The 144,179-nt window shown below is 35.8% G+C and overlaps 2 protein-coding genes across 2 annotated transcripts; both read right to left on the bottom strand.

The window, feature by feature from the left end:
- Positions 1–11,173: 11,173 nt before the first annotated feature.
- Positions 11,174–44,302, bottom strand: LOC138697025 (glutamate receptor ionotropic, delta-1-like). The gene is made up of 7 exons (XM_069822618.1): positions 43,740–44,302; positions 31,939–32,211; positions 25,836–26,084; positions 21,615–21,848; positions 19,852–20,063; positions 14,171–14,358; positions 11,174–12,046 (listed from the first exon to the last, which is right to left on the bottom strand). The coding sequence occupies exons 1-7, from the start codon at positions 44,300–44,302 to the stop codon at positions 11,840–11,842; spliced, it is 1,926 nt and encodes a 641-aa protein (XP_069678719.1). The 3' UTR covers positions 11,174–11,839.
- A 55,635-nt stretch (positions 44,303–99,937) lies between these two features.
- Positions 99,938–112,565, bottom strand: LOC138697107 (uncharacterized). The gene is made up of 3 exons (XM_069822697.1): positions 112,438–112,565; positions 109,193–109,438; positions 99,938–100,317 (listed from the first exon to the last, which is right to left on the bottom strand). The coding sequence occupies exons 2-3, from the start codon at positions 109,430–109,432 to the stop codon at positions 100,105–100,107; spliced, it is 453 nt and encodes a 150-aa protein (XP_069678798.1). The 5' UTR covers positions 109,433–109,438; positions 112,438–112,565; the 3' UTR covers positions 99,938–100,104.
- Positions 112,566–144,179: the final 31,614 nt, after the last annotated feature.

Raw genomic sequence — 144,179 nt, forward strand, 5'->3', positions numbered from 1 at the left:
TCCCATATTTATTCTGCGTTTAATTTCCTCCCGAGTGTCATTTATGTTTGTTACTGTTGCTCCAAGATATTTGAATTTTTCCACCTCTTCGAAGGATAAATCTCCAATTTTTTATAGTTCCATTTCGTACTATATTCTGGTCACGAGACATAATCATATACTTAGTCTTTTCGGGATTTACTTCCAACCCAATCGCTTTACTTGCTTCAACTAGAATTTCCGCGTTTCCCCTAATCGTTTGTGGATTTTCTCCTAACATATTCACGTCATCCTCATAGACAAGAAGCTGATGTAACCCGTTCAATTCCAAACCCTCTGATTTTGTCCTATAAATAGCTTAAATAGTGATACAGCAAATAATAAAATCTCCTATATGTAATTATATTTCGTTTCGAAAATGTAATAATTCACAGTCTCCTATGTACGGCTGCCATAGGATGAATAAATGTGTTTTCACTTCCTACTGAAAAAATTTATATTTTGCACATAGGAGTTATTGCAGGAATAACGACGATATGAGAAGCCTAGTATCAAAGACGGACAAGAGCCATTTTTATTATTTGTCAGTAGAGTCATATTTTTGTTTCGTTATGATAACTACTAGTATGAAGTATGCAAACTTTTGTGTGTCATATTGGTAACTTTGGTAACAAAATAATTAGGTCTCCACTTAAAAATATTCCTTTAAGGCACATTAAAACATACCTTAAAATGACATTGTCCAATATTGAAACTAAGATTGACTTTTGTACGTTTTTTAAACAAACGAAGATGCAAGTGTCCATTTTTGAAACTCACAACTTAGAATCAGAATAATGATAAGAAAAACTCATTGAAGTTATGATTTTATTCCAAAACTAATATTTAACTGGAAAAATTAGAAAATTAAATTTAGAATGTTACTTTTATTCAATTCTTTAGTTCTTATTTTACTTCAATTCTGCACAGATAACTTGTGGTTCATTTAAAGGGTTTTCAAAACAATCACATTCATTATGGCTGTCTACATTTGCATCAGAACTTTGGATTATAGTACTATACCACTGAAGACGGGGGTTTTCCTTCCTCTCACTTCCAAAATGTTTACTTAATAACTGCTGAACATCCGCAAGTTTCTCTGGATTTACTTTGACCCCTATTTCAATTGGTGAAGGATTAATTTCCATTCGTTTTTCTTTAGCACGTTTCCATTGTTCAGGATTAAATTTACATTTTGTAGTCAGTATTTACCACAAAAAGTGCCTATTAAGGAACAGAAGCTTAATGACATTCCCTCTCTCCTGCCATATACAGGGTGTTTCGGAAATATTTTAACAAACCTTGGAGCATTTTCCTCACACAAAACAAGAAAAAAATTAATGTAAATTTATATACGAAAATCCTTAGTTTCATGGAATCAATAAATGGTTTAGCTGTGATTGTGCCCATTCTCGGAACATTCTTTCCTCTTGTTTGCTCTGAAACGCAATTTCTTTTATAAAACTCCTGCCACCAATTTTTGAAATACATTATAGCCACAGTCTGTACTTCTTTTACAGTAAACTTCCTTGAATCTCTGCTTGTAATAATGATCTCTGTGAGTTGGTTTACTGAGAAAAGCTTGTCATATTTCCTCAGAGCTCTCTTAATGTTTGAAAAATCCCTGTCGTTTGGTACAAACGAATGGCCTGTTACTGGATAGTATTGTTCAAATTTATCATTATCAGTAAGGGCAAGGAACAGGCTACTTAATGCATGAATTTTCTGAGTCAGTTATTGTGGCAGACAGCTAAAACGTTCTAAGTCTGGCATAAAATCTTTTTGCGTGCATTGACAATTTCAATAGGCCAACACAGTGCTATAGAGGCATCTGACGTAGAATATTTTTGCTAAAAACATAAAATTACTTAGTTAAAAAGTGTTAAAATTTTAAAAAAAGGTATATACCTTCGACAGACGGCCCGTTTCGACGTGATGTCACGTCTTCTTCAGTGTCTCCTGAACTACTGGTGATCTTGAATTCTGCGATGTGCATTTGTCGATAGTAGGGGTGGGGGTGTGTTGTTCTTATGGTGGGGGCTGATTGTTTGTGTGTTATGACCAGACATCGGATTCTAGGGTAAATGCCTATTTTGTTTCTTTAGGAGAAAAGTAAAAATAATTATTAATATTTGTGTTTCATGGAAATTGAAAGGTATTCAAAGAGTTTTGTAGTGCCCTAAAATTCCCTAAAACGGTTATTAGAGCCTAATTTGTTAATATTCGCCTAAAAATGCCTAACTCACTGTAAAGTTTCGCATTTTACTCTTACTTTTTATAATTTATACATGCATTCACAGCGAAATTTAAGGCATTTAAAAAGTGGAAAGTTTGCTTCACACCGGCCATGAAACCATTGATAAAGGAAACAAAATGTTTTGAATCTCACGACACTCGCAATAGATTTCACCGAATTTAACATGTTTGGAGGCATAAATGCCGACAAAGAACAACCTTAGTTTTGAAGCAGGCAACAATCACAACATGTGCTGCTACCGATTCAGAGATATACTATGCTATAAAAATGACTGTTTTCGGTCTGAAACCGATTAGCTGTACTGCCCTTCAGAGTGTCATAAAATCACAATTTTTGGAGAAAGAGTGTTTTTGAAATATTTATGAAAAGTCGTAAAACTGCGAATTAGTAGGGTAAACCGTTACAAAATATTTAAAAGAATGGGCCTCCTAGTGTTAACACTACCAGGAAATGCAACAATAAGTGGAACTTTGTATTTTTGTCCAATTGAATCTCAATAACAACGGTTCATTTGAATGCTCGTTAACAGTTGCTCTTACCCTCACCTTATTTGTGTTGAGAAGTTTTGAGCGGTAGGACGTTTTCCTGTGAAGTTTAACGCGATAATGCCGAAAAATATAAGTGCAAAATCTACATTGATCCGGCAATGGCTAACAGAATATTCAGAATTCACTTATGATGGAAAAATAATATTCTGCAAGATTTGTAGCAAACAGGTATGTAACAATAGTTGAAATATATAAATTCTATTAATTTTAATGAGTAGGCCTATAATATTTATACATTGACTGAGCTATCCTGAGGTATAATTCTTTTTAAGACCACTACACTTTAACCTTTTAAATTCCGATAGTTAAAGTATTAGCAGGTCATTAAAATTTTGATTGTTCGAACCCACTAACTTTGTGATAGAAATACGGCAATACAACAATTAGGATTTTATTTTAATTCAGTTTACTTTACATTTTTAGATTTCGCAAGAAAAGAAGTGCCACCTAAAGCAGCATGTGCAAGGAGCGGCTCATAAGGCTAAAGCTCAGCAGAAAAATCAACTGCAACAAACTTTACTAACACAGCCCACTTCATCCAATCTCAGCAGCAATTTCTATGCTGATTTAACCAGAGCGTTTGTTGCTGCTAACATTCCCTGGAATGCAATTGAAAATCCGGTTTTAAGACAGTTTTTACAAAAATACTGCAAACAAAATATCCCATCTGAGTCGACCCTACTTAGACAGAATATACAATGAAACTTTAGCTTCCATTCGGGAGGATATAGGTGATTCTTACATATGGGTCTCTGTGGATGAAACCTCAGATCCTATGAATAGGTATATAGCAAATATGGTAGTAGGAAAACTTAGTCCTGATGGACCTTCGATTCCACACTTCGTATGTGTTAAGGAACTTTCGAAAGTGAATAGCTAAGCCATTGCTTATTTTGTAAATAAAGGCCTAGTCTTTATACTCAGGTAATATAGACGATTCTAAAGTTCTGTTGTTTTGTACTGATGCTGCCTCATACATGGTTGCTGCAGCTCCACTTCTTAAAACATTTTATCCTAACCTCACGCATGTAACCTGTCTAGCACATGGCCTTCACAGGGTTTCTGAAACAATCCGGAATGAATTTCCTCTTGTCAATTCGTTTATTTCTAACACAAAAAAATGTTTTTGTAAAGCCCCATCCAGGATTTCAATATTCAGAGAGAACTTTCCAGATATCCCACTCCCACCTCAGCCGGTTGTTACACGATGGGGAACCTGGATTCAGTCAGTGGTGTATTATTCTAAGTATTTTAAAGAAGTGGTCACAGTTATTGATAAATTACCTGAAAGTGATAGTGCAGCGTGTGTGAAAGCAGTGAAAGATTGTCTGAATGACTCACGAGTGAAAAACGATATTGCCTACATAACATCAAACTTTTCTTTCATACCTGCAAGCATTGAACAATTAGAACATGAAAAACAATCTCTTTGTAGCCAAATAGCAATAGTAAAGGAAGCTCAAGTGAACATACATTCTGCTTTGGGCGAAACTGGGAAAAAAGTTAAAAATAAGTGGGACAACGTATTAAATAAGAATGTAGGATTTTCATTGTTGGAAAAAGTATCAAGAGTGATATCGGGGGAAAGTGTAAATGTTCCAGTAAGTATTGATGTTTCTATTGTACCTAATTTAAAATTTGGGCCTCTCACATCAGTTTCGGTTGAAAGAAGTTTTTCTGCTTTCAAAATGATTCTCAGTGACAAAAGGCAAAGGTTAACTGTGGAGAATTTAGAAAAAATTCTGGTGGTGTACTGTGCAGATAATTATAATAAAGTCTGAGCATGGAACTGAATTTCAATAACTTAAAATGAGTAATCTTGATATCAATAATCATTATTTCATTAGTTTCAATATATTAAATTTGTGCAGCTCTGTTTATACATATAATATAGTATTCTTTTTTAATGTTTAAACATACTTTTTTGTGCGTATTTTAGTGTATAATTAAAAATTTCAGTGAAAGAAATAAGTATGATACCTTGATGTGCCTAAAATGCCTATTTTCAATAAAACAGAGCCTAATTTTACAAATTTTGAGCTTATTTTAGGCGCCTAAAACTGCAATTTTTAGTGCCTAAAAATCCGATGTCTAGTTATGACGTATCATGACGTCAAATAATGTGTGGGTATTGAACTGTAATTGTGTGTTAAGTATATGTTGTGGGTATGTTATTGTATGTTTATATATTTCGTATTGTTCTAGGATGTTTAACTTTGAACTTTTTGGTGTGATGTGTAAAATTTCCATACCTGTTTCCATATTATTGTAGTCATGATTATTGTTGATAATGTGGTCTGCATAATTTGATGTGATGTAGGGTTTAGTTATAGCTTTAATATGTTCATTATACGAGTATCTTGTGTGAAAGGATCTTCCTGTCTGTCCTATGTAAAAATGTGGGCAACTATTTCATTTAAAAAAAATGTAGTATTGGTTACGTATTCTTTGTCTTGCTCTTCATAGTCAGTCCTCTTTAAGATACGACACGCGGTAGAACATCTACACCGTAGGTGAGTTCAACATCTAAATTGTAGTAATGTCCATTCCTCTAATGTATTTCTTATTGTACTTATAGTATAAGAACATATGTTCTATTTTTGAAACTTCTTTTTAAAAAATTTTTTAAAATCAGTTTTTAACTTCATTGATGTTAATTTTTAATTTCAAATATTTTGGAATTAATAACATTCACATCTTGTCATTCATATTCTACAATATTTTGATATTTTAACATTATTCGTGGGACACCATCAGTATTACTTAAGATTTATACATTGTATTATTAGAATTGTATTATATATATTCCTTCCATAAGATATCATTTAAAAATATTTAATAACTATTCTTCAAACTCATTCTTAATTAAGTTTATAATGAAATTTCAATTCAATACATGGGATCATTTTACTTTTTAACGATGTTGTCTTAGGCTTTGTATTTTATAAATTTTATAATTTTGTAGTATATTCAAGATCTTTATACATTACATTCTCTTGTTGCAGTCGTGGTACAACCACTGATGATGGGGGAGCACAGTCCCCGAAACATGGTTTCTAACCAATTTTATTTATTTTATTTATTTTATCAATAAATAGTGTTCAGACAACTGTAATAATTATCTCCATTATTTTTAATCTTAACTTATGAACACTGTTGTATTTCGACCTTCTAAGTATTTAATTATTGCATTTTAGTTCGTAAACGCCAGTTGAATTATATTTATTTGAATGTTTAATGTGATTATTTAGATATTTCTGTGTTGTGTTATTTGTTTTGTATGCTATCTTGTATTTAAGTTTTCTGAATGAAGTTGCAATTTTGTGAGTATTGGTATTGTGATATGTTAATGTTATGAATTTATTCTCACGTGGTGTTTGTGTTGGTTTGTTCTGTTTTTGTTTTGCCTTTTTTATTAGTGTGTCTATTATGTTAGGGTTATATCCATTTTTGCTCAGATTGATGTATTGACATTAAGAGTATGCATTTCAGTCCCTTAAAACCTTAAAAAAAAGAATTGACTTAGAACGTTTATGCAGCCCATGATTCAAATACAGATTAAAGCAGTGACCTGGCGTCCTTGTAAGAGTTGGTAGCGTTGTTGTGCTATCTTAGCCTTTGTTAAAACGTAATGGTATTATCAATCCATATCCTGTTACATTGCGAATATTATCTAGCCTTAATGCTGCTTCGAAATTACAATACTACTCTATCTTTTTGCGTACTGCAGGTCACGCCACAACACCTGACTAACACGACGTAGTCTATGATAAGGATTTTAAGACCATTTAGAATACAACATTTTGTTTACGTATTATGTTCTTACTCTGTGCTGTGTAGATACTAACGTCGACATATTTTAACTTATATAAAATTATTATTTGTAACAATTGCCTTAGAACTTATGCATGATTTTATTTTAACAGTCAGTTAAGATTTTTTTTTGTCTGTTTCAATTAAACATTTTATCGTTCTAGTTCTGTCCAGTAATAATAATTATTATACATTCAACGAAACAATAATATTATAATTTCCTGATTCATGCCAATTGTTGTTATAATAATGTTTATGTTCAACGCACAAAATTAACCGTCAAATTATGATCTGTTATTAAGGGCGTGAGTTTATAGTGACTATTACACTCTTACTACGTCATACTACTTTTGACCAATAAAACGGTACGAAAGGACGTATTTCAACCAATCATGGCTGCTTATCGCACAATTTTATCGCGTCCCTAGCATTTGTTTAATTTTATCGCGTCCCTAGCATTTGTTTAATTTTATCGCGTCCCTAGCATTTGTTTCTTTGTTTGCCAACATTTGAAGCAGCGCTGGTCTGGACGTCACAAAATATGTATATATATATATATATATATATATATATATATATATATATATATATAAAATTACAAACCACTCCAGTCGATGCACAGCAGTTTCAAATATGACTCGCATTGGCATTCAACAACAAGAATTAATAAAAATCACTGATCATACCTATGCATCTTCTGAAATCCGATTTACAAATAAATGAAGAGCACCATTCGGAAATCCTAAATAAGTTGAATACACCATGTAGGCCTAAATCAACGAGTTCCACTTCTATTACGCACACGTCCAATATAACATCAATTGAACCACCAACCACATTCAAATTTGAAAACTGTACATTCAATAATTATTCCTTTTAAAATTATTCATTCGGAAATTCTGAATAAGTTGAATACACCATGTAGGCCTAAATCAACGAGCTCCACTTCTATTACGCACACGTCCAATATAACATCAATTGAACCACCAACCACATTCAAATTTCAAAATTGTACATTCAATAGTTATTCCTTTTAAAATTATTCATGTTTATTTTTTATGTCATCGTCGTTAATTAAAACTTTTCTAACACTTGTGTATATTAGTTAGGTTATGTTATAGCTTCTGCTATATGATATTATGGATAGTCACGTATCAGAGATTGTTTAATATTAAGATTTATTGGAAATCATCTGCCAAGTGACGTTGATTACTGGGATTCGGATAATTGAAGTGGAATGTTGCATTTTAATAAAAATGAAACTGAATCAACAAAGTCTTCTTGACTAGTAACATTGCCATCGTGTATAATAGATCGAGAACTTCTCAACGAGAAGGCATTGCTCACTACTGCCATCTAGCATGCATTTAGCGTAATATTTGTAATGTTGAGATGGTACAATAATACATTTGAAGACAGTTGTATTTTCATAAGTCAATTAATATTTTATTGTATTGGAGTACTTCGTTACTTCTAATCTTTATATACTTTTTTCTAATCGTGTAATAATCAATTAAATCCCACTCGAGTTTTGATTTTCTCTAGATAAATAAAAACCTCTAGTGAGATTACTGTTGACTATTACACTTTTACTACGTCATACTACTTTTGACCAATACGAAAGGACGTGTTTCAACCAATCATGGCTGTTTTTACTACAATTTTACCACATTTCTAGCATTTGTTTATTTTCATCACTTCCCTAGCATTGTCAACATTTCAAACTGCAAATTCTTTACGGTACCGGTACTATAAAACATGCTTTGCGATCGTCATTTGTTACCCTGCATAGATAATCGACTGAAAATGGCGGGGCTCTGTTCAAACTTTTTGGTGAAGGTAACATTAGTGAAATATAATTTTAGTAAGTCAATTGATATCTATTTTATTTTATTATAGTACTTTATTTCTTCTAATCTTCATATACTTTTTCTGTTTTTATTACCTTCCTACCATTTGTTTCTTTGTTTGCCAATATTTCAAACTAAACATTCTTTACTGAACTGTAAAACATACTTTGCGATCGTCATTTCTTTACCGCATAGATAGTCAAGTGAAAATGGCATCTCCGTTCAAACGTTTTGGTGAAATAGAATTTTAGTAAATCAATTAATATTTTATTGTATTAGAGTACTTTATTTCGTCTAATCGTATAATAGTCAATTAAATCTCACTCGAGTTTTGATTTTCTCTAGATAAATCGAAACCTCTAGTGAGAATACTGTTGATTATTTTACCCTGACTTTTGGTGATTAAAATTGTTTCATTTCGGTCAATATTACAAAAAACAGTTTCGTGCATATTTTGTATCCTAAAGAAACTTGAAAAGGAATAAAAAAACATTTTTTAAATTATTATTGAAACAATTGTTTAGAATTCATTTTAAGTTCCAATAAGTCAAGTATCAACAAATAAAAAAAACAGATAATGTTCAGTCATATGACTTATTTTTAATGTAAAATATTATGGTAGTAAATTTACATTACATTATTGATATTGTGAACGTTTTCGCCTAATCTAGGCTCTTCAGACATAAATGTGTTAACAAATACAAAGCATGTTGTAGTTAAAAAGTTAAAAAAAAACATTATTAAAGATGGAAGATAAAAAACTAATTGTACATGTGACATCACTACATGTTGTATAAATAATTATGTATATTTAACTAAGTATGTGGCGATGTTGTGCATAGTAGCACGGATAATTATTGAGTAATATAAACATGAACAAGGCAACCTGATTTTGTGAATATAAAAAAACTGTTATACGACAAAGACTTGTTAAATGTGCATATTTTTACATATGTAATAAGTTGAAATATATGATAGTTGATAGTGATGTTAAAAAAACTATAATATAGTATGATGAACTGACCCTGTAATTAAAAAGTAATTTGATTGAAATCTACTTAGTAATGAATTAATAAAGTATAATTTTTACATATAAACATACAATTTTTAATATAATTTCTAAACTTAACTACTTGATATAAGATGTTCTAGCGATTAGTTTTATGCAAAACTCAACTCATTTTAGTATGTTGATACAATTAGTCTTTGTTCACTTGTCTAAGATGTACTTCACGTTTCAATCAGCAATGTGCAGCTATCATATATATATCTTCCATTATTCTAATATAGTTAAAACTTTTGTATATATATATATATATATATATATATATATATGTTTTATTTTGTTTATTAATAGTAATATTCAAAAACTAAACCTTTTTTCTTATCCATTTTTTTCTCATTCAATTCTAGATATTTCAATTATTTTTCCATTCTAATTTTTTTGGTAAAAAAATGATGCAGACCTATTTGTCTTTGTAACTTTACGTTATTATCATTCATAAGTTTTCTTATAGCTATATCTTTATTCATTTGTAGGAACTTTTCATTTATAAATTTCATCCGTATATCTTTTGTATAATGTTATTCAAAAACAATATGAATGTCATCGTCTCTTTGTCTAATAAAATATAGAATAAATAATACAATGTGATAAACTCAAAGAAAAATGTAAGAAGTCTGAAATTGATTTACGTAAATAAATATATGACTGGTGTCTAAAAATCTAAGGAACGTAAAAATATAAAATAAATAATACAATGTGATGAACTCAACGAAATGCGTAATAAAATTGAAGTTGATTGACGTACATAAATTTATGATTGGTGTCCAAAAGTCTAAGGAACGTGGAAATATAAAATAAATCATACTCAACGAAATACATAATAAATTTCAAGTTGATTGACATAAATAAATTTATGACTAGTATCCAAAAATCTAAAGAACGTAAAAAGCACACAATAGATAACAAATAGAGATGAAGTTAATTGTTTTTATGTTTAATAAGTCTTTGTATCGGTGAGTATGTGTTTCGTTATTTCTCTAAATAATTGCAACAACTACGTTAACACTCGCAGGTGTTTATTTCCTGTCCTTCTTACTATTAGACCTATATAACATTTTTATTGCCTTTTTCATAGTTTTTTTTTACTGTGTGGTTTTGTGATTGCTATTAGGTGTTCGTCCTAATGAAGGGATAGTTCAGTATGCGAAGCTAAAATTGCTAGGAAAACATGCCAAGGATGTTGCAAATGCAATAGAAAAATCATTTCAAATCAAAATGTAATATTTAATAATAATAATAATAATAATAATAATAATAATAATAATAATAATGGTTTATTTAACCTGGCAGAGTTAAGGCCATATGGCCTCATCTAACACTCAACCAGGAGTAAAACTGCGTTACAAAAAACACTACAAATTTACAAAGCACACTACAATTTTACACATAAAACTGAATAAGATAATAATAATAATATAATGTAAACAACTAGAAATCAGACATAATATATAACATACAGAAAGAAAGGAAAAAGCATAATAAAATGTGAAAAACAGGTCAAAATAAATGAGACATACAAAGTATAAAAAACAAGACAATTATTGATAACAATAATGATAATAGTAATAATAATAATAATAATAATAATAATAATAGTAATAAAATAGTGAAGTACAAAGCATAAAATGAATACAATATTTTTAGGTACACACAGTAAGGAAAATTCAATACAACACTTGTCATAACAGTAAGTTAGTTTGGCAACTCGTCGTAAGATAATTTTCTAACTCGGATTTGAAAGATTTCAAAGTTCGGCAGCCCTTGACTTCAGGAAGCAGAGAGTTCCAGTGACGAGAGGTAGCAACAGTGAAAGATGAGGAATACAGAGAAGATGTGTGAAGTGGAATTTCTAGCGTGTTATCACGTTGTGATCGAGTATTAATATTATGATAGCGAGAGAGAGTATGAAAACGGGCGAATAAATAAGAGCTGGATGAAGTGTGCATAATTTGATATAAGAGAGAAAGCGAGTGCAGATTTCTCCTCTCATGTAACCTAAGCCATGATAACTTCTCGAAAGAAGGTGAGATATAATCATAGTATCGAACATTACATTTATGTAGTGTATAAAGATCTAATTTTATTTTGTTGAAACATATAAAAGGTTTAGAACACCTACTACAGTACACTGAAGTGTTGCGGGCTGCATTCGGCAGTGATTCGGCGCTACCTATTGCTTTGATCATACACAGTTATGTTCATTAATCAGTGAAGTGAGATGCTACCTTAGTTCATACAATTTTGCAAGCCTGGGTGAATGTCGTGATGTAATATATTCTGTGTTCTCTTATAGGCTTGTGTGCGGGCGACACTTGTGACACAGCAGCTCCCCAATGAAGGCGAGGATCGAGGCGAGGATCCCCAGGTACAGCAGATACAGGCTGCCCTCGATGTGGCGGTACTGCAGCTTGGTGGGTCCGTGGTCATCGCTCGAGCTTCTACGACTCTGCGTCACAGCCCGCTGAACGCGCATGGGCAGGAAGGCGCTCACTACCTGCGCACGTACCAGTTCACGGTAACGAACCATTCTAATCTCTCTTATGTCTGCCTGTATTGGTCCTAATTTTTGGGTTATAATGTAGAGTAAGAAGAAAATGATATCTTCAAAATACTCGTATGTTTAAGATTCCTACAAATGATTAAAACTAACTCTAATAGGATATAATCAGGGATAGGTATTTATGGAGATTGAGACAGGGAAATCAAAAACTCCCTAACTCCAAAAAAATTATTATTTCTCTTACTAACTGTAAATATTATACATTTATCTATTAATATTGTGTAAAGTTACATTATTTATCAATTAAATACTTCAAAACCTAAATTTTTACATTATCTTAGGCTACAATTTGAAATAAACACTGCTGGAGTTAGTGGTTTTCTGACTTCCACAGTGTATGAATTAAGAAAAGTGAATAAATATAAGCCATGTGAAGAAAAAAATATAAGTATATCATAATTCACCTATGAAACATTGGAATATACGAGAAAATGGAAGTTTATTATTAAGATTAACATTGCTACATTTTTTTTTAAATTTCAAATATATGAGACAGACAATCACAAATTACCATAAAGCACATCAAAATACACAAATAAAACTACAAACAATATTTAAATGTTAACACAGTCTCATTCATGTTACAGATTCTGTTTTTTTTTCTCACTCTCATGTTCTTCCTGTGCATCTAGATTCTAGATTATTATTGTCCGCAAACAGAGTTTGATAATACATCCTACTTTCCTCAGAAATAAACTGCATTAAATTTTGCAAGTCCTTTTGCTATCTTCTTTCAATGTCAACTTTAGTTGAATGGGGAATGATGCATCTGTATTTGGTTTCTGAAAGTTAATCGACTCGATATTGTGCCTATAATAGTCTTACTTACGTGGATTTTATAGAGTTTTGTGACATTCTGAATACCGTATCGTATCCCTTTACTCAGCTGGTTGAGCGATAGTGTTGCCACCTACCGGGAAATGGAGCTTGGAATGCAAAAACTCTCTTATTCCGTGGAGTAAGTGGAGTTCTGACTTCCACGAGTTTTAAAACAGCCCCCAGAATGCAGAATGTCGATATTAGTGTATTCTTGCCTTCCACGCATGCGGGACAAACTAAAAAGCACCATCCAGCCCATAACTCAATTTTGTCAAAAATTGGAGTTAGTGGGTTTTTGATCTCCTGTCTCATTTGATGAAGGAATGATGATTTGTTTGAATGCTAAAGTCATTGTGGATGTAAGCTATAATTAGTAGTATTCTTGATTGGATGAAAAAATGGATGCTGATTTGTTTGAATGTTGAATGTCATTATGGATGTGAACAATAATGAGTATTATTCTTAATTAGAATTAAAATTTAGTCGTATAATTGTATATATGAACCACTTTTTTTTAGTATTATATAAAATATGTTTGTACGCACTAACTAGAAAACAGAAGATGAGAAAAGAAATTAATGACGTGTACAGTATATTTAAGTATAAAAATGTAGGGATGCTATTTGGAATTTCAAAATCGAGGTGATTGGGGGTAAGGGGTGAAATCTAAAATGTAATTAAACCTGGTTTCAGATTTCTCTCTCATTATCTAAATTCACGTGTTTCTGTTTAAATTGAATTAAATTTAAATAAATTAGTTATTAAGACTGGGAAGTTTTGAAATGAAAGCCGTGTATGTGCAGTAAGCACCTTATAATAACTCTATTGGCGGCTGGGGTCGTAGCAGTAACGTCGAAGAAAATGTGAAATTTCCCTTCATCCTCCGATATTTTCCACCAAAATTATAATTGCACCCAATACGAGACTAACGGTTACACTGAACTGCCGGAGTATAACCACAGTCTAGTATATACAGTCGCGAAGCTCAATACGTAGTAAATATATTTGCAAATATATATGCAGACATTAGATAGTTGCTCACCACTAGGATCGCTAATATCGCCTGATTACAGGCAATGCAAAATAGTACCGTCACAGTCTATTGTTTCTAGCACCCTCAAAACTCGAGCTTCGTGACTGCATATAGTAGACTGTGGTATAACCTTAAATTTTCGAATGTTGCATTATACAAAGAATTTATTATGGATGTCTACGCAACAGTTCTACGCTGCAGATTACCTGTTCCTCCCATTTGAGCATAAGGCCCGAGTCCATGAGCCGGTGGATGAGTTTGTTGAGTCTGACGATGTAGGGCGAGCCCTTGCGCACCATAGTGGGCACGTACTCGTAGTACAGGTCCTGGTTCATGAGGCGCAGCTTGGTGGACACAGCCTTCTCAGTGATGTAGTCCCCTATGGCGTAGTGCCCTGCGTGATAAGAACATAAGCAATAGTAACTATATTACAATACAAAATTGAGAAATGCTTTTTACAAAATCGAGGAAAAGTTTGAAAAACGAGCAGAGCGAGTTTTCAATTTCCGAGATTCTGTAATACACTTCATAAACGTATATTGTACAACATTCTTTGCATGATCATATTTTTAAAATTACAGATACAATATACTTTGTATTAAAACTTTGAGTAACATTATTTCTAAGCCTTCTCAAAACTGGACTGTAATGGTAAGTAAGTAACAATAAATGCACTGTAATGAGTAGATAGTGGATGCGGGATGACTTATCGTTGAATGTAGGTGCACATCTACCATATGTTACATTTTTTTTCATTCAGACCATTGGCTCAACAGGTTTTAAACGTAAAAAAATGACGTCAACATGCTACTGTATCTCCGTACAGTCAGAAGGAAAAGAAAAATAACGTACTGTAGTACTGTAGTACATACCATGCAAGTTCAGTCCTAGTCACCATTGATGCAATTACCAGCGTTGCAGTAAACGACGATATATTCTCGTAAGTTGTCGAACTGAATCGTCTTCGCCTATCGCTTAAACAGGTTTTGTATCGAGAGAATTTCTGAAGAAAAACTCTAAAATGGGGATCACTCAATTTCTTTAGAGGAATATTTGCACTGAGCATCATGTTGCACGTGTCGTTTAGACCCGCACAACTAAACGATGATGATGATGATAATGGTTCCTCAGATTTCATTTCAATCCATTTTCTGTGCGATGTACTGTTTCTCTATAGCCTGAGTTGTTCTGGTTTGTATTTCAATTTTACATACATTACACACGATATTGTCTTCGTTAATACATAAAATGTCACTCTCATACTTCTTAATAGCATTTCGTATCTCTAAGCGAATTTAACGTTTTGACTTCGACATTATGAATGGATCAGCACTACACTATTCAACGCGTTGCGGATTCCTTCGTTATGTACGCTGCTGTACTCGCCAGGTACACAAAAGACGGACGACGCGGCACATGCCATAAACTCCGATACGAAACAACTTCACTTTTCCTTAAGTCATCCAGCATACACAGTCTGGAAATGAGTCTATTTCAGTACTGTTATGTAGAAAGGCTTTCCTAGCAACAAGTTTCTGTGTGGGAATTCTAATTTTTAAGACCTTAAACAATAGCTGTAAATACAGCAAAAAACACGATCGTGCAAAACCGTCAATAAGACTTCATGAGACAACTAAGTCAGGAGGTAATGGGATAGAATGGCCAGTTCCGTTTTCCCTCCATTGCATACATCGCTGACTAGTAACATATTACAATAATCGGACTTCAGAAAATGGATATGTTTCTTAATTAGAGGGAAAGATACAATATTTTAATCGAAATATCTCTCTACAGGAGACAAGATATTTGGATTTTTGATAACCATCCTGGATGTGACAAAGATTAATTTATTAGGTTATTTTACGATGCTGTATCAACATCTCAGGTTATTTAGCGTCAGAATGAGATGAAGGTGCTAATGCCGGTGAAATGACCACGGGGTCCAGCACCGAAAGTTATCCAGCATTTGCTCGTATTGGGTTGAGGGAAAACCCCGGAAAAACCTCAACCAGGTAACTTGCCCCGACGGGGATTCGAATCCGGGCTACCTGGTTTCGCGGCCAGACGCTCTGACCGTTACTCCACAGGTGTGGACTGTGGCAAAAATATAGAAAACAAGATAAGCCAAGGAAGAATAGCAATTAAGCAATTGAAGAGATAAGAATGATATAGTTCTAAGCCACATACAAAAAATTTTACAGGAGAGCGTATTAAAGGTTTAGAGTACAATGTTATCATAATTTCTTCGGAGTATACTTATGTTATTTGTTGAGTAATTTTTTCAATATTTTACTACGTAAGAAATTAACTTACACAGAAAACCATTTTCGTTAAAATGTGGCTTTGGACTATCTCATTCCCACCCCTTCAATTGTATGGTTTATGATGGAGTAAAGGACTGAAAAGCCCCGCGCAGTAGCATCATGGTCTAAGACAGCGGTCATCAGCAGTGGATGGCTATGTATCTATTAGCTCTACTTTAGGGCAGCGCACCTCCTCCACCTCCAAACTCCCCTATAGCCTACATCAGGGCTTCACAAATGCTCAAAATTGCACGCGCGCAAATAGCAAGGCAACAGTACAGTGCACGGTGCAACGAGGTAAAGAGTACTGCTGTGAGTTATCCAAATACATCTTCCGCGAGTATTGCAGTAAGTCAAGGGGGCGGAACTAGACGGCGGAGCCTGAGTCGAATAGTGTTGTTTAGATAAATAAAAAAATAACGTTTGTTATGTTTGGTTAGGCTATATTAGATAAATAAATTGTTAGGTTGGCACAGCATGTAAAGATAATTGTGTGGTATCGATCACTGAACTGAGCTTAACTTGTTTATTTTAAGTTTTACTCAATTTGTATATGTGAACGATATTTTTCTGTCTTCAAGTGTACAAAAACAAAATTGCGGTCGAGTATTTCAGATGCTAATTTAAACCATATTCTCAGGGTTTCTGTCAATCATGCTTTGTTCCTGATATAACTGATATTATCAACAGTAATCTCACTAGAGGTTTTGATTTATCTAGAGAAAATCAAAACTCGAGTGGGATTTAGTTGACTATTACACGATTAGAAAAAAGTATATAAAGATTAGAAGTAACAAAGTACTCCAATACAATAAAATATTAATTGACTTACGAAAGTACAACTGTCTTCAAATGTATCTTCATCTCAACATTACTCTAGATGGCAGTAGTGTTTTATGGTTAGCTGTTTCCTTGTTGTCAGTTGTGCCAACTATGGAATCTTCATTGAACTCTGTGGACGGTTACTAGTCAAGAAAGCTTTGTTGATTCAGTTTCATTTTTATTAAAACATTTGCATTCCACTTCAATCATCCGGATCCCAGTAATCAACGTCACTGGACAGATGATTTTCAATAAATCTTAGTATTAAACAATCTCTGATACTTGACTATCCATAATATCATATAGCAGAAGCTATAACAAACATAACCTAAATAATATAAACAAGTGTTAGAAAAGTTTTAATTAGGGATGATGAAATAAACAAGAAAAGTTTTAATTAACGATAATGAAATAAAAATAAACATGAATAATTTTAAAATAAACACTTATTGAAAGTACAATTTTCAAGTTTGAATGTTTTAGTGGTTGATGGTTCAGTTGATGTTACATTGGATGTGTGCCTAAAAGAAGTGAACTCGTTGATGTACATGGTGTATCCCTCAACTTATTCAGGATTTCTGAATGGTGCTCTTCATTTATTTGTAAATAGGGTTTCAGGGAAGATGCATAGCTATGACCAGTGATCTTTATTAAATCTTGTTCTTGAATGCCAATGCGAGTCATATTTGAAAGTGTTGTGCATCGACTGGAATGGTTTGTAATTTTATGTTTTTTGATGTCTAGACAAATGCAGTTTGAAATGTTGGCAAACAAAAAACAAATGATAGGGTAATGATAAAAATAAACAAATGCTAGGGATGCTATAAAATTAAACAAATGCTAGGGACGCGATAAAATTGTGCGATAACCAGCCATGATTGGTCGAAAGAGTCCTTTCGTACCGTTTTACTGGTCAAAAGTAGTGTGACGTAGTAAAAGTGTAATAGTCGCAAAAACAACGAAAGAAACATCAATAGGCTACGTTTTATGTTAAGTGTTATGTTTCTGTCAATAAAAAAAACATTCAACTTAGCTCAATACACTTACTGTTAAATATTACTTAATAAAAACAAAAATTTTACATAAATATGTAACTTACATTTATTTATTTCGCCGTCACGTATACAGTTTGCACTGACAGCCCCTCAGTTTTGTTTTGTTAATGCACGCGCGAAGTGCACTGCGCGGTGCAGTGCACTCTGTGAAGCACTGGCCTACATGATCCTTTTATCTTTCCACGTAGGCCTCACCGCGGTCCCTCAACCCCGGTCTCACGAGTTACCATGAACCCAGTGAGAGCCCACGGTGCAAAGCGCTACCACCAACAACGAATGATCACATACATATCCACAAGGTCAAAGTTCGGCGCGGTCCGCAGCCGACTCAACATTGGAGCAAGCCCGGAAACGAAAGAAACGGAGATGATGATGATGATGATGATGATGAATGAGGGGGAAATGTAATTATGATGGCGAAATGAATCCGAGGTCCAACACCGAAAGTAACTCAGCAATTCTGCTTCGATTGGTTGAGGGAAAACTTCGAAAAAAATCTGAACCACGTAACTTACCTCAACAAGGACTTGAACCCGAACCCGAACTCGTTTCACGATTAGACGTGCTAATCATTACTCCACAGAGGAGGACGAAATGGATGACAGACTTTGTCTTTATGAACGACATTTTGATGCGTACGAATGACCTATACAGGGTGTTAAAAAGTATCCAATATTTTAGGAGGTGATAGTATGCATCAAAACAAGACAAAATTGTCTAATAAACATGGGTCCTACAACACATACTTTCTGAGATCTGAACACTTGTTCATAGGAAGTGTTCAATGTGACGTCTATTCGTGACAATGGATTCCTCTGCCCTTCGGCATAAGGAATCACGCAGTCTTTGAAATTGACCTGGTTGTTCTTGATAACCAAAAGTCTAGAGGATTTAGGTTTGGGGAACGAACAGGCCAAGGTGTGGGACCTTCCCGATCAATCCAACGGTCCTGAAATGTCAGCGTCAGGTGTTCACACACATTACGGAGAAAATGTGCTGGTGTGTCATCGTGCATGAACCACATCTGTAGTCTTTGCTGACATGGCACATACGCCAGCAAGGAAAGTCCTGATAACGATCCCCAGTTAATCTCTGTGGTAGCACTATGGCTCTTAATCTATCACCAAGAACGCCTGCCCAAACGTTGATTGAGAATCGGTGCTGATACCTTATTTCTTCAACTGCATGGGGATTTTCATCAGCCCATACATGCTAATTACGAAAATTCACAACACCATCTCTGCTAAACCCTGCTCATATCCGCAACGAAACTTTTGCTTTCAGTATTCCTTGCGACGCATCAGTATTCCATCAATTACGGTATGATTATCTGGTAGTCTGCTGTATTGTAAGGCAGAGGAATGCATTGCCATAAAGGGATGTCACATTTAGCACCTCCTATGAAGAAGTGTTCAACTCTCAGAAAGTATGTGTTGTAGGACCCATGTTTATTAGACATTTTTTCTTGTTTTGATGTATACTACCACCTCCTAAAATATTGGATACTTTTTTGACACCCTGTATAGTTCATGTTACCATGTTTTTTTGCAACATTGTCTTCATATTGTGCCGGTTCCTAATAATAAGTAATGCAGGTACTTAGGAATGACTCAGATTGGAGCATGTGACTAAGGCATCTGTTAGACATTAGACATTCTAGTATAAAAGACAGAATTACAGTGAAGTGAGGCTGAAACTAAAACTTGCCGGCCGGTAGTCGCTCGATGGAGAAAGCAGTGTCCCCCATGAAGGAGTGCCTCTCCATATCCTCGCTCTTCATGACGCGGAATTGTGAAGTTATGTGGAGCGTCAGTGGGTCGCGGCCCTCACGGAGAGAGAACATCCAAGCTGGGTGCGTTGCGGCCCACGGGATGTTGCTGGCTGCCAGGTCGGGCACTGTCTCTATCGGATGTCCAAACCTGTGACATTTACCATGTTCATATTTTACTTTATATTGCAGTGGTGATAAGTTCAGATGAAGCACGAATAAAAGCTTGTGGTAAGATGTGACTGACAATTCTGCGACGCATTTAATATGAAACGTGAGTTTTCTTTTCTTTTTTTTTTTGCTAATTTCGGCAACGCAGCCTGAGGCTTATTGTACAAGGTGCGGCAAAGGAGTTGCACGGTTTTTAAATGACTATTACACTATTACTACGTCATACTACTTTTGACCATTAAAACGGTACGAAAGGACGTCTTTCAACCAATCATGGCTGCTTGTCGTACAATTTTATCGCTTTCCAAGCATTTTTTATCACTACCGTAGCATTTGTTTCTTTGTTTGCTAACATTTCAAACTGCACTGGTCTGGACGTCAAAAAACAGAAAATTACAAACCACTTCATTCGATGTACAGCAGTTTTAAATATGACTCGCATTGGCATTCAAGAACAAGAATTAATAAAGATTATTGGTCATAACTATGCACCTTCCCTGAAACCATATTTACAAATAAATGAAGAGCCCCATTCGGAAATCCTGAATAAGTTGAGGAATACAGCATGTACATCAACGAGTTCCACTTCTTTTACGCATACGTCCAATATAACATCAACTGAACCACCAACCACTAAAACATTCAAATTTAAAAGTTATACCTTCAATAATTGTTCCTTTGAAATTATTCATGTTTACTTTTTATTTCATCGTCCTTGATTAAAACTTTTCTTGTTTATTTCATCATCCCTAATTAAAACTTTTCTAAGACTTGTTTATATTATTTAGGTTATGTTGTAGCTTCTGCTATATAATATTATGGATAATCACGTATCACAGATTGTATAATATTAAGATTTATTGAAAATCATGTCAAGTGAGATTGATTACTGGGATCCGGATGATTGAAGTGGAACGCAACTGTTTTAATAAAAATGAAACTGAATCAACAAAGCCTTCTTGGCTAGTAACCGTCCACAGAGTTCAATGAATATTCCAAAGTTGGCACAACTTATAACAAGAAAAGAGCTAATCATAACACACTACTGCCAGCTAGCGTAATATTTGTAATGTTGAGATGGTACAATAATGCATTTGAAGACAGTTGTATTTTCGTAAGCCAATTAATATTTTATTGTATTGGAGTACTTCGTTACTTCTAATCTTTATATACTTTGTTCTAATCGTGTAATAGTCAATTAAATCCCACTCGAGTTTTGATTTTCTCTAGATAAATCAAAACCTCTAGTGAGATTACTGTTAAAATAGCAAAGTGGTTATGTACATCAGAACAAATTTATTAATGCCGAAAAATCTGGCTATGTGTGCCATTTGGAATTCGTACATAAATTCCATTCATTCATTCAAAGGAGAAGAGAAGTGAAGAAGACTAAAAGAAGAGCAGACAAGGAGAAAATAATGATAGGTTAAACGTCAGAAGAATGAAGTAAAATAAAGGAAGAATGGAGGAAGGGAGAGAGGGAGAAACATAGAAATAAAGTAAAGGAAGATGAGAACACATTTGTCTGCACCTTGGCACGGTGAGGATGGAGGCGAGGCCGCTGCCGTAGCTGGTGGTGATGAGCAGGAACATGATGGTGAGCCACACCAGCACGTGTCTGTTCGGACCTTCTAGACGTGTGGAACGGCGCTCGTCGGGCGGCGTCTGCAGAACGAGTAGGCCCAGGGCGTTGAACGCGCAGTCCCCCAGCGAAGTGTAACGCTGCGACCCCGCTACCGACACCAACTCTGCGTACAGAATGTTACTTGTATTCTATGACAGTAGAACTCAGACTTCTTCATACCATCTTTTCAATCGATCTGTCAAGAAGATCTTGGGCAAATCGCAATATAGCGAACGTAGAAACTCCGCCCACGACCCCTTCCACTTTTCCCCTACTAGCTCACTAGACACTCTACGTGATAGGCGAGTGCTGTGTCGAATGCACATTTCATGTGGGCGGGGATAACTTCCCCTACTGGCGTTCGCTATATTGCGATTTATCCAAGATCTTCTTTAGATATTCAAATGATACCAGCCAGAGTTGTACACGTAATTTATGAACACACTATCCCTGTTCCTGCTTTTAAATTTTCATAGCAGTCTTATCTTGCTTCTATACCAAGGATATTATTAATAGCATCCTAAGCATTCTTTCATGTTTTATAATATTTTTTGTTGATCTATCTGGATTCATATATCTTCTGCCCATTATCACGAACATTTTCTTTTAATTGCTTTTTATTGTTCACTTCTGCACTGGATTAAAACTACATGCATAGACATTTCGGTAGCCCGCGCTACGAGCGTGCTAAACTAGCCCCGGTTATCGAGTGATTACTTGTACAGGATTCATATTATATCATATCGCTAACACTGGTTTATGAATACGAAAAACGTTAGTTCGCTGAACATCCACCGGAAGCCCGCGCTAAGAATGTCTATGAATATAGCCCCTAGAGTATTTTAACGTTTTAACTCTAGAAAGTGTTATAGTTTTCTTTTATGTTAAATTTTTGTTGTTCCTGACGTATTATTATATTGCGGACAAGGTCTCTCAAGGTAGGCCTATATGTAGTTTGCTATGCATCTTTAAAAGCACAATTCTGTCTACTCTATTTTTTGTGTTTAATTTAAGGGTCAAATTCAATTTTCATAAGTACAAACATCGCCAATATTGTAGAAAATGTTTAGCATTATATTCTTCCTTGCTTTATACTTCAAAGTTACTTGAATTGTTCCACATATTTGTTGTACTTGTATAATTTCTGTTCTAGATATTTCCATACTCATAAGATACACTGCCTAAATAATTGAAAGTGTGGAGTTCTTCCATTATATTATTATTTAATACTATTTTGGGTTTTCTGGATGTTTTCCTCTGAAAGCCATCATTTTTGGATTTACTGCAATTGTAGTTTTAAGAACTTCTTGTAAATCAAAAGTATCAGTTTTAAATTGACTTCAGAATCTGTAAGAATTACTTAATTGTCAGCAAATAGCACAGTACAGTCAACTCTGGATATAGTGAACTCAGTTATAATGAACCTAAATCGTTGGTCCCGACCCACATACATTAAAAAGTACATTAATATTTCCGTTTATAGTGAACCCTCGCTTCGCTTATAGCGAACCTTGTATCCTGACAAATTCTTATTTGAAGTCAGACCTTCTTGTATAAAATTTAAAGAATGTCTTGAGAACAATATTCTAAGTTTCTTACGCCTTTAGTCAAAGGACAAAGGTAGGATTAGTGACTCCTAAGACAATGAGCTATGCTGTAAATCCACGCAACGCGTGACGACCTTGCTTCACTCCACCGTCGAAGGGTTCTTAGGCACACTACTCTTCCGTTATTTCTAATCCTCTACCGTCAAAGGCTTGCCTTTTGTTCCCAGAAACATTTCCATTATGACTGATAGCATCGAAACAACGGAAAATGGCATTGCCTTCTTTTTTTAAAAGGGAACGGACATTATGTCCACAGCACAAACGAAGGTAAGATTTCGATGGCTTTCAAACTCCATCAACGCTCTCTGTTTCTATTAAGTGACCCGGGAAATTCCAACGCTGAGTACGCAGTCACACCATAACAGCGTTTGTCATTTCTACCTGATCTAGTGTTCCAACAGTGAATGTACTGTATAAAAATGTTGGAGCATAGTGTTTTCTTTGGAAGATAAGGCGAATATTATAAAGTGACATTGAACATAGTCTTTCGCAAGCGGAAGTGGGTCGAAGTGTAGTTTAAGTAAATCAACTGTGAGTAACAGTATACAGTTTAATCATTCCACAAAAATGAAATATTTTATTTTCTTGTTCACAATTCCATTCATTTCTATCATTTAAGGTTAGGAGAGAGACACTTCGGATATAGTGAACGAAATATGCAAGTCCGCAGAGGTTCACTATATCCGGAGTTGACTGTGTTTAAAACTACTGACCCTAATTTAAAATTATACCCCAGCTGTTAGGTGATTCTTTTGAATAGCTCGTCTATATAAATAAGGTAGGAGATATGGGGCCGCTTTGCCTCGCTCCTTGCTTAATTAATTAATTTCCTTGAATTGATTATTAGACAATACATGTTATTCCTGCACTTATAACTTTTATTACTTTCATCAGGCGTTCTAGATATCCTGTAGTTTTTCCGTACTCTATTTCTGATTAATAGTATACATAGCGCCTGTACACATATATAATATACGTATATTCCGTCACGCTACAGCCCTATAAGGGCACAGACCGACCAGCCGAATGTTGGCCACATATTCGCATGTCGAAGCAGAGGTGGACGATCATCCAGCCAGATTGGAGATATCATGTGGTTAGCACGGTGATCCCTCCATCCGTTCTAGATGGCTTTCTTAACCGGATTTCACTATTTATCGTAACTCGCCAAGTATATAACGATGCTTGATGGGAACCGGTCCCATAAACTGGCCGAAATTTCGTGAGAAAATTTCCTTCCCCATAAGGACTCGAACGTGAGTCCTAGGCAGAATGCCTTAGGTCATGGCGCGGGACCTATTTCTGATTACGAGCTATTCCATCTCATATCGATCGAAATATAGAGAAACTTGACCTTACAATTTCTAAATACAAATACATTTTTTTTGTACATAGAGAACTGTGATACAATGCTTTGTGCAAAGTTTGAGGCATCAGAACTTCATTGTGTTTAAATTTAAAATATTTAAATTTATCGTATTTTCATAAAATTAGCAACTTTCAACTGTTGTAGCTCCGAAACCCTTTCACCCAATGATCAAAATCATGGTTTATTTTCTTGCTGAGAAATTAAAGTTTATATTGACATATAAACAGATTTTCTTACTTTTTATGGAACTGGAGAAATTTAGATTTTTCCTCATTAAGACGCCTTTGGCTAGGAAGAAATATTTTTAAAATATATACAGTAGTAATTCTACATTGAAAGTACAAATAAATACATATTTTTTACTGATGGTATGTTGATAAGAAAGTATTGAAAATATCAAATAAAAAAAATTATAGTACGCGCGTGAAGTAATCAGCTGACTGTAAGACGGGAGCTTAGCCGAGATAAGCAAGGCCAGAAGACAAACACGTGATGTGTCGTCTAGCAGTCATGGCTGTGCTAGCTTTATCACAGGTTTTCATAAACACAGGAGTAAAATGACGCCCAACGCTCGCTTATCTTCAGCTGTCGGCCAGTGCGTGCGGTACTGCTCCGTTCAAGTCTAGGCGTGTGAAAATAATCTATTTAATACCCTCGAAACTTATTGCCGTACCACTAAGCAAACAATGCCGAATCCCTCTTAATAATGCAAGGTTTTTTCTCAATATTTTTTTTACATTTTTACAAATGGCCAAAATGCCTAAAAGTAAGTAAAATCAGATTATCTGTCTCTCTGTATACAATAAAAATAAGGATTACTTCTTAACATAACCTACCAAATGTCAGCTTCAAAATAAGCTCTCGCTCAGTGTTCTGCAGTAAATGGTTCCAGAGTTCTGAGCGCTGAAAGAGGCTTATTTTTATAAAATACGCAAAATTTGTCGCTCAATAATACGAAAACCGTTTGACTTTCGATAGTATATTTTTGAAAATGCACTCCTCTCAGCACCTTGTATAAGTAGGGAAAAAATTAGAGTATAAAAAATGCGAGGTTTTTTACTAATCGATTTCATATGGAATAGCCCTTACCATGTAAATCTTAGGAGTATAAAATAATCGTACTGTAACGTTTGAACTCTCTTACCGGAGAACATGTCTGTTGCTTTGGTGACAAGGAAGAGGGACAAGGCGGCAGCTATCACTGAGGCACCCACTGCGGCCCAGCACGTGAGTGTGAAGGGCAGGATGGGCGTGAGCCACCCGGGCAGGGGCAGCGGGCGGGGCGCCACGCACGTGATGCCCGTGCGGATGTAGGGCACGGAGTAATCCACGAAGTGGTACTCGTAATTCCACAGGTAGATCGCCCCGTAGCCCAGCTCGGCGCGGTCCTCCGCCACGGCCCTGCAGCCACCAGCGTCATCATTATCAAGGTATCATCACAGTCTACTATATACAGTCACGAAGCTTGAGTTGTGAGGTTGCTAGGAACAATAGACTGTGCCGGTACTATTTCGCATTGTATGTAATGAGGCGATATTAGCGATCCTAGTGGTTACCAACTATCTATGGATGCATATTTACTATGTATTGAGCTTCGTGACTGTATATACTAGACTGTGGTATCATGATAATCCAAGGACGTAGTCAGGAAATGAGCAGAAGGGACATCCCATGTCAACTCAAATGCTGAAATTTATTAAAAAATTGATATAGTCTACACAGTGGCGTACGCAGAATTTTGTCAAGGAGGATCATTATTAAAATTGTTTATAATTTACATTAACGACATTTTAAATGTAATATATTATTATTATTATTATTATTATTATTATTATTATTATTATTATTATTATTATTCATTCGATGTTCTGCCCAAGAGCAGGTCTTTCACTGCAAACCCAGGTTTCTCCAATCTTTCCTATTTTCTGCCGTCCTCTTTGTTTCCTCATTATGATTCATATATGAAGAGTCCACTGCAAGAATGATGGATGTCATTTGGAATACATTTTGCAGGAGAAGCAATTGAAAGTTTGAAATGCTTAGCGCTCAAAGCTTAACTGTAATTTTCCGATCATTACTGGACAATGACTATCATGTTAATGCCATATAACTCTCTATCTACGTCCTATATGTCTTAAGCTATGCATTGACAGTCTTGGTTCATTTTCGACAAGAAAGTGACATCCATCATTCTTGCAGTGGACTCTTCATATCTTAGGACCATATTCATAGACATTTTTAGCGCGGGTTTCCGGTGGATGATCAGCGTTTTTCGTATTCATAAACCAGTGTTAGCGATAGGATATGATTTGAATTCTGTACAAGTAACCAGTGGATAGCCGGGGCTAGCTTAGTACGCTCGTAGCGCGTGCTGCGAAATGTCTATGAATAGCACCCCATATGTCTTCTATGATCTGATATCTTGTTCTGCCCCGAACTTTTCTCCTGTTCACCATTCCTTCCAGTGCATCCTTCAATAGGCAGTTTCGTCTCAGCCAGTGACCCAACCAATTTCTTTTCCTCTTCCTGATCAGTTTCAGTATCATTCTTTCTTCACACACTCTTTCCAATGCAGCTTCATTTCTTATTCTGTCTGTCCACTTCACACGATCCATTCTTCTCCATATCCACATTTCTAATGCTTCTAGTCGCTTCTCTTCACTTCTTTGTAATGTCCATGTTTCTGCCCCATACAATGCCATACTCCATACAAAGCACTTCACTAGTCTCTTCCTCAGTTCTTTTTCCAGAGTTCCGCAGAAGATGCTCCTTTTTCTATTAAAAGCTTCCTTTGCCATTGCTATCCTCCTTTTAACTTCCTGGCAGTAATAGTGTACTCGTATCCCCGTTGAAGAAAATAACAATTACAAGTTACCAGTTATTCTAACCATAATAATTTTTTTGCAAAATAAATGAATAAAAGATAACGCCATACACAGATACGAACCTAAAAAATACACTTTCATTACATTGAAAACTTTTAGAAAAACTTCACATTAACACAATATATTATATTCATAAAAATTATTCCTAAACATCTGTAACTATTTCTAACTTGCAGTCCAACATCAACAAACAACTCTTTTTGATTTCATTGATGCAAAATCTTCAATTATATCATCAAAATTTAAAGACCTAGCAAGATCGCTCTCCAGACTAAGAAGGCCAAGGTTACTCGGTCGTTCTTGACACATTATTTATCTGAATACATTTTTTATTTCCTTCATTTTGTTGAATAATCTTTCAGCATCAGCAACTGTCACAGGAATTGTATAGAATATTCTAATGGCTATACAAATATTTGGAAATAAACGTCCAGCATTAATTTTCTCAGAATATTTAGGAGTTTCATAGGTTTCAGTGGGGTTGGCCCTAAATTAATGGCACGAATTGATTTTAAATATTTCGGCTCATCACTGGTCTCTTTGTTAATGTCTTCATAATATTTTTCACGCAGTCTAGCATCCATATTAATATCTTCCAATTTTTTCTGTCTCTCCTTGTGCTTCTCAGCTCCCGACTTATGCCTGTACTTGTCCATTGTGCAGTTAAACTATAACTGGTAACATTAATGAACAGAATTTACTAGACAAACGACAACGAAAAGGCGAAAGTTTCGACACGAAACATACAATGTAGGTACTGAAAAGGAAACGTCATCCTGCGACTTCGGTTTGGGAGAGTCCACTAGCATATTGTGGTGTGCCAGCGGGGGGTTGGTAGTTACAAAGGACAAGCCAATAAATAATTGAACGTGTTCAGTACAAGCGATGGGAACATAGTTCAGGCAAATGCCGAGGCCCTCAAGTGACATGTCGGTGAACGTTAATGCGGGAAACGGATATTCTACAGTATTATGTAAATTCAAATATTTACATATGAAGTGGTAATTTGTATTAATTCTATTATTGTTGAGTTAATATGTCAAATTTATGTAACAAAATATTCTTACAAAATTTTATAGTGCCCATATGTAGGGTAAACTAGGTAGTTATTGACCAGTATACGGTGATTGGCCGGTTCCTTTTTTCAAGTATATTGTGAATAAACCACGATCGTGATTTCACTTTTTGCTGCATATACCTCTAGTAACAACCCTTATTTGTGGTTAGTTGTCGCTGTTCATCCCACTGAGTTAGTGTCTGTTGTCTGAGAGGACTGAAATCGATTGGAAATGCAACTGAACTTAAACAAGTGTAAGTAACTAGAGAAATTGCTAAGAATAATGCACGCAATAATTTATTTATTCTGCGAAGGATACATAAATTCTGATGCTCGTTTTTACACTCACAGTGTGAGAAAAGGTATAAGGTTTCCGTCCACAGAATATTATTTTGTAAAAGTTTTTATATGACATAAAAATGCTCCGTGGTCAATCACTATAAAGTGTATGTCCGCAAACTACAGTGATTGGTCGTTCATAAATTATTTGTTAGAATAATGACCAATGTGCTTCAATTCTATATATGTTATCGGTTAAATGATGTGGATTTTTACAGGACTGATACTATATTATAATGCCTAAGCCAGGTAAAGTGCATTATACAGGGGAAGCTTTACGAAACGCTACAGAACCTGTCCGCAGTGGATTTGATTTAAATGAAGCTGCCAAGAAGTTTGGTGTCCTAAAAGCAACCTTAGCGTCCAGAAACAAATATCCCGTTGAAGGAAAAGTGTTCCTTGGTCCTCGTCCAGTGCTGGGTGAAGCCATTTGTAATAACATCAGAGAAATGACACACACTTGCTTTTGATAAGGCACAAAAGAGAAAAATGGAAGAAGAGGCAAGAGAAGAAAGGAAGCTAATAAGAAATGAAAGAAAAGGCAGCGAGAAGAGTTCTTTTCTTATTTTTTTTAACTTGGTTATTTAACGACACTGTATCAACTACGAGGTTATTTAGCGTCGATGGGATTGATGATAGCGAGATGGTATTTGGCGAGATGAGGCCGAGGATTCGTCATAGATTACCTGAAATTTGCCTTATGGTTGGGCAAAACCTCGGAAAAACCCAACCAGGTAATCAGCCTAAGCGGGAATTGAACCCGCGCCCGAACGAAACTTCGGATCGGCAGGCAAACACCTTTGCCGACAGAGCTACGCCGGTGGCGAATAGTTCTTAATGAAAAAGATCAGAAGAAGAGAAACGAAACAGACAAGAAAAAAGTGAAAATTGTGAAAATGTGTTGTTCAATCACTAATAAATGAGTATTCAATAACTGTGCAGTAGACGGTCAATCACTAATAAGCGTGTGGTCAATAACTGTGCAGTAGACGGTCAATCACTAATAAGCGTGTGGTCAATAACTGTGCAGTAGTCGGTCAATAACTGTAAAAGTGGACTTGTTGTGTTTATTTAATTTATCTTTGCATTAAAATTTTATTTTTTCTTTTGTTTATTGATTTTGATTTGTTTCTGAATATTCACTTGACCCAATGCCTTTAAAATTCTCTCAATAAGTTACCACTGTTTTCCGCTATTTCATTGTTTTATTATTCATTAGCTTAAGTGATCAATCACTATACAGTTTACCCTATCTGCGAATAATTATTCATGTTAATAAAAAGTAATCAGGCTCACTTAATCTGACGGGCCCTCATTGCTCACGGGCCCATATGCACTCGCCCCCTCTGCCCCCTTTCTCGGCGGCCCTGGCAGTAGTAACAGTAGTGGTGCTAGTAAAAGTAGTAAAAGGCCTACTGCTATAGTAGTAGTATTAGTAATGACAGTAGTAGTATTATTGATAGTAGTACTGATATTAGTAGCAGGAGTGGCAGTAATAGCATTAGTAGTAGTAGTGGCAGTAGCGGTAGTAGTATTAGAGGTAGTAGTAGTGTTTGTAGTACTATTAGAGATAATAGCAGTAGTGTTTGTAGTACTATTAGTGATAGTAGCAGTAGTGTTTGTAGTAATATTAATGGTAGTAACAGAAGTGTTTGTTGTAGTATTAGTGGTAGTAACATTAGTGTTTGTAGCAGTATTAGTTGTAGTAACATTAGTGTTTGTAGTAGTATTAGTGCTAGTAACAGTAGTGTTTGTAGTAATATTAGTGGTAGTAGTGTTTGTTGTTGTGTTACTGGTAATAGCAGTAGCGTTTGTTGTAGTATTAGTGATAATAGCAGTAGAGTTTGTAGTAGTGTTAGTAGTGGTAGTATTAGCGGTAGTAGCAACAGTGTTTGTAGTAGTATTAGGTTGTTTTGTGGTCGTAGTAGCAGCAGTTGTTTGTAGTAGTGTTAGTGGTAGTAGCAATAATAGTGATAGTATCAGTAGTACTGGTGATAGTTGTAGTAGCAGTAGTAGTAGTAGCAGTAGTAGTAGTAGTAGTAGTAGTAGTAGTAGTAGTAGTAGTGGTAGTGTCGTTGGTTGTTTTGGCAGTAGTGGTATAGTTGTGGTGTTAGTAGCAGTAGTGATAGTAACAGTAGTGATAGTAGTAATAGTAGTAGTGGTGGTAGTAATAACACTAGTGATAGTAGTAGTAGCAGTAGTGATATTAGTAGTAGTAGTAATATTAGTAGCAGTAGTGATAGTGATAGTAGTAGTGGTAGTGGTGGTGGTAGTTGTAGTAGTAGTAGTAGTAGTAGTAGTAGTAGTAGTGGTGGTGGTTGTGGTGGTAGTTGCAGTAACAGTATTAGTGTAAGCTGCAGTAATAGTAGTGATAGTATTAGTAGTAGTATAGTGATGGTAGTATTAGTGGTAGTGTTAGTAGTGATAGTAATAGCTGTAGTGGTAAAAGGTAAAAGGTAAAGGTATCCCCGTAACATGCCATGAAGGCACTTGGGGGGCATGGAGGTAGAGCCCAATGCTTTCCATGACCTCGGCACTAAGAATGAGGTGGTGTGGTCGGCACCACGCTCTGACCGCCTTTTACTCCCGGGAAAGACCCCGTACTCAATTTTATAGGAGGCTGAGTGAACCTCGGGGCTCTTCTGAAAGTTTGGCAACGAGAAAAAAACCCTGTCACCACCTCGGATCGAACCCCGGACCTTCCAGTCCGTAGCCATCTGCTCTACCAACTGAGCTACCCGGCCGCCCAGCTGTAGTGGTAGTAATAGAAATAATAAAATGGTGATGGTAATGTTGAGAATGATTATTTCTTTAGTCGTGATGACGATGATGATGATGGTGATGATGATGGATGATGATGATGATGATGATACGGATTGGTAATGACATTGGTAGGCCTAATGATGGTGACGGTATGAGAATGATGATTGTGGTAATGATGGCAGTGGTGATAATGACAGGGTTGATCACGCACCCCAGGATGCCGTTGCCGGTGTCGTTCTCGTATATCTCGCCCCACTCATTCTCGGCATCGACGCTGGCGCCCCACGACGCGTTGAGCTTCTTACAGAACTCGAGGGCGATGCGGGTCTCAGTGCCGTCGAAGACGGGAGGCTCTGCGTCCATGTCCACGATGCTGTATGGCCGGTATGTGAAGGTCGCCATCACCAGGCGCTTGCCCATCAAGTTGGCCACCTTGTCCGGGTACAGATCTGCCCCTCGCACGAAGCCGGCACTCCCATCAGACCTGCCATGCAATCGGTAGTCTTCGTTTAACATATCTTTCTAGTTACACAAACGTTCACATAAGATGCTAGTTCGACAGTGCAGTAATGGTGAAATGATGAAAGCAGTAGCGAGTGCCGCTCTAGTAATAAAGGTTCAAATGTCGATTTAACTACAGGTTTATGTATATATTTACCTATTACTTACGTCATATTACCATATTTTTTTTTTTTGCAATTTTTGAAGTTAATTTTGGAACGATGGTAGCAACAAACCAAATAGCCTGAATTTAAGTAACTCAATATTCATTATCTTGTGTATCAGTGCTCTGGTCTTCTATCATGCGCAGTGTCTTACATCTCAGACTTAAGAATATTCCATCGTCTCATTCCTGTTTTGAGGAATTGTGCATTCGCTGTGTGATAGCAACTGCGTAGTTAATGGGTGTATCGGCAGTGTGTAGACATGTGTTTGATGTTTGGTACGTTAATTGTGGAGTTATTGTGAAGTTGAAATAAATCTGTAAATATATCATAAATGGAGGGATTTTCTAATACACTATTGCATAAAATTGTGAACGAGTTGGGCTCTAAGCACTCTATCTGTTGACAGATAGAGAAACCATGCAGGTTCTCATTCAAAATACTGACCACTATGTTAATATGATGGTGTATTATGTTTTTGTTTTACATAATTTTTCATTTCATTTATTGTTGCAGTGAATAACAAACCCATTTTCAAATTTTCAAAGGAGAATGATTGCCTGTTGCTAGAAAACACAGCCTTATATCTACACGAACTTCGTTCCACTTCTGCAGAAACAATGAGGACATATTTGAAATGTTTTACACAAGCATTATCTGTCTCAAAATCTGTATCATTATTATAAATTTCCTCATTTGAAATTGTCACAAAGTTTACATAGAGCTAAATATCCATAATGTGTGTCCAGTATTTTTTTCATCTTTTTGGTGCATTTTTTCCTATTTCGTGTTCCAACTATTCTGTTAGTCACAATATCATTGACTACATACTATTTTATATCTGTAGAAAATACATCTAATATGACATTGACAAGTATCAGCATTCTTATTTCACTATGTTAATATGATAATCTATTACGTTTTTTCTCAGCATAGCTCAGTAACTTATGGAACGAAAGGACTTAACCATTCTTTAACAACAACTTTTAACCAACTTCCTTTAGAATTAGAATTTTACGAAAATGCCGGTGTATTAAGAATTGTATAAAAATATCTTTTTGGGAAGATTATTTATTTTAATTTCCAGTTGATTTATTTATTTTATGGTTTCAAATTTGTTATTCTTTCTGCCCAAAACTTTATTTTATCTTACTATTAATTTGTTCTTATTTTGCTTTATTTCTTTAATAAATTCTTGTGTTATTGTTTGTTTTCACAGACTGTAGTTTCATGACTTTTTCAATTACATTGTATAACATATGTATGTGTTCTTGTATAACTCTACATATGAGTTATACTCGTTGGGACATACTCAATAAATTAAATAATTTTTTTTTCATAATATATTGTTGCAGTGAATAACAAACCGCATTTTCAAATTTCAAAGGAGAATGATTGCCTGTTGCTAGAAAAGAAAACACAGCCTTATATCTAGGGGAACTTCGTTCCACTTCTGCAGAAACAATGGAGGAATATTTGAAATATTTTACACAAGCATTATTATTTCAAAATTTGTATCATTGTTACAAATTTCCTCACTTGAAATTAAGTCACAAATTTCCTCCTCGGCATCTTGCTATTATTCTTCTTTACAGGACGTTGAATGTTGCCTGTTACGAATAGCAGTATTCGGTCGTATTGTAACCGATCAACTGACGTTCACTGCTGAACGAAGCACACTGAAATCCCCCACCCCAACGCAATTACGTACTGGTACCTAAAGTCAAAGGCGCATGAAGCACAATGTAACGGCATACAATTCTTAGCCCTAGTAATCAATATTGTCACAGGAGTTTTCTCCAGAAGCAGTCTTCTATGACGTACCCTGGGCAACGACATGTTTAGTGAAATCTTTATTGTCAATTATTAAAGAAATTATGTTAGGTAAAATAATCAGATTTTATAAAATTGAGCATCGATATGTGATGAAATATCCATTTCTGGAAAGGCTTTCTGAGAAGAAAATTTTTCTCAGACATAGTGGATAATTGAGGGATTATTGTCCGTACTTCGCCAATAAAATATTTGAATAATTTCAAGGGAAAAATTGTTCCGGGGCCGGGTGTCGATCCCGGGACCTCTGGTTGAACGTACCAGCGCTCTTCCAACTGAGCTACCCGGGAACTCCACCCGACACCGTCTCAACTTTTCCCTTTTATATCCCGGGATCGATAGCCGGCCCCGGAACAATTTTTCCCTTGAAATTATTCAAATCTGCTTTACAGGGAGCTTCACCTGAAAGACTAGATTTGAATAAAATATTTGATTGCGTAATTTAAGAGAGGAAGAACGGGGATCAAAGACGAACAAAGTTGGAAAGTCTGCGTCTCTGTGACTACTCTTGGAAATATTGGTGTTGCGCATGACATGATTTTGGAGGCTTGACAAATTGGGCTCATACGTATATCAGACACTTAGAAAATTTTGTATGAACGTATCTTTCACATCATGATTTGGGTATGAGAAAATTATCTGCTAAATGGATCCTTAAATGCCTGAACGCTGATCAGCTACGTCTCAGAGTGGCAAATTCCAAGCCGCTTTGTAGCCTTTTTGTAGAGGATTCTTCTAATTGATTTGGTATTATTGTAACTATGGATGAAACATGATCCACCATTACGATCCAGAAACAAAATAACAATAAAAAGAAAGGAAACACTCTGGTTCTCCACTGCAAAAGAAATTTCTCGTTCAAAATTTGGTAGGGAAGGTCCTCGTATCAATTTCATGGAACAAGAACGGAATAATTATTTATTATAACAGACTATTCACAACAGGGTAAAACTGTGACGGAAGTGTATTATTTTAATAATCAAGCTTCGGGGAAAATTTGTGGAGAAAAGTCTTGGTAAAATTTTCAAACTTGTTGCACGGCCGACTTGATGTTCCCTTCGCTTTTTTGTACAAGGCCTTGACAATAGTAATATTTTCTTGAAATTGGATAATTTCTCAATTCCACCACGAGGCGCTGTCTGCCAAGCTCTGGTGTCCACAGAAGAAATACTCAATATGAATTAAAATAAATGATTAAAGAGTAATAATAACACTTATAAATACGCATTCTTCGAAGGAACAGGATTTTCAGTTAAAGCTGCTGCAATGTTATCTAGAAACGGCTTAACAAATTTCACAGTAATGATATTAGCAAAGTCTGAACACAAATTTTCTAATATACGGTATTCTTGTTTGGTATTCTCTTTGGATGATTAAGCAGCTGATCTAGAATCAATTTTGCATGAATACTGCCTTCATCAGCCTCTTTACATACATTTTCTTGTTCTTTATGTAACGGATCTCTTTAAATTAGTTGGAGTTTTTCGGTTGTTTTCTTTATCTCATCTTCAACTGGCAAGAAGGGACTGTCATTAACTGATGCTGAGCCACTCGGAACATCTTGTTCGAATAGTTAAAAACCAATCTTACTAAAAGATTTGCGTTTCTTGGGTGGAGGGAGATCAGTTTTAGTAACTGTTCGTCATGGTCTTCTGATATCTGTCACTTATACCTAGGATAATGAGAGAATATTGTTGGCACAACATTTGGTTTTAATAGTCTAAATTTCCCATTATTAGAATAATCTTCTTCCCTGAAATGTAAAATACAAACGACTGAAGATGGGGAGTTGCTTTAGAAACAAAGTCTCGGCGTGAAATCACTTTAAGCCATTTTCGCATCTTTCCCTTACTTATGGCTTTTAAGGAACACGGAGGTTCACTGTCGCCTTCACATAAGCCCGCCATTGGTCCCTATCCTGTTTAAGATTAATCCAGTCCCTATCATCATATCCCACCGCCCTCAAATCCATTTTAATATTATCCTCCCATCTACGTTTAGGCCTCCCCAAAGGTCTTATTTCCTCTGGCCTCCCAACTAACACTCTATATGCATATCTGAATTCGCCCATACATACTACATGCCCTGTCCATCTCAAACGTCTGAATTTAATGTTCCTAATCATGTCAGGTGAAGAATACAATACGTGCAGTTCTGCGTTGTGTAACTTCATCCATTCTCCTCTAATTCCTTCGTTCTTATTCTGAAACACCCGTAATGTCTGTTCCTCTCTCAAAATGAGAGTCCAAGTTTCACAACCATACAGAGCAACCGGTAATATAACTGTTTTTATAGATTCTAACTTTCCGGTTTTTTGACAGCAGACTAGATGACAAAAGCTTCTCAACCGAATAATAAGAGGCATTTTTCATGTTTATTCTGCGTTTAATTTTCTCCCGAGTGCCATTTATATTTGTTAATGTTGCTCCAAGATACTTCAATTTTTGTCCACACCTGTGGAGTAACGGTTAGCGCGTCTATCCGCGAAACCAGGTGGCCCGAGTTCGATTCCCGGTCGGGGAAAGTTACCTGGTTGAGGTTTTTTCCGGGGTTATCCCTCAACCCAATATGAGCAAATGCTGGGTAACTTTCGGTGTTGGACCTTGGACTCACTTCACCGGCATTATCACCTTCATCTCATTCAGACGCTAAATAGCCTAAAATGTTGATAAAGCGTCGTAAAATAACCTAATAAAATAAAATAAAATATTTGAATTTTTACACCTCTTCGAAGGAAACAACTCCAATTTTTATATTTCCATTTCGTGTAATATTATGGTCACGAAATATAATCATCTCTCCCTGTCAGTCGGAAATTTGTGGAATGATATTGCTCCTTCACTCTTTTTTCTATTCGAAGTACACAATAGTATACAACAATACGTCATTTTGAATCATACCACAACAAACTCACGTACCAGTAGAAAGAAGCGCAATATTACTAATTATAATCGTACAAGAAACCATACACACATTCCTCAGTGAACCTTGGGAATCAGGACCATCTGGCGGGAATTTAATATTTTCTCGATTACAGCTTTAACACAGGGATCAAAAGGAATTGTCAAGGCCGGTAAAGGAGAAGCGAAGTGAGCACATCAAGTCGGCCGTGCTTGTTGTTGGGGATTGCAAAGATAACCCACCAGATGGTGGTAAAGATCCATGGTTGTCATTTGTTTTGAGTTGTGTAGTTGCCACTAGACGGCAGAGTAATTAGTATGTAGAATAAAACACGGAGGAATTACAAGTGTGAGTCAACGTAAAGATTAATTTTTTGGTCCTACAGAATATATCTATTATGGCTGTAGATTGAACTTCGGCGTAGCGCTTGGTACGTAGAACCAAGGACCCGGGTTCGATCCCCTGCACCGGAGCGAATTTTTCTCCTCTAATACCAAATGTGAGTCAGTTTCAGTACCCACATTTTCCACGAGTGTGCTGTTCTTGCAAGGCAATGACTTCGCTTTACAGGTCCCTGATTGCTTTGCAGAAAATTGATGAAGTTGGCTTTGAATTAATTGACCTTCCTTGATATTCGCCAGATTTAGCCCCGTCAGACTATTGCCAATTTCTGAAACTTAAAAAAATATATATAATATTGAAAGAAAAGAAGTCTCCATTCAACGAAGGTGTAATAGGTACGATGGAAGAATGGTTTTCATGTCAAGACAAAACAATTTTAGGGCTTCAAATTGCTTTATGACGTTTGTAAATTTATATATCACGAATATAAATCTGTAACTAGGTAACTCGATATTTTCACGGTTTTGAGTTAGGTATATACTTCAGTGACTTATAGAAGCTTATGGTTTTTAAGCTAAATAATTTATTTAAAAATCTGCTACACAGCATTACTACACATGCAGACAATAGGTTCGAAGCACAAAAGCGATTTTATAAATATCTCAAAACATTAAATTTGCAGTTACCTAGTTAGACCTCTAGTACTAGACCCGCGATTAGAGTGATTATGTTGAACAGTGGCGTGCGGTGACATTCATCGATACCCCAGCAAAAAAAATGTTTAACATAATAGTGAATAAGTGCAATATTAATCGTCTTAAATATATTAATATAAATATTTAAAATACTTACATAATGCAGGTATGTTATGGGATAACTGTACGCCAGGAATGAAAGTGCTGTTTTGTTACTTAATGGTGAACTCCATTCTCCTGTCCTGCACAGCAAAGAAACCTACAGTCCTTTCGAAGAATGTGTCCTTTTGCCTGATTTCTTCAAGAAGATCTGCTTCAATTGACAGTAACGCCAGATTTGATAGTCTTTTTTCGCCAGTCCTGTTTCTTGAATATGTTTTAATTCGTTTTAATGCTGAGAAAGACCTCTCGACTGAAGCTGTAGATACTGATATTGTACATATTAGTGAAATTAACTTTGAAAGCTGGGGAAAACATGTCGAAATGGATTTGTCTGACATTATTTGTAATAACTCAAATGAGTTTTTTTCTTTAAAATCATCAGCAGCATGGAACACAGTTAGCTCATTTCGCAACCTGACTTCCTCAAAATGGTTACCATAGGCGCTAAGTAAGTTAGAGAATTCAATCTGTGGGAACTGCTTTTGATAAATGTCATATTTTCCATTCTCACTTGATATTAGTCCTAAACAGCCTAGCTACCATAGTCTTGGAATCGACTTTCTAGATGGCTGTCAACATTGTCAAATATTTCATAATATATTTGTTTGTAATTCACATTTCTTTTGCACGGTTCTCTGACTTCATCTGCTGTTTCTGCAAAAACAGTTTCAAATTCATTTCTCATGGCTGATATTTTTCTGCGAGTTTCATCTACTTTCTTCCAACAGAAGGCAATGTCAAAAGATTTGCTTTGAAGAATGCTATATAGAACACTAGTAAATGCAAATATTTTGTCAAAAGTTCTCAGCAGAAAACAGAAAGTGAAGTCTCTCAAATTTAGAAGGTAACCCTTTACAGGTGCCAAAATATCTTTCTCAATTTCACTTGAATTGTTTAGCATTGCATCAAACACCTTATATAAGTCATTTCTATGGACATAGACTGTATTTACCAATCTCTTTGTATAATTCCATCGAGTTGGTGCAACACTAGGTAGCCTCCTCTGTAGAAACGCATCTAGGAACTTGGTTCTCTTGGGTGACCGGGAGAAGAAGGCAGCAATGCCACTCAGAGTACTAAAAAAAATTTTGCATTCTTGTATGTTATTGACTGTGTTTGATAGTACCAAATTTAGACAGTGCGCATAACAATGTACAAATAACGCCTGTGAATGTGTCTGTTTAATAAGTGCTTGTACCCCGTTTATACGACCTGCCATTGAGGCCGCTCCATCATAAGACTGTGCGATTAGTTTATCATTGCTGTCAAATTCCGTCAAGTATTGTCTTATTAGCTCAGCAATCTCTGGAGCTGTGCGATTTTCACTTACATCTTGAAAGCCAATAAACCTTTCTTTTGTTTGGCCATTATGTACGTATCGAAGTACAATGGAAAATTGTGCAGTATTAGAGACATCTGTTGTTTCGTCAACTAAAACTACAACATAATTGGCTAATTTTATTTCTAATTTTATTTCTTCTAATAAAGATTTGGCTACTGCTTCTATTAGATCATTTTGTATTCTATTAGACACGTCTTTGAATACTGTAGAGGTTTCTAAGTGTGCTTTCAAGAGGGGATCGTATTCTGCAGTATATTTCAGAAGTTCAACATATACTGTTTTCGCTGTAAGAAAAATCCTAATGTAAACACAAGCACGTTGCTCTCATACCCGTGATTGGCTCCCAGTCGAAATACTCACATGACGCAGGAAAATACAGTTCGTATTTGGAAACCACAATAAAACATTGAATTCTAGTTGTTAAATACGATGAAATATATAACTTCACTCATATGTAAAACGCTATGTAAAAGAAAAACTACTTACATATTTTGTTATGTACTATGAACGCGGATGAATACCAACAGTAATACCGAGGTAGTCTGTTCTTGTAACAAGCTGGCGTCACTTGAGCTCGTAGTTTTTCACGTAAGCACGTGGTACTGAAGTATGGCTTTTGCATCCTCAACTGTCCATTGTGAAGACATAAGACTTAAAAATAATTTAATTACAGTAATTATAAAGTAAATGTTTCCTAAGCAAACGAATGCACAGTAGTGAGGTTAGGCCTACTTGACGAGTAACGGGAAATGTTTAACATGAAACAGAATGTACAACAGTAGATGGGAACACGTACTGAGAATCTATGGCGCCAAACAGCGGCCAATGAAGCCTCACTTCAGTCACGTGCTATTGTTTATATTAGGATTTTTCTTGCAGCGAAAAGATTATAGTTACCCCTATTAATGGAAGTACTGGATTCATCATGGCCTCTGAATGCAAGTTCTTGCTTGCTTAGAAAACACACAGCATGAATAAATCTCTTAAGGAGTTCCCTGTTTTGCTCAACTTTCTTATTATGAAAAGTTATTTCATTTTTAAGCTGGTCACTTAGTTGCATGTCAACCCGAACTCTTCCAAAAGAGGCAATTAAATAGGATGCTTTAATGTGCCCAACAGATTGCTCATGAGAAACTGCTGCTTTTGTGAAGCTCCCTAAGTTAATGTAACCTGATTTTGTCCAGCTGGTATTTCTATCTTGGCCAAATAACAGACAATTCCAACAAAATAGAGAGTTATATTTTCTGCTTCCAGCTAGCCATAAATATTTCTCATAAGAAGAAACTGTAAAATGTCTGGTACAATTTTTAGATTTATGTACCAAATCTGGCAACTCAGGGGTTGGCCTACCTTCCTGTATAATGCTCTTCTTTTCTTGAAAAGGCCTCGTTGAAAACGGTCGCTCATGTAGCTTCTCAATTATGCACTCCAATATACTCATTTTTCATATAAATTACAAATGTTCTTAATAAAATTAATATAACAACTATAATATTTCAATGACAATGCCACAAAGCGAATTGCATTAACTACCTTTAACTACTTCGCGACATGTGTAAATTCTAAGCGTAAACACAAATTCAAATTGTAGTTGGCCACGCTTACCAAGTTAATAAACTGAATGCAATAAAAGTCAGTCCAGAAATAACTACATTATAAAACACATTAAATAAATTAACTATGTAGGCCTACTGTTTATTAACAAGTTTACATTCCAGCTAAAAGGTAACTTCCAACTTGATACGAGTAAAATATGTTCAATAATATTATCATCAATATTTTTAAAACCTTCCGCCAATTCACCATTTATACCTCTATGGCTCCACGCGCTAAGAACAGTGAGCTCTCACTGGATAAGAATTCTGACGTCACCTACCGCCAGCTTGCAGGATTTCTTACATTATACACGACTAACCCCCTCTCACTCTCTTACCCACAAAACACACCCGAAATATAGAGAGCGCATGCGCTAACTCAGCAAATTCAGTATTGCTGGGTCTGGCGAGCTCTCATCTGACAACACATCATAGTGGATTCGCGCGTGGGAAATTCAAACTAGATTAATGCAACAATGAATATAGTATAGTAAAACAACGGTGTATAGAAATTACTTACCCCAGCAGTGCTGGGGTTGCTGGGGTTGACTGCACGCCACTGATGTTGAATAATAATAAAAAAAAAAAAATGTTTTTGAGATACAATAAATTTTTCTATGTTAGGCTGAGAAATTTTCAATGCCGCCTCATAGGCCTATTAATTCGTTTTTTGAGGATATCTGAATATGCTTCATTTCCCTGTTTACGTGCCGTACCGCAAAGGATAATATTAATTTTATAAAATAGTTCGGGTAGGTATATTTATGTATCTTGTCAACGATGTGTGCAATGGAGTGGGAAAGGAATTTGCTACCCTACCCCATTATCTCCTGGCTTAATTGCCTCATGAGTGATGTCATTAGTGTTACTTATAAGGTTCAGACCTGTCTTTGGACAGTTGACTGAAAAACAAACAACAGGTATATTTAAGCTCCAAATTTTATAGCAAGAAAATGTTTTATTGAAGATAATAGTATTATGTAAGTAACACCCTAGATCGTATATATAAAACAGATTAGCACTTTGAAGGGAACAACCGCCAGGATCGCCACTCGTCCGCCGTAAACGAACACGAGATGGCAGTACAGTCGCTAATGCAATTCAAATGGGAGTTATGACGTGACTCCTTACGTAACAATTAGATGGTAGCATAGTAAACCTGACAAAAGTTGTTACCGTCAAAAGATCGAGCAATCTGTGTACAATATGATCTAGGGCAGCGGTCATCAGCACAGAGCACCCTGGGGCTAGCGTCTCTTACCCGCGGAGAACACACTACACTATGGTACATTCGTAGCTGCTAGCGGGTATGCTCTCTACCGCTTCCTGTTGCACGACGGGGCACACGGGACGGCTCCGCTTACCCTTTACCCATTTCAGCGAGTGCTGACGACCACTGATCTAGGGTAACACTTAATCCTGTGATGTGAACATATGTGAGAATACACAGAGTAGGCTACATAATTTCTTTCGTCACAGAATCTTATGTGAGACGTTAAATTAAAAATGAAATAGAATCGATCGACTAAATCGCTATTTTGTTTTTTCATTTAGAATAAATATCCATGTTACCAAAACTTATTACATTTCATGTTTGAATTGACTTGTATATATCGAATGTGAATAATAGTTCAGCAGAAATCGCTGTCCACGAACAGACAGATGGCTTGGACACAACCATGTTTTTGATATCAGGTTCGCTAAAACGTTTATTTCGGGAAAATCTCTAAATCGACTTTTGCTGCATCGCAACACGTTCTCTAATGACAGTAATAACCAGGCTTCGGTCCTGGGCACAAAAACGCATGAAGTTCAGAACGCACGGACGATAGTTGGTCGAGTGGATTGGGAGATGGAGCGCGTCGTTACTTCGCGTCTCAACATGTAAACAGTCCGTCATAGTACGGCACAAAATATATTTCACCCTGTACAGATGCCGTATATATAGACAATAAATGTCTATCGTTAAAGTATTAACGTGAGTTGTTACCTTCAATCAGGTGTCCCTATGCCGAAGTCTGTTACACGTACCACAGCCAAGCAGCAATACACACAACGGTAATGCACATTACGGACCCACCTGTGCTGTTATAGTCACCTCTCCACACGGGTCATGACGTCATTTATACTCTGTGTACTCTAAACCTCATACTGGTTACTCTGTGTCCCTAGGCCGAAGCCTGGTGATAACTTAAACAATTTTGTAGCCACGGGCGTAGCCCATACGATGGCTCGTTTGTCTTCTAATCCGGAACTGCACCCGAGTGTGCCTTAGATTTTAGTTTGGGCTTTTAACCTGAATGATTTTTTCCTCCGATCTTTCGCCTAAATGTAAGGCGAAGTAATGACACAAAATCCTAGGCCTTGGCTCTCCAAATAATATCTCGCTAACATCTTTTGCCATGGACGACAGTATTTGTTACAGCGTCGTTAAATATCTGAATAAAAAAAATTGTGCAAGACCATGAAAAACAAACCTTTCTGTCCAGATGTCCAAGACGACTTGATCCTTGTACGAAGTCTCCCCTACAAATCTGTGAGTTACCAATTCTATCCTGGCAGGTGAACTCGCGTTCTGCGCTTCGAACCTTGCCATCACCAGATCGGGAAAGAAGTTCATCTCCCTCATAGCGAGAACTTGATCCACAGCCCGAGAGTATTTGGCGTGTCTATCCTTCTTCACTTCTGTGGTGGGAACATCTACTGGGATGAAGAAAAACCTCCTGTTGGCGCGTGCCAGCGACCGCCTCGAGAGTCTCGTCACCGCCTGAACCATTGCCACAGGGTCCGACACTTGGAAGATCAACCCGTGACACTTTTCGTCCAGTGCCTTCAGAATTATATTGTCTACGAGTTGTTCATCTTCGATGTCCAAGCGATAGCCGTCTATGCTGGCCGCGATGTAATCTTCTGTGTTGTGTGACTTCTCTGTCACTAGAAGGACGCAGCGAAAATTGGAGAAATACTTCAGAGATATTTCTCTCGCCATGTGGCTCATCATCACTTCGTTGTTATTTCTATTCTTCTCGTAGTTATTCATCTTACAGCAAACATATGATATGTACAGTATTGTTAAAAGTGACACAATCGTTAAGATTTTCGAAATAGACGACATTTCTGAAATATACGTTTCAACTAGTGATCAGTCGTTTTTATTTTGAAAGTTCAGTAGTAAGCAACGGCATTTATAGCGATTTATGTATTTACAAGTACACAAAGCCATGGTTTATCACGTCACGCCCTCAACTTCAATATTCTATTAGAATGTTATTGATTCCTCTTTGTCAACACAATTTACGTGCAAGAATGCATTATGTTCAGATTGCTTGTAATATTACTTATCCAAGGTAATCCTTTATGTAATATTATAATACAGGGCGGTCCATATTTATATCCAACTTTTTCTTGGCTTAGTAACGTAAATAGGTATTAGTGGCCCATTCCACCTCTAAAATGTACTGTGTTCCATATCATTTGAAGCACATTTCGCACTCCCAGTAAAATAGTGTTGTAACTCGAAAATTGTGGTTTTTAAATGTATGCTATTTCCTAGAAAATACTCTGTAAAATTGTTTTAATAAATAGATGCCAACATATTTGAGAATTTACTACAGTAGGGCATCGATTATCCGAGTACCGATCAACCGAAACATCGGTTAACCGAAAGCGTTCCAGTCTGAAAAAAAAAAAAAAAAAAAAAAATCTTTCCCTAAACTTTAGGCCTACTTTAATGGCCGTTTTGAACTTGTCAAACTAGGCTAGTCAGTTTTCTGTGTTATTTGTAAGACGTGTGATACAAAATATATACTCTATGTACAGTTTTGTGTTTAATATAATTGTCTCTTTGTTCCATACTGCTCCTATGATACCAGTACAATTTGTTTTCGTCAATGATCGGTTATCTGAAAAATCAGTTATCCGAACACTCCCCGTCCCCAAATGTTTCGGATAATCGATTCTCTATTGTATTTTATTATTAGAATTTCATATCTCCAACTAGTAAGATGACGTTGAAAATAATTTACGAAAGTAATATGTGATTTTCGACTTACGACAATATTGAATGAATGAATGAATGAATGGATGAATGAGTGAGAGGAGAAATGGGAGAAGAAACTTTAAAGATAAGTGAAAACACGTCCTTGCAAGGGAGTTGGGGCTGTGAAAAACTGAATATGCGAGCTCCAAGTCTGTTGGCCATTTGTCTCACTTCGGGTTTCGCTACTCCACTGAAGGAGCGCTAGAAAATATCGAGGGAGAAAGCCGAAAATGGACGTCACTTATTAGCTACAACATACGGGGGGGAAGGGGGGAGAAGTATAGCTAGCTGACCCAGAGGAGTTAGAAACGCGAAGGTACCAACTAGGAGGAGAAGTGATCGAAGTCTAGGCAACGAGAAGGTAATAGGCAATTTGGCTGTTTGAAGATTCGAACGCGTAGGAATTAATCATCTTAACAGTAATAAAATTACGAACTTACGAGTATAGGTGACACTCTGCAAATTTTAAAGACAGTTAACAATAACAAACACATGAACGCCACAGAGGATTATTATATAGCTACATATTCTAATAATAGTATTACGCATTTACTTAACGAACAATTCCCCAATTTAAATAACCCGCTTTAAAAAATTGTAAAGAAGTAAATTCTTGGTAATCCACTAGGTTTGCCAGGTGCATAGTTTTCTTTAAATGCTAACGTATTTCAGTAAAGCTCAGTCGTGTTGCTACAACATTGCGGTTAGGTTAGCATCTCCTCAACCAAATTTGTAAGTATTAAAAACCACGATTCTAAATTCAACATTCACTTTTTAACTTTCAATTTCAAAATTTTTACACTTCCCCATTATATTTTACAGGACTTTGGTTTCATACACCGCTCAAACAGCAGCACGAGCGAGCTATATACCATAGCATGTTCTACTATTTGGTGATTTATGACCACCTGCAATTAATATTGTCAAATTATTTTATCTCGTTGTACATTTAATCATCAGCACATTGTTTGCTTTTTCTATACTTTGTATGGTATTAAATTTTATGTTACACGTATGTTCTTAATTGCATATGCTTACACCGCCTATCATATTAACTTTTCCAAACATTGTTAACGATTATATTTAAACCAGTAATTATAAGTGTTCATTACGTGTCATTGCTTCGATGAGACCTGAGGATGCCATAGTCATGGCGAAAACGTTCGTCTGTCATTATGTACCATTTCATGTAATAATCTAATGTTTAATTTTGATTATTGATAAGTAATTCTGACGGTAATAGATCTATACATATTTGTAATTTTATTATTATACTTATCGGACCCAACATGCCTTTGAAATTGTTAACAGTAATAGCCAATTGGCTCTTTGATGATTTTCCTCAGATCAGGAGACCAGCCAATTGGCTCTTTGATATTCCACTGGGTGTGCGATATGAAGCAGTAATATAATTTTATTCTCAGTGCGGTCCGAAACGTGTAAAGAAATTGTAAACATTACACGGGAACGGCTTAACAATGCGTTTTCTGGACGGATCATTGGGCGCTGTAGGAATGTCGAGTCGCCTGCAAGAGTCCCAGATTAAACACAGTTGCACCTTTTTCTGTGAGGATACCTTAAAGAAAAGGCGCCAGGAAACCTCGGGATGTAATTACTTTAGAAGCGGTAATTCGAGAGGAGTGTGGTCTGGTGCCAAGTTATATGTTTGTGAGGGCAGTACAGAACGTTCAGCCACGTCTGGAGAAATGTGCAGCAAATGCTGATGCTTACGTTGAATTTTAAGGAATTCTAATGATGTACTACTGTTTTATTCTAATTTGATCCTCTCGTGTAATGTTATTTAACCCATGTGTAATAGGCCTAAATGTATGAAAAGTTGGATATGAATATGGGTCGCCTTGTAGATAACAATTTGACATATGTCTAATCACTCTAACCTAATGCATCTATCTGTTCATCCATTCATCTCTGTCTGCCTATCTGTCTACCTGTGTGTCTGTCTACAGTACTATTCAACTATCCACCTACTCAGCTACCTGCCTAAAGTATGTACCTGATCCATCCATCGATTCCTCTATCTGTCGATATATGTTTCTATATATCTATATTACCTCTTTGTATGTCTATCTGGCTGTTTATCTCTGAATCTACCTGTCTGTGTGTTTGGCTGCCTATGTGTCTGTTTATGTGTATCTGTGCACACTCTGTCTATATATTTCTGTATCATATTCTATATTAATTTTCTTTGTTGAAAATAGACAGATATTTAAATATAAACTTAGCCAATATACTAGTGTTTTTACGGCTGAACTATATGCCTTTTACAGAGCTTTATTGTTTTTAATTAGACAACTCCGGGGCAGATTCCTTATCTGCTCTGACTCTTTAAGCGCCATTCAATCACTGCAGTCTTTTAATTCTGAAGATCTCCTTGTGTTAAGAATCCAAGAGCTCTTCTACACTCTCCTTAGCTCTGATTCTTTGCTTGGAGTAGTGTGGATTCCGGTCATGTAGGAATTTCGAGTAATGAGGCCGCGGAGGCTGCAGCAAGAGATGGTGCTATGTATGGCTCTGAAGTATATTGGCGCGAGAGGTGGCAAGGCATTCAAAATTATTTGAAATATAGAATATGGTGGCAATGGGAAGGAGAATGGTCTGCACTAGAGGGAAATAAATTACGAAATATAAAGAATGCCGTCCGAGTTAGGGATTCATCAACAAGAGCGTCACTACACGAAGTTTTACTCACCCGATTGAGGATTAGCCACTGTCGTCTGGCCATCTCCTATATGGCGAACCTCAACCGGAATGTGAGATATGCTATGTAGCAATTACGGTCGAGCATATTTTATTACGTTGCAAGAAATATGACCGTGATCGTCGACAATATGCAATTCGCCCGACTCTACGTGGCGCTCTTGGAAATGATTTTAATTGTGCAAGTGCAGTTTTGAGATTTTTATCGAATACAGGACTTGACAGGGTGATTTAGTTTATATTGACTCTTTTTAAGCTTCGGGCCCTTTACATCCGGAGGTTATATTTGTTTTATATTTCTTTTTTTACATACCTGACATTTCGGACACCTTACATCAGAATATTTTATAAAATTTTATTGTTTGAAATGTGCTATATAATTTGCCTCTGGTGCCTTTGTTTTATTATTTTATTGTTTTAAGTTCTACCTAGCGTCTGAGAACTGCTCACTTTTATGAATTGTATGAATTACCTTGTTGATACTGCATTTGTTTACCTCGTTTTTACCGTGACAACGTTTTATAATTGTTTTTAGCATTATGAGGCCGCGGATTCTGCAGCAAGAGATGGTGCTATGTATGGCTCTGAAGTATATTGACGCGAGAGGTGGCAAGGCATTCAAAATTATTTGAAATATAGAATACGGTGGCAATGGGAAGGAGAATCGTCTGCATACGGTCGAGCATATTTTATTACGTTGCAAGAAATATGATCGTGAGCGTCGACAATATGCAATTCGGCGGACTCTACGTGACGCTCTTGTAAATGATTTAAATTGTGCATGTGCAGTTTTGAGATTTATATCGAATATAGGACTTGACAGGGTGATTTAGTTTATATTGACTCTTTTTAAGCTCCGGACCCTTTATATCCGGAGGTTACATTTGTTTCATATTTGTTTTTTTACTTACCTGACATTTCGGATACCTTACATCCGAATATTTTATAAAATTTTATTGTTTGAAATGTGCTATATAATTTGCCTCTGGTGGCCATTGTTTTATTATCTTATTGTTTCATTTTAAGTACTACCTAGCGTCTGAGAACTGCTCACTTTTATGAATTTTATTAATTACCTTGTTGATACTGCATTTGTTTACCTCGTTTTTCCCGTGACAATGTTTTATAGTTATTTTTAGCATTATGGTTATCGTATTTTTTGTATTTTAGATAAGGGCACCTGCGGTTAGTAGATACTGCATAATAGAAGCCCTGTATTTATATAGATAATTCTAATCCTGTAAAAATTGGGCGCTATAAAGATTGTGACTGACATCTATTGAAGTTCAAAAGAATTCTCAACGAAAAGTAGCAATAATTCTGCCCGTAATATAAGGTCCGAAAACATATTAGGCAATTGATTTTTTTTTTCGTTGTTGGTAACTCTATAGCATCTATTAGATGCTTTTATTGTTGTGCTAACAGATGGAGTTATTTGTCAATAATGTAACGCAGAAACGTGTGTTCAGGTTACTGCCCAGCGACAATCCAGGTGTATTTTATATTTTTGATGATTGGCTAATTAATATTAACCCGGGACTCTCACAATCATACAAATTTCCAGACTCTAGACAGACCACGGAGGCCGTCAGATTTTATTTGTCACTTCATTTTAAGCAAGAAACGAAATTAAAAATTGTTATTGGGATCGATGTCAATTCATCGCTATTTTGTATTTTTGATTTCAAATATCAAATACAGACACATTAATTTGTAATAAAATATGTTACTTTACGTTTGTATCATTTGCTATAAGCTGCAAAAATATCGAAATATGTTTTTTTAACATCGCAATACTTTCTCTGTTCAAAAAGTATTATAAGTATTATTATTATTATTATTATTATTATTATTATTATTATCATCGTCATCCTTATCGTCATCATCATCATCATCATCATCATCATTGGGGCCCGGATGTTTGACAAAATGCCTTTTTTTATTGGGTAGAAGTAAATCATTTTTTTTTCATAGACATAAATATGATTTGGGATAAATCAAAGTATAGAGCCAATTTTTATTTTGCCTCTTAAAAGTGTTTCTTACTATAAGTAATAATTATATATTATATATATTATAATTATACATAATATTTATAATTCAATAATAAATGCCTTTTTTGTTATTTAAAAGCAATTTTTTTGTTTATTTGCAATTTTCTAATTAATTGTAATGTAATGTGTATGAAATTTAAATATATGAAACAATGACACACTTTAGTAACAATAGTAAATAAAAGTAATTTATTTCGGTGCTTGACCTGCTAATAATCGTGCTTTAATACTATTGGTGTAATATGAATAATGATTGTCAAAAATAATATTGTCATGTCTTCATGATATCAACAATCAGCTTTATAATTATTTTAAATATTAAGCCCATTCTCATAGAAGTTGTCATGTAGCATTTTAAATTGTTTGCTTTCGTATTTTCAAATCTTATTGTTGCAATTTTGTGCTACACGTGTTTATTATTGTAGGAGAAAGGAATTTGAGTGAGGTACAGTCAGTTATTGTCGGGTGAATGGAGGTATAAGATCGGTTAGCTAGAATGTCTAATTTCAGTAAACCATTGAAAAGTAAACTTCATGCTTACGTTAATGAATTTGGTGCCACTGTATTTTCAACCGATGGAACAGTTTTGTTATGTAAGGTTTGTGAAAAGACAGTTAATTACGAAAAAAAAAAAAAGTATTTTATAACTCGGCATGTGTCAATTACGAAGTAAAAATGTGAGTTATATTGATGTAATTTAAATTTATTGCTAAAATATATTATGCATTTTTAAAATTTATAATGCTTTTTTTTTCAACATTTATTGTGCCTATTTTTTACGTTTTTATTGCCTTTTTTGCCTGCCTATTTTCACTCTTACAAATGCCTAAACATCCGGGCTCTAATTCATCATCATCATCATCATCATCATTATCATCATCTACATCTACTATACTAAAATACAAATTTGTTTTAAAGGAGTAGTCCGTATCTCGAAACGTAAGAAAATACAATGCAAGTTATATCTGGTGCTTTTAATAAAAATATTTAAACGAACGACTGTTCTTTTATTTTTGTCTTCTGTCTAACTGTACTATAACATTTCTTTAATAAATTAAGCTTAGGTATGCTTAGTTCGTCTTTTGGGAATTTCTTAAACAACGGATGAAACATGCAGTAGGAAGATCAATATAAAATGCACGGTCAGATAACTAGCATGACTTTTATTTGCTGGATAAACATTCAAACTCTGTAAATAATCGAGTTTGTTTCCATGGAAAACATCGGAGTGGACAGAGAGATGTAAGAAATAGTCTGTTTGTTTATTTCTCAAACACGAGTGCAGTTATGCAAAGAATGTAAACAGATACTTCAAGAATGAAACATGTCCCATAAGGGAATTCGGGGAAATATGGTCAATACTACGTTTTCATGTCGAAACTCTTGCAACGAATTATGTTTTTCGCTAATAACGGCTAATATAAAGTGAGAGTACCGTAATGGTTGCTGTGGGAAGCGCGCTGTGCAGTACTGTCTCGTATTGTTATTAAAACAGTCTTCTAAAACGAGAGTATTTACTTCCAAGTATACTAAAATTTCACAATACTTATTTTAAATATGTTATATGCAATAGATTACACATGAACTTTAGAAAATAGTTTAAATCTAATAGCATACATATAGAGAATATACATCTTGAACTGCCGTTCTATTGCGTCAGACGTTGTTCTGTGAATAGTTTACGGTAGTGCCAACTGTTGAAAGTAAACCCAAATGTTGGGGTAATAAGGGCACTAATGTTCGGGGGAATATGGACAAGCATTACACTTCATAAAAATGACTCTTCAGTCTTGATGAAAATGGCTTACAAATGACTATAAGAGCGAAAGATGTCATTGCACCCAAAGAACAAAGTGATGCATTGAATTTACCCTAAAGAAAAGGGAGAAACCATTACCCTTGTGGCCTGCTTCAATGCAGCAGGGAACTACTTTCCTCCAAGTATCATTATAAAAGGAGTGAGGACAATAATGACTGAAAGAAGAGCTGCCTGCTATCAGTAAGGTGTACGTCAACAAGCAGTCTGCTTACATTAACGGAGATACGAGGTGTGATCATTAAATTCCGAGACATGTCCCATAAGTGGAAATAAAATTACCTCATTTAAATTTGGCTGCCATCCCCTTGAAGGTAGTGAGGAACTCCCGTTTCTCCTACCAGCATCGTTGTAATCGCGACCTCGATACTTATTCGGGAGTAGGATAAGTTTGAAGAAAAATAATACGAAAAAAGAATATTTTTATCTATAAAAAGTAAGGGCATAAGGTCCACAAAACATATAGAAACATATATTGTAGGAAAAATATCATGTTCCTACACCTCGTATTTAAAATTATAAAATTTAACATTGTGGAGATAAGACCTAATGGGGCTCCTTACCCCCTGCTGCTTAATGAAGTGGGGAAGAGAGCACGGAGGGTGTCACTCATTTTTTCCCCTGCAGCGCAGGCTCATGTTGGTCCCAAATCCCGGAGCATTGAACTTACGAGTGGGTGTCGAAATAGCTTCGTCCACAGGCCCAAATTCAATCTTTTTCTAATATCTTCGTAATCTCTTCTTGTACTTCTTGTTTCTTTCATCTTTCTCTCCCGTTTAGGCTGATCATACGTACCGTTTTGAACGGACAATACCGTTACTTTCCTATGTCGCGGCCATCCTTACATTGGGCCATTGTGAGCACTATATATGCGATGACTGTCCAAGTCCGGAAAATGACCTGATTACATTCGTGAATCAGATGCTGGCAGGTGGGCCATCCAGTCTTAACGTTGACAGATCGAGGTTCCCATTTCATACATAGTTTCCAAGGCCCGGAGCCCCAAGCTACGCAGAGTGTTGGTGGAATGATAAATGTTAATGGGAGTACCTCTAGAAAATTTAAATTTATATCTGAACTGATATACGTGGCAAAGAATTGTATCTCTTTTCATAATTAACTTATACAGGGACATCATTTTATTTTTACTTCAATTTTTATTGTACCTGAGTTTTTGAATGTACTTCACTTCCACCCCTTCTACTAGTAAACTTCCAACCGTTCTCCACACAGAACCAAGGCCGCGTATGTAGTCAAAGTCGCCTTAGGGCCATAGTAAACACAAACAGTACTGAGTATAGTACGTTTCAGAATTATTTTAACATGAGTTACTAGTACGAAGGACGAAACTGGTAATTGGAATTAGGTACAATAGTCAGTCTATAGTGTAATAATATGCACAAAAGAACTGAAGCCTATATCGAAATGAACGGCCACCATTTTCAAAATTGTGTTTAAATATCCATATTATGATTATTTTTCAATTTAACTTCATTCTCCATATTGTACGCTAATATGCTTGTAGACAGTATAATGTACACTGCATAATGAATACGTCCGAATGGATAGCTTAGTTCGTGAGTAAACACACTCATTATTAATAGAGTACTGTATTTTCTTTAAAGAAAAACCTAATGAAAATTATCAAACTCAAAATCGCGATATTTCCTAGTTTACTTAAATTAACTACTTTTCTTCCCTCCTATACCTAGTAAAATGATTTGTTTGTATTTTACGCCAGTATCATCGAACTCCAGTCGTGGAAAGGGATAGCAAACGGTGTTTCCGGTTTTCAACCGTTAATCCAATAGTATAGCCAGGTTAATATTAGAAATGTTAATAAAAATAAAATGATGTCTCTGTATAATTGCTGTACCAGTAAGGCAGGGATGTCAAGTGCGGGCATACTGTACTCTCTGACAAGGAGTTTAGAGACCTTCTGGGTACAGAATCGCATGCAGGCATACGCCTGAAAGAGATTCTACGTCACTGTAAGCCTCATTTAAAGGCTAGAAATGCCTGCGCTTGACATGCCTGCAGTAAGGCATACGTACTTATAATACAAATAGTAAAATTTTGTTGCGTGATACGCCGTGTGATCGGCTTTCCTTTGGTCACTTCTTGTTTCCGAGACTGTACGTATTATTGATCCATAAGTATCGGATTGAAGAGATAATGTAAATGAACTTCGTATCCCATTTTCTCGAATAGTTCTGAAGCCTGCAATTCTAATGCAATTTAAACTAAGCTGTAAAGGGTAGCTATTTTTCGTGATAGCTAACCCAGCTGAAGTACCTAATTTAAGCAATATTTTTTTCTGAATTTTGTGGAATGATTTTTGTACTGATTATTAAATATTTTCTCTAAAATCTGCAAAGTGAAAGTTGGAGCAAATAAGGAGTTCGCGATTTAATAAATCGCGTTGAGGAAAAAAATTTAGCCTACGTGTTATCCGGAATATCTAGCCTATATAAATAATAAATATTGTCAACTATTAATTGGACGAAGCACATACCACGAGTAGTGTTAAGAATTGTACGTCCTTAGTGTAGATACATTCTAAATCAAGATTATTCCTGATATTCAGTTTGGTTTTTGATCGAAACATTCTACCATACATAAAATTGCAAAGAGTGGCTGAATGCATCATAAAAGGCTTTGAAAGAAAACAGTATACTGCTGCTGTGTTTCTGGATATTGTCAAGGATTAGATGTTATTTGGCATGATGGTTTAATCTTAAATTATATAGAATTGGTTTTCCTGACTATCTCACACGCATCTTGAAACGTTTGTCATCTGAATGTCAGTTCTTACTACCGGTACGCATAGATGTTATAAAATCAACGCTTCGTCCAGTTTTAGCCAGAGTAACACAACAGTCTATACAGTCACCACTTCTCTTCAATCTCTTCACATATGACATTCCCAATTTACAACCGTCATACATAGCTATATATGCTGATGATAGGTTCTCTTTTATTCTCATTGCAGTCTGAACACTGCAATTACTACTGTTCAATCATCCCCAACATTACCAAGACAGAAACTGAAATGATCTGTTTAAGACCTATTCATAATCGGTCTCCTTTGGTTCTTCTGAATGAAGAAGTCACTTAACTCTTTACTCAAGAAGCTGTAAAATATCTGAGCATGTTATTAGCTACGAAACTTACATGGAATGTCCACATCACTCACATTGTTCGCTAGTCTCTTCTAGAATTCGAAAGTTATACCCATTGGTTACTAGACATTCACAAATTGGTTTGGATTGTTCAATGTTACTCTATACCTCGCTTGTACGACCTCATTTAACTCATGGAGCGTCAATGTGGGGGATAGGGCATAGCAAACTCAAATAGGTACATCGCCTCAAATTCTTCTAAACAAGTTCCTCCGAACAGTAACAAATGCTCCGTGGCTTGTAAGAAATCAACAGCTGCATCAGGAAATGGGAATTATTCCAGTGCACAATACATCCATTCAATGCCAAAAGTTTTCTTCAAATACCTTCCTGACATTCCTGGAGCTATGACATAAAACATTGGAGCAAGATTTTACCAGTCGTCTACACTTAAAATGAAACTTCCTCAGATGATTCTTCATAAATCTTAATCATAACAACATAGAAACGTCAGGATCACATTTTGATCTCTTCTCTGTTTCTCAGATTTCACAGCAGTCCATTAAATTAATTAATTAGAAAATAAATCCAAAAAGAGGAGTGTAAACAGCCAACCTCATCATGCTATTATATAGTGAGTTATGGCATCATTGAACAAGGATCGCTGCTTACTGGTCGACCAATAAACAATTCAATAAAAAATAATTATAAAAATTCATTACCTAGAAAAAGAAGATGATGAATGACAACCTTATGACTATTCTCGTGCGATTGTCAGAAAAGGTACGTTATTGGAAAGGACGTGTTCCGAAATTCTTTATTTAAAAATAACCCTAATGCAATGTTCCTCACTTTCATCATCATCATCATCATCATCATCATCATCATCCTCACTCATTCCCTACACTACATTTACACGAACACTTAACATACACTCACCATAGTACAGGGCATAACTCTTCACAGATAATGTGGCCCGCCGAAGTGGTGTGCAATTTGAAAATGGGTCACAGTCCTGTCATCTATCCGCAATATGCGGAACCCGAATCTCGCAAAGTGAAGTGGGTAGGCATTAGTCACTGATACACACACACACACACACACACACACACACACACACACACACACACACACCATGTAGGCCTATATTACATTACAATACAAATATTGCAAACGTGAAACTTAATTTCCAGGCATATACAACAATGACGATGTACATTTTATTTTATTTGAAGCTGCTATCTAAATTGTACATGCCGGTATTCTAAATTATGTTTGTATACTTATTCATATAATAATAATTAAGAAGATTGCGAAAGTGTTGTTATGGTAACAATGTATTATTTGAAGGTTTCTTAAAAATGCACTGAATTGTTGACATTTCAGTTCATTACTATGGTTATACGAAAACATTTTTAGATTTGATGAAGTGGTGATAAAGAAGGCTAAAATAATTCCAATTGAACATTTAAAGACAAGAATAATGTGTTCATTCAACTGGTAATATATGTCTATCAACATTTCTGGAAATTCCGTAACTATAATTTGCTTTTCAGTTCATTAAAAAATTTAGATACTTCTGTTGTATAACAAGACATTTGTGTGCCTTTGATTGCCGTATTATGATTGGCTAAAGCCGGAGATAAAGGTTGTGGGAGGTTCACCGAACGTACATAGTCTGAATTCTGAGTTGCTTTCGCCATTGTTAAGGGAATTTTAGGATAAGCACAATATACTTATAGGCAAATTGATGTATTTCCAGTCCACTACCACAAGCACTCAGAACAGTATTTTTCAGCACAAAACACTATCTCGCTTTTAATTATACTGTTGAAAATATTATTGCTTTCGGAATTTCTTACGCTGTTTGTCCATCTACGCGTGTAATAACAAAAGTTAATAGGCCTAGACTGTAATATACTGGTACTACATTACAACAGAACTGATTTATGAACTGAATTTTACATTTTAGAAACTAATAGTAATTTGAAGAGTTATACTGTTTACCAATACCATACATTTAAAGACAAAATACTTGAGTGCTATGTATATTTGAGTCTAGGGCCAGTTATTTTTAAATCATGTTTAACTGTCGTGTTTTGGAAATAGTACCTCATATCCTCAATATCCTTTTTGATTACAATTCAGTAACTTTGAATAGCCCTATTATCATTTTAAGAAGCCAATGGTAACTGCTTTCATCTCGCTAACATTTATGTGTTACATTTTAGACCCCCTTCCCTCACATCACAATGCTATCAATTATGAAACTATGAAATAGTAATTATTTAATAATTATTCCGGGTAAGCTGAACTAATTTAATGTATGATTACCTACTTATTTATACAATTACTCTAGTTTATGAATATGAGGCCTATGGAATTATTTGTATCCCATTCTTCACAATTAGGCCTAATAAGATTGTTACTGAATTAAACAACATATTCGTTTGTTGAATCTCAATGTTTTATACACGTTTGTGTTTTCTATTTAGCGGGCATCAGATAAAAAGTGAAGAGACGGTTTTTGTTAAAACGGGGAACTTTGATCGCCAGTAGGGAAAACGGAAACATTGACGTCATGGAGGAGGAGGAGAATGAGGAGGTTTATTACTCCATGCTGATGCGCCTTATTGGTTAGGTCATTAGCAGGGAACGGATTTATATGGACTAAAAATATATGAAATATGTAAATATATATGTAGTTATTTTTACCAAAATATGGAATTAAATATGGATTTTTACCAAAATATGGAATTAAATATGGACTTAAAATTATAAAAAAATGACTATGTACGTTAAATATTGGTACATTTTAATCAAACTAAACAAAAAATATAATGGACGTACCTTATCTTCCAATGTAGTTTCAACAAAACACAATTTTTATTGTCTGTTACCATAACAATAGGTTACAAACATTTCTTTCAAGTGCTGAAAAGTGAATCTTCTTCTATTGTCTCTGAGGATAGATTTATACTGACTAAAAGAGCGTTCGACGTCACAAGAAGTAACTGGTACATAATTCAATTTCACAATGTCTGCTGGGGATAAGTCCAAGTTAATCTTCACTGTTGATTCACCACTCATCACAGCAACAACCTTTTGTAGTTCTTCATATCCAGGGTTTTTTGAAAGTACAGTGTCCACCTTAGCTCTTACTGCATCTGCAACTTTACCTCTACCACGATTCAGTTGTTCCACAGTACTATTTATAATTTCAAAACTTTCAGATAGTGAAAGGTGCCTATTTTGGAGACTTTTGAGCGTTTTTATGATGCATGAAAATGTATGCTGAATGTGAGCTAAGTCATTCTTCACACTTATGTCACAGGTAACTGTTTTCGCAGTATCAATTGAGACTGCATCTTCAGAGTCCAATGCAAGGAGAACATTGTTAATAGAGTCTATATGTTCGGCATAATATTCAACTGCTTCTAGCCATGTACCCCATCTAGTTAAAATTGGCTTTGGTGGCAATGGAATTTCAGGGTACATTTCTTTCAACACGTTAACTCTACTGGGAGCTTTGAGAAATACTTTTTTCACTGATGAAATCAACAAATCTACTTTAGGGAAATTGTCTCTGACCACTTCTGCCACACGATGAAATGCATGCGCCACACAAGTAAAATGAGTCAATTTAGGATATACAACAGATAATGCTTGTCCAGCTTTGACCATATAAGGGGCAGCATCGCTAATAAAGAATAACACATTATCGTACATAATACCCTTTGGCCACAGGATACCCATAGCTTCGTTGAACAGTTTAACTATAGTTTTGTTATTGCACTTTTCTAGAACATCACAATGTAAAAGAATTCGTTCAGAATATTGTTCACTTAACAAACCGATAACTACATTACCAACAAGTCTACCTTCTTTGTCGGGAGTCTCATCAATGGAAACCCAAATTGAACTATCTTTAATTTCATCTCTTATCTTCTGTATTGTCTCATCGTAGATGGATGGAGCATACGTCTTCCTAAGTGTTGACTCATCCGGGATTGTATGTTGAGTATATTTTTCAAGGAATTCCCTGAAGACCTTATTCTTTAGTTTGTAGAGAGGAATATCAGCAGAGATGAGAGAACGGCACAGGTCGATGTTAAACTCAGATCTTACATTCGATGTTGTTGGTTGTGTTAAAAACAATTGTCTCTGCTTGGAATTTAGTTGTTTGTTGGCCTGATGTTTACTAGTTGTAATGTGTTGTTGCACCAGGAACTTTTGTGTAGATGATACTGCACACTGACACAAATTACAAAATAATATTTTATTGTCAGTTGATAAACCATCTTCTTTAAATTCTGAAATGTAACTTGTTAGTTTTGATTTTAAATTGACTGAATGACGTACTTTTGGCATATTTACCGTCTTTATAGTATGATTTGCAAAACTGAACCTATGTGTACTCTGACTGGCATTTAACTGTTGAGCTGCACAACTGAAGTCTGTTAAAAATTTTAAATTAAATTAATACAGTTTTGTAACTTACTTTCCCATTGTTGATAGGACTGCTAATTTTCAAATAACTCTGATGTTAAAGGGATTACTGAACATGTGTTTAAATCTCTATTGTTGAAATGTATTTTTAAAAGTTAATGGAATTTTGTTTTGTTTTATTGTTAAACCTAATATAATATGGACTGTTTTATATGAAATATGGAAAATATATGGAAATTAACGAAAATATGTACTAAACTCTAAAATATGGAAAAATATGGAAAATAAAAGTAGGATTTTTCAACCCTACACATTGTGAAACATAAAGATAATGCAAAATATAAATTATATTAGCTTTATAAGTAAATATGTATTTACATATAAATCCTTTCCCTGGTCATTAGTAATGACTAGGGACCGTATTTTGTCCCAGGGCGTACGGAGATAATGTTAGCTGTTCATAGACTATATTGACGTGACGTCATATTTGACGCGTGCCACAGCATCTTGTTTGTGCTGAAGTTGACTTTCTATTCATGATTCAAAACTAGACCTCATAGACTGTTTGCAATGCATTACAGTGATAAAGACTGATACTACGATGATGTTATCTACAATTTATTTTTTTTTTCATTTAATTTTACTGGCAGACTTAAACAATCCTTCCACTCAACCAGTATAAAAATGCACAGCAAATATAAATAACAGCAACACAAAAATAATGGAGTAATGATGACGATGATGATGATGATAATAATAATAATAATTTAATAATAATAATAATAATAATAATAATAATAATAATAATAATAAAGCAAAATTCAAATGTGTTTAGTTATATGTAATTCTAAAGTTAAACAATTACAATTTAGCCTTAAATAAGACAATTTGTGTTAAAGAAATGATATTTTATAGTGAAGGACAATTTATTGATATAAAAAATTAAAATCTTTTTCTACAAATCTTATATTTGAACAAAGATCATATTCTAAATACGAAAAGCAGCCGTTTTAAAAGTAGCCAATGTATGAAGCCCCTTTATACACTATTGTAAACTATTTACAAAATAAGTAGGCTACAGCATTATGAGATGAAATACACTTCATTGCAATACACAACATTGCACATAATAGTGTCAAATATAATGTTTGATCAATGTAGACCTATATTATTTATCATAAAGTACAAATAAAAATAGCGTATTCCAGTGTACACAGTTTAAATAATATAAATTATAAATAGCTACGTTTTGTTCTGCCCAACTTGACAAAACAGGATTCACGTGAGCAGACAGAAGAACTTCGCTTGCTACATCCTCGTACTCATTCGTTACAGTAAAAACTCCAATAATACTTAACCTTGTAGTCTTCTGGGACAAAGTACGGTCCCTTGTAATGATCATTAATAAAAGAATTAATAATGTATGAATATGAAAATCGGTGAAAAGTTTCACTAACAATAGATCAGATCCAATAACGTCCTCATAAACAATATGTTTGTAATGAAATACGTATGTTGTTTACCAGTAACATTTAGATATAGTGTAATTCATACTAATAAATATATTTTTTATTTCTTTTAGGGTTTCCAACTAGATATTCGGGCAAAGACAATGGAAATGGCTCTTGCCAATATTAAGACCCTTGTTGTACCACATGAAACTGATGATATGAGTATTAAAAGAGATGACCTTGAAGAAGGGAAAATAAGAGATAATGTTATTTCAAATGATGACGTAAGCGTAGAAAAACCTGATGGACTTGACAGAAACATACGACCGTTTGCCAGAATAAAGCGTCGCAGTGCACTTTGTGTGCCAGTTGCTTCTGTAGAAGTGTATAGCAGTCAGACCCTAACCTCACATTCACGTCGGTTGAAATCAAAATATACTATTTCCATCAAAAGAGGACTACCCTCTTGTTCCAGCCGTGACAGTAGATTCCTGGGTACGTTAATAAAAGGGGATAGTGCAAGCGGTATGTCTATGTCAAGAAAACATCAGTGACACATGTAGGAGATATTAAAAGATACACGGATTTTCAAAAGACAGAACCAAAAAAAAAAAGGACACAGTAAGCATGTTCAGGGAACTAAAAGTAGGCTATTTTAATATCGAAGAAAATGAAGCGAAAGACTGAAAAAATCATACCTGATAAAACAGAAATCAATGCCAGTCATTTCAGAGAAAACGAAGCAGTTGACGATAAACTGTTGTTTTTTCGAGATGCATCTCCCATTATATACGTTGAACATAATTATTTGCCCCGTTATGAAAGCAAAGTAACTGATCGTGCAAAACGTTCACTAGTTGACAATCCTCATTATCAGCTTGAATTTGACGAAGACAATATTGAATCCAATACCAGTAGGACTACCGGTAGATGTGATTCTCCACTTCCTGTAATACGAACACACTATAAGAAAAGTCACATACTAGATTCTCGAAATAACATCAAGAGATGTAACAGAAACATGAAATTGTGTAAATATTATGCGGCAGGCAGTTTCTCGAAGAAGGAAAATGTCTATACATTCATTCAGAATTTCCATGCAAGTTTTATCACACTGGACTTGGATGTTTGGCAGGAGATCGTTGTAAATTCAGTCATAAAGCCCATAATAAAAATATGCAATCCTTATTGATACACATGAGAAAACAGCTTCAAAAGTAATGAAAGGTGGTCACAATAATATCAGCACTTCTGTCGGAAAGAAAAAAAATACCATCGCTTCTTCAAATAGGAGTTCCAATTCCTCCACGACGTTTAATAGAGAACATAATGTTCGAGAAAGACTTATCTTCTCCAAACAAATATGACTTGCCAGTCTCTGAAGAAGGAGGTTCTCGTACACCAATGCCTTCTTCATCCCAAATATGATTCATAAAATGAACATGGAAACTTCGCCGTCATTCAGCCAGAGGACATTAATGACCTTGGAGACTCTAATAACGAGAAGATTGTTCACTTAGAATGTATGAAAGTGAAAAATGTAGAAAACAGAGAAATTGAACAGGAAACGAAAAGTAATAAAGAAATTTCATCCTTCTCTCCACAACCTATAAATTCACAAGAGTGTTACGAAAGTGGACGGTCAGAAAATAATAACATTTTACCTCTGAACCTGTCTAATAAGCAAAGAGAACTTTTCCTAAGGATTCAACAGAAACAGAAGAAAACAAAAACCTCAAACATCATGACCTATCAGAAGAAGATTAAAGTAATAGAATGAATGATGAAGAGGAAAAGAGAATTACTGAAGAAAAGTATTGGTATTCGAGTGATGAATAGGATGCAAGTCTGGTAAATGTTCTCAAGAACATTTCCAGTCAAACGTCTTCATTAAATTCATCTAAGCAACTTCCACATAAAGAAATCAGTGAGTCTGTAAACAGAATTTTTTTATGCTATTAAACTCCAGACAAGAAATATTACGTCTGTCTTGAAAAGAAGTTCATCAAAATCACAGTTGATGCCAAGATACAAGAACCAATAATGCAAGCCAGAGATCCCATACTTGCTTAACGAGATCGTAGTATGAATAACATCACAGCCTCAGCAGCAATGTCTTTTAGTTCCTGCTGCACTCAGACTGAAAGACATTAATCGAAAAACAAGACTAAGATCTGTAAGAACAGACGTAAAAAAATTAGTATTTACAACAGTATTTCTAATGGAATAGAAATAAATGATGACAGTCACCTTACAGAACTGAGAGAAATCATGGGACTTCCCTTCAATCCTGTACCCTATCACAAACCTGCAATTGAAATAGATGCTTCATTACATTCTCATCAAACCATTCCTTACAAGTTAATGCCCATCACAATACCACCACCGAACTTTTCTGGATTAAAAGTGAATAAAGGAGATCCATGCGTTCTTAAAGAATCAAGGTTACGCAAACTTTTCCATTTATTATCAAATTATGTGAAAAACATAGGACCGCTACCACCCATATGATCTACAACGTTGTGTGATACCACTTACTACCAACAACAGAATAATGGAAAAACAGAAACACGTAAAATGAGTATTGTTACAGAGAACTCCAGTATAGAAAACTCCAGTTCTCCAGCAGAGAAAAAACGTACACTCACCATAATGCCTATTACAGATATAAATTCTACTGCTGAATTATAGAGTTCAGAAGATTACAGAGTTACAGAAGATTTGAGCTGCAACAAACCAGTAAAGATATCTCAGCAATTCCAACTTAGCTTATGCCAAACACCAATTCATGATATTACAGAATTGGTAAGTAAATTGAGTGCTGACGCAGACCAGAGGGTAATGATACCTTCTACCAGTATGGACACACAAAGCCAAAGAGTGAGTAATGTGAAGAACAGAGAGAACATGCAACATGACCAGAAATCTTTCACTCTTACTAGTGATAAAATGTGTCATATAAGTAGGTGAAGATGATGTACAGAAGGCTTTGTCCGAAAGTTTATTTGTCATTTAATTTGAGCAATTCATTTTCTTGTATAGATGTACATAAATAAATTAATTTAGGCCTATGTAACTGAAGTATAAAGTCATTAAATAATAATTTGGGGATATAGCTTCAATTTTCAAATTGTTCTATATTTTGATAAGTCTAGTTGCCTGTGTTATTTGTTTACCTTAATCAGAAGATAACACTTACTAAAATTTTCAAATAATTTATGAATATCCTCTTTCTGACACACTATTTAAATATAGGCCTAACATTAAACACAGAAACACTATATTTATTTTGAATTATTAAGAAATAATAATACCGTATTTGCTTTCATTGTAATTTTGTGAACAGTTGCTCCTTTGTCCTTAAAATTTTCAAATGCAGAAAAATGAAGTTCATTTTGCTAACGAGTATCGGAAATTATTTTCAGGGTTTGAAATATATTAATGATAATTAATTATGTAAAGTGTTCCATTTTATTAATCGACAAAAAATTACTTTATCCGTATGAAGAGAAGTGTAGCAGCTTCAATACATATCATTACATAAATGTATAGGATCTCTTGCAAGGAGCATAGAAATTACCGTATTTACAGTAGTGGCGAAAAAACCGGACCGACGGAATAATCAAAGTCCCCGAAATGAGCCACTGCGCATGCCACGCCCGCATTCAAAAGATAGCAAGTAATCTATTGAGGTTGTTGTAGTTTCAACTGCTGACGTAGCCCATTTCGAAAGTCATTAGAAAATAACCTGGTAAAATTCGTGTTCTGGGAATAATAAGTTAATTAAGTAGTAAAATATCGCTGCAATCGAAAATTATTGGGAATAAATTTGAATAAGGAACAAAAAGAGTTTCCTTCTCAACCAGCATTCGAACCACGAAAGTCTTAGTTACCAGTCTATCGTGCTGTCACTGTGAACACGGCTCTGAAATCAGCTACAAGGGTCGGTCCGGTTTTTTGCCACTACTGTACACATTTTAGAACAGGCCTGCACAAGGTTTGCGCTCTCCGAGCCGGCTCACAGCTCATGAGCGGAATGCAGATATTAGCTGCGCTCTGTATAGGGTGGTCTGGAAGGAGGGGTGATCTCGTACAAAATGTACACAAAAGGAAGTGCTATTACGAGTGTTTATGAAATTAATTCCCGTTCAGTGTTTGCAAAACTATCGTGGACTATTATTAATTACCGGCAATAAATAAATATTTATTTTACAGAAATAATAGAAATTCTATAGCTACTTAAATGTACAATATCATTTTGTTATATTTTTATTTATCAGTACATCAAAACGAGGTTTTATGCTGTTGGCAGCTGAAAGGAACAGTAGCCTATGATCGTAATGAAACATCGGTTACAGATGTTCGATGTCTGCCTTTATTAAAGTTGATTATAGAAACCAGTTGCTCACAAATATAAATGTCGAGCCAAACATAGCAATCATTTTCACAGCCAGCCTGTGTAGTCGTGGATATTATTGCTAATGTTTATTCTTGTAAAACTCAATCAGGCTAGTAGTATTATTCAAACGATCTTTAGCCCTTAGGTCACATTGAAGATCAATAAGTTCGAGGTGTAAATCGTTAAATGTTACGTTCCGCCTTTTAGATTCCTCCATACTGTACTGTAGTAGTAGGTAAGCAACGTGAAACAGTTACTGAGAATAGGCCTACACACTGCACTCCACTAGATAACTGAGTGGTCGTTTCCCTCTCCTCTACCTATAGCAAGTATGTCATTCTGACGTATCTTCCTCTCCGTTTCGGCGAGCTGTAAACACCGCTCTCGCGCGCTCGTTGAGCGCTGTTTGTGCAGGTATGTTTTAGAAAAATCTTCACCTTCTAAACCGAAGTGCATGTTATAGGCGATGACGAGGTCTATTTACAAGAAATAGTGCATCTCAAATGCTGTATGTGTCAGTGCTTTGAGAGAATGGTAATCAAACATATGTCAGAGATGATTCGGATTTTCAACTGGGACATGGCGACGGGAGACTTGAAATTCTGAAGATGGAAGTGGGACAGAATGTGATGCATAGAGTTTATGCAACACCTTCTGTACTATAAAAATATTGCTGAGCGCCATTCTCTTTCTAGAGACATAGGTTGCACCGTAAGATAGTGTGATAGGAAATGCATGAAAATAAATATTTCCGAAACTAATATTATGCCCTTCACTAAGAGAACTAGTTTACCTATATTCAATGTACTTTAGCGAAATCAAAACCAAACTAACAGAACTGGTAAGTCTTAGTTATGGCTTTTAAGGAATCAGGAGGTTCATTGCCGCCCTCACATAAGCCCCTAACATTTCCTATGATAGATAAACTTTTCATTAGAGACGGAACGGGTGGTTTGAAAGTGTGACCTACAATTTATTTCCAAATTGAAATATTTATTCAGAAAACTATTTAAATTAACCCTGAACTCGAAACTTGTATTCTTTACCTCAAAGCATTCTTCATACTACATATTTTTTAGGTTACTAGCTGAAAGATCTCGGCGTTGCCCGAGTTGCCCTTTTTGCTTCTATTTTTAATTAAAATGGTTGTTAGACTTTTCGGAAATTTCATAAACTCAACTATAGACAACAAATAAGCTTTCCCCCTCTCCATGAAGGTGAATCTTTATATAGCGTCATTGACATGAATTAATGAACGTCTTAGCCAAATGCCTGAAAGGATTAACTCAATTTAAAACAACTGCAGATTAGGCAACGAAAGAAAAGATTTCATCACGTGCCTTACTTTCAAACGTGTTTTAATATGTATGTATGTATGTATGTATGTATGTATGTATGTATACACATAGGCCTACTGTATACATATTTATTTATTTATTTATTTATTTATTTATTTATTTATTTTGGCGTAGTTAAGGCCCTCAGGCCTTCTCTTTCACATCATTAGAAATACAAATAAAATAATAAAAAATCAAACTATAAATAAAATAAAACCAAACAACGAACATATAGGAAGCTACAGTCACACACACATTAAATGAATTAGCATTGTCTTGAAGTTCATCAAAACAAAAACACTTGCTTGCTTCCTGATCGACCAATAAATAATTCAATAAAAAATAATAATAAAAATTCATTACTTAGAGAGGCGAATAGAAGCATTTGAAATGTGGATATGGAATAGAATTAAGCGTGTGAAATGGACTGACAGAAGAAACGAAGTTTTGCTGGAAAGAATGGATGAAAAAAATATTATGCTAAAACCGGTCAGAAAGAGGAAAAGGAATTGGCTGGGTCACTGGTTGACAAAAAAACTGCCTACTGAAGGATGCACTGAAAGGAATGGTGAACGGGAGAAGAGTTCGAGGCAGAAGAAGATATCAGATGATAGATGACATTAAGGCGGAGACAAAGAGGAAGACAGAATATAGGAGAGACTGGGAAAAGCTGGGTTTGCAGTGAAAGACCTGCCACTATGAATGAATGAACCTAGAAAAGAAGATGATGAATGACGATCTTATGACTATTCTCGTAAGACTTCAGAAAAGGCACATTATTGGAAAGGATGTGTTCCAAAAATCTGTGTTTAAAAATAACCTTAACTCGTAATTGGTGAGGTGGTGGCTGTGGGTACCCCAGCCATTGTAAGAAAAGAAGCCTGCGCCAGGTGGATGTGCGGAGATATATTTTTTTCATTGCTTATTATGCTGCCTGCTTACCTAATTTTGAAGAAAACCTAGTTAAAACAAATAAAAGTATTGGATTAAATGAATTAAAATTTCAGTTTGATAATCTGACAAGGAAAGGGTTTCGGCTCGAACAAGAATTTCGTATCCAACATTTGTATACAGGCCCATCTTCACATCTTTATAGAGCTCCCAAAAGCATTCGTTTGTGTAATGTGTGGTTTGTCTGTTAGAGCACTGTACAAGTTGAGGGGTGGGGAGAGCACTGCACAAGTTAAGGGTGTGGGACACCTTACCCGTAACCCTAGCCTAGCCTAGAAGCCAGTGCGAGTGGTAAAATGTCTAAAGCCCATTTAAGAACAATTTTCTCCAACGTTCTGTCTGATAATATTGCAGCTAATCAAAAGTGTACACTGTTGTGTGATTCATTGAATGCGCACAAGGACACAATCTTAATAAATGAATAATATGGTCATTCCACCTAAAACAAGTAAATATATCCATCCTCTGGATATCTATTTCCTTAGACAATACAAAATACATGCTCGGAGGATAATAGATTACATAAGGACTCTTGCTGAGAATCCAGAACTTAACTTGGGACACCGAGTGTTTATAGTGAAAACGAACTCTTTGATTCATAACCAGTTGTCTGCTCCAGTGTACCGCCCTATGCTTCAGTATTCCTGGCAGTCAGCTCGTTACGTGAATCCTGAACAAGTCTCGGACTTCAAAAATGTAATTCATATGGCATTTGATTTTTCAGCACTGGAGTGTTGTTCAGAAGATTGTTCAGGTGTCGCTTCTGCGTATTGTGCTTATTGCTCTGTTCCATGCTGTTTTATGCATTTTATAGTGAATCCTCAAATGTACTGTACATTTTTAAAGAAGTGTATTGACCAACACCAACCAAACGAAGAGTTACACAAATGAATGCTTTTACTGTCTTTATCGCCATTGTGAGGTAAGCCTCTGTACAAATTTTTAATAAAAAATTCCTGTTCGAGCCGAAACCCTTCACTTGTGAGTGGTACGATGCAAGTTTTTGAGTTGGGGTAAGTGCAATCCCCACCTCACCAGTTACGTGACTAGAAAAATACCTCACCACTTACGGGTTAATACCATAATATTAGATTACAATACAAATATTGGAAATGTGAAACTTAATTTCTAGACATAACAATGACATTGTACATTTTATTTTATTTGAAATTGCTTTATTGTAGATGCCGGTATTCTAAATTCTGTTTGTATACTTATTCATATAATAATTAATCATAGTGCGAAAGTGTTGTTATAGTAACAATGCATTATTTGAAGGTTTCTTAAAAATGTACTGAATTGTTGACTCTTCAATTCATTACTATGGTTATACGAAATCCTTTTCAGTATCCTAACTTTCTTATTTGAAGAAGTGGTGATAAAGAAGGCGAATATAATTCGAATAAATATACAATTAAACATTGAAAAAGAATAATAATACGTTTATTCAAATGGTAATATATGTCTATTAATATTTCTGAAAATTTCATAATTATAATTTGCTTTTCAATTCTTTAAAAAGTTTAAACACTCGTGATTACAAGATATATTTGTGTGCCTTTAATTGCCATATTATGAATGGCTAAAGCAGGAGATAGAGGTTGTGAGAGGTCAGTTAGCGTACATAGTCTGATTTCACTGAGTTGCTTTCACCATTGTTAAGAGTTATTCTAGGATAAGCATGCTTATACGTAGGCTGCTGTGCATATTGATGTTTTCTCATGATTCATTACCACAAGAAGTCAGAACAGTATACATTATTTTTCAGTACAAAACACTATTGCGCTTTTAATTATACTCTTAAAAATATTGTTGTCTTTCGGAATTTCTTACGCTATTTGTCCATCTACGCGTATAATAACTAAAGTAAATAGTCCTAGACTGTAATACACTGGTACTGCATTACAATAGAACTGATTTATGTACTGAATTTTACATTTTAGAAACTAATATTAATTTGTTTACTGTTTACTAATACCATACTACATTTAAAGACAAAATACTTCAGTGCTATAGATGTTTGAGTCTAGCGCCAGTTATTCTTAAATCATGGTTATTATAACTGTCGTGTTTCGAAGCAGTACCTGATATAAAGGAAAAATTGTGACGGCGTTGTGAGTAGTTCCTGGGGTAGCTCAGTCGGGAGAGCATTCGTGCGCTAAGCGAAGGGTCCCGGTATCGATACCCGCCCCAGAATAATTTTTCCTTATTGAAACCTGCTTTACAGGGAACTAACTACCTGAAAACCAGATTTGTATAAAGTATCTGATATAATTTATCCACGTACAGTTATTCGTCAATATTCTTCTTGATTATAATTCAATATTTTGACTTGGCCTATAATCATTTTAAGAAACTGATGACAACTGCTTTCATCTCGCTAACATAAATTTGTGTGTTACATTTTTAGACCTCCTCCCTCACATCATAATGCTATCAATTATGAAACTATGAAATAGTAATTATTTAATAATTATTTCGAGTAAGATGGACTAATTTAATATGTGATTAGTTAGAGCGGTGCAGACGGAGCACATGACAGACAGAATGGCATCATAGCAAGGGTTCCGACGTTACTCGGCGTGTTCCCTGTGTACAAGCGACGGTCATGTACACGATGTGTTGACGTACAGACGACACAATAGAAATGACACAGTTCCCTAACGTTTCTGCAATTAATTTTCTACAGATACTTTAATAAGATATCAAAATTGCAAAACTAATTAACCATTTCATCCTAAACAAATAATATATACTTTACATGTATGATTTCATACACAACGCAAACAAAATCACTGTTTATTTGTAACGGGTTCATGATATTCTATTCGCAAAAGAACTTGAACTATTGTTTTTTGTCTTTTTCTTTTCCTTACAATGAGTTTGAGTTATTAATGCACATGTTATACGTTATCACTTTTCTTCCAAATATTGTTACAATGCACAACAAATGACATTTGTAAGTTATTAACAGAAAACGATTATCGTCTATCTGATAGCATGGCCTTATATGTGGAGAAGCTTCTTTCTACGTCTGTTGAAACAACTGGGGCATACGTAAAATCCTGTGCAACATCTTTTTAAACTTCTGTTAGTTCTTCAAAGGAATCCTTATCTCCAGAAATACTGTCACTAATCTTGCAAAGTTTATAATATCCACCATTTTTTTCAACATATTTGTTATTTTCGCAGATATTATTTTAGCAATTTTATCGTCTACTTGAGTCACTTTCTTCCAGATATTTCGCAATAGGAAAAACTGATCAACCAGTTTTGTACCAGACTTTTCTAAAGCTGTTATGCAATCACGAATAAACCCGTAATTCGATTCAATGTATTCCAATTGTTGTTTTATGCTTGAATCAACCAACAGACGTTGGGCTAGTGGTATTGCAAATGCATCTTTCACATCAAATGATTGAATAACATTCTGGACCTGGTCGAAATATTTACAGTAATAAATGCAGGCCTTCAATTAGGAATCCCATCGAGTAAGTATAGGAGAAGGAGGAAGAGATACACCAGGACATATCTTCTTGAATGCTTAACAAAACGCATCACACATTTCTTCATGGAACACGGACGAAGAACTATGACCCTGCTCACATTTTTCGCCTTTTTTTTCAACTTCATGAGAGCACGTTTGTGTACATCCCTATTTACATGTCTTAGAATATTACATGCTCTATTTACTGAAACTGATATTTTACACAATTTGCGGAATAGTTTATCTTCGCTGCAACAAAAAAATATCACCATATTCGGAAATAAGTCTCTTAAACTTCGCCGAACGAATTTTCTCCCCCTTAGGCATCGTAATACTAGAACCGAACTGTTCTCATGTTCCTTCAGTATTGACGTTTGCTTTACTAAGCTGTACCTACTGCTTGCAGCTATCCTGTGTACCGCAGAGTCAGACCTCTGCGGGTACACAAGGTGAATTTACAACCCTTGCCCTGTTGCCGTTGTGTCGAAAAACTGCTCCCTTTGCACTGCTGTAGATTAACTACGGTATTTATTTATACAGTTACTGCAGTTTATGAATATGAGGCGTATGCAATTATTTGTATGCATTTCTCACAATTAGGTCTAATAAGATTGTTACAGAAGTAAAGAAAATCGTTTGTCGAATCTCAATGTTTTGTACAAGTTTACATTTTATATTTAGCGGCCGTCAGTTAGAAAATAAAGAGACAGTTTTTGTTAAAACGGGGAAATTTGATCGCCAGTAGGGAAAACGGAAACATTGAAGTCTTGGAGGAGGAGGAGGAGGAGGAGGAGGAGGAGAAGGAGGTTTATTACTCCATGCTGATGCGCCTTATTGGTTGTTATTAGTAATAACTACAGACTAGGCCTACATTGACGCGACGTCATATTTGACGCGTGCCACAGCATCTTATTTATGCTGAAGTTGACTTTCTATTCATGATTAAAAACTAGACCTCATAGACTGTTTGCAATGCATTATAGTGATAAAGACTGATACTACGATGATGTTCTCTACAATTTAAACTATTTGTTCATTTATTTTCACTGGTAGAGTTAAGACAATAAGGCCTACCCTTCCACTTAATCAGTATAAAAATGCACAGCAAATATAACTAACATCAACACAGAAAACAATGGAGTGATGATGATGATGATGATGACGATGATGATGATGATGATGTTAACAGCAAAATGCAGATGTGTTTAGTTACATGCAATTCGAAGAGTTAAACAATTGCAATTTAGTATTAAAATAAGGCAATTTGTGTTAAAGAAATTATATTTCAGAGTGAAGGATGATTTATTGATGTATGAAAAATAAAAATCGTATTCTACAAAAATAATATTTGAACAAAGATCATAATTTAATACGAAAAGCAGTCTTTTTGACAATCAGCTTTTGAAAGTAGTCAATGTATGAAACTCCTATATACTCTATTATAAAATATTTACAAAATAAGTAGGCTACAGCATTGTGAAATGAAATAAACTTTATTACAATACACAACACTGCACATAATAGTGTCAAATATATTGTCTGATCAAGGTAGACCTACATTCTTTATTATGAAATAAGAATAAAAATAGCGTGTTTTAGTGTACACAGTTTAAATAGTATAAATTATAAATAGCTACGTTTTGTTCTGCCAAACTTGGCTAAACAGGATTCAGGTGTGCAGACAGAAGTACTTCGGTTCCTACATGCTCGCACTCATTCGTTACAGCAAAAACTCCAGTAATACTTAACCTTGTAGTCTTCTGGGACAAAGTACGGATCCTTGTAATGATCATTAATAGAAGAATTAATAATGTATGAATATGAAAATCGATGAAAATGTTTCACTAACACTAGATCAGATCCAATAACGTTGTCATGAACATTATGTTTGTAATGCAATTTGTATGTTATTTACCAGTAACATTTAGATATAGTGTAATTCATACTAAGAAATATATTTATTTATTTCTATTCGGGTTTCCAACTAGATACTTGGGCAGTGGCAATGACAATGGAAATGCCTGTTGCCGATATTAAGTCCCATGTTGTACTCCATGATGATATCAGCATTAAAAGAGATGACCTTGAAGAAGGGAAAACAAAAGATAATATTATTTCAAATGATGAAGTAAGCGTAGGAAAACCTGATGGACATGACAGAAACATAGGACCGTTTGCCAGAAGGAAGCATCGCAGTGCACTTAGTGTGCCAGTTGCTTCTGTAGAAGTGCATGATAATCAGAACATAACCTCACATTCACGACGGTTGAAATCAAAATATACTACTTCCATCCCAAGAGGACTGCCCTCTTGTTCCACCCATGACACTAGACACCGAGATACGTTAATAGAAGAGGATATTACAAAGCGTACGTTTGACTATGACAAGAAAACATCAATGCCACATGGACGAGATATTAAAAAACACATTAATTTTCCGAAGACACACGAAAGAAAAAGACACAGTAAGCATGTTGAGGGAATTGAAAGTGTTTTAATGTCGAAGAAAATGAAGCGAAAGACTGACAAAATCATATCTCAAAACATAGAAAGCAATGTCAGTCATTTCAATGAAAACGAGGCAGTTAACGATGATAAACTATTGTCTGTTCGAGATGCATCTTCCATTATATGCAATTGTTATAATTATTTGCCCCTTTATGAAAGCAAAATAACTGATCGTGCAAATCATCCACTAGTTGACAATCCTCGTTATCAAATTAAATTTGATAAAGACAATATTGAATCCAGTACCATTACCGGCAGTTGTGACCCTCCACCTCCTGTAATACGAAGACACTATAAGAAGAGTCACAAACTAGGACACACAGAATTGAGTGAGAAAAAGATACGATATACGATTGGGAAAGAATCGTCAGCATAATGACTCTTGAAATAACGTCAAGAGATGTTACAGAAAAATGAAATTGTGTAAATATTGTGCTGCAAGCAGTTGCTCGAAGAAGGAAAAGTGTTTATACCTCCATTCAGAATTTCCATGCAAGTTTTATCACAATGAACATGGACGTTTGGGAGAAAATCGTTGTAAATTCAGTCATAAGGTCCATAATAAAAATATGCAATCCTTATGGGATGCACATGAGAAAACAGCTTCAAAAGAAATGAAAGGTGGTCAGAATAATATCAGAACTTCTGTCGAGAAGAAAAAAATACCATCGCTCCTTGAAATGGAAGCTCGAATTTGTTCACAACGTTAAGTGCAGAACACAACGTTCAGGAAAGACATTCGTTCTCCAAACAAGTATGATCTGTCAGTCTCTGGAGGAGGAGGTTCTCGTACACCAATGCCTTCTTCACCCGAATGTGATTCACAAAATCAATATGAAAATTTCGCCGTTATTCAGCCAGGGGACGTGGAAGATCTTCGAGAATCCAATAACGAGAAGGTTCATCACTTAGAAGGTGTGAGAGTGAAAAATATAGAAAATAGAGAAATAAATCCTGAGACGAAAAACAATAAACAAATTACATGTTCCTTTGCACAGCCCATAATAGTCTCACAAGAATGTTACGAAAGTGGACGGTCAGAAAATATCTTCTTACCTCTGAACCTGCTTAAGAAACAAAGAGAACTACTCCTGAGGATTCAACAAAAACAGAAAGAAGCAACAACCTCAAATATCATAACACATCCCAAGGAGACTAAATTAAATGAATCAATGATACAGAGGAAAAGAAAGTTACCGGTATTGATGAAAAACTTTCGTATTGGAGTGATGAAGAGAATGCGAGCTTGGTAAATGTTCTCAAGAACTTTTCCAGTGAAACGTCGTCATTAAATTCATCTAAGCATAAAGAAACCAGTGAGTCTGTAAACACAATTATTTTTAGTATTAAACTCCAAACAAGGAATATTAATACTGTCTTCAAAGGAAGTTCTACATCGACTTCACAATTAGCAGAACGCGTTGATGCCAAGAAACAAGTGTCAATAATGCAAGCCAGAGATCTCAGACTTGCTTCACGAGATCGTAGTAAGAATACAATCACAGCCTCAGCAGCAATGTCTTCCAGCTCCTGCTGCACTCAGACCGAAAGACGTTCATCGAAAAACAGGACTAAGATCTGTAAGAACAGACGTAAAAAATTGAACCGGTGAGTGGAAAAAGGGAATAACTACATTTTTTTGCTAAATTGAACTGAGATAGCCATTTTGTTCCTCAATGATAGACCCATTGGATGAACTGAAAAAGGGAATATTACTAGCATTCTTACCCCGGTAAAATCTCATGTCTGTTCTGTGTTGAGTGGAAGAAGGAAATAACTTCTGTAGTAGTTCCCTTTTTCCACTCAAGATTGTGCCAGGGCTGACTCGGCTGTTCTATTACAGCTAATATTGAAAAAAAGTTTCATAATAAACTAATAATAATCTACATGAAGTAACTGATACATGTAAACAAAGGGAATATGTTGTTGGGCTATTATTCGACTACATGCAGAACTTGTCACTTCCCTTTATTCCTGTACAGGAGAATGATGTTTTATCTTCGCAAGCTTTGTATGTACATATTCTGTATTCATAATCTTTCTAACAACACGTCTGTTTTCTACACATACCATGAGGGAAAGGGGGTCATGTAGGTATTCAAAATCATGTGAAATTTCCTGAGAAAAACAATGGTGCAATCCGTTTTGAGATATATCTAATAGTTTTCAAGTTATGACACAAACATTGGTTACTGCATCTACAGATATTTTGTAACATGGTACAGTACTAAGGTGGCTTTGGAAAAGGTATTTTTATACAATTCTCGTAATTAACTTTTCCTGCTTTACTGTTTGGTTAACCTGTGACAGTTTCAATGCATTGTTGTAATTATTTGAAGCTTTCCCTAACAAATTTCTTGATTTTCGTGATGGCATTATCGAAAGTGGAAAGAATATTGATATCATTCTTCATTCTGGTAGGTTAAGCCACAGAAATGTTGCAGCACACTGAACGAACAGTTCTCTGGACATTGGATCGGTCGGCGTGGACCAGTAGAATGGTCGACCAGGTCTCCAGATTTAACACCTCTTGATTTTTTCTTTTGGGGTTACATAAAGAGCTTGGTATATGAAGAGAAAATTGAGAATATGGATAGAACATTTTGTAGCATTCCCGGGGTGATTTTAGCACAGGCTCCAATGATACATTTCATTAAATGTTCCACATTCTCAATTTTCTCTTCATCCTACCAAGCTCTTTATGCAAACCCAAAAGAAAAAATCAAGAGGTGTTAAATCTGGAGACATGGCCAGCTATTCTTCTGGTCCACGTCGACCAATTTAATGTCTAGGGATCTGTTCGTTCAGTCTGCTGCAACATTTCTGTGGCTTAACCTACCAGAATGAGGAATGATATGAATTCTTTCCTCTTTCGATAATGCCATCAAGAAATTTCTTACAGGAAAGTTTCAAATAATCACAACAATGCACTGAAACTATCACAGATTAACCGAACAGTAAAGCAGGAAAAGTTAGTTACCAGAATTGCATAAAAGCACCTTTTCCAAAGTCTCCTTATTACCGTACCGGTACCATGTTACAAACTATCTGTAGATGCAGTAACTAATGTTTGTGTCATTAGACAGTTATATTTAAATAACTTGAAAATGACTAGAGATATCTCAAAACGGATTGCACCATTGTTTTTCTCAGAAAATTTCACATGATTCTGAGTACCTACATGATCCCCTTTCCATTTAAAATTTCGAAGTTGCATTCAAAATGGTGGCTTTTGAAATAGCTGAGAGCTAGAATCGAATGTGTCACTGGTAGAGCATTGGTCTTACAAATACTGATAATACCTATAGTAATCGAAAATCAAGCATATAGAAGATATTTATATGGTCCTAGAGTTTTGATTCACCCTGTATATTTTTTCCATAAAATTGTAATGTGGAAGTCGTTGTTAACCTGTTTAATCATTTATATACATTTTTAAAGAAGAAAAAAAAAATGGAGGAGAGGTTAGGAAGCTAATAAAGTAAGTGTATGATTATTGAGTGGAAAAAGGAAATAAGTTTTAAGATTTTAAAAACTTGTATACAAATATTAACAAGGCATAGAGCAAAATTTTATAATAATATATATACTACAAACAATAGTGAACATTTTTACTGTTGACAACATTTAAATCAAACTTAACAGAAAAGCTGTAGAAAGTTTTTTTTGTTTCCTGAAAAGTTGGGTTCAAAGTAGTTATTCCCTTTTTCTACTCACTGATTCAATTAATATTTACAACAGTACTACTAATGGAAAAGAAAGAAATGATGACGGTTACCTTAGAGAATGAGAGAAATCATGGGACTTCCCTTCAATCCTGTACCCTATCATAAACCTGCAATTGAAATAGATGCTTCATTACACTCTTATCCACCCATTCCATACAAGTTAGTGCCCATCACAATACCACCACCGAACTTTTCTGGATTGAAAATGAATAAAGGAGATCCACGCGTTCTTAAAGACTCAAGGTTACGGAAACTTTTCCATTTATCAACAAATTATTTAAGAAACATAGGCCCGCTGCCATCCATGGTCTACAACGTTGTGTGCTACCATTGATTACCAACAACAGAATAATGGAAAAACAGAAACACGTAAAAGAAATACTGTTATAGGGAACTCCAGTTCTCCAGCTAAGAAAAAACATAAACCCGCCATGATGTCTATTACAGATATTACTGCTGGATTTATATCTTCTAGAGTTAAAGAAGATATGTGCTGCAACAAACCACCAAAGATATCTCAGCAATTTCAAATTAATATCTGCCAAACACCAATTCATGATATTACAGAATTAGTAAGTAAAGTGAGTGCTGACTCAGACGAGAGGGTAATGTTACCTTCTGCCAATATGGACACACAAAGCCAAAGAGTGAGTAATGTGAAGAACGGAAAGAACATGGAACATGACCAGAAATATTTTACTCCTCATCTAGTGATAAAATGTGTCATATAAGTAGGTGAATATGAAGTACTGAAGGTTTTGTCCCAGCGTTTATTTGTGATTTAATTTGTGCAATTCATTGTCTTGTATATGCCTATATTAATAAATTTACGTAAATTTTTCTTTGTTAGAAAATATGTAGGCCTAGTCATTGTTGATATTTAATTTTCGTGAACTTTGGTTTATGTTGTAAAATCAGCTGTTATTGACTCCTTTAACAATAAAGTTTTTCAGTTCTGTATAAAAGTCCTATTTTATGTAGAATTTTGAAATATACCTTTATTTGAAATAGCTGTGAATATACACAACATAGCTTTTGGTTCTATAATATTTAATATCTTAAGCAGTGTATATACAGTATACGGTATTGTGTTTATAACAGACAATGTAACTTTTCATGATTACCTACGTGAGCTCAGAACCAGCAGCAGGTCTGAAGTATAAAGTCATTAAATAATAATTTGTAGATATAGCTTCAATTTTCAAATTGTTCTATATTTTGATAAGTCTAGTTGCCTGTGTTATTTGTTTACCTTAATCAGAAGATAACACTTACTAAAATTTTCAAATAATTTATGAATATTCCCTTTCCGTCACACTATTTAAATATAGGCCTAACATTAAACACAGAAACACTATATTTATTTTGAATTATTAAGAAATAATAATACAGTATTTCCTTTTATTGTAATTTTGTGAACAGTTGCTCCTTTGACTTCAAAAATTTCAAATGCAGAAGAATGAAGTTCATTTTGCTAAAGAGTGTCGGAAATTATTTTCAGGTTTTGAAATATATTAATGATAATGAATTATGTAAAGTGTTCCATTTTACTAATCGACAAAAAATTACATTTCCGTATAAAAAGAATTGTAGCAGCATATGTATAGCAACTCTTACAAGGAGCATAAAAATTACCGTATTTACTCGATTATAATATTATGTACCCATTTTAGTAAAGTCTTCACCTTCAAACTGAGGTGCATGTTGCAAATCAAGGTTTGAGGTATAACTCCCTGTAAAGTTGATTTGAATAATTTCGAAGGAAAAATTGTTCCGAGGCAGACCATCGAACCTGGGACCTTTGGTTAGACGTACCAACGCTCTACCAACTGAGCTACCCGGGAACTCTCCCAGACATCGATCCAATTTTTCCCTCTATATCCACAGACCTCAAAGTGGGCTGACAACCGTCAAGCAACCAACATTAAGTGCACACTAACTCTGTGTGATTTAAATTGTGGTTTTCTGTTAGCGAACAGTGACGTGTATTATGCAAATCAAGCTTTCAGGTATAACTCCCTGCAAAGTTGATTTGAATAATTTCGAAGGAAAATTGTTCCGGGGCCGACCATCGAACCCGGGACCTTTGGTTAAACGTACCAACGCTCTACCAGCTGAGCTACCCGGGAACTCTACCAGACACCGATCCATGTTATAATCGGTGGCGAGTTTTTTTACAAAAAATAATGCATCTCCAATGATGTATGTGTCAGTGCTTTGAGAGAATGGTAATCAAACATATGTCAGTGATGATTCGGATTTCAACTGGGACATGGTGATGGGAGACTTCAAATTCTGAAGATGGAAGTGGGATAGAATGTAATGCATAGACTTTGTGCAGCACCTTCTGTACTATAAAAATATTGCTGAGCGCCATTCTCTTTCTAGAGACATAGGTTGCACCGTAAGATAGTGCGATAGGAAATGCATGAAAATAAATATTTCCGAAACTAATATTATGCCCTTCATTAAGAAAACTAATTTACCTATATTCAACGTACTTTAGCGAAATCAAAACCAAACTAACAGTACTGGTAAGTCTTACTTATTGCTTTTAACAAGCCCGCAGGTTATTGCCGCCCTCACATAAGGCCCCTGAGCAAGATTTATCCAATCTCTTTGATCATATCCCACCTCTCTCAAATAAATTTTAATATTATCCTCCCATCTACGTCTCGGCCTCCCCAAAGGTCTTTTTCCCTCCGGTCTTTCAACTAACAATGGTAAGTCTTAACGTCAATAAAGAAAAACTTGCTGTATAGATGAACAGTAAACTTCATTTTCATAAGAATGTTACTTTGTTGACTTCATCGATAACCACACAATTAATATGTCGGCCTTAATACAGTCCATAATTAAGTTTTTTTTCTACACTTGATTCACTGCTAATACTTTTCTTCGTATTAGTGAGATCGAAGCTGGCTCTGTAAAACTATGAAGTATTCAACTCAAATTCATAATTATACACTTTTTTCGTATGTTTTCCTGTCCATGATTCATCAGATATGATATGCGTAATAAACTAGCCTGTTAATTATACTCTTTTAGTTGGCAGTTCCATATGAAGATTAGGTTCTAGATACAAAGATGACAAAGGAGAATTTTCGGGTTGAGTTCATTTTCCTCTAAACTTGGGATCTTGCTGGGCTTTTCAATTATTTGCGGTAAAAGAAAAACGATGCAAAGGAATGTGAATAGTTAAATATAAATAAAATCTATTAATGCAAGTGTCACGGTTTATATTTCTGACGTAAGATCTTTATCCTCATAACTTCATTCAGCATCCTTCACCACTCTCCAGCCATCCAGGACATTACAGACATTTTTTCTCTCAGAGATGGATGATGTATTTTTAAAATTCCGTTACCTAGAAAAAAGGTTTAACGTAAGTCCTCTGACAATATAGATAGCAGCTATTTTCTAATACGGTACTAATAGTAAGCTCAAACAGCTACGGAGAACAACTCGAAACGAAGAATCAATTGAAAGATTTTTAACATTTCTTAGGCTACATAGACTTCTAGGCTAATACCATTTTCGTGAACTAGTTCTTAATATCTCTCATACATATTCAGTAGAGGTATTTATTGAAATTATGATATGATACGGACTGGATTTGTAGGTTTTTACTTATTTTTTTCCTTCCTTTTAAATTAATAATTTTTTAGATTTTCCGAATCATGCTTATGTTAAATGTTATGTTTTATTTAACGACGCCCGCAACTGCAGAGGTTATATCAGCGTCGCCGGATGTGCCGGAATTTTGTCCCGCAGGAGTTCTTTTACATGCCAGTAGATCTACTTACATGAGCCTGTCGCATTTAAGCACACTTAAATGCCATCGACCTGACCCGGGATCGAACCCGCAACTTTGGGCACGGAAGGCCAGCGCTATACCAACTCACCAACCAGGTCGATATCATGGTTATAAGAATCATATTCTATTGAACCTAAAAAACCTAAATTGAACCTTAAGAACTAAAATAATCTAAATCATATTACACACACACACACACACACACACACACACACACACACACACACACACACACATATATATATATATATATATATATATATATATATATATATATATATATATTTATTTATTTCAATACATCCTATAATTCTTATTATTTTCTGCACTGGAGAAAGCGACCCAATCTGCGGTCTTTATCCCTTCAGTCTTTGTTGTTTTGGATAAAATGGTTAACAGGGGATTCTGTCTTCCTTTGTATAGCGGGCCTTCCTTCAGAAGCTTCACCCTCCCAATGGCACTGATTGGGACTATGTGTATTTTGAAATTGCCACTGATCGCAGATATGACATGATAGTATAAAGGTATGAAGTGACTGAACTTTTTCTTAAGATGAATTAACTGCAAAAAAGTCGCATTGTTGAAAATCGTGACATTTTCGGACATGTTCTCTAATAGAAGACTCTGATCTTGCGTGTGCGGGTACGAGCTGTGAGCTTTTCTGAGGTCTCTGTGCAGTCTGTCTTATTCTGAGCTTCTGCTGTTAATATTTAATTTTTATATTTTGTGTTTTGTTAATCCAAAACAAATGAAGTCACATTTATTACGACAGTGGATTGGAAATGATTCCATATTTACCACCGAGGGAAAAGTTATGTTATTTAAAATTGACTGTAAGAGTACATTTTTATCAATCAGGCAATTTTTGTGGCCTCTTTCACAGTTTCAACAAAATACCTATTCCAATAACCTAAAATAGACTTCTTAAAAACCTAAAAATAAGGTCTTTAGTTATGAATATTAACATTACAAAAAATCAAATGAGTGTCTACTTACTACTGTAGTCTAAAATTGTTATTGCACTAGGAATGGAGGAAAATTATTCAATTTTGTAACAGATTGCACTAAGAGTTATTCAAAATTTGAGCATGTCAGTAAACTTTACTTTATCATTGGAGAAAGCGTTCGTGATGGTGGAAAAATTTAATTTTTAAATTTTTGTGGAAAATTTTATTTTTAAATTTTTGTGGAAAATTTTATTTTTAAATTTTTGTGGATACGGATGTTTCAGTGCCCCTGATATCCGAAAAATTGTTTTTTTGGCATGTCGTCTCTTGCTTATATTCAAAGTAGTCTATACTGTACGAGTAAATTTCTTCTGGAATGATGCACACGGAATATAGGCCTAATACAGGGACATCATTTTATTTTTACTAACATTTCTGATATTAACTTGGCTATACCTTTGGATCAACGGTTGCTATCCCCTTCCACGACTGGAGTTCGATGGCGTAATATACAAACAAATCACTTTACTAGGTATAGGAGGGAAGAAAAGTAGTTCATCCATTTACGTAAACTAGGAAATATCGCGCTTTTGAGTTTGATAATTTTCATTAGGTTTTTGTTTAATCAGAATACAGTACAGTATTAACAATGAGTGTTTTTACTCACGAACTGAGCTGTCCATACGGACATATTTATTATGCAGTGTATATTATACTATCTATAGCACATTAGCGTACACTATAGAGAATGAAGTTAAATTGAAAAATAATCATAATATGGATATTTAAACACATTTTTGAAAATGGTGGTGGGTCATTTCGATACAGGCTTCAGTTCTAATGTGTGTAATTCCAATTACCAGTTTCGCCCTTCGTACTATTAACTCATGTTGAAATAATTCTGTACCTACTCTGTAAAGAGTACCTTACGTATTGTAAATTCAATCTTCACTTCTGCTCGATCCGAAAAGATAAAATTACTGAGACATGCTATCTACTGTCCGTCCAAGTGATTAGGTCGCAGGATCGTAGAAAGGAAGGAAATCATGTGACAGTTAATTACTTAACGAGGCCCTTTTATTTAAGTTATTTTAAATAGTTGCATGGGTATAATATTACGTAGATGTCCAATTCCTAACAGAAATTAATGTTCTCAGAAAAGAGCTAAGACAGCCCAGCCACTAGCCTTTACAGAGAGGCGAATAGCAGCTGGTGGGAAAAACCGGAATGCGACGTAGGCAAATGGACGACAGTACCTGTGCGAAAACGATGCAATATTGAAAGCTCTTTCGTCATTGGAAAACGCGAACATATTTTTGGAACGTACTGTGACGGTAAGGCTACTATGACTGAATACGCGGTCTTCGATCTGTATGGAGGACGGTTGAACTTCATTAGTAGAAGGGGTGGGAGTGAAGTACATTCAAAAACTGAGGTACACTAAAAGTTGAAGTAAAAATAAAATGATGTCCCTGTACATTTTAATAAAACATTAATGACATCAAAAGCGCACAATAATGCACAAGTTCAAAAATTGCCAAACTATTTTCTTCATGGCTTTTGTATTTATTTATTTAGTTATTTATTTATTTATTTGTGTATTTATTTATTTAACCTGGTAGAGATAAGGCCATAAGGCCTTCTCTTCCCCTCTACCAGGGGATTAGAACTACAATATTAAGGATATTATGTATGATAAAGTGACAAATGATACGGAAATGACGTTTAGCCAAGAGAAACTATCATAGAATTATTTATACTTTCGTTACCAATTATTTAAATCCACCTGTGATCAGGAGTTGAAGATTCAGAAAGACCCATTCTTGAATAATTTTCGCTCTAAGTAAATACGTTTTAGCCATTAAAATCTTGTCTAAATTTAAGAAAGAACAGAGAGTTTATCTGTTTAGTCAACTGTGTGCAAACAGGTTTTAAATCTCATGACACCGATATAAGGCATCAATAATGAGGCAACTAAGCCAGGAAAGAATGTATTAGGGTGGCCAGTTCCTTTCCACCTCCATTGCATACATCGCTTACTAGTAACATATCACATTAATCAGACTTCAGAAGTTTAATAAACTATTAATATATTTCTCACATCTCATACTACTTTCAAATGCTTCGTATCATAAATGGGAAATGTAATAGAAATGATTTCAATATACGATATATACAGAGTGATCCGTTTGTGTATGGATAAAATAAAAATACCGTAAAACATTTAATACTGAACTTTATTTGTTGAAACTTTGTGCATAAAACACTGAAAGATGGGAGATTCCTCAGAGCTCAACATGACCCCCCCCCCCCATTGCGCACCCTGCACAACTCATAATGGTGATGAAATTCAGCCCATGTCCGTTGTAACATAAGAGGGGTTATTTGTTGAAAAACTTGAGTAATTTTTACTCTCAGATCATCAATGTTCCTGGATTTCTGTGAATGCACAATGTCTTTAACAAAACTCTACACGAAGATTTAATTTTATTGGGTTATTTTACGACGCTGTATCAACATCTAGGTTATTTAGCGTCTGAATAAAATGAAGGTGATAATACCGGTGAAATGATTCCGGGGTCCAGCACCGAAAGTTACCCAGCATTTGCTCGTATTGGGTTGAGGGAAAACCCCGGGAAAAACCTCAACCCCGACTTACCCCGACCGGCTTTCGAACCCGGGCCACCTGGTTTCGCGGCCAGACGCGCTGACCGTTACTCCACAGGTGTGGACTCTACACGAAGAAGTCAGGAGGGGTTAGATCTGGGAAGTTTGGGGACCAAGCCATGAGATAGCTGACTTGATAGATACTGGGTTTTGCCTGCGACCTCCTGCATGTTTTTTTTTTTTTTTTTTTTTTTTTTTTTACACAGAACCTGTTTCTACAAATGTTCGATACCAGAACATTATGGAATCGTATTTAAATACATTAAGTACACCATACTCATGTCGAAATTCTCTTTGAACTCTTTTATCACTCTCAAATTTAGCATATCAAAGAACACGTTGTGTCCGATGTTGATTTGTAGTAGCCATTTAATCATCTACGATTTTCATTTGTCCTTTCAGATTATGCATTGATGATTGCCATGTATGGAATCTCCCATGTTTTAATCAAGTAACCATCGTGCTCTATCGTTTGCTATTTCATGCTTATACACCTGCTTCCATTTGCGATGCATGTCTCTCGAAATTGTGAATTTTTTTCTCTTTACAAAATTCATTCGCGAGTTTTTCCAATGTAACTTGTCGATGGCTGATTGTTGTTGAATTGTTATTCTAACCTGCTTCGTTACGATTTGTTTGACACTACTGCGAACGTCCTACCGCTTCGCATTCTTGAGTTACACTGCCTCGGCATCCGCCAGTTCGTGCCTCAAGACGTCACCCTCTTCAACTCAAGGTCACGTTGGATACATTGATTCTTCATCTGTCGATCGCCGTTTACTTCAGTGGAACATGTCGTGTAGTTTAGGAATTACATTTAGGCGCGACAAAACCACTGGACCGAACTTACAGGCGTATTCACGTCAAAAGTTTTTTACTTTACGATGTTAAGTTAGCCTAATTATAACTTCGTTGTTTGATTTATATTGTGCGTATAAGCCTTTTAAGTAAACAGTTACATGTATGTGTGTGACGAATTACTCCTGTGACGCAATAGAATTCCGTGATAAGCAAGTACATCTCTTATGATAATAAAAATTAAGTTGCCGCTAAGATAATTTTTCCTGCCGGTAAGTCCGAAGTCAGGTTGTTAATTTTGTGCAATCTGTATCATGTAGTTACCCGCTAGTACTTCTCTGCTTCTCTATTTACTCTGATATCCGTACAGATGGTAAAACAACATTGACGTTATTGTAATCACTTGCGATCGAATGATAGGCAATTAATATAATTTAAAATTTCAGTTATTAATATTTCGAGTTTAATGAATTTTGAAACAGCCTGTGAATTCGTATGCGTAGCCTATTGGTAAACTGATGTCAACGCCATCTGTACACAGCGACTTTCTAGCTTACACTTACAGTATTTCGCCTGTTACACAAATTGTGAGTGGTTTCTTTGCATTCGATAGAAGAATCTGCCGTAATGTAAATATTATTATCGTATATTATGGTACTGAGTTTAATTCAAGACAAGGAAGAGTTTTAAATTTCTTAAAGTAGTTATGCTGACGCGCTAAAATGAAGACCATCTGTTTTCAAGATTGAGTTCACCAGTATTATTGTGTAGTGCGTAGTTTTTCTTGACAGTATTCATTAGTTGGAATCTGTTTGTGTGTACGTAAATAGTTTCTATGGACTGAGATTAATTAAAGTTCAGTGTAAACCTGAAGATATAGGAACAGATTACGAAGTGAATGGTGCAACATAACGGTGAGTTACATACTGATGATTTACAGCAGAGGCAGTTTAGATACTTAAAATAGTTATGTATATAAATAAGTTTTGTATTTTATAACGTTTAACCTCCAAATAAAAACAATCTTTTTGTTGTATATCATTGTAATACTTACTGTACGTTCAAGATACTAGTTCAAGCTTGATGTGTATTATGTATATTTATTATTGTTTTAAGAGAAGTCATAGTTATAGAGAGGCCAATCTCTATTTTGTATTTACAATAACGGTAAAAATACTTATGCATTGGGGAAGAAATATGTACTATATACAGGGTGTAAGGGGTATAAATGCCGTCCTTTTCTCAGTCGTCGGGGAAGGTCTACAGGATCAAAAAATGTCAATACAACATAGGGTCAAAACTTTATAGTTTTCCCAGAAAAAATATTTCTTTTCTTATTTTATTTGCGTTATAATGTTTATATCGTTAGTAAAATTACGAAAACAATTACATTAGTAAGTATATCTAGCAAAGAGTTAATATTAGTTTAAATAAATATATGTGTGTTCTATTACGTTTTCGTGAAATTAAATAACATTGCATGCTTAAAGCTGTTAATTTTCCTGAGTGAGAGACGTGACAACGTGTTCAGCAGGCAGTACTCTGCCAGACCTACTGTAAGTACGAATCAGCTGAGTTCAAGCTCCCAGTCCATAGGTCTACTGCCTAGCGTATGACAGTTCAGTACAGGGTATTCAATAAACAACGTATAACGTCATTCACAGTTTAGGAATATCATATGTTATTAATTTATGGAGAAAGTCGTCGTAATTCAAGTGAGACAAGAAGGATGTTTTCCTCAAAGAAGGTTACCTAATCGGCAAACTTTTGTAGCAGTTTCTCAACTATTTTTAGAAACTAGAAGTCTTTTACTCCGTTTCGAAAATCATACAGCCAGAAATTTATTTAAAAATGATACTGCTTTATGGAAGCGGGAGAGATTAAAATTTTGGATTAGAAAAAAGTTTGTGTGATTTTATGCAGAAAATGTTTATTTTTTAGACATACAATAAAGAATGGAGCAATATTGTTACATAACATGTAAATTTACCATAATGTTCTATTAATGAGATTGAAAGTTTGTATTCGCTAGCTTGTATTTGCTACTCGTTTTATGTAAATGACAGTATTATCATGGTCCTCTCCTGCATTAGAACAGAGCATCTGTACCGGTATGTCTGCATCCGCTTGAGTTGTACTGTGTACTTATAAACTCACTCCTGCCTATCCAGCAACGTTGCCAAACGCCTTATATTGTAAACTTTAATAATTAGTTGAATATTGCAATTAGAAAAAAATTTTAAGGACTTTTTCCTTCCTTATGACATTAATAATCATCAGTTAAAATAATGGCACTTTTACCCCTTACATCCTGTAAATAAATGCTCCTTCTAATAGATTTTCTAACAGAAGTTGGAAGTAGCAGAACCAGATAATGAAAAAAAAATCGATTTTATTTGTAAGCGGAGTTACGAGGTTTAGATCGCGGACCGACGCACAATGTGCAATTCTCCCAATCTAGGTGGACAAAAATAAAATTTCGACTTGTTAAGTTAAGCAATATGAATTAATGTTCTTTAGCACTTGGAGAATATTGTGAGAAATAGATTTTACTATTTTATCTGCAGCAAGCTATTTTTAGAAGGGTATGAACAACACGTCTGGAGCCCCAAATCCTCTCATAGACCTCATAAAGAGAATGTATAAGTGTACAGTATGTGTCAAAATGGGGGAAAATCTATCAGCAGAATTTTGTACTACAAAAGGTTTGAGGCAAGGGTGTGGAATGTCACCAACTTTATTTCAAATCTTCCTAGAGAATGCCTTGAAGAAATGGAATGACTCATGCAGAGGTATGGACATAAATATTAATGACCATATGTTGCATACCTTGCTATTCGCCGACGACCAGGTAATAGTAGGACAAGATCAGGAAGATATTGAGTATATGTTCCGCAAGCTTGTAAGTGGGTATAGTCTACACGGATTGAAAGTGAATTTTATGAAGACAGAATATATGGTTGTTGGAGGGAAGGGAGAGGACTTGGTTGTAACTGATGTAACAATTAAGAATGTCAACCAGTTTAAATATTTAGGATCAATTATAGATAGTTCTGCTACTTGTGAAAAGGACATAAATAATAGAATCAGCCAAGCGAGAAAAATAACTAGATCCTTGAATGGTATCCTTTGGAACAGAGAAATGACAAAAGCAACTAAAAAACGTGTCTTGAAAACAATGGTAGAGAGTGTCCTTCTTTATGGGCCAGAGTGTTGGACTTCGAATGATAGATGGAGGAAAAAGTTGGAGAGCACTGAGATGGATCGGTTACGTCAAAGTATTAGAGTGTCTCGGTTGCAGCATATAAGAAATGATTTTATTAGAGCAGAGATGGAAACAGAAGAAACTGTAGTAAACAGGATTGAGGAACGGATACTGCAGTGGTATAAGTACAAAGAATGGAGGAGGAGAGATGGCCCAGACGGATAATTCATTGGTACCCCACAGGAAGAAGGAAAAGAGGCAGGACTCGTTTAAGTTGGTGTGGTAATGTGAAAAAAGTTGTGACTAAACTCGACTTAGAAGATGGACGTAGAATGATAGATCCTTATGGCGGACAGAATTAGAAGCAACCGCTGAAAAGTGGAAAGCTGAATTAAGAAGAAGACGAACAACACGTTCTTTCTAACACATCTCGCTACGGTTCAATCGTATGTGGGTGAATAAGTGCCAATTGTTAATTATTTATTGTGTTGTGAAACGTATAGTCTGTGCAGATAGGTACGTTCTTACTAATGTAACTTCAGCTTTAATTTTGCAAAATATTTTTTTTTTTTACAGTACGGTTTAAATATTACAAATAATTGATTAAATGGCGATCTTACTCGTGTTAATTATGTAAGCATGTGCGGCTTACAGCTGTTTCGGTGCTACTTGACACCATCCTCAGAGCCTTCTGTGTCTTGGCGCCATGTCAACCTCGCTGCCTGTTGTGTGGGTGCGTTCGTGTGATGAAGAGTTGTGTTAAATAGTCTGTGTGTTCAGAAATTGATCTGTGTGTTGAGAATTTGATTAGGGTGTGTTTTAGTGTATCTGTATATTTCATATTGTTCTAGTGTGTTGAGTTTTTGGTTTTTGGGTTGTATGTGTAGGATTTCCATGTCTGTATTTATGTTATTGTATGTGTGATTAGCATTAGTTATGTGTTCGACATATGTAGATGTATTGTGTCCTCTGGTTATTGCTCTAATGTGTTCTTTGTATTGAGTTTGGAATGATATGCCTGTCTGTCCAATGTAGAAACTGTCGCAACTATTGCATGTGAGTTTGTATAGGCCAGTGTGGTTGTAGAACAAAATGAAATATACAGACACACTAAAACACACCCTAATCAAATTCTCAACACACAGATCAATTTCAGAACACACACATTATTTGACACAACTCTTCATCACACGAACGCACCCACACAACACACAGCGAAGTTGAGATGGCGCCGAGAAACAGAAGGCTCTGAGGATGGTGTCAAGTATCACCGAAACAGCTGTAAGCCGCACATGCTTACATAATTAACACGAGTAAGATCGCCATTTAATCAATTATTTATATTCAAGTGTTAAAAGTAGTGTACGAAAGATTCAACATAAATATTACAATTGTAAAAAATATTTTTTTAAGTTCTCCAAATATAATGTGAGCGTTAGTATAGTCGGTGACGTCTGGTTACAACAAATCTTTTACCAATTAATGTAGCATCATTTAGTGTGTTGAATCCTTGTTTTAAAGTTTGCGCGTTCTTGCATATTTTTCAGTAATAATTTTTTTCAGTGGTGGCCCCACCACGGTAACGCGGCAGCAACTGTTTCATGTTTGGCTTAACACCAGAAAAGGATAATGGAATAAGGAAGTTTTTAATCACTGTGTGAATGTTTAGGCCTGCAAATTTATACACATGACATCGAACATCAGGTTAAAAATACATTGGACACATTTTTATCTAACCTTAACAACCTCACCATGGATCAGAACACAAATGTAGAGTCCACTGCAAGAATGATGGATGTCACTTTCTTGTCGAAAATGAACCAAGACTGTCAATGCATAGCTTAAGACATATAGAATGTACATAGAGAGTTATATGGCATTAACTCTGATAGTCATTGTCCAGTAATGATCGGAAAATCACAATTAAGCTTTGAGCGCTAAGCATTTCAAACTTTCAATTGCTTCTCATGAAAAATATATTCCAAATGACATCCATCATTCTTGCAGTTGACTCTTCAAATCTAGTAGTTGAACAAAATTAATAATTTCTCTGCATTCTAAAAGATGGCATATATTTTTTGCGTACAAACTCTGATTACGTTCCACAAGAAAACTACCACTTTAAGCGTTTGCATTTAGACAAAATTAATAACTTCTCTCCTATCTAACAGATTTTTCTAACAGAAGTTAGAAGTAGCATTTATTTTCTGTCTACGACGTCTGATTATGTTTCTGTAAGAGGAATTACCCCTTGATAGTGGTGAATTTAGATAAAATTAATTTCTTATTTCTTATATGACATATTTTTATGAAGCTTTGTACAACAATTGAGCCGTTCAGAGCAGAAGTGGTGTAAGTCAAAATTAGGTAATGAGGTTTAATGTAAAAATTCTGTAAAATACAGCTCAAAGTAGCAATTAATATGTCCTTCGAGCTATCCACTGACTACTAATAGTTAAAATAAATTTAATATTAATTGTTACTTTGCGCTGTATTTTACAGAATGTTTACTTTAACCCTCATTACCCATTTTTTACTTACACCACTTCTACTCTCAACGGCTCAATTAGCCCTACAGGTAGCATACAGATGTAATCAGAGTTTGTACACGAAAAAGTATGCTATCTGTAATTCGTGTACAAAGATTTATAAAAATCTATTATGTAGGAGAGAAGTTAATTTTATATAAATACACCCCCTATAAAGGGGTAATTCGTCTTATGGAACCGTAAATATAGTTTGTACACAAAAATAGCACGTGCATGCTACCTGTAACTTCCGTACAATGGTTCAGAAAAATCTGTTAATTTGATCTAAAATCACCCGCTATAAAGGGGTAGTTCCTCTTTCTCGAACGTAATCAGATTTTGTACACAAAAATATGTACTACTTATAAGATCAGTACAAAGTTTCATAAGAATCCATTGAAATCCAGAGAAGTTATTAATTTTGTCCTTCCAGATTTGCGTTTTTGCACACTGTGCGAATTTGTCCTTTAATACAGTAATTAATTTTATTTTATAACAAAACAAAATAAAGTAATTTTTATGTTTTTATGTTGTACTAGCTGAAAGAACCTTTTTGCTTCTACTGTTAATTAAACTGTTTAGACTTTTCAGAAATCTTGGAAACTCAACTGTAGTCATACAAAACGAATAAATTGACTTTACTATGCTTTTCTCGTCAATAAAGATGAATATTTACATTGCGTCCCTTACTTACTTACTTACTTACTTACTTACTTACTTACTTACTTATTGGCTTTTAAGGAACCCGGAGGTTCATTGCCGCCCTCACATAAGCCCGCCATTGATCCCTATCCTGAGCAAGATTAATCCAGTCTCTACCATCATATCCCACCTCCCTCAAATCCATTTTAATATTATCTTCCCATCTACGTCTCGGCCTCCCCAAAGGTCTTTTTCCCGCCGGCGTCCCAACTAACACTCTATATGCATTTCTGGATTCGCCCATACGTGCAACATGCCCTGCCCATCTCAAACGTCTCCATTTAATGTTCCTAATTATGTCAGGTGAAGAATACAATGCGTGCAGCTCTGCGTTGTGTAACTTTCTCCATTCTCCTGTAACTTCAGCCCCCTTAGCCCCAAATATTTTCCTAAGAACCTTTTCTCAAACACCCTTAATCTCTGTTCCTCTCTCAAAGTGAGAGTCCAAGCTTCACAACCATACAGAACAACCGGTAATATAACTGTTTTATAAATTCTAACTTTCAGATTTTTTGACAGAAGACTAGATGACAAAAGCTTCTCAGCCGAATAACAACAGGCATTTCCCATATTTATTCTGCGTTTAATTTCCTCCTGAGTGTCATTTATATTTGTTACTGTTGCTCCAAGATATTTGAATTTTTCCACCTCTTCGAAGGATAAATCTCCAATTTTTATATTTCCCATTGCGTCCCTTTACATCTATACTAATAATAAATCTGTAGCCAAAATTTTTCTGGTAATTTTCGATTTTCCAAAAATAATTGGTGTTAACATGTATAATTAACCATCCTGAAACCGAAAATCGCTTTTTCTAATTTTTATTTGTGTGTCTGTCTGTCTGTCTGTCTGTCTGTCTGTCTGTCTGTATGTTTGTTACCTTTTCACGCGATAATGGCTGAACGGATTTCGATGAAAATTGGAATATAAATTAAGTTCGTTGTAACTTAGATTTTAGGCTGTATGGCATTCAAAATACGTTATTTAAAAGGGGGGTTATAAGGGGGACTGAATTAAATAGATTGAAATATCTCGCTTATTATTGATTTTTGTGAAAAATGTTACATAACAACAGTTTCTTTAAAAATGATTTCTGATAAGTTTTATTCTCTGAAAAAGTTTGATAGGACTGATATTTAATGAGATAAATGAGTTTTAAAATTAAAATAACTGCCATCTAAGGCGGTGTATTGAAATAAAAAACAAATGACTTCGTCTATAAGGGGCCTTGGACACAACAATCGAAAGCTATGAAACATAGCCTACAGACAATGTTTCTGTGTTTGTATGAAGTAATATAGGAAGCTAAATTAACCGATTTGTATAATTAATTATTATTTCATCATTGGAAAGTGTAGTTTCTCTCCATGGACATAATGCTATAATGTTATTACATTAACTTGTGAGTGAATTGAGGACAGGTAAGATTAAAATAGCTTCTTATGCACAGAAAACTTGATAGGTTATTCTGTATATTCATTTCCTGTATTTCTTAAAATAATGTTTATGAACATATTCATTTGTATCTCAGAGAATTAACGAACAACGAGAGTGTATTGATTTAGTATGCATTAATAGTACGTTACCTTAGCAATCCATTATTTTATAATTCAAATTTTACCTATCCTCAATTGAATCGTGTTAAAATACATAAAATATATATGCAATAAATGCAATGCAAAAAAATTGGGTAATGAGCCAAGCAGATTATGTTGCGCTGTTGTAAAAGCTGTTCCTCCTGAGATTCAAGAGCTGCCACAACAAATTAAAAACTTTCTAATTCGTGTACATCCGTTATCAACACACTTTTTACATAATATAATATAATATAATATAATATAATATAATATAATATAATATAATATAATATAATATAATATAATATAATATATAATATAATATAATATAATATAAACATAATAATAAATCTGTAGCCAAAATTTTTCTGTTAATTTTCGCTTTCCCAAAAATAATTGGTAATAACAATTAATAACATGTTAAAGGAATTGTCATTGCACCAAATGAGTGGTGTCTGGATCAAAATGATCGCATTTTAATATTTTAAATACAATTTAAATTAAGTAACATATTAAACGATTTATCCTTCTATCAAACACGAATGTTCCCTGGATCAAACGTCCTATCTTAATGATGTAATTACTTTATATTTATTTCTAACGGGTGCAGCGGAGCGCACGGGTACGGCTAGTGAATTAATAAATTTCTTAGCCAAATGGCTGCCTGGATCACCTTAATTTAAAACAGTTGTATATCAGGCACCAAAAGGAAAATATTTCATCATGTGCCTTACGTTCAACTGTTTTTTAATTAATTTATATATATTTACTTATTATTGTTTTTTATTTATTCTCGTGTAGTTAAGGTCATCGTGCCTTGTCTTCCACACGACCAGAAATACAAATAAAATAATAATAAAAAATCAAACTATAAACAAATTAAAATCAAACGAAAATATTTACGGACTACAGTCACATAAACTTTAAATGAGTTACCATTGTCTTGAAGTTCAGCAAAACAAAAACATACCCGCTACCTGTACGGCCACTAAGCGTTGACTCAGTGTTCTACAAATCTTATATTTTATCTCTACCTGCCAGCGATCGTTAAATTTCTTATCTTATTCGTGGGCGTCAGCGTCTTAAAAAGCATTACAATCTTTCTGCCTTCTCCTTTCCTCCCCAAGACAAATGTGACGTTGCACAGAGGCAGAGATAAATTAATGATTATAAAATCTGTACATTGATCTGTGTTAACAAACATTTCACGTAATTTCTTACCCATGTGTGCTTTCACTTGAACTTCAGAGACAGCTGACGATAAATGAGCCGTTCAGAACAGAAGTGGTCTAAGTCAAGAATGGGTAATGAGGGCTGAAGTAGACAAACTTACTAGGCACTTGGTCAGTAATTGATTTCTTGTAAATAATTTCTTTAATCTATCACAAAATATTTCAATATTCAGTAATTTCATCACTATAAAATTTTGTTATTCTAGATTTAATTTGTAATTCAGTAAATATAAAATTTTCTTTGTTTCTCTATGATAAATTATCTAGCTTTAATTATTCAGGTAATCTTTTCGTACTTTGATTTTATTCTAATTGTAAATTTAATACTAATTGTAATGTTATTTGTAATTGTAATTGTAAAACTAATACTAATTGTAATTTTATTGTTGATATTGTAGTTGGAATCTCCTGGTAGAGGGGCAGAGAAGGCCTGACGGCCTTATCTCTACCAGGTTAAATAAATAAATACTACTACTACTACAACTACTACATTCTGTAAAGTACAGCGCAAAGTAGCAATTAATATTCACTTTATTTAAACTATTAGTAGTCAGTGGATAGCAAGAACGACGTATTAATTGCTACTTTGAGCTGTATTTTACAGAATTTTACTTTAAACCTCATTATCCAATTTTGACTTACACCACCTTTGCTCTGAACTAGGGAATCCCTTGTTCCCAGTCTGAATCCGTCGGGGTGTCATTGTGAGCCAAAATTTATCTCTCTATCAGTCGTATCAAAGGATCAATATATCGATGGCTCAGAACCAGTCTGTTCCAAGTCTATTTTACTATTTTTTTTTCAGAACTATTTTAAAAGCTCCTGACATTCAAAGCTTCATTAAACAAATTTGGAATAGCTTCATAGCAACCTTATGGAGAGGATTATTTATAATTTTGTTCGATTCATATATGCAGACAAGAACTGGAACACAATGAAACACAGATTTCTTTCTTATAAAAAGTTGGACAGTCTGGTTTTCAGCCATCGATATACTGTACGTAGGCGTATATAATTTAATTTGTATTTGAAGATTTTTTTACTCCTTGACCGCTGTACGCCAGCTTGTATCATTCCCGGATTTATTCAGAAATGTAATTTCGGACTACCATTCTTATACGCAAAGATGTGTGGAAAAATTACTGCACTGCATTCTCTTCTTATAATACTAACTACATTGACTTACCATATTATTTATAGTCATGGTTCCTTTGACCCATTAAACTTTAGCGACCTTTGAAGCCGTATTGCGTCCCAATTTTACTGCACCGTCCTTCATATGCCCCTATATTATTCCATATGCAGAGACATACAAGCTCAATAATTGAGATCTTCGGCTCAAGAGATATCTATCCACAAATGGATTGAATCTGGTTACAGAAAAACAATTGCTCGATAAATTCTGCTGGATCACTCGGAGATCTTTAACTTGATGCAAATCAACGATATAATTATGTAGGTTTTTCCAGCTTCAATTTCTTTCTGAATGAAACCGTGCTAAGTACCTCATCCTATGCTTAGTCATTCTTATCTTCCGCGATTTTCTCGGTACTCCCTGACGTCATATGTACAACGCATTACAGAGGGCAAACGGTGAATAAAATCACGTAAATCCCCAAACTTGAAACCATAGCTTGAGTCTTCAATATGAGGCAATGAAGATGAGTGATTAGAATCTTCCGTTATTCCAGTATTTAGAAAGGGAAATAGTATTGATATTTATTATAATATAGATCACATAGGACATACAAGTAAATCAATTTAACCCTTACATTACACACTTTACAACAATTTTTACACAAAGATATAGTATTACTTAAATACAACTTCTACAATTTACATATTTAATAAACAAATTTTTTTGTTTGTGTTTTTTTGTTTGTTTTATCTTGCACTTGCTTTTAGAGAAAGGGAAATAGAAACCAATGAGTAACAAAAGAATTAGGTTACTGAATCAGAGCTACAATATACACCAAGGTTAGAAATTATTTGGCGATTTTTACAAAGCTATATTTTCACCAATATTGAATATAAATACATAATCTTACCACCATTTGAAAGAGGAAAGTTTGAGGTTTTATACTGACATTAGATACACGCGCTGTGAGTCCCATGTGTAATACGGCAGACGTCCAGGCGATGATCCCATTCTTGCCAAACTCTCTCATGCATATCTTGTGTGACGTTCCTGATTTGCTGTTAGTGAGCAGGAAGTGGAGGTATATAAACATTCTCCTTGAGGAAACCCCACAGAAAGAAATCACACACTATGAAATCAAGTGAACAGGGTGGCCATGCCCAAAAGGTGTTTTCTGCGTCCGTTGTACGACCAATCTGTGTTTATTTACAAAAATTGGCTAATGCCACTAAACTGTCCAAGTTTATGCACCAATGGTGCATGTTCATGCGCATGCGGACGGGAAAACAGTCCCCTGCTATCGTGTGTCTTCTGTTTACAATCAGTTGTATGTAGTCGGCTTTCACATCAGTTGTGATTCAGTCATTGAGCAGTATAGGACGAGACAACAGTCTCCTGATATCGTGTGACCCGTTCTGTACTGCTCACTGACTGAATCGCAACTGGTGTGAAAGCAGACTCCGTAGAACTGATTATAAACAGAAGACACACGATATCAGTGGACTGCAGAAGTCGCCCTCAGCCCATTTTGTTTGCGTACCGCGAAGCGTGAGATTTTAAATCGAATCGATCTTCAAACTTATTTTGCATCGAAACGATACAATTTCGGACATGGATCCCAATCAAAACTTTATCTACTTAGTCCCCTCTACACCCCTAGAAGTTTATAATATGAATTATGGAACACCCTGTATATATTGTATAAATTTTCAGTTCAATAAACATTTTCAGTACTATTTGTTTTGGTACATACTGTATGTTGCAATATTCATTATGAACAACAACGCATTTATTTACTGTAAAGTGAGTAGTAGCGAGCTAACGCCTGCAGAATCTCTCCCTGAAACAGCGGGCCTGGGTTAAAATCCTGGTTGGGACAAATTACTTGGTTGAAGTTTTTTCTGGTGTTTATCGTCAACCCATTAAGAGTAAATGCTGGTTAACTTTCGGCGCCGGACCCTGGACTCATTTCACTGGCATTGCCATCTTCACTTCACACAGATGCTAGATAACCATAGGGTGACCGGATTCACATCGATAGAAAAGAGGACACAAAGCTTCGAAAAGAAGAACATTGTTCGAAAGAAGAGGACAGAAAATATGTACTTTGATTTAGGCTTAGGCCTATATTATACTATAAATTACGCCAATATTATATTTTCTTATAAAATATTACAGTACAGATTTAGGCTTATATCATACCTAAAAGTATGTTAATAATTATAGTAAAACTTAATAATGCTTTTACAGTTAACTACATAAGGGAACTATAATTATTAAAGAGTACAGAAAAGATCTACCCTATTTAGATTTAGATTCAGACTTAGGCCTATATTGTACTAAAGATTGTGTCAATATCTATTTTATTACAGTATATTTATGATAAAACTTAATAATATAAAATGATTTTACAGTTAACTACGTATGAAAGCCAAAGGAACTATAATTATTATCAAAACACTTAATAAGACTGCACAAAATGTGAATTTAATATTACCTTGTATGTAAAGAGAGTTATGATCGTTGGTTTAGAGCAGCGTTTCTCAAACTTTTTTCAAGTGGTGACCACTTTTTTAAGTCAGAACAGTTCCGTAGGCCACCTTACTCTTGTTCCCTTAGAAAGAAAATGTATCATTTTTGTAGCATATTTTAATACCTGTATAGTTATATTTTAAAACAGAATTAATGAATTAAAATTAATTTAATTCATTTAATTTTATATTAATATTAATTAAGTTAATGTTAATATAAAAAATCATTTTCGTTTTTTAATAAATCAAGGCTATTAGAGTTTGGATAATCTTTAACTTATTAACTAAACAAATTAAATAAATGTTAGTACTCACATTAATGATATGAATAAGCCTGCCGATTGTTGCACAGTTGTTCTATATTTGGATGTATGCTGGTAGGCTTAAGTCTGAGATCGTCGTCGTCGATTTCGGTAGCCTACTTTGCTTTTATTAGAGTTAGTGATGAAAACCCTTTCTCACACAGATACGTAAAAGTAAACTGAATTATAATCTGTAAAGCATCATTGTACAGTTCACTATATTCTCTTTTCACTTGTGATGAGGTCCAGAAATGAACCATACTTTCCGCTTGGAATTTCATTTTAAGTCCGGTGTCATTCAAGAGTTCAATTAACTGTTCTCTTTCACTCAAATGAAAGTTTATTTTCAATATCGCAGTCACGAACCCATAAAAATTTGTCATATTTACTTGGAAAATAAGTTTCAAATTGTGAATTTTGAGATGCGAACATATGTCATTGCACAATTCTTTTCAAATAACGAAATCATTTTCAACCAAAAAAGACTCTAGGGTTGGAAATAGTGAAGAAAATGCTCTGTTTTACGGAACTGACACCCGCAAAACAAGTTTCCTCTCGAACATCTTTATTTTCTCATGCACATTGAGAACAGTCAAAGAATTACCTTGTAGAGAGAGTTTTAGTTCGTTTAGTTTTGAGAATACATCTGCAAGATATGCCAAGATGTACTTAGCCACATGTCATCAGCTGATGTGCAGGGAAAAGATGGCGAGAAACACCACGTTCATAATGCTTTAAATCCCTCTTTTGTTGCTGAGAGTAGAGTGGGAAGTCGGGAGACAGGTAGGGTACCGGTAATAAATTTCATCAAATATCAGTACTGGGAGAAAAAGTGAAAAGCGATTGTCATGTGTCATTTCCAAACTCTGAGACTTTCAGCTATAGTGTGATACGCAATTCGTTTGAATTTTATTTTTTCTTCTGTCCTTTTTTAAGGACCACAAGGGCACACCTCGAGGACCACAGGTGGTCCGCGGACCATAGTTTGAGAAACGCTGGTTTAGAGTAGCCTATATTCCGTCGGTGCTGCTGCCATCTACAGAAAAATTACTTGAAAAAGGCGTCAAATCAGATAATTTCAAAATATCAGACATACAAGTTACGAAAAGGAGGACATTTCTTGAATTTTTAAAAATCCCCCCGGACCCCGGACAAAGGCCTAAGAAGGAGGACATGTCCGGATAAAAGAGGACGTCTGGTCACCCTAGATAACCATCACAGTTGACAAAGCGTCGTAAAATAAAGCAATTAAAAACATCTCTTCTACTCTCAACAAAGCAAATAACAACAACCACGTTAGTAATGAGCTCGCTGTATTTGTAATTTACATTAACGGCTGTTAGCGGGCCTGCAGGCCCAGGGCGCGGAACGTCTGGATATATTCGTACGACGCCACCACGATGGACAGCTTGAAGGTGGTGTGTCTCATCAGGTCACGCATAGCCACGTACAGCATGTGTCCCTCGAAGGGTCCGAGTCTCGTTCCTAGCAGCCATTGAGCCGCACGGCATCCCAACAGGTCGTAGGGACACAAGTCTGGACCCAGAATGACCTAAAGACATAGGCCAATTATTATTATCATCATCATCATCATCATCATCATCATCATTAGAGCATGAATATGTAGGTATTTATTTTGGTTAAAATAGGCAGGCATATTGGCACTAAAATAGTAAAAATAGGCAGTGAAATAGGCATTTATTATTCATGGAAACAGACAAAAAATAAGTATGTATATTGTTTTGGCCCTTCTATTTGCTAATCAAATTACAATATAGGGTCATTCCACGAAAGTGCGACATTTTCACGAAAAATAAAAATCTCACGAATCTCTGCTTGTCATATGTCATTTTTTTCGTTATGATCCGAATTTTTTGAATCTGATAACACTCATTGTGTAACAACACGTATGTGTGAGAAAAAGCGCCAAGAAGTCTGTGGTTTAAGAGCACGAAATTATGTACCAAAAATCACATATTTGAATGCACATATAAGGCAAATAAATCATTACTTCTGTATGTTAAATGCAATTAATAATGAAGTGCGGACCTTTGTTAATAATTACAATGCATAGAAACCGGAATATAATGATTATTTCGTGCTTGATTGCAATTATTACAAGGAAAGGTTGAGCGTTCGTCTGTCACGCTCAAATGGACATTTGTTTATATTTCTTCAAAACCATTTAATTTTTTCATGTTTCATAAATGTAAAAGTGAGAAACATCACATAACAATCACCTTCTTATATGGAGAACATTTTGATTTATGTACGTATTCTACAAGAAAAGCACGTGACACACGCAACACAATGACTGTGACACACGAACAAAAATGTTATGTTCGTGTGTCACTAAAGTTTATCCTAAAATCCAGTTACAAGTTTTGTTGTTATTGGAAGTCTTTACGTCTAAACCTAATTAGTAGTGGAATTTCAAATAGGCTACTTATTGTTGATTAAGATAATTGTGTGTGCGTGCACACACACCTGTGCGTTTTTTTTTCAATGTACATAAACTGTAAGTTAAACACTCTTGAAAATATGTGTTCCATAACTGTTGTAAGGGGGAAAGGAACTGGCCACGCTATCCCATTATCTCCTGGCCTAGTTTCCTCATGAGTGGTGCCTTCTTGGTATCACTTGTGAGGTTCACACCTGTCTTTGGACAGACTAAACAACAACTGTTGTAAAAATATAGTATGTAGGCCTAAAATTAGCATAAGACAATTTATGCCTAAAGTTCGTATAAAATATTTATTATTTTTTTAATTCCTTGAATTAAAAACTTAAAAAATTGGTTTATGTTAATTTATTTCATATTAAAAACACGCTTATGCAGTACATTTATATCGTAAATAGATAGCCACCATACTAGGCCTGTGTATAAATAAATTGGTGTAATTATTTGCACATTAGGTAAATGGTACTAAATTTCTGATATTAATTTAAAATCGTTTTATTTAATAACATTAATTAATTTACCCTAGGTATCATTTAGCAATTCTAAAAGTTAGGCCTTTTTAAATCTATATTAGTTTTTCTATTGATATAAATATTAATACATTTTGAACATTTTTTGATAGTATTTTCAAGAATTTGAGTTGGGTTTTTTCCGAGGTTTTATCCAACCATAAGGCGAATGTCAGGTAATCTATGGCGAATTCTCGGCCTCATCTCGCCAAATACCATTTTGCTATCACCAATCCCATTGACACTAAATAACCTAGTGGTTGATACAGTGTCGTTAAATGACCAAGTAAAAAAAAAAGACGTTAAATATAGGCTACATATGAAGTTACAAAATCTTGTGGTGGCGAAGAATTTAAAGTGTCTGTGATGTCCAAGGAAGGGAAGTACTACAAATGCTTGACATATTGGTATATTCGTCACATGACATTACACAGGAAATATCACCACATATGGTTGTAAACAACCCTGGATATTTTAAACTTAAAAGTGTATTTTAGTGTAATCTAGTGTTGTTTTGTATAATAAGAACTGTAGGCATAGTCTTCCACAAGAAGTGATGTATTTATAGTGCATTTAAAACAATTAGTAACCAACATGACAGAAATGTTCGTGTGTCACAACACATTTGCAATATTTTGTTCCTTAATGGCACTGTAATTTTTTTTTAAAGTTCGTGATTTAGCAGTTACATGTACTACACAAGTGTCTTTAATTGTTTGGAAAATAACTGAATTCATTTATGTCATTTGGCACAATAATATGAACATTTTCCATTTTGGTAATAAATCTAGTGGCAAGAAAATGTTCGTGTGTCACACCATACAATATTTAATATTTTTTGCATTATTAATTATTCCTTTTCATTAAGAATTTTTCTTTATATTTAGGAATACTTATGTTAAAAGACAGTAATGTCTTTTTCATGAATTACTAAGTATTTAATTAAATATCCTGTGAAGATCATAGTTAGGTACTTAAAAAATGTTACGTGTGTCACTTTGGAATAGTGTTAATTACTATAGTACATTTTATTAAATGATTAACATTTTCGGCATTAAGATGCCATCTTCAGATCAATAGTTACGCTCAAAGGAACATGCTAAATACATGGAACAACATATAATATGCAGAAATATACAATATGGATAAAATCAAGAAATAAATTATTCAATAATATAAAGTAACTATGTTAATCATTTAATAAAATGTACTATAGTAATTAACACTATATTGTAATTTGATTAGCAAATAGATGGCCCAAAACAATATACATACTTATAGTTATTCCTGCTTATCGGCAAACTTCTACTATCATTATGAAAAAGACAAAAAATAGACAAATACTTAATAAACTATCACATACGGTACTCACTTTCCTTGGTTACTCGTACATGTCACAACAAGATGCTTTTTTAAGTTGTCAACTTTTGTAGTGAGTGGCCTGTGAGAGAGAACGTTTTTCATGGTGGAAAAAAGAGCTTTCTAATTCTACTGAAGTGATTGGAGCAAACTTAAAACAACTTATTTCAGAAGGACTGTCTCTACTTTCTTTCAGAGATTGGGAAAAACCGACTGTGTATTGTCTCAAAAAGAGGGGTGTGAGAAAGGATTAGAGACTTCAAAGTATGCGTGACTTGTGCGTGCAAGCGACAACAGTAACGGGAGCTGGAGACTTGCTTTTAATACTTCCCTCATCCCCTTTCTTTCGCTGGTAAACCCCGAGGTGACCTGAACACTGATGATTATATTGTTTAAACATCTTTGTTAAGTGACATAAAATATGGAATCGGTAGGGAGAAAAGTTTACGACTTCTTGGAAACATGTATTGCTGGAGAATAAGATTCTCAGCAAATATTTGTGTGGGGTGAATATATATTTTTAATTTGACAAACCGTTCTTTTTTGTTTCTTGATATAATTTTTATGTGCGGTTCATTTTAAATGCATTAAAATATATAAAATGTACAATAACGATATAAAAAGACTTAAAAAAAAGGTATTTAACCTTAAAATAGGCAAGGGGAGCTAAAATAGGCAAAAAAGGCAAAATAAAATTTGGGCCTATCGTCCCCAAATGTGTGGAAACGTGTTTATCTCTAATAGGTCTTTCATACATACAATCAGTTTAAAAAAGGCATTTTTCCTGACATCCGGGCTCCATCATCATCACCATCATCATCATCATCATCATGTAGCTTTCAGGCAGTTAGGCCACTGCACTGTAGACCTGTACCTATCTCAGAAGCGATTTGTTTGTCATTCAACCGTCGCATGATTTCCAGTTTCCGCCAAGATGTCACCGGCACAGGTTCACTTTTACGGGAATATTAAGCAGCATTATACGATGAAAGAGTAATGGAACGGAGAAAAATTCTCTCCGTTCCATTAATCTTTCATCGTATGATGACGCAGAATATCTGCATGGAAATATCATATGTACTTCGGTACATTAAAATAATATATTAAGCAGCATTATCAAATACGATCACAGCACCTTTAGAAGTGTTCGGCAACATTTGCTCCGCAAACCACTTCTCATAAATTTTACCGGTCATTTCGTCGTGGGCATCTGCCATGTTTTTGCGACACAAAAATGTTAGCTCAGCATTTCGAACGAATCCATGTTCATAACCCGCGTGAACCAAAGAGAATCGCGCCCCTCAGCCTTTTGGAGGTTTTCAAGTCCTGAACTCACCTCCTCTATAGGTGCCTGCCGCGCACTTTCCACCTTCGTGTCCCTCCATTGTTTAGTTACACTGAGACCGACATTTACTCAACATTTTTCTGTGTAAATTATAGGTATATTTTGTGCCCGAATACGTTTTAACTCCCGTAGGTATCTGTGCCTCCAAGTAATAATTTCATCGGTTTTGATGAAAGCAGCTTTATTACAGACTGATTATTTAGTCCTGACAGCTCAGCGACGCGAAAGAGGGGAAGTAATAGGAGTAGTGGGGAGAGTTCCGGAGTAGAGATAGGAATGAGCCGTCAGTAAAGAAATTCAGTACAGTTGCTGTACTGAAAACACAACGCTATACCGCATGCGTGACATCCGATCGCTCGGAATGCAGGCGACAGACTAACCTGAACACCCCTAGGCGTAACTTAATGGACTCGCCTGACCCAGGCGCACATTGTCGGCGACTGTCAGGACTAAATAATTGTACTCCACCTTTTCTTAGGTACCTGAAACCTACGTCATGCAACAAATGATACAACATACTGGGTGTTCATTTCAAAGTGTGTCATGACGTCACTGTTGCTGAGTCACCGATTTGAAGCGAGTTTCACCTTATAGGCTATGTCAGAGAAGTTTCCTATTATTCAAGGCGTTCAATCTGAACTTGAGAACGTGTACGGTATAACTTGAACGTCGCAGCAACAGAGGCGGTCTGTACGGTCTGTGTGCTACCATAACCTCATAACCTCTTTCGAGCTGTGTTTTGCGCGGGCAAGTCGCACAGAGGGTATTTGTTATCATCTGTTGCGTACGGCAACATTCCACAACACAAATCAAATGCTCCGTGTCCATGTTGACCGTCGAAGTTAATGTCAACAAATACGCAAGTAATCGTCTTAACCCTATCCCCATATCCCGATAGTACGTGTTTCCAAACAGTTCATATTCCTGCCACTACTGGCGTTACCGTACGTATCGGTACGTACTCTTTAGAATGAACGCCGTACTTGCTAGGCAACTTCTCTCGCTCATAGGTGATACGCCTCTGCGGAAGTGTAGGAAAATTGGATTCTCTAGGCTCATCGGCTTGCCACATGACGGCATACAGTGAGCCATGACACGATTTGAACTGAACACCCAGTAGTCCTGGAAAATTGTGACAAAGAATCGTTTTCATTTACTCTTGTCAGAATTACGTTTAGTGTCGGAGGTATGTTTGCAAATAAAAGAAAATGAACCATTCGACGTACCCCAGTCTGCACAATAACATCAAATTTAATTTGATTCGCGTTTTTCTGCTGTCCTATTTTTTTTCCTTGGAGGAAGTTCGCAGAGAACCCTGTTTTCATTCCTTCCTTATAGCATATATTGTTCTCCCGGAATAACCTGTCGCTTTAGCAGTTTCTCTAACCGAGCTACTCACATTCATTGTTTAAAAAAATAGTCCAGGACGTTCACAACGATGACTGCGTTCCTTCCCCTAAGTTTACGTATGGAACGTTTCATAATTTGAGAGTCCATTTTACACTCTGATATTTCATAGGCCTATATCTTATTCTATCTTGCATAAGTTTTATCTTAAGAAACTCTAAGCACGAGCACTAACACACATTAAATTACTCTTCTCACTTGTATATAATTGGATATATTACACTATAAAAATACTCGTGACCGTCTCAATATTGAAATGTGTAATCCGCGACTTCGAATGTGTGTATGTTGTACGATAGCTACAACTTTGAGCTAACTCAGCGCGTCAGAACAGATATCTACCCTTTCCTAACTAGAACTAAATGAGCTACAGACTTGGGGTTTGTTTTAAAAATAACTTCCATCTTCGAAGGACATTTCTTCCGCTTTGACCTCATGTTCAGTCAACATCAAGAAAAGGTTTCCGCTGGCTGAGTCTTTCTTGTTTTCGTGTAAAAATTTCTGACTAAGGCTGAAAAGAACGAGACATTCTGCAGTTTCTTATCATTCAAATGTAGATTTTAACTTACGTACGTGGAGAGTGAATATTTCTTTACTAAGAGTGTAAAGGAAAAGTTTCTAACAGATTTAATATAGGATTTATGATATGATATATCTCGCGCAACGAAGATTTCCTCTATATTGACATTTCAACCCGTAATTACTTCGTAAGACATTTTTAATCAACCCCAACAAATGCAGCTTCAAATTCTGTACGTAAATATAACTTATATCCATGTGTTTTAATCGATTAATAAGGAAGGAGACGAATAGATCCCATTCTCTGCTCTACTGCAATTTAAGGTCCAAATACTGTATAGTAGTACAATAAAACCTTGCTAAAACGTACCTTCTATAAAAAAAGGAAACCTGCACAAAGAAAAATAAATTTGGGAACGGAATGATTTCCTATGTAAAATAATAATTTAAAACGGAAAACTGCCTAACGCGAAAACGGAATCATTTTTGGGCTAAAACGGATAATTTTAAGCATAACTGTTGCTAAATTCTTTCAAACCATTTTTAATTTTGCGATAATACTGTACGAAGCATGACATAATTTTTTCTGTGACTGTACATGCAATGATCTGGAAGACTTTCGCTATTCTTTGTCAGGCGTTGGGGGTGAAGCTTCTCTAACCACGTCACTATTCTGTGCTTATTGTCAAGGACTCGGGCAAGTTACTTCGTCCAACCTTCTTGCTTTTTCTTTCATTTATTTTCAGTTTTGTGCTAACAATTCAATACAGTGATAAAGGACAGTGCGAATAGAATAAAACTGTGAATAATTGTAGTGTAGTGTCAATTTAGCTTCACATTTCCATTTATTTATTCTGAGTTTTGTGTTAATATGCCAATACAGTGTTAAATAACAGTGCGAATAAAGCAAAACTGTGCGATTTAATAAAAAAAAAGCCTAGATGACCAGTTCTAACATGGAAGAGTGGCTTCATAATTTTAATGGAGCAATGAAACGTCAAGGTCGTAAGGTCATACTGTTTTCAGACAATGCTACCTGCCATCCAAGGATTGATTTGTCTAACGTGAAGTTAATATATGTTCCATCAAGCACAACTTCAGTTACACAACCGATGGATCGGGGCGCAATTTACACTCTGAATTGATGCAGGACGCGAAGGAAATCCTACAACGTTCCCTTAAAAAAATATCGCGGCAATGCAAAGAAATGAGGGGGGGCCAAGAAACTAGGGCGCAGAAAGAGGGAGAGAAAGAGACTGCAATTAAGTAAGTTAATAATTATGAAAATAAAATTCACTTTGCATGTACTGCAGTAACTTTTATTTAAAATATTATTTCTTCATGTGTTCCTCCTACAGTGAGCATATTGCAGTAGTCTATTCTTAGTTTTGCCAAAACTCAACCCTTTGTAAAACGAAAACCTGTGAAAACGGAAAAAAAATCTGGAACGATCGCGTTTCGTTTTAGGGAAGTTTTATTGTAGTAGGCCTATAGTCCAGCAACATGCATTTAAAAGTGCGCAGAAACCAAATGCTCATACCGGTCAGACTGGAGCGGGAATTAAGTCATGTAAAATAATGACGTCATACGCGAGTCGACAACGGAAACGATGTTTTGAATGTTACCTGGCTGTAGTCGGAAAATTCGGATTATTCATCGATATGGTAATATACAATTACATTTCCTTATAGAATCCAATGCCTGCCATTATAATAAATAATTTATCCTTAATAGACTATATCGAAAAATTCAGATATCTTGGAGCAACAGTAACAAATATAAATGACACTCGGGAGGAAATTAAACGCAGAATAAATATGGGAAATGCGTGTTATTATTCGGTTGTCATCTAGTCTTCTGTCAAAAAATCTGAAAGCTAGAATTTATAAAACAGTTATATTACCGGTTGTTCTGTATGGTTTTGAAACTTGGACTCTCACTTTGGGAGAGGAACAGAGGTTAAGGGTGTTTGAGAATAAGGTTCTTAGGAAAATATTTGGGGCTAAGAGGGATGAAGTTACAGGAGAATGGAGAAAGTTGCACAACGGAGAGCTGCACGCATTGTATTCTTCACCTGACATAATTAGGAACGTAAAATCCAGACGTTCGAGATGGGCAGGACATGTAGCACGTACGGGCGAATCCAGAAATGCATATAGAGTGTTAGTTGGGAGGCCGGAGGGAAAAAGACCTTTGGGGAGGCCGAGACGTAGGTGGGAAGATAATATTAAAATGGATTTGAGGGAGGCGGGATATGATGATAGAGACTGGATTAATCTTGCTCAGGATAGGGACCAATGGCGGGCTTATATGAGGGCGGCAATGAACCTCCGGGTTCCTTAAAAGCCAATAAGTAAGTAAGTAAGTAGGACTATATCGAATGATTGTGGAGAGTTCGCGCGTTGCAATAAGAATACCAATCTCCATGTGAGTCAGCACATCCAGGCACGGAAACTTATCTTATGAAATATATACTGTACATTTAAACACAAGTTCCTTCCATAACACAACCACAGCGCAATGTAAACAAACCGAACAATGACGCAAATATGGCGGCGTGCGAAGACTTGACTTATCGACATACGTCTCTGTTGCGCTCGAGTGGCTAAAACTTGTATAAGCATTTGTTTTGACATTATTAGCACGGTGGAAGAAAAAAAATATTTTTTTATCTGCTCCCATGAGAATATTTGCTTGTGTAAAACACTGAATCTGTGATCTCCAAGCCTTTTGACCACTTGTCTCACTCTGAGTCAAGTGGTCAACAGCCTTGGAGCTCACATATTCAGTTGTACCGGGGATGACCGTGGACGTTTTATATTCAAACCTGTAGCGCCGCAAGCGTAGAGAGTGGCGGAACCAGGAAATACAGTATTGGTAGCGTGAGCAGCAACCAGACAGAGGCGGTGATGACAAGTTTGATGGACAGCGGGTACGCCGGATCCATCAGCCACATGGCGCGCAGGTCGCTCACGAAAGGCGCTAAGAAGTCAGCCAGGCGCTCCCACAAAGACGTGTGGCCGCGTCGTCGCCAGCTCCTGTGGTGCCTCCGGAGGTATGGACGCATGGCGCACTGCGACGGAAGAAAAATAGCATAATATGCAATATGAGCTACCACTTCATCTTCATTAATACCTGCTATAGCCTACTATTACTGATATCGTCGAGCTAGTCTAGTCTATAGAGCAGGCCTGCACAAGGTTTGCGCTCTCCGAATCGGCTCACAGCTCGCGAGCGGAATGCAGATATGGGCTGCGCTCTGTATAAGGCTGGACTGGAAGAAGGGGTGATCTCGTATAAAATGTCATTAATAGCAGGAAATTTTCCCTGGATCTATTTAAATGCTTCAATTTTAAGATTCATCCCTTTGAAGGGAGTAACGGGCTAGCGGCGTGGTAGAGGGCTGGCCTCGCATTCGGAAGGTCCGGGGTTCTATCCCAGGGGCCGGTAATCCTAACTGAGGTTTTCCATGGTTTCCTCATTTATTTCCAGGCAAATGCCGGGATTGTACCTCTTGAAAGTCCTGCCATGGACGACGATTCTTCTCTTAATCCTTTCATATGTGTGAGTGAATGCTGTGCAATGTCTTAAATAATAAAATAAATATATATAAATTTCAATCATAAGACACATCTGTTTGCAAATATTTATTTGCTATATGAATATGGAATATATTAACGTTTTCGCCTTATTGGGCATCATCAGATATAATAAAATATGTAATCTGAACATTGATCAAATTGAGCAAATAACAAATGAGCAATATATTATACATGGTGTTGGATCTTTGTTTTGTTTTCAGTACACGATTGAAAATTCTACACGTATAATTACAACCAATCGACAACATAAGATCCATCAGTCACAACACAACATCAACATTGTACACAGTACCTCAAGACATTTCATTCTTCGAACATTGTGAATTTTAATTAATTCTCTTTTAAGCTAATATATTTTATTCATTTGTATTCACAATTTATTTTAACATTACTGATAATTCGTATAATTCTAATTGATTAATTTGTATTTATACTGTAACATGAGTTATATGTATACACAATCAAATTCAGTTTTAAAAGTTTGCATCACATTGAAATTAATTATCCTCCAATTTTATTTATAGTTTTATACATAAAGCTCATGAAGATCCAACACCATGTATAATATATTGCTCATTTGTTATTTGCTCAATTTGATCAATGTTCAGATTACATATTTTATTATATCTGATGATGCCCAATAAGGCGAAAACGTTAATATATTCCATATTCATATAGCAAATAAATTTTTGCAAACAGATGTATCTTATGATTGAAAAAATATATATATTTATTTTATTATATTACTAGACATATCTGAAAATATAAAATGAATTGTAAATGTCTTAAATGTTTGTGTTGTATCGGAAATGGCCCCGGCATTGAGCTGGTCCCTCATCCGGGGAGGCCCTTCATGTCCTTGTGTGGTCAAATAACGTATGTATGTGGTCCATAGCTTAATTCCTCTCCCGACAGGTCGCGGCCCTGTAAGGCCCGGGTGGCGTGGGTCGTGTAAATGCACCTAGAAGGTAGAGGTTGAACTGAGAGAAAGAAGAAGAAGAAGAAGAAGAAGAAGAAGGAGGAGGAGGAAGTAAAATTACTTTACTTTGAGGTACAAGGGGTTGATGTAGGTTTTCTTCCCTGGTTCTAGTGCTTGTCGTTTTATTTTATAACACTTATCTCGAACGCGACTGTCCCATTCGCACAGAAAGCAGCAAAATTTTGTGTAGCCTAATTGTATTCCAAGAAGCAATACTACAACCTTCAAATCCCCACATTTATAAACCATTCGTAATTTGAATATTATCATTAAAGCAAACTTTAAAGAAATACACGTCTTACACACAATACTAACACCACGGAAATCTCCTGGTAAATGACGCAGTAAATAGCGAATCTGTTTCTCCCCCTCCAAATGGAACCGAAAAGGGCAATAAACCAATTTCTGCTTCTAGAAGACATTTTGACAAGGTGGTCTATTGCAAAATATAAATTACAGTATTGTAATTAAAGCTTACAGTGAAAGAAATACACATTTCAAGTAAAATCATGTAAACTTAAGCAAATTCATACTGCGAACCTATTTCCCCCCTCCAAATAGAATTATAAATGCTTCTAACAAGGTGGCCTACTTATACTAATATTGTTTTCACATAATGGGTCGCCACATTTGTAAAACAAAATAGTTATACATGAAATACGGTGATTTTTAAATAGAATGCATATAAAATTAATTATATTGTGCATCTCGAAAACCAGAACTGATGGAATATTCTGATTGTTATTTTTTTAATTCAGGAGGTCGAAATTAGTAAGAATTTGTTAGCTTTATGTCTGGTGCAAAATGGCTGTTGAACAGTGTGATTAATGGTTCAGTTTCTTTTCCGAGATTTCCTCCAACTGTAAGGCGAATGTCAAATAATCTCATAGAAAATCCTTGGTATCATCTCGTCAAAATACCACAATCACCAATTCCACAGCGCCAAGTAACCACTTAATATTATATAGCGTCGATCAATAGCCGAATTAAAAATAATACATGGACGGAGTTCTTTTTCTCTCTTCCTGTTTGTTACATAATGATAATAATTCTGTAGCTAAAGAAATATGCATTTTGCACCGCATCGTGAATAATGTATAAAGTATATGTATCTAATGCCTACTAACTTCACTTGCATAATTCCGCTTCCGCATATTACGGATAGACGGCAGGACTCTGACGCCACTTCGGCGGGACACGCCATGCATGAAGTGAATCTGTGGAGAGTTATGTCATGTACCTGGGTGAGTGTATGTGTAATTGTTCGTTTAAGTGTAGTGTATGGAATGAGTGGTGATAAAGATGAAAAAGGGAGAAGGGGAAACCCAGTGACGGCAAATAGCCTACTCCTGTATTTCTGATCTCACCGGGAATGAAACCTTGGCCGGCTAGTCTGAAGGCAGACGCGCAACCACAGAGCTAAGTCGGCGGGCGCTTCGTAAATCAAATAACACATATACAATTGCATCACTTTGTTATTGAACATTTTACCTGTTACACGCTGTTGGTTTTCAACAGAGATCCTAAGGTACTTCCCCACACATCAGCTGGATCATGGTCGTTGCAGCATGTGACTCCCAAGAATATCATCACTTGTGTGAACACCGCCTATGGGCAGCAAACTCCTGTAACAAATTGGGGCCCAATATTTTCATTGCAGTTGTCACACAATGGTACAGACCGATTATTTAGTCCTGACAGCTCAGCGACGCGAAAGAGGGGAAGTAATAGGAGTAGTGGGGAGAGTTCCGGAGTAGAGATAACAGTGAGCCGTCATTAAAGAAATGCAGTACAGCTTAACTGTACTGGAAACATAATGATCTACCGCATGCGTGACATCCGATAGCTCTGAAAACAAGCGACTGACTAACCTGAACACCCCTTGGCGTAACTTAATGGACTCGCCTGACCCAGGCGCACATTGTAGGCTACTGTCAGGACTAAATAATCGTACTGTAAATATAGGTATCAGTGGCGCCAACTTACTGTTCTCCAACCAGAAGTTAAACCGTGAAAGGAATGTGCTTACTGTTCCGTATCTATTGGAGCGAAGTAGATAGATAATATTAGAGTTACAACGTCAGTTTAAAAATCATGCGCTCTCCTGCGCATGTTATTTCCTGTATGGAGGGATTACAATACCAGGAGATTAACAGTGATCTAATTTTGTAACTAGGATAGTATAAAAATGTATATATCAGTGTTATGGTTTGTGCTTTGAGAAATAGCCAATAGAGATACGAGTACCCACGTGTGTGACCTTATGACACCTTATGACATCTTATGACATCAACATTCATCCACAGCATCACCCCTCTTCGTTTCATTCCCTGGAGACTTCCTCGTGGTTGGAGTACAGTATATGGGCCCGTGGGACCCGAGCCTACCAAATAATTTGTCGTGTTATTATTATTATTATTATTATTATTATTATTAACGCTGTCATCATTATCACATCGTCGTCTCATTTTAGGTGAATGATTCATTAAAATCAGTGAATAAAGATTTTTAAATACGTAAGTTAAAGTAAGGAAGCATTGTTGGCCCTTGTATACAAACAGTTAGCTAGTTAATAACAACTAGGGGAAGGATTTTGATGCATTGGATTTTTTTTTTTTTTTTTTTTTTTTTTTTTTTTTTTTTTTTTTTTTTGAGGGCTATACATTGTTCAGTTAGTTATAAATGCATTTTAGCGGAAAAGGATCTTATCCATGCAAATTTGTTGTTGCATTTATTTGCATTTTTTGTCTATTTTGTGATTGATATATTGCATTTTTTTGTGGATTTTATAGCATTTTAGTACTTATTTCAACCATTGTTACATACTATTTGGCATTTTATGCATTTTCGCGAGGAAATGTGCATTTTTGAAAGGCAATTTACTTTTCTTGTTTTTACCAATACGAAAATTGACTTGTACCTCCATTTTATGAAACGAGTAAGTTATTCTGCATCCCCCACTTTGCAACTTCATAGGAGCATTATGTTTCACATATGGGAAAAATTGTATTGTAAAATATGCGTGTCAGAATTGGAGCTGAAATAAGGTTTTGTGTGGATCAACACGTGAATAGAAGGAAGCACAAAATAGATCTACAACGAATTCAAGACGAAAAGCAAGTGGTTCAACAAATGTTACTTGTCAAGCATGTCCTTCGTGTTCTCCTTTTTTTTTTCGCAGAACTCTGCAATGTTTTAATTTCTGCTGCTATTCCACTGTTGAAAGTGAATGATCTGAAGTTCCGTGAGTTCCTAGAAAAACATACTGGGAAAGCTATACCCAACTATTCAACACTAAGAAAAATTATATGGAGGAAATTCTACGAAAAAACAATAGAAGAGATTAGGGGTAAAAAATTTCGGTATGTATGGACGAAACTATAGATTCACAAAGACGACGCTATGTGGCTAATGTTGTTGTAGATACAATGGAAGAAAATGTTTCAGGTGAAATTTTCTTAATAAATTATAAATAACTAGGAAAACTGAAACAATTAGTAAAGTGCAAATCAAGCTTTCAGGTATAACTCCCTGTAAAGTTGATTTGAATAATTTGGAGGGAAAAATTGTTCCGGAGCCGGGTATTGAACCCGGGACCTTTGGTTAAACGTAGCAATGCTCTACCAACTGAGCTACCCAGGACCTCTACCAGACATCAATCCAATTTTTCCCTCTATATCCACAGACTTCAAAGTGGGCTAACAACCGTCAAGCAACAAACATTGAGTGCACATAAACTGTCAGAAAAAGTGAGTGGGGAAATGGAAAGGCTGTATTGAAGAAAATGATACTGATTTCTTAGCAAAAAATAAAGGATTTCATGTGCTGTCTTCAATTACTGATGTTCTGCACAGTGAAAATTTTTCTGTAGGAGAACTGCCAGGGGACTTAGAAACCAGTGATATAGTTTTTATTTTAAATATTCACCTTTAGTATCGGTAGAAGTGGAAAGGAGTTTCTCGATGTACAAGTCATTGTTGAAAGACAATCGACAATCGTTCTCCTTTGACAATCTACAACAGTTGTAATGCAGGACTAAAAAAAAGTGAACATCTGGTATTTATTGTTTGTGTAAAATGTGAATTTTCTAAATATCCTATAGCATTTATTTATTTTTAGTGCATTATTGCATTGTTTATAATGCATTTTTTTGTATTTCATTGTGTATTAAAATCCTTGCCCTAATAATAACAGTCAACTAATGTTTTTAATACACAGAGAAACCGGTATTGATACAATCTAACAGTTTATTCATTCACAAGCTAAGAAGTTCTGTAACAACCTAGAAAATGTTCCAGACGCTATCTACTACTCTCTCGGAAGGAAATCCACATTTCCCCCCAGAATCAAGAGCCGACTTCCAATGGACCTCATATTATAATCAAAATTTATCATCACACCAACCTATGTTTAGAATTATTTATTAACAATTATTTTTGTTCATTGAGGAGTCCAATCTAGGCTGCCCTCAATTCAGTGTCATGTATTGTATTTAGAAATGATCTGTATAGCGCTAAATGCGCTGACCGATCAATAAATTATTTTAAAAAATGTTTTTAAATTTTAAATCAAACAGAATACATCTTAAGAGAAAAGTAACAATGAACAGTTTAATTTTTCTTCGTTGAGTAGCGGTGCTTAGTAAATAAAAGAACGAAAGAATCAGTTTACTTTAATTTTAGTTTTCGCGAACGTCGCTGTGCGATTAACTATTTAATGTGATTGTGATGTGATTTTCTTGTGCTGTCAATCAAGATCAGAGATAAAATTTTAATTAAAAGACCGCGGATAGATCCTATCCAACGTGAGTGGGAACCCAACGATCATCGACAACCATCCTGTTCCGATACAATGGATTTGAATTACGTTAAAAAATCGGCCGATGAATAAAGTTCGTCCTCACATATTTAAAAAATTTGTGGTTTTGTCGTGCGAAAGCGAAATAAAGGTTGCTGGTAAGAATATAATTTTCAAAAAATTGATGGCAGGACAAACATCCGTGGATTTTGTACGATGAACACAAAAAAGTGGTATATTTCGTAAAGTATGCAAGGAAGCTAGCGATTAAAAAAACTATTAAATTTCTCCACCAAAGCGGACTCCTTTTTTCATTTCCTCCGGCTTTTCCAACTGGAAACATGCCTTAAGAAAATTTAGTTTTCATGAAATATCCCAGTGCCACAAAGAATCATGTGTTTACAGTACGTACCGTTTGTCGTCTCGTGTAATATACAGCCATGGACTTTGTGAAAACTGTAACTAATAAAAGAACTGAGTGTATAATATTTCAAAATAATAAATTTAGCAAACAATATTATCAGACAAGAAATAGGCTATTTCTTGGAGGTGCACAATTATGAAATGCTGTGCTACAGTAGAGACAAATGAGAATTCTACGGAAATATGAATAGAAACGATAGGCACGACCATGCAAGTAAATCAAATAGGATGATTGAATGGGATATTATTAAAAGTAATTTCAAACGAATATTAATAGGAAATACAGCCTATTTTGCAAACATTAAACTGGTAAAATGAAGACTTTTAACCAGAACAACCAAATTAAAAATATATAATACCTTATAAAGCCAGTAGTGACATATTCTGCTGAATCATGGGTGTTGCAAAAAGATGACGAAAATGCATTAAGAATATCGAAAGAAAAATTATTAGACGCATATATGGACCAATATTTGAAGCTGGAGAATGGAGAATTAGATCAAACACAGAAATTGACCAAATACTGAAAGGTGAAGATTTAGTAAAACATATCAAGTCCATGGGATTGAGGTGGCTGGATCATGTGGAGAGAGTGCAAGAAGGAAGAAAGCCAAAACTTCTGCTTCATGGACGCATTATAGGAGTAAGAAAGAAAGGAAGCCCTAGGAAGAGGTGCTTACAGGACGTTGAGATGGATATGGGAAGAATGGGTATAAGAGGCTGGAAAAGGAAGATACGAAAAGCCATTGAAAATATTAGTGAAAAGCCTCTAACGATTATTAGACAACAGCTTTGTGATTGTAGTAGTTCTACGGAGTTCTTAGATACGGACTTGACAAACTTCCGAAAGGCCGTATATAGAAAGAGGAGAGAGGGGAATGGGTTCAGAACCTAAATCAATAGACGAAGCTACTCGGCAGCTGAGAATTCTTGATTTAAGAACTAATAATGGTGAAAGTTTTATTCATATTGACGAAGACAACAACATTGTCTAATTTACATTTAACAGTATCTTCACGTTTTTACGTAAGAATGAAAAAAATCGTCTTAGCAGACGGGACCTTTAATGTCTGTCCAATATTTTTCGCACAGTTATATACAATTCATGTGTATACTAAAGGACGATATGTGCAAGTAATATTTTCCTTCTTACCGTCGAAAACTACGGAATGTTACGAAAAACTTTGGTCATTGATACTTAAACTATGGTCACTAATATTTAAACTGTGTGATCATAAACTTACACCAAAAACAGTGCCCTTGGACTATGAATATAGGGCACATGCAGCAGTCAAACGTATTTTTCCCACTACAAGTGTTCGCGGATGTTGATTTCATCTGAGCCAATAATGGTATCGTAAAATAGGAAATGTAGGTTTGATGAATGTTACAATGAAAACTCGGGATCTAGGAAGTGGATAAAATCATTTTTTGGGTTGCCATTTCTATCTTCTGTAAATATATTCCATGCTTTCACAGAACTTGTCATATAGCCCCTGCAAATCCCAAACCTTTTTAGTTTTCTGTCTACATATTAAACGCTTATATTGAAGATGAATAGACTTAGGATCCGGGACACTTTAGCAACCAATGTACGCACAACTTGACTATAGAGTTCCTAGAACATAGTAGACAGACATACTGTGAATGTAAACAATGAAGTAAATATTCTGCGTTGTAGTCTACTGTTAATGGCACTCGTACAATCTAGTGACGGTGGAAAATGAAGTAGGATATATACCTCACAAATTTTCATGTCCCTCGGCGATTTTGAAGGCGGTAGCGTTACAATGAACAAACATGTACAGTAGTGGCAAAAAAAAAAAAAAACCGGACCGACCCTTGTAGCTGATTTCAGAGTCACAGATTCAAATTTTGCTAGTCACAAAACACATCCATCTTGTATAATTAATTGTAACAATGAAATTTATTGCATTTGTTCGATTCTTACTGTCTTTTGTTTCCTTCAGTGGCTCAAACTTATAGACGAAAGAACTTTGAGAGTTTTAGTTTCATTTGGCATAAATATTACGTTTCTACCTCTATTCGACAGAGATAACTGCGTATTTTTACATTAAATAGCAGTAAATACCTCTGGCTTCACTATCCATATTGAAATTACCACAGTTTGACACAATACACAGCACAGGATTCTTTTGTATCAGCTACAAGGGTCGGTCCGGTTTTTTTGCCACTACTGTACATACAACTAGTTCGAAAAAACTGTACACTATTAATTGAAAATGCACTGTTCGTTTCATAGGGAGAGACGGAAGAATACTGTACCTCTGATTACAAACCGGATTGTACAATAGTGGCAAAAAAAACCGGACCCACCCTTGTAACTGATTTTAGAGTCTTGTTCACTCCAGAGCACGATAGACTGGTAACTAATACTTTCGTGGTTCGAATCCTGTCTGGGAAGGAAACTTTATTTGTTCCTTATTCAAATTTATTCCCAATACTTTTTGATTGCAGCGATATTTTACTACTTAATTAACTTATTATTCCAAGAACATGAATTTTACCAGCTATTTACCAGGTGTTTGTTTCCAAATCGACTGTACGGCACCGGAAAGGGTTCTTTCTGGTGAGGAACATCATTTTAAAAAATTATCCAAAATAGTTGATTTTTCGATAGACTTGTTATTTATGAAAGATTCTGTACAATTAAATCGATGCACAGATAAAATCAATGCGGTCATCTTTGCAATTTGTGAGACGATATTTTTCGTAGCACAAAACACGGGAAGATTATATACATACAACACGTAATTTATATTTTATCACATAATTGTAGCCGTATTCTGTTCAATAATGTTTCATAAGTACTTACATTTCAAAAGGTTGTTGTTTTCATTAACATGCAACTAGTCAATTTCTCTTTCCAACTTAATGTTCCAGCCCATCACTTCGTTGCCGAGCAACAACGGCACACCAATAATTTGCATATTCCTTTGTTGCAATGCAAAATGTTACCACCGAAACGTATTTCAGCGTGAAATCGTATAAGTAAGCCTACCTATATTTTCTATCGAATTTCACATTCCATGCTATAGCTCTTTATCCAATTAACGAGAAATAAATACACCGTGTCCCGCTTAGAGGGATCGAGAAATAAGTGCTAATTTGAAGTATAAGTAATGGTTTTATAACATAAATTTTTGTACAACTTGATGTAAAAACTCTGCGAGTTTCGGTGCAACTCGATGTGTGCGCCTCGAGCTACTCTGAAGACATCCAAAAGGTACTCAATCATCTGCCAAGTGTTCCATAACATTTGTGGAGTGATTAGCGCAGCTGCATTTTATAATGCGTTGTCTCAGTTTTTCTAAACTGTCAACTGTACCACGTTGGGACACAAAATTCATCATGAAGCCCCAGAAAGAGATCAATGGGCTTCAAGTCGGGTGACCTAGGTGGCCAGGCAAGGGTTCTCCTTGTTGCTGAAAAAACTATCCTGGGGGAGTTTATCAACAACAAAAGTTCTGCACATGTCCAGATACACATTCCTTTTGATTGTCGCCTCGATGAATAAGAATGGTCCAGTGACGGAATGTTGTACTGAATGGCGCCAGCTGGTTTCCACAATAAATGTTAGTGCGCATGCGCATGAACATGCAACTGTTTTTAAACCATTGGTGCATAAACTTGGACAGTTTCTGCATCTTGTCAGATGTAATTCAAAACAATATCTTCATCTGATTTTAAATGGTGAGCATTTATTTCTCGATCACTCTAAGCGGGACACGGTGTATAAATACCCTTCTACGAAAACACAGGATAGGACAGAAAGTACGTACAGTAAAAACCCGACTATCCGTTACCCTATTAACCGATCGGCGGATTATCAGACTATCAATTTCTGCATTCAAAGAAATGACCCCAAGAACTTCCACACAATTGCAAATCCTTACGCCTTTCAGTACTTGCCCAACTGTTCGAGTGACGGTACTTTACTTCTGTGCAAAATGTCTTCCACGTGTAAGCCTGTATAAAAAGGGAATAGTGCTACGTACAAAAAAGTGAAAATATTTGAGTGATTTGGGAAAAGATAAACTGTGCCTCATCATGCATCGAATTACTAGATTTGTGTATGGGCAGATACTGTACTCTATTTAATAAAAAAACAAGGTTAAAGTGGTACTTATTATTGTATTTCGTTGTGTTTATTAATTATGTCTAATATAATATTGCATAGTATACTCATACTATGCAGTTTGAAGACGCCAGTGGTTGCAGTACGGCTAGAGCATTAAATTGTGAAACTGTTAAATGTCTTACTTACTTACTTGCTTGCTTACTTACGGTTTTTAAGGAACCCGGAGGTTCATTGCCACCCTCACACAAGCCCGCCATTGGTCCCTATCCTGAGCAAGATTAATCCAGTCTTTATCATCGTATCCTACCTCCCTCAAACCCATTTTATTATTATCTTCCCATCTACGTCTCAGCTTCCCAAAGGTCTTTTTCCCTCCGGCCTCCCAACTAATACTCTATATGCATTTCTGGATTCGCCCATACGTGCTACATGCCCTGCCCATCTCAAAGGTCTGGATTTAATGTTCCTAATTATGTCAGGTGAAGAATACAATGCGTGCAGTTCTGTGTTGTGTAACTTTCTCCATTCTCCTGTAACTTCTTCCCTTTTAGCCCCAAACATTTTTCTAAGCACCTTATTCTCAAACACCCTTCACCTATGTTCCTCTCTCAAAGTGAAAGTCCAAGTTTCACATCCATACAGAACAACCGGTAATATAACTGTTTTATAAATTCTAACTTTCAGATTTTTTGACAGCAGACTAGATGACAAAAGCTTCTGAACCGAATAATAACAGGCATTCCTCATATTTATTCTGCGTTTAATTTCCTCCCGAGTGTCATTTATATTTGTTACTGTTGCTCCAAGATGTTTGAATTTTTCCACCTCATCGAAGGATAAATCTCCAATTTTTATAGTTCCATTTCGTACTTCCTTTGCTGTGGTCGTGCCGGAGAATCAGTCCCATTCCGAGGCTTATTGTTAGGTTTCGTAACATGCTGTTTTTTTAGGGTGATGAGTTGTTAGCCCTTAGCCCAACCCCCAAGCTGGAGGACCACCCCTTATCGGCTGTCCACGACTGCTTATTCAATATATTCGCAGCTACCCTCCATATCCGGAGGCCGTCTCCCCTACCCTCAACCTGAGGACGAGCCATGCAGTGGTGATAGGGACCCACAATACATGTCTATGCAATTAATTTATAAACATCTTTTATGGTACGGATTATCCATTTTTTTGGATTAACCGTTCAACCTACTCTCTTCATTACCACGGATAATAGAGATTCTACTGTGTTTATATTACGTTGACTGTCAGAGAGGACACCAGTGTCTCCACAAGGATTCATCTGACTGCCTTAGAGGACACATCTGTGTCTCTGCGGACATTTCACCTAACTGCCAAAGAAGACACCGGTGTCCTCTGTTTATCAATACGCAAGCCCAAGTTTCATCCTAAGGACTAAAGTACATAAAAACACGATGGTAGTCAACGTGATATATCTTCAAACATGAAATAACATGCCATATGCCTTTGTCAAGTACTCTAGTTTGCAACCCTTTCATTGGAGTTTTATCTGTTAAAGATGGGGAGCTGATCAATATAACATCCTATAGCGATAATAATAGAGTTACTGGCTATATGTCACAGATGTTTGTCTATAACTTAAGTCAGTAGTTCCCAAAATGGGTAGGTCGCGACCCCTGGGAGATCGTGTAACGAGCTGAGAGGCTTTGCGAGATGATTTTCAAAATAAAACAAAGAAACACATTAATAACATACGTAGAAACATTAACAACTTTGAACATAAAAATAAAAATAAAAAGTTTCAGTAGTTATAAAAGAAAAAATGTTTTTAAGAAAATGCTTCTCATATCAACATTATATTCTATACCCTCACATGCGCGCGCACACACACACACACACACACACATTGATGTCATTTTTAGTTTTAACCCTTAAGCAGTCGCGTCTAACTTTGTAACATTAAGAATCGCGCGGAGTGTTGCTGACATCCCAAATATTAGGTACTTGTGCATAATTTTTTTATTAAATAATTAAAATATCTCTCTTTTTTATTCATACAACTAGCTATATAAGCTTTTATCATCCAGTCTGCTGTCAAAAAATCTGAAAGTTAGAATTTATAAAACAGTTATATTACCGGTTGTCCTTTATGGTTGTGAAACTTGGACTCTCACTTTGAGAGAGGAACAGAGGTTAAGAGTATTTGAGAATACGGTGCTTAGGAAAATATTTGGGGCTAAGAGGGATGAAGTTACAGGAGAATGGAGAAAGTTACACAACAACACAGCTGCATGCATTGTATTCTTCACCTGACATAATTAGGAACATTAAATTCAGACGTTTGAGATGGGCAGGGCATGTAGCACGTATGGGCGAATCCAGAAATGCATATAGAGTGATGGTTGGGAGGTTGGAGGAAAAAAGACCTTTGGGGAGGCTGAGACGTAGATGGGAAGATAAAATTAAAATGGGTTTGAGGGAGGTAGGATACGATGATAAAGACTGGATTAATCTTGCTCAGGATAGGGACCAATGGCGGGCTTATGTGAGGGCGGCAATGAACCTGCTGGTTCCTTAAAAGCCAGTAAGTACAACTACCTATATGGAATACTTTAATACCTATCATAATGTTATAAATTAATGTACTATAAGGGTAATATTTCAATATGTAATATCCGAACGTTTATTCACTCTTAATCATAATTTACTTTCCAGACCACTCTGTTGATTTTTCTTCGCGCACAGTCGCTACTTAACATCCATTGTTATTATTTATTACATAAGTATGGTGAGTTTCGTCAATGTCACTATTTAAAATACCAGCTCGGTGTGTTGGCGTCCCCCCACACCACTTAAACCGTTATCTCGAGTATGCGAATTCCGATTTCAAACATGTTTACAAGGAGTTTCATGAAGTCTGGCCTAAGTACCCTTTTACTCATGATCCCACTCCCAATGACCACATGGGCTCGCTCCCATCCAAGTATAAACAATTTTCCTTCCCATTTTATGCAGGCTTAGGACTGCCACATGAGCTCACTCCGTATAAAAATTTAATTTCCCATTTTATACTTAATTTACAATGACGCGGCATCCGCGGACTGGTATTCACAATTTCGCGACTTGAATCGCTGGTTCGTGTTGATTAGGAAACTTAAAATGAAACGATGCCTGCCTTCTCTATTTTTGGAGTAGAAGAAATCAACAAATCATAATTATGTACGAATGACATCTTCTTAATTTGATGATCTCCTGCATATCATTGGCCCTCAAATACAAAAACGTCCAATGCGGGAGGCATCCAGCAGAGCGTCTAAACGTAATTTTGAGGTTAGGTTTCCCTTTAAGAACTTAGTTCTCTCTCTACGTTCTCTCTTTACGATTTTCGTATTGTAACTCCACAATGTCCATTAGGCCTATAGCTTTAGAAACAAATCCTGTAATCTGGGATAATTTAAAAAGCACCTCATTAAGTGGAAAGTCTCTGAGGACAATTTCACGAAGGTGGAAGAAGGATATTGGAAAAAAGTAAATTTCCCGAACTTCATGGGAGCCATGGATGGAAATCATTGTATTTCATGTAAACAAGCCATACTATAAAGAGTGAACCGTAAATAATGTCATTAATTTCAGAGGGTTATTCTTTGAGATATTTCAAACAAAAAATTATATAATTGTTTTTCTTCTGCTTCCTTTTCAAGATAAAAACTGTTTTATATGAAACATATCTTACCGTCTTTTGAAAAAAAAAAACATTTATTTAATTACCAATAGGCTATATTTAGTCAATTTAAGAGAGGAGTGTTTTATGATAATAAATAACCAGAAATTTGATCTAACAAATGTAACGTTTTAAAATTCCTTTTCGGAACAAAAATTTACAATTGTTCAGATGACATTTCTGCATATTTAAACGACAAAAACTCTTTTTTTTATCATAATACACTGCTCTCTTAAATTGACTAGCATATTGGGAATTAATTCATTCGCTTTCCCAAAATACGCTATGAAACGTTTCACATAAAATAATTTTTTTCTCGAAAATGAAGCAAAAACGAGCAAAATTATATTAAATTTTTTGTTTGAATTATCCTAAAGGATAACCTCTTGAAACTAATGACATTACTCACGATTCATTCTGTATAATTCAGGGTATCCTTTAACCAATTCTAGCAACATCTCATCTGAAAAAGTATTCAATTTTGTTGCAGACGACGCCATCATAAACAAAACACATACGCATTCCGGTAATGTCGCGCGGTAAAAGTTAACTCAATTTCAACTTTCGTGCGTCGCGATCTGCGTCGTGACGTCATGGAATTCTGATTTCCTATTGGGCCATAATCTATATAATTTCGCGTCGCGTCGTGTTGGGTGTGTCGCGTCATTGTAAAGGATGCATTATGACTGCCATTTTACTTTGTTGGATTTGTATTGCTTGTAGTATGAGCATGCAATATAGGCGTTTCCACAAATCTGCGTTAGATAGAAGCCTTTAAAATCCTTACAAAGCGAACACAAAGCAATCAGCTGATCTTCGATGTCCATTTAAAAAAAAATCTGCGTGAAGGTGCCCATTGTCGTCGAGGGAATAAGACGTAATAGAAAAGCGATAAGAACGATCTGTGCAATTAGAGGTAGGCTACACATGGAACGGAGGGAATGAAGTCATTCAGACGATTGTTGCCATAAATGTTCACCAATTTTCAAAATAATGTCAAGTGAATCTAGTGCGTCATGAGCTTCTTGTAAACTTTTAGGAAGCTTAGGATGTATCTTACCTCTTGCGCGATAAATGTTGTTTTTTAATCAGAATGGCGTCATATGATGTTAGTGTTGGTACGTCTGATTTCATTAACTGTCTATATAAAATTTTTATAGGCCGCTCACATGGATCATCGATGGCTGTTCTTTTCACAGAGTTACTTAACTTCTGTCTGTTGAGTACACTTTCACATATTTTATCAAATTTGTGGTGTCAAAACTGTCTGCCACTTTCTTTTTTCATTTATCTTTACGAAACACATTTATCATTACAAGTCCATCTTTCAATTCCATCTGTGAGATATTTTTGAAAACTGAATTTGAAACTTGAAATCACTAACAAATCTCTTCCACGTTGACTAACATAAAGGTACTCGTCCACGATGCTAGTTATATAGCGCTCTATTTTTAATAGCACAACAGAAATATCACATCACGTTTACACACATGACCAGATTAGCGCGCTATTTGCAATTTTTTTGTATAGCGCTAGAAGCTGTCAGGAAGATCTTGCAGCACATGTTTACATGTCGCTATGAAATTCACGCTGGATTCTCTGGCGCAAGAACGTTCTACTTGACCTTATAGCACTGACAGTCACAGTGTAGCCTTACCAGTTTACGTGTCCATTGTAATTATTTTTCCATTTTGAGCTTAAACAAATAAAGTGAAAATGTAAAACAAAATGCTCAATAAAATAAAAAATATTCTTGAATACACTGTATACCAATTCACAGTATCAGAGCCATTCCTACACAGTATACAGAGTGATTCACGAGGAAAGGTGAAAAATTTAGAATGTGAATTCCCAAGTCATTCGGAGTCAAAAAGTTCATGTGAATATAGGCCCGTTTTCGAACGGTTACGGAGTTATGGGTCTTTGATTTCACAAAAACTTCTGAGATTTCATTTTACTAACTCGCATTTAGAAACAGATAACGGACAAATTTTAAAAGTTTATATTCATATATGCATACATACCTAATATTCTAGACGTCGGGTCAATGTTTTCGCACATTTTCAAAGGTACCTCCTTCTGCTCCAATGCACTGTTCCGCTCGGGCGTGAATCGCGCTTATCCTCGGGAGTGTTGCACGTGGCTGTTCATTATGCCGCATCCAAAATACGGTCGATTAGCGCCGCTCTCGTTTCCCTCTTCCTTTGCTATGCCAAGTCTTTCAGCCAACCCCATAGACAGTAAGTAGGCTTACTCTTCGATATGGTATCCTTCTGTTCGGAAAGCGTCATTCATATTCAGCGACAGCATTCAAGGAACTTTCATCGCACAAACCATAAACATACATAAAATCGGCATATTCTGTAGTCGAAAATTTATAAGGCATCTTGAAAAAAACAACTTAACACTTCCGATAACTACCTGTATAACTACTATACTGACTGAACTGCTGTGAACTGATGATAGTGTAGGCTATTTGTGTTATCTGCGGGTTCTGTGTCATTACATCAGACAAGGGCAGGCGATTGGACATTTGTAATGTCCCACCACCTGGTTTATTTCTCTTATCTATATCGCTCACAATGCAGATTCCAATGTTACGTCGTTCATTGCCATCGGTGACCTTGTCTCACAGCATATGGTAACGTCTGATTCACAATGGGGCGAGACGTTTTACCAAAAAAGATTCATGTATCTCCGCCATCGTTCGAAAACGGACCTATGTTCATATGAACTTTTTCACTCAAAATGACCTAAGATATCGTATTCTAAATTTTTTACCTTTCCTCGTGAATCACTCTGTGTAGCAACCTCATAATATTTAATATTAATAGGTTAGTGCAGGGCTGGGCGATTCGTGTTAGCTTGAGCGACCTACAGGTACCTGTCTCATCCTACTCCCGCAATTGCACGCATCATAGAAAATATTGTCCCTCCCATTGAGGGTTAAATGCGCAGTAGCACTCAGAGAGAGGCTAAACGCCCGGACCTAGGAGTGTGTTGATGTAAATCATAAAGTCCACACCTGTAAAGTAACGGTGAGCTCGTCTGGCCGCGAAACCAGGTGGCCCGGGTTCGAATCCCGGTCGGGGCAAGTTACCTGGTTGAGGTTTTTTCCGGGGTTTTCCCTCAACCCAATATGAGCAAATGCTGGGTAACTTTCGGTGTTGGACCCCGGACTCATTTCACCGGCATTATCACCTTCATTTCATTCAGACGTTGAATAACCTAGATGTTGATACAGCGTCGTAAAATAACCAATAAATCATAAATATGATATATAACATAGGCCATAACTCAACAAATATTTGTTTCCGGACACATGTCTATAGGAACTTTTTTTTTCTAGTTTCGACCTATACTGCATACTATAAAAATATGCCACTTTTTCAAGCACTCTGTGTATATATATATATATATATATATATATATATATATATATATATATATATATATATATAATATATAGATATATATAATATATGAAGATTTAGATAATAAATTATATAAATAATACAATATATATTAACATTTATACCAATACTTAGAGTATTTTCTATTTCTTCCACAGTTTTTCCTCAATAAACACAGCGGAATATCTAGCACCGTACAGAAGACTTGCTGCGCCAGCTGCAATATTGTCTAACTTGATCATGCCAGAAGGAGGTAGCGCCAGACTTTCCTTATCGCTGTGTACACGGCGCAAGGATCGTATTGCAAGCCAGAAGTCATTCGTGCGCTTTTTCTCATAGCCTCTGCAATATAGCCGCTCGATGTGCAGTTTACACGGTGCAATAGTGACCTGAGCTGGAAATTCATTGCATTGGACAGAAAACTAGCTCCGTGGACAAGTACCTTAATACTGTCTATCACGATAGGGTTCATTTTTCCGTTGTACCACAAGCTCACTCAACTAACTGTTCTCCACTGACCGACGACCTTAAAGGGAAAGGCATTGGACCGAGTTCATAAACAATGTAGGACTCCTCAAGAAGGTGAACAACTTCCGCGCGGGAGCGACTTCAGTTATCTTTCCTTTCTTACCATCCCTGATCTGGAGCGACTTCGTTAGCAGCCGTTTACGATTATTGTTGCCTTACCAATTCTAAGAAAGGTATTGAAAGTTTCAGAAGTACAGGCTTACTCAATATGTAGTTAACAGCTCTGTGTATGTGACTAAGATGTTGACAACACAGCTTTTTCTGTATTTTCCGGGAGAAACTCAAAACAATTACTACAGTCATAGATGGATACTGAATCAGTTTTTAGAAAGTTACATTCACCTGGCTCAAATTCTAAAGAAATATAATGGAAATACCTGCCTGATTCGGATTTCGCTTATTGCGGACAGATAGCAAGATTGTGGTCCATTTTGAAATTGAACACCACTTCGGCGGGCCATGCTATACATGATGTGTGTTTGTGGAGATTATGTAATGTACTAGGGTGAGTGTTCTGTAAGTGTATTGTAGGGAATGAGTGAGGATGATAATGATGAGGAAGGGACAAGGAGAAACCGGTGCCGGCACGTTGCCTACTCCTGTCGAATAGCATCAAAGAGGCCGCTAGGCTTAACGTCCCTGTCCGATGGACGAATCACTATCAACAGTGACATATGCCTTCTCTTCATATCCACTGCGGAGAGATTTTGGATTTAACTGAGGCATATTGGTGCACATTTTAGTGATTAGAAATTGTGCATCGCCACCTCTCCTAGTCCCGAGGTAGAAATTTTACACGAAAATCTCTGACCCCTCCGGAAATCGAAGCCGGGCCGGCTAGTCTGAAGGCAGACGCGCTACCACAGATGCCCATAAATAGATAAATAGAATATTGTTTTTCGATTAGGTATGATTATTGTTATACAATATGTTCGTATATTCGTCATAAAGGTTAATTATTTACATAAAATAATTTTAAAGCTGTTGCCAAATTCTCAAACTGCTGTTGAAGAAGGAAATTTCATCTCATATCAAAAACAGACCGCCACATGCTATCTGCTTCTTATGCTGCATAAACAGTAGGCCTTACCTCTGAGTTGTTGTTTAATATGGTGATCTGAATCTTGAATGCAAAAGATCTGATTTCTACAGGGTTGATATAACCTCATGTACTGTGTGTACTTAGCCAGTGACCTACGCGCAAGATTTGGAAACGTTAAATTCTTCCTCCAAACTTCGACTCTGGCTGACCCCACTGTAGTGAAAAGATTTCTGGTAGCTTATTCCATCTTATTATTTCCAATAGCTGTGACCATCTTCAGCTTTTAATAAATTCTGTTCCAGCAAATAATCCAAGGTTAGTAATTTAATTTTATGAACTTTCTTTCAAACGCAAATGTTGGTGGGCGCAGCGCTCCAGAACACATGCGAAGACAGTCACTCCAGGTCCAGAGCGATACCGTAGAAGATGCGCAGGTAGTCACAAGACATTAAGGCAGATGCTAGTATCAATAGCGATTTGGATATGGCTTCCGTGATGTTCCGTGCGTTGCGGGGAGACATGTGATGTTGCATCAGCCACCGAGTTGCAGCTACCACGCCGCTCGAGTCCGCCGTGTTCCCGTCCAGTAGTGTCTGCATGCAAGCCACTGAGCCTGTACCGTAGCACGAAGAATAAATGAGTGGCGTGTTTATCCAACACAGCTTATAAACAAATTACTGGCAATTTTCTTAATATTGTAATGAAATACAGAGCGATTCAAACCTAAGAGACTGTCACTCCTGAAATCTTATAGCACTACGGTCTGGTAAGCAGATCGCCATCTCTCGCGGATAACATTCTCGTCGTACAGCACTACAGTCTGGCAAGTGATCTTTAGCGTAACTATTGAATTGTTTATTTAAGTAAACGTCAATGAGGCATCATTCATGGGACAACTAAGCCAGGAGATAATGGGATAGGGTGCCCAGTTCCTTTCCACCTCTATTGCATACTTCGTTGATTAGTAACATATTACACTAATCAGGCCATGATTGTTTGGCCAAACACCTGCATAGAATTGGAATATATCAGTCCCTAACTGCCCATTGTGCAACTCAAACCAAGAAATGGATTCCGAACACCTCAAAATCTGTGCCTCAGTGGCTGACCATGATAATATCTTTAAAAAATATTGGAGTGCAAGATGTCAAATGACTTTATTGTCAAACGCCTGGCATTAGAAAACAACAACATTAATCAAACTTCAGATGTATAGCAAACAATTGTTCTTCCTCTGACACATATCGTCAAGTGAGATGTTATTTCGTCGTTGTTCCTGCAATAACTCCTATGTGCAAAATATAATATTTTTCAGTAGGAAGAAAAAACACATTTATTCATCCTATGGCAGCCTTACATAGGAGACTGTGAATTCTTACATTTTCGAAACAAAGAATTATAATTACATATAGGAGATTTTATTATTTGCTGTATCACTATTTAAGTTATTTAATAGAGCAAAAATCTGAAAGTCGATAAATATGTGATACCAACATGGAATTACTTATGAGACAAGTAGGCCAGGAGATAATGAGGTAGGATGCCCATTTACTTTCCTCCTAAGTGAGATGTACTGCCTTATAATAGATGTACATATCAGCCAGAACCTAAATCAGAGAGCAGTTGCTCATTTTTTTCCGATTACATTCCATACATGACGTCGATAAAACCCAATACACTACTTTCCACATAACAATCCCATAGCTAAGTAAGAATGCTTGTAACAGAACCTCAATCGGAGAGCAGTTGCTCATTGTTTTTCATTATATTCCATACACGAGGTCAGTAAAACATAACGCACTGCTTTCCACACAACAATCCAATAGCTCGGTAAGAATGCTTGTAACAATCTCAATCAGAAAGCATTTACTCATTTTTTTTTCATTACAATCGATACACTAGGTCGGTAAAACCCAACGCACCACTTTCCACACAACAGTCCCATAGCTCGGTAAAAATGCTGGTAACAGAAGCTCAATCGGAGAACAGTTCCTCAATTTTCTTTTTCATTTCATCCCATACACGAGGTCGGTAAAACCCAACGCACTAGTTTCCACACAACAATCCCATAGCTCGGTAAAAATGCTGGTAACAGAACCTCAATCAGAGAACAGTTCCTCAATTTTCTTTTTCATTTCATCCCATACACGAGGTCGGTAAAACCCAACGCACTAGTTTCCACACAACAATCCCATAGCTCGGTAAGAATGCTGGTAACAGAACCTCAATCGGAGAACATTTGCTCAATTTTTTTATTACAATCGATACACGAGGTCGGTAAAATCCAACGTAGTACTTTCCACACAACAACCCACAGAACGGTAAGAATGCTGGTAACAGAATCTCAATCAGAGAGCATTTGCTCAATTTCTTTATTACAATCGATGCACGAGGTCGGTAAAACCCAACGCACTACTTTCCACACAACAATCCTATACCTCGGTAAGAATGCTGGTAACAGAAACTCAATCAGAGAGCAGTTGCTCAATTTTCTTTTTCATTGCATTGCATACACGAGGTCGGTAAAACCCAACGCACTACTTTCCACACAACAATCCTATACCTCGGTAAGAATGCTGGTAACAGAACCTCAATCAGAGAGCAGTTGCTCAATTTTCTTTTTCATTGCATCCCATACACGAAGTCGGTAAAACCCAACGCACTACTTTCCACACAACAATCCTATACCTCGGTAAGAATGCTGGTAACAGAACCTCAATCAGAGAGCATATGTTCAATTTTTTTATTACAATCGATACACGAGGTTGGTAAAACCCAACGTACTACTTTCCACACAAGAATCCAATAGCACGGTAAGAATTCTGGTAACTTAGGTTTGCCTTAAGCCTGGTCCAGAATAAAATGCGTTGGCCTTCCTTATCAGTTGTACTATGCTAGCGACACAATTCTGTCGACACTTCACGCTAATCTCAGTAAGCTGTCTGAACTCTATCAAGAAATACGTATTTTTAATTACGGTTAGATAAACGGTATAGCCATTCATTTACCTCGTTGAAACGTACCTACTGAGGAATAGGTCGTACAAATTGTAAGATTCTTTCTATTTTTTTAATAAATCACTAGTTAAGCGAAAGATCACTTTCCAGACTGTAGTGCCGTGAAGCGGTAAGAATATTATCCGCGAGAGCGGGCGACCTGTTTGCCAGACTGTAGTGCTGAGAGACGACAAGAAAGCGCATGCCTTAGGTTTCACATTGCATTATACAACTATAGCGACTACATTTTATTTCATTAAATTATAAAACGTACTACAGTATTATATTACATGTGTGTAGTACTACATTGCTTATCATCATACCACATTGAATTAGTATGTACTAAAATGCAATACATAACGCTACACCACAATACGTATCACTACATTGAACTATACAGCCTGGATGGCAATCTCTGCACCAAAATGTAAGAGGTGATTCTACTTATTAAATATAACAAAACTTTTATTACACTTTTCCTTCGATGAAGCATCGTTAAGCATCGTAGTAAAATATCGCTGCAATCGAAAAGTATTGGGAATAAATTTGAATAAGGGACAAAAAAAAAAAAAAGTTTCCTTCCCAGGCAGGATTCGAACCACGAAAGTCTTAGTTACCAGTCTATCGTGCTCTGGAGTGAACAATGCTCTGAAATTAGCTACAAGGGTCTGTCCGGTTTTTTTGCCACTACTGTACACTGACGTTCTAAGATGCCTGATCCCACTAATCGATAGTGTTCGATAATTTCTTCGTGTACGTGTCGCTTCTTTAGTTATTACTTCTCTCAATAGATGGCGAAGGTAAACAGGCACTGTCACCAATAGTACATAAATACTGTATACCCGCATTAGAAAGTTAAAAATTTCATCCCCCACAAATGATTGCAAGAAAAATAGACTTAACTGAAAAATGTGATACTGTTAATTATGAGATTAATTTATACTTAATCTATATCAACATTTTCCCAGGTATTTTTTACCCGTCCCAATAATAGGGTCGCCTATTGAGAAATAGCGGAACTATTTAAAAGTTTGTCAGTGTGTTTTATCTTTGGTTCTGACTATTGCCGTGGTTAGAAAATTCGCTTACACAATCGGACAATTGAGGGGTTGGCTGGAAGAAGGGCGTAATTCGAATTACGGCGTTTATCCGTAAAATGGCTATATGCGTTCTTTGGCGGCGTTTCTACCAACCACCAAAATATTATGTCTCTAGTCCCAGTAGATCGCAATAGAGAGGTATTATTGAATTGCGTCCGTCTTCCATCTCACTACTGTAGTTCGAAGAGCGGTGAAGATAACTGCAAGGGCGTTCGCGTTGTCTGACGAATGTTCTGATCTATCCTATCTTTCGCCTAATGCAGACCAGGATACAGCACTGTGACGTCATCTCTCACCGCTCTGCCGTCTCGCATTCGACTTCTGTGCAGGGTCTGTGAAATGTGGACAGCAGTTTGCAGGGAGTGTGGAGAGGGTATTTGGCGTGCAGGTAGCAGTGATTTAGGCGATACATAAAAGTGATCTGCGCTCATAACACAGTTTAATGCCTGGATTCCCAATGGTAATGTTAACTCAATTGCACATCTTGTGTACTGATTATAAATAATTCAATTTCTGCTCTATTATGCGAAAATCAACCTATAGCAAAGACAGTCTCATATGCTGGACACTTTCCTGTATCTAATAGTCACGTAGTATTTAATTTCAGTTAACTTGGCGAAACAAATATATAGTAAAATAGTACAAGTTTTTATTATGCACGTTCGTTTGTACGTCAAGATATTCTTTATTTATAATGACTGCAATCACAACGTGTTTAAAAATAATTAGAAATAATTTAATCTTTGCTGTATTTTATGAAAAAATACATACAAACTACATTTTCTTTTCTCTGTAATTTGGAAGAAGGCACAGAACGATTAATTATGTTGACATTTTTCTGCATTTTTGTTTCTTTTTTCTTTAACTAATTTATCAATATTGGGACATAACGACTGGGCAATATATAATTAAGACTGCATGTTAGGTTGTGATCTGACAAGGTACTTCTTGATTTAGGTTTAGCAAGTTTCATAACAGAAAAAAATTGTTCGCATACAACCATACGAACCAAACATACATAATACCTGTGCAGCAAATGCATACGATCTCGGGAATCTGGCTTGGTAGAAATTCCTTAAAGTCAACCAAGTCCTTGTGTTTATATTTGTCCTTCAACAAATCGTCACATTGTAAATTTAACAGTTTCAATTGGTACCAGCTAGGAACATCTTTGACATCTGGGGAATAAGGGCTTGTAAAGACCTGAAATATAGTAGAAACTGTTCTACATCTTGAAATTTCGACTCAACTGGCGAAGAAGATCTTATAGAATTTGCACATATTCTTCAGAGAGACTACTTCGCACTTGCGATAACTTTGAAAAATGCACATTGTTTCCAGCCAGCAGTTGATTTACCCATAGAGCCAATGACAATTTTAACGCTTCAACTTTATAGTATATATCCACAGTCTAGTATATACAGTCACGAAGCTTAATACTTATTAAATATGCAAACATAGACAGTTGAAATATGCATTCATAGATAGTTGCTCACCACCAGGATCGCTATTATCGCCTCATCACAGACTCTTTCCCTAGCAGACCATAAAATGTATTGTACTTTCGATATCGTGTTCTTGAAAAAATTAACACCTTCCTTCCACTATTGAAATATGAAATAAGGTTTATATATTATTTTCATAAAATATATATTATATTCTATAAACTCACCTTCCTGGATCTTTCGGAAGAAGGATAACTCTAACCTATTTTTCTTACAATTTATAGTACCACAAAGTCTCCTTGCCCCATATTAATATTCAAATTATTGTATTTTAGCCATTTACATTTATTACCAACGATAACGAACATTTCACAGTTTACATAGCTTTTCACAAAAATGTGAAATACGGCACAGTCAATGCTTTTTCGATCTAGACCAGGCCGTAATGTTTGTTCGGGTTTTCTATTTCAGTGTATGGAGCTCAGTGGAATATTATATTGTAACTTTATTGCTTATCATTGCTAAGCTTTATTTAGTGTAATGTGTCCATAAGTTCCGTTTACCTCTTGTTGCATAATATGTTGCAGAAATAATTACAAAACTGTGTTATTTTAATGTGAAGAGAATTTTACATGTTAACATAATCTGTTCGCGTCAACATTTCAAGTTTAGAATGGAAGCTATTTTGAGGTTTAATAAAAAAGAATTTATATTGTGATTTCAATTTAGCACATCTACCTTCCTTAATTTTAGACAAAACATTTACCATACCACTCCTATGAAATTATTGTACGTACAATTGTGTTACTTCGTCTCTTAAGTAGTAGATAAATACAGTAATTCAGTACTCAATTGTAGTATTAAAATAAAGACAAATTGAATGTCCGGGGTATCATACATGATATTATGCTTAATTATAATGTATGATTGCGAATTTAGGAATGTAAGTTAAATATAGTAAACATAAGCTATAATTTTCATATGAATGGCGCGGCATTGGAGATTACTAAATTTAGACAGAAAGAGGCAACTGGTACAGTAAACATAACCTATAATTTCAACATATCTAAATATCCGTGCGGTGCAATTGAAAATTATTGAATCGTGCATAAATGAATATACAAGAATTTCGCAATATTTAATCGAAATAAAATCAGGTATTACACATACGAATAACGTAATTTTCACAGCAAAAATAATATTATTCGCAAGTGAATTATGGCTGAAGTGTCTCATAATCATTGTTTTAAATTTTATTAATGGAATTACACTACATTTTAGAGTAACACATGTTGCTGTTTATGCATTCTAACTAATTTATATGGTTGAAACGCCGTCCTTCGTGATCGGGTTAAGCGAGTTACATCAGCGAATAGGGATTATAAAGAATGAACACTGAGCGAATTTTCCTCTGTTTTGTTTCTCTGTGCGCCAGCGTTTAGTTCTACTTTCAAGCGCTAGAGGTTAGTGTAATCGAGCATAGGCTAAGATAATAATTGAGTATAGAGTTGAGACACAGGATCCAAACATCGCCTACCTTATTACATAATTCAGTAACGCTTTGCTTCAAATAAATTCAAGTTAACAACTTTTCCTTATTTCTCAGTGACAAACTAGTTGTAATAATATTTTTTTATATTTCAGATATAATAAATTATATTACAAAACAATATAATACATTATAAAATTATGTATCAAATTCGTTTAATATTTGTATATAATATAATATAGGTATATAGTTTTACTTCTCATAAGCGTTTTGTTTTTCCATTTTCAGTGCTATCAAATCATTACATATTTTAATTGTTGTTGAGGTCAACGTCTCAACTCTCATTATAAAGGAACTCTAGAGTCTAGACATTACAGTTAATGACGGATTTATTATTTTATGGATCCAATTTATTTTATTTGAGTACATAATGTACCTAGATGTATTAATTATATGTGTTATATTTCCACTGTGTCGACTGCTAGCTGGTGTGATGTCAGCGCCAACTCTAGGGAGAAAGCAGAATCTCACGCTCTAGCTGGCTTGAAGGTCATTGAAATCAGTCCGGCTACATCAAAGGTACCGACGCGAAGTGTCCATTCTTTATAATCCCTATTCGCTGGTTACATGGTCTGCCTTACGGCCTGTATTAGATCACGATGGCTGTGGCACAGTCTATTGTTCCTAGTACTCACAGCGCTCCAAGCGGCTAGCAACAATCGCGAGATTTGCAAAAAATCATCCCAAGCTTCGTGACTGTATATAGTAGACTGTGATATATCTGTTACGATGAGACCCTTGCCCTGAAGTGAAGAATTTATATCGTTTAAGTGGCCTATTAAATCCGCATGGAAAGCCAAGTCACAAATTCAGGTTTTTTCTTGCAATTCGGGGACAGGCTGATTTAGACTAGTCATGAATAATGCTATTTCTTCTCTTAACTCAAAGAAACGCCGTTTATGTAGGCAACTTTACATTACGATTCTCTCACCTGACGTCACACGAAATGAGGGATGTGCTCTTCCTCCACGAACGTCACACAGTTTGAAACTGTCTTCCGCTGGCCTAATGGAAGCGAATGTAACCTTTATGATATTGAAAGTATCAGAGGAAATTAATTACATACGGGAAGGTAAAAAACGGAAACGGTTTAACAAACTATGAAAGAATGATCTAGCAAGCGACGACGAAATTACGGCAAAGCTTACACAAGTAGGTCAGGAAAAATGGTGAAAGAAATACAGTATTACTATTTATTTTTGTCAATGGAGAATGAATATAAGGCACTAATAATATATGCGTATGCAGTGCTATAAAATGTTAGATCCAGGCTAGCAGTCAGTCATTTAGGAACAACCATATTTCTGACAAGTTAGCAGCAAAACATTTAAGCCAGTTGCTGCTAGAAGAAATATGAGATGTCTATAGAGGAACAAGCCATTTTCCATTAAGGATTTTGGGAAACTGGAATCAAAAACCAACAGGATACATTTACTATGGGATATTTGGAGAGGAGGACCATTAAGCAACGTCAAACAACTGTAAAACCACAGCACCGAGAATGTTCTTGGGTATACAGTATTTTAACTGAGAAGAATTTTATGCAAGTCCTTTATTCTGTCATTGTTCAAAATATCTGAGAAACGACTGATAACTGTACAAAATATAGCCTAGTGAAACTAGGTGGTACTGTAATGACAGATATGAGAGGCAAACACTCCAATAGGCCTCACAAGATTCTAGATGTTGTTTATGTTAGGTTATTAGATCACTTAAAGTGATATAGTGATTGTAAGCCCATATTCTAGGTACTTTCAGTTAAAATTATAACGTGAAATAAGTGGGGTTAATTACTTTTAATGTCCTGATAAAAATTTAGTAAACAAACATATTAGGTCTGTATATATATTTTTTTTTGTAGAACATACATTGTAATATTATCTTCATTATTGTAGTGTAGACCTATATCTAGCCTTTCCTACAGAAATATAGAAAAGTTAACAGTATTACAGTATTTTCAACCCTCTTCTATGGAAGAAGGGCGTAATTAAAAAATCGAATGCTTCGTTCTCGTACAATATTTAAACATTAACCATAGAACTCATTGTAATCACAAGAGAACGTATTACCCTACAAAATATATGAATAGTGTCATATTCCAGCAAGAGATGCAGGGTACAGATAGTTTTTGTTGATTATCTCAAAATTATGTTTTCTGAGTTACGCCCTTCTTCCAGCTAACCCCTCAATTGAAGTTAGATATCTTTGAACGCCTGTGTACTAGACCATATTAGAAAACCTTCATGATTCAAAGCTTTAGATGTTTTTTCTTTAATTTCACATCAGTGTTTCCAAAGATAGATGGGGTTAAAATTACGAATGAGTTTTAGTAAAACATCCGATGGATGTACTGATGTAGCCAACAGCGTTTTAAGAGTTAAGTACCAAGAAGAGCGAAGGGGAAGTAGAAGAGAGGGCTGATAAGGAGAAGCGTCACGGTGACAGTGACGAATAACTTGAAGAATGTTGGGAAAGGCGGCCCCAGAGCCCACAGGCTGCACAAATCCTGAACGAATGGCTCCAGATACAGAACCACCCTGCCCAACAGACCAGCTCGTCGCCTGCGTGCCACCTGCTTGTTGCGTCCGTTCTTGTATGGCCGCATCACCTGGCAATCATCAAATTGGGAACTTTAAAAAATAGGCCTATGCACATTGCATAAACACATCAGATACGAGTAGGCAGTGACGAACGTTTTGGTTCTTACAGCCGTTCATTGAAATTGAATTTCTCCTACATTCCGGACTAATTTAAGATCCCTTTTCACAGTCGTTTCCTTCTATAATAATTATAAAAATAATCCATGGCGCTACAGCCCGTGAAGAGCCTAGACCGACCAGCCGGCTGCTGGCCTCATGCCCACATGCCGAAGCAGAGGTGGACGATCAACCAACCAGAATGGAAGTATCGTGTGGTTAGCATGATGATCCTCCCAGCCGTTATAGCTGGCATTCGCAACCGGATTTCTCTACCTATCGTAGTTCTCCAAGTGCATCACGATGCTGGGTGGGCACCAGTCCCATACACTGGCCGAAATTTCATGAGAAAATTTCTTCCTCATGAGGACTCGAACCAGCGCGCATTCCGTAACGCGAGTCGTAGGCATGATGGCTTAGACCACGACGCCACGGCGCGGGACCATAATAATTATATTAATAATAAATTATTATACAGAGTGTCCCAAATTGATGTATACACATTTTAAAACACTATTTCTCAGCAGCGAGATGAGACAGAAATGCGATTTTTGCGGTTTTGTATTCCTTATGCCCGTACATGTTCAAAATGGCCCCCTTCCGCCACAGTACACTCCCAACAACGACGTACAGTACAACAGAGCCACATACCAACTGGATTGTTGCTAATGGAATATCATTACAGGCATGTTCAATCTGAACTCTCAGTTCCCCCAGTGTTTGTGGTTTGTGGCATACACTGTGTCCTTTAGAGCTCCTCATAGGTAGAAGTCTGGAGGGGTTAAATCCAGAGATCGAGGCGGGAACTCCGCAGCATTTCCTCTTCGTTCTATCCATCTGTGATTGAGTATGCAATCGAGAAAATTACCCACATTGACATGAAAGTGGCCTGGAGCCCCGTCTTGAAATTAAAACCCATTTTCATTCTCAAAGATGTCATTAAGACGTAGAATCGTGGTTTCCACCATTTGCACGTATTTATCACCTGTGACAGTCCCTTCGAAGAAGTACGGCCCAATTATTACTCTGGAAAACAGACCACCATACTGTTACTCCTGGAAGATTGACGGCCTTTTCGTGAAAGATGCGTGAGTTTTCGTTAGCCCAGTACCCAGTACACACAATGGTGCCGGTTAATTGTGCCATTAAGTTTAAATGTGGCTTCATCTGACTAAACAATTAAGTCTTGAAAATCTTCCCTTTCATCACACATGTTCAAGAACCACTCACAAAATTCCATCGCCTATCTGGGTCGTCCTCATTTAGTGCGTAGACAAGTCTCGGAATGTAAGGCTTCCATATTTGAGCTCGTAAAATTCGATGAACACTGGATTTGCTGATATCAATCTCACGCCTGCATGACTGCTGTGGCATTTCTCATTCTACACACTTCTGGACATTTTCACTCTGCGTGAAAGTTCCATTTCTACACTCATTATTCAACTAATAATAACGATTGTAGTAGTAGCAGCAGTACTAGTACTTGTAGTAGCAGTATCAGTATTACAAGTTGTAGTAGCAGCAGTTCTAGTAGTAGTACTAATAGTAGTGCTAGTACTAGTAGTAGTAGTGGCAGTACTTGTAGTAGTAGTAGTAGTAGTAGTAATAGCAGTACTTGTAGTAGTAGTAGTAGTAGTAGTAGTAGTAGTATTGGTGGTGATAGTAGTAGTAGTGACAGTACTAGTAGTGCTAGTAGTTGTAGTACTAGTATTGGTACTAGTGGTAGTACTAGCAGTGACAGTAGTAGCCTGCTACCATTATTAGTAATAGTAGTGGTAGTAGTACCTAGTAGCTTTGTTTTGCCTGGCAATTAAGGCCACATGGCCTTTTTTTCCACTCAACCGGGCTTCAAACATACGGTATATATGAACTATATAAAGAAACAGGATGCAAAACATGATAGATGTAGACGCCTATGAGAATATATTTAAAATAAATTGTCCAATTAGGCGCAGTTATCAAAATTAGTCACATAAGGTAATATAAGGGGAATACATGGGAGTAAGGTTCGGATAAAATAGCTGTACCAGGATAGGCTGTATAGCTAGATAGGATAGGGCCTTGACTTGCTTCAGACTAAGTAAACACTACATCCTTCCACTAGCTAAAACTACCTGCTGGGAAGAACGCTTCCCCCCCCCCCCAGCTAAAACATCAGTGATTGGACAGTGCAGCCGATAGGAACTGAATATTCATCACTAATATCGGCTGGGGGACATGCGACTAGTTAATAATTGTAAACAAAACGCACGGACCATGGATGCCTATCTGAACCTTACATATGAGAATATAAACAAATTGGATGATATACAAACTGCACAGTTATATATACAAATATTAGACATATAAAATACATAGGCATAATATAAATAAGTTACTGGATATAAGATTAGTTAGGTCTACTTGAATTAAATTTAAAAAATACAGAGCTATACTATAATGGGTGCATAAAATATAATACACGTGGGGAATAAACAATCAGATTATAAGATATAGAGATTACACAGGGGAAACGTACTGTTTAGCAAATAGATCTGAAGGGTTATGTGAAATACCAAAATAAGTGAAAATGTTTTTATATAAAACAAATTGTTTACAAATGTCCGCAAAAGACTAGTTCTGTTCAATAAGGATATGTCTAAGTAAAGTAGACTTAAAAGCTTTCAGACTCCGACTATTCCTGATTTTCTGTGACAAGAAATTCCAGGAACATGCTGTGTAAACTTACATATTGCATAATGATTATTTGAACCATTTGACTTAGTCTGTCATGTTATTTAGTTGCATTTCACATGAAACCGTTATTCATAGGAGAACAGAAAGGAGTATAAAGAAAGGAGGAAATGTCATAATTGCAGAAAAAGCACACTGACTCATATTTTATGCATTGAATATATTATAAATTGGCCAGTTCAAAAGGGAAACAATTCAAATTTTAATGTTTTGCGAAACCTGCAATTTAAAGATCCATGTTGCTGTGAAAAATTCAATTAACACACACTAATTTAAAACTTATAGTGTTTTATATAAAACATTAACAGAATTAGAGCAATTTCAGTGATCCTAGGATTTTCACAGCAATATCAAGTTTAAAATGCAGGTTCATCAAAATTTTAAATTTTGAGTTGCTTTCTTTTTGAACTGGCCCGTCGATATATGTGTGAATATATGTGTGTGTGATTAATTTTTCACAAATTTGCATAAAATAGCTATATGAATATTCTAGTAATGAAACAGTGCTTTTGGAATTCTGCATCGATTCATTCGTTCGAGATGACCCTTCCATTGAAGTTGATATTTGCTGATGAACTGTATAATGGGTTCTATTTGAAGTTCTTGCATTACCATCCATATGGCAAAAGATCTCTAGGCCGTCCAAAGAAGAGGTGGACTGAAAATTCTAGTTTGAGACCGTAACAGGCCACTTGGCCTAATACTTGTTAGGATGATGATGATGATGATGATGATGATGATGATGATGATGATGATGATGATGATGATGATGCATGTTCTAGTAGCCTAATTTCTAACGTCTTTACTTTTTTTTTTTTTTTTTTTTTTGCTATTTACGAAAATCAGCATCTAAAGTGGAATTGAATAGTAAACTATACAGATTTTATTTTCATTCACTTACAAATGATAATTGCGTCATAAAAATGGATTCTAATCGTACTACTACCTTAAGTACAATTGCATCTCTTCACTAGAGTAAAACTTTAACTCGCTTAGTCTGGATGTTGTTTGGCTTGGAATATTCGCATTTAAAAGTAGAAATAATTCTGAAAATAATCAATCTCTCCTGGATACGGGGATCAGAAGAAGTCTCTTCACATCAAGAAAAATAGGATAGGTTTCGAATTCGTGACCATTTTCTCACTTTTATTTGTAATAAAGGCTTATTAACTTGTTTTACTAAAAATCACTGAACAACACATTTTTACTTTTTGTCTTGTTCCGAAATAAAAGTGAATATTATTAATATGTGTACTCTAAATCTGAATTTAAAATCCAAATTGCCCCATCACGTACCATTTTTCGGGAAACATTAATTTAATTTTTTTATGAAAAACTTTTTTTTTTCAGTGCTACTGGTAAAATTACAGGGTTCGATCCCAGGTGGTGACAGGATTTTTTCTCGTTGCCAAACTTTCAGAACGGCCCCGAGGTTCACTCAGCCTCCTATAAAAATTGAGTACCGGGTCTTTCCCGGGGGTAAAAGGCGGCCAGAGCGTGGTGCCGACCACATCACCTCATTCTAGTGCCGAGGTCATGGAAAGCATGGGGCTCTACCTCCATGCCCCCCAAGTGCCTTCATGGCATGTTACGGGGATACCTTTACCTTTTTTTTTACTGGTAAAATTACAACACACTAGGGATTCAAAATGCCTCATAATACTTGAAAAATGTGTACTGTATACAAAAATGATGTTAAATAGTTTAAAACACAACAATCATAAAAATATTTCATGCGTATAATGAGAAAAATCTCGGAATTTGAACTTAAAAATTAAAGATTTTCCTGGATGACTTCTGTTTATAACTAGATCTGGGACTGTATTTTACAAGGAACCAACAATAGTCTGCAAGCATGCTGGATGATGATCTTCCTTTATATCGCCTTTCCATTTCAGATATTTCTGATGAAATCTTTCCCTATGCTCGTTGCTTACCTCTCCAACGTTAGGAGGAAATAAATTCAAATAAGAAAGTAAAAAAATGTATTTTGAGAGACACATTACACTCCATTTTCTAATATGCACTTGACATGGTTTCCACAACAAGTTCTGTGTTGTTGTCTGCCCTATAATTTCCAAGGAAATATGAGCAAACATCTTTGAATGTGCTCCACTCCATTTTTTCTGTAATTGAAAGTTTTTCTCCAAACAAAGAGTCAGCCATAACTTTGTGAATTTGTGGATCGATGAAAATACCCTCTTTTAATTTTCCTTCACTCAAAATGGTAAACTTTTCTTTTACTTATCGAAAACCACACCCTTGTTTGTTCATTGCGTAGACCTCACTTTGAACTGTTATAAAATTTACTGAATAGTAAGGACCATTATCCGTTTATTTATTAGAAGTACAAAAGAACATGCCAATAATCGTAAATAAGTCATAAACTTATAAAATGCATTAGCTTTTGTTTTGGTTTACAACCCCCAACCCGCTCCGGATGTTTCCTGGGGGAGCGCTTATCGAAAAGTGAAATCATAATATATCTTAAAAAAAAAAAAAACCTTACGTGATACGAAGAAAAGAGATGCATCTTCGGATTCAGCGCTCACCAAATCATAAGGGACACATTGTTTTAAGTCGGAGTAAAATTCATGTTGTTCAGTGAAATTATTATACGTATTTCATATGCAACAGTCCCGGAGAAATAGACTTAAATATACGTACTGAATACGAACAAATTCGTCGAACTCACTATATACAGGCAGATGAAGGGCCAAA

This window comes from Periplaneta americana, chromosome 3 (genome assembly GCF_040183065.1).
Source record: "Periplaneta americana isolate PAMFEO1 chromosome 3, P.americana_PAMFEO1_priV1, whole genome shotgun sequence".
NCBI lineage: Eukaryota > Metazoa > Arthropoda > Insecta > Blattodea > Blattidae > Periplaneta > Periplaneta americana.

Bases quoted from the DNA above. Each gene is read 5' to 3' on its own strand.
- LOC138697025 (XM_069822618.1), bottom strand. From the start codon at position 44,302: ATGAATAACTACGAGAAGAATAGAAATAACAACGAAGTGATGATGAGC. The intron at 32,212-43,739 runs GTTTGTTTTTCA...ATTGCATGGCAG, and splicing joins TTGGACATCTGGACAGAAAG to GTCTGATGGGAGTGCCGGCT. The intron at 12,047-14,170 runs GTAATCTGCAGC...GTACGTGCGCAG, and splicing joins TGCTCAAATGGGAGGAACAG to GTAGTGAGCGCCTTCCTGCC.
- LOC138697107 (XM_069822697.1), bottom strand. From the start codon at position 109,432: ATGCGTCCATACCTCCGGAGGCACCACAGGAGCTGGCGACGACGCGGC. The intron at 100,318-109,192 runs GTTTGAATATAA...CTATGTCTTTAG, and splicing joins CTACGCTTGCGGCGCTACAG to GTCATTCTGGGTCCAGACTT.